This window comes from Somniosus microcephalus, unplaced genomic scaffold, assembly GCF_052327205.1.
Source record: "Somniosus microcephalus isolate GS21.2 unplaced genomic scaffold, FLI_Smic_1.0 unresolved_chr1, whole genome shotgun sequence".
Lineage (NCBI taxonomy): Eukaryota > Metazoa > Chordata > Chondrichthyes > Squaliformes > Somniosidae > Somniosus > Somniosus microcephalus.
The window spans coordinates 48,528,491-48,660,990 of record NW_028225179.1 but is presented as its reverse complement, the minus strand read 5'-3'; the positions used below and the strand labels follow the sequence as shown (position 1 = coordinate 48,660,990).

The 132,500-nt window shown below is 49.6% G+C and overlaps 1 protein-coding gene across 1 annotated transcript; it reads right to left on the bottom strand.

The window, feature by feature from the left end:
- Positions 1-20,228: 20,228 nt before the first annotated feature.
- Positions 20,229-118,768, bottom strand: LOC147094919 (integrin alpha-X-like). Its single transcript, XM_085973947.1, has 10 exons — positions 118,496-118,768; positions 96,596-96,687; positions 65,888-66,029; positions 52,994-53,095; positions 50,390-50,469; positions 42,840-42,923; positions 41,735-41,807; positions 38,510-38,620; positions 21,852-21,962; positions 20,229-20,580 (listed from the first exon to the last, which is right to left on the bottom strand). The coding sequence occupies exons 3-10, from the start codon at positions 66,026-66,028 to the stop codon at positions 20,377-20,379; spliced, it is 906 nt and encodes a 301-aa protein (XP_085830073.1). The 5' UTR covers position 66,029; positions 96,596-96,687; positions 118,496-118,768; the 3' UTR covers positions 20,229-20,376.
- Positions 118,769-132,500: the final 13,732 nt, after the last annotated feature.

Sequence of the window (132,500 nt, the reverse complement as noted above, 5' to 3'; positions counted from 1 at the left end):
TAGTGGAGTTTTCAATTTCTTCGAGTATTTTGTGGGTATAATTTTGTGTTTTGTTTCTAATGGTGTGTTTATATCTTTTGAGGGTCTCCTTGTATCTAATACGTAGGTCTGGATTGTTTGGTTGGCGATGCTTTTGGTTTGATATTTTTCTCAGGTCTTTTCTGGCATTTTTGCATTCGTGGTCAAACCATTTCTCATTTTTATTTTGTCTTTTGTAACGTTTCCTCTTCTGTTTCACAAGGTCGGCTTTTACAGCTGCCTCATGGAAGATCATATTTATATCCTCTATGGCCATGTTTACACCATCTCTGGTGATCTCATATAGATTTTCTTTAAATTTTGAAATTTTACTTGTGAGATCAGGTGAATTTAGTGCTGTGATGAATTTATCTCCACTGTCTGGGGCCCATCTGTATGTCTCTCTCTCTCTCTCTCTCTCTCTCTCTCTCTCTGTGCTGTTAATCTTCGGGCTGCTGATCTGTGATCTAACCAACATTTCAAACGCTGCTGAAGTCAGTGACGGTGATGTAAAGTGAGGTGAACGGGAGTACAGGCAGAGGGCGATCAGTGGGTGTGCTGCTGCTGAACTCTAGGGGACTGTTTGTGACGAGGCTCCTTCACTGCCACGCGCTCAGTCGGTGCTGCGGGAGAACATGGTTGAGATGTTCCACTGCCTGGCCAGGACACTGGCTTGTATCGCGGGTGAGTACTGTCCCAGTGATTGAGCTCGCTCTGTCTGCCCGGCCAAGGGAAGCGGGATCCAGCCCTGGCTCCTGGGGTCTGCCAGCTTTGCGAAGTGAATTGCCTTGCCATGAGGGATTGAAATAGAGAGAAATAAACTGGGGAGAGAGAGAAAGAAGCAGAGTTTGAGAGAGAGATAAAACATGAGAGAGAGAGACAGAGAGAGAGACAGAGAGAGCGACAGAGAGAGTGACAGAGAGAGAGAGAGAGAGAGACAGAGACAGAGCGACAGACAGAGCGACAGAGAGAGAGAGACAGAGAGAGAGAGAGAGAGAGAGAGAGAGTCAACAAATATGTTCAGACAACGAACCACAGTTCGTGTCAGAAGAATTCCAGAGATTCATGAAGAAGAATGGGGTGAAACATTATACCTCTGCCCCATATCATCCGGCTACAAACGGGTTGGCCGAGAGATTTGTACAAACGTTCAAAAAAGCAATAAAGGCCATGAGCGAAGATCAGATTCCACTGCAACACAAGGTGGACAATTTCCTACTGGCATATCGAAACGCCACTCATGCAGTGACAAACCAAAGTCCTGCCATGATGTTCTATAACAGGAGGTTGCGGTCCAGGTTGGACTTGTTAAAACCAAATGTGCGGAGGGAAGTCGAAAACAAACAGTTCCAGCATATAAATAACAAGACCACTCGGAGTTTCGAAATAGGACAACCAGTGTTAGCCCGGGACTATAAAAATGAGAAATGGCAATCTGGAACAATTCGGGCCAGACAAGGACCCCTGATGTACACGGTAGATATTGGTGAAAATGTAATACGACGTCATGCTGACCAACTGGTAGAATCGAGAGCAAGGGTCGAACCCATGGTTACGGCAGAGACAACCGTGGAAGAAGTTAGTGAACCTGAAGCATCTACCTCAGAAGTGAATGTACCTGATGATGATGTCCAATCCATAAGAGATCAACTAGATGAGTCACCCCAGCAACGAGAATCAGAGACCCCTGAAAGGCGTTATCCAACTCGGATCAGGAGGCCTCCTCAGAGACTGAATCTTTGAACTGTTTTGCATGAAGTTGTATATATATGTTATTATGTTATGTTAAATGGGGATATACACTGTTAAGCTAAAAAGGGAGGATTGTGGTGTATGTAACCTGTTCCACCTTAAGAGAACTACCTTAAGAGATGTACTACTTTCTCTTGGCTGCTGTATACTGTAATACCGGTGGTGACCACACCGGTATATAAACGTTGTGTAGGGATTTGCTGGGCAGTTTAGCCCTGACCTCCGAATAGTAAAGACCTGTTAAAGTTATTCTTGTTGTCTGTGTCCAGTGATTTATAATAAACATAACTGGGACACACAGACTCAACAGTGGCGACGAGTCCGATCTTACCCTGCGGCAGTTTTACATCCAAGGCAGCTTCGTCCTCAGAACGGGCGTCGAGAAGAGGCATCCACCCTCATCATCCTGCTGAGCACCACATCGCATGGGAGGCATCGAGAACCCGGGTTAAAAAGAAAAATTCTGACCACAAAGCCCTCCATCAGCGACAGGCAGTGATCATCCCTTCTACCACGGTGGTGGGTAAGCCGATCAGCGACACGAGCAGAAAGTCGGCCGCGTTGGCTGTGGAGTAGGGGAGGGAAAACGGAGGAAAAAGGGCGGAGAACTCGACCGCGGCCGGTGAAAAGGGCCGGGCTGCAATCGGGGCCGAGAGGCGCAGCGACTGGGGCAGCGTTAAGGCCACGAGAACCGCGGAGAACTCAACCGCAGCCGGTGTAAAGGACCAGCCTGCAAGCGGGGCTGAGAGGCGCAACAGCAGGTGAAGCGTGAATGCCCATGGGAACCGCGGGGGAGCAAAAAGCAGCGTCGGGGAATTGAGAACCGCTGGGGAGGCGAGAACGGCAGCAGCACGGCAATCACCATTGCAGCCAGCGGGGGAAGAAGGCAAACGCGGGAAGCCGCCATTGTAGTCGGCGGGGGAAGAAGACGAGCGCGGGAAAAACCGCCAAGCGCGGGAAGCCGCCATTTTAGTAGGCAGGGAAGAAGACAAGCGCGGGAAGCCGCCATTTTGGGAAAAAGAAAATTTAAAGAAACTTGCAAGGATGCCTAAACATGGTAACATCAATGCTTTTGATAGCGATGTCGAAGATTGGGCCACGTATGTAGAATGCATGGAAGTTTATTGTAAAGCAAATGAGGTACCAGATGATAAGAAAGCACTAACCTTATTAAACTCAATGGGTGCGAAGACGTACGGGCTATTGAAGCACCTTGTATCACCAGATAAACCGATGGATCAGACTTTCGCGAATATTGTTACTGTCCTGAAAAATCATTTAAACCCCACGCCGCTGCTGATAGCAGAACGATTTAAATTTTACAGAAGAACGCAGCTGAAAGAAGAAAGCAACGCTGAATTCTTAATTGAACTGCGTAAGCTATCAAAGTACTGTCAGTTTGGAACAGGACTAGCAGATGCGCTGAGAGATAAATTTGTGTGTGGATTGTTAAAAGAAGGAACACAAAAACGACTGCTAGAGGAGAATGCTCTTACGCTTGATAAAGCTGTCACTATTGCAGCATCACACGAAGCCGCAGCGAGAGGCACTGCGGAAATGCAGCTAAGGTCATCGGAACTCAGCACCAATCAAATGGCCTTGGGTGCAGTAAAGTGTTATCGTTGTGGAAAGACAACGCACGATCAGAACCAGTGCTGGTTCAAAAATCAGGAATGCAGAAAATGTGGCAGGCTTGGTCACATAGCTAAAGTATGCCGGTCAGGAAAGAAGACCAGCAACAAAAAGTCACCGCAGGAAAAGTGCAGAAAGGTACACAAGGTGACAGAGAACAGTTCGGATGAGCAGAAGTCAGATTCAGGCTCCAGCAGTAAGGAACTGGGTTGTCTAAGAGTACACAATGTGGGTAATGAAGCAGACCTCCAAACTATCTGGGTCACACTTCAGATAGCAGGAGCCCAAGTGAAGATGGAATTGGACACTGGATCGGCATTGACGGTCATGAATAAGCAAGATTACAAAAGGTTATTCCCACATATTCCCCTACGGGATACGGAGATTGTATTGAAAACATACACGGGGCAAAGAGTATACCCCATCGGAAAGATAAAGGTAAAGGTGGTCCACAAGGGCAAAGAAAGCCGAGGAATGGACTTATATGTGCTACCTGAGGGAGGTCCACCACTACTGGGACGGGAGTGGATTAGGAGAATAAATATGGACTGGCATTCCTTAAAAGCACTAACGGTAGATTCCGGTAAAAAAGATGTCAAACCTAAACGATTGTCCAGAATATTGGACGATGCTAAAGAGGTGTTCCAACAGGGACTGGGAACACTGAGAGGAATTACGGCAAACATCAAGGTTGACGAACATGCAAACCCGAAATTTTTCAAAGCCAGACCGGTACCTTATGCGATACGACCTGTTGTGGAAGCTGAGCTGGAAGGGCTAGAACATTCAGGAGTGCTGTCTAAGGTGGACTGGAGTGAGTGGGCCACGCCCATTGTTCCCGTCATGAAGCGTTCATCGAGCAACAAGCCGGGGAACCGGGGAAGGTTCGCATCTGTGGAGATTTCAAGATCACTGTTAATCCGGTGCTTCACACGGTGCAATATCCGCTTCCGCGGATTGAGGATATCTTCGCTTCGTTGTCTGGCGGGAAACACTTCACCAAGATAGACCTGGTGCAGGCGTACTTACAGATGGAAGTTGAGGAAGAGTCACGCCAGTATCTCACGATCAACACGCATAGAGGCTTGTATCGGTATAATAGACTGGTTTTTGGAGTGGCATCGGCTCCAGCAATTTGGCAGAGGGCCATGGAGCAGGTATTACAGGGAATTCCAGGCACACAATGTTACCTGGACGATATTCTGATTACAGGAGATGATGATGAGGAACACCTTGCAAATTTGGAACTGGTGCTCACCAGATTGAAAGAATATGGACTTCGAGTTAATCGCCAGAAATGTGAGTTCTTTCAGAAGCGGATCTCGTACTGTGGTCATGTCATTGACCAGGAGGGGCTTCATAAGTCTCCTGACAAGATCGAAGCTGTTGTGAAGGCTCCTGCTCCGGATAATGTATCCCAGTTGAGGTCGTTCCTAGGGTTGATTAACTATTACCATAAGTTTCTGCCAAATTTATCCACGGTGCTGCACCCGCTGAACGCACTTTTGCAGAAGGGAGTACCATGGAAGTGGAGCGAGGACTGTAAGAGGGCCTTTCGCAAAATCAAGGCATTGATCACCTCAGAGGAAGTGTTGGCTCACTTCAACCCAACGCTGCCTATTCGTTTGGCTTGTGATGCTTCTCCATATGGTATTGGGGCAGTACTCTCACACAAGTTGCCAAATGGCTTGGAGAGGCCAGTCGCGTTCGCATCCAGATCATTGACCTCCGCTGAGCGCAACTATGCTCAGATAGATAGGGAGGCTCTCAGCCTTGTGTGGGGAGTAAAGAAGTTTAATCATTACCTGCAGGGCCAAAAGTTTACGCTACTGACAGACCACCAGCCATTGGTATCCATTTTTAACCCTAAGAAGGGTGTTTCGGTGATGACAGCACAGAGACTCCAGAGATGGTCCCTTTTCCTAGGGGCACATCAATATCAGATCGAATTCAAAGGTACAAAGCAGCATGGTAATGCTGATGGGCTGTTGCGCCTGCCACTACCTACAGAGGAGGAGGCACCGACGGTTGACCCTGTTGAGTTATTTCACTCGACCATCATCGAATGTTTACCAGTCACCAATGCAAGTATTGAAAGAGAAACCAGGAACGACCCGACACTGTCCCGGGTCTACGAATTGACAGTGAAGGGATGGCCAGCACATGGTGATCCACTGTTACCGGCATTCTCAGCAAGATGAGAACAGCTGTCTGTCTGTCAAGGAACATTGATGTATGGAACAAGGGTGATTATTCCTCCTAAGTTAAGAGAGAGAGTTCTAAAGGAACTGCATGAAGGTCATCTGGGGGGAGTCAAGATGAAAAGCCTTGCTAGGGCTCATGTGTGGTGGCCGGGTATCGACCAACAGATAGAGGATCTGACGAAAAGCTGCTCAGGGTGCCAAAAAGTTCAAAATGCACCTCCGATTGCACCGCTGCATCCATGGGAATGGCCTTCAACCCCATGGCAACGTGTATATATTGACTTTGCTGGTCCATTCATGGACTCCATGTTTTTAATTGCAGTGGACGCACATTCTAAATGGCCAGAAGTGATTAAGATGACTACCACTACCTCGGAAAAGACGATCGCGGTGCTAAGAACGATATTTGCAAGAAATGGATTGCCAGAACAAATATGTTCAGACAATGGACCGCAGTTCGTGTCAGAAGAATTCCAGAAATTCATGAAGAAGAATGGGGTGAAACATTATACCTCTGCCCCATATCATCCGGCTACAAACGGGTTGGCCGAGAGATTTGTACAAACGTTCAAAAAAGCAATAAAGGCCATGAGCGAAGATCAGATTCCACTGCAACACAAGGTGGACAATTTCCTACTGGCATATCGAAACGCCACTCATGCAGTGACAAACCAAAGTCCTGCCATGATGTTCTATAACAGGAGGTTGCGGTCCAGGTTGGACTTGTTAAAACCAAATGTGCGGAGGGAAGTCGAAAACAAACAGTTCCAGCATATAAATAACAAGACCACTCGGAGTTTCGAAATAGGACAACCAGTGTTAGCCCGGGACTATAAAAATGAGAAATGGCAATCTGGAACAATTCGGGCCAGACAAGGATCCCTGATGTACACGGTAGATATTGGTGAAAATGTAATACGACGTCATGCTGACCAACTGGTAGAATCGAGAACAAGGGTCGAACCCATGGTTACGGCAGAGACAACCGTGGAAGAAGTTAGTGAACCTGAAGCATCTACCTCAGAAGTGAATGTACCTGATGATGATGTCCAATCCATAAGAGATCAACTAGATGAGTCACCCCAGCAACGAGAATCAGAGACCCCTGAAAGGCGTTATCCAACTCGGATCAGGAGGCCTCCTCAGAGACTGAATCTTTGAACTGTTTTGCATGAAGTTGTATATATATGTTATTATGTTATGTTAAATGGGGATATACACTGTTAAGCTAAAAAGGGAGGATTGTGGTGTATGTAACCTGTTCCACCTTAAGAGAACTACCTTAAGAGATGTACTACTTTCTCTTGGCTGCTGTATACTTGATATACCTATCAATTCGTCCAATAAAAAGCGACGAGTTAGGAACGTAACTAAAGGTTTTTATTGACTAAATAACAGAGCCCACCCTCGTGGGTGATCGGGTCCAACAAGGAGGAATACCAGCCAGTCGACTACCTTTATACCTGGGCAGGTAGGTGGAGCCATGGGCGGAGTCGGAGGTGGTCAGCCCAGGTATAACAGCGCGACAAGAGGCGACCTCGTATAGTGATACAACAGTGAGAACAGTGATAACAATACAACAGTGATATCTATAGTGTAACGATAGTGAACGATAAAAGTGGTTTACCACATTCACCCCTTGTTTAGATTTGAGTCCGACGGGGTGAAGTGTACCACCAGTTCTGGTATGTCAGTCTGTCCGGAGGCCTCGTAAGCCTCTCCGATCGTCGCAGCGGCGGTGCTGCATTATCCGGTGTTAATGCTGGTGTCTGCGTGGTCGGCGAAGGCTCGTGGGGTTCCGGCATGCCGTCTACCTGGGCTGGAATTGGGGGGGTGGTGGGGGGGGGTAAAGATGGTGTCTCCGGAGTGCCCGAGGGTGCGAGGTCTCGTAAGGAGACAGTGTCCTCCCGCCCGTCTGGGTAAGCCACGTAGGCGTACTGGGGGTTGGCGTGCAGGAGGTTCACCCTCTCGACCAGGGGGTCCGTTTTATGGGCCCTCACGTGCTTTCGCAGCAAGACGGGCCCCGGAGAGGTCAGCCAGGTTGGTAGAGTGGTTCCCGTAGTCGACTTCCTGGGGAAGACAAACATTCGTTCATGGGGGGTGGCGTTAACGGCAGTGCAAAGTAGTGACCGGATGGAGTGCAGCGCTGTCGGGAGAACTTCCTGCCAGCGGGAGGTTGGGAGGCCCTTAGACTTTAAGGCTAAGAGGACGGCCTTCCATACCGTCGCGTTCTCTCTTTCCACCTGGCCGTTCCCTCGGGGGTTGTAGCTGGTGGTCCTACTTGCTGCAATACCTCTCGCTAGTAGGAACTGACGGAGTTCCTCGCTCATGAAGGAGGAGCCCCGGTCACTATGTATATAGTTCGGGAACCCGAACAAGGCGAAGAGGTCGTTCAGGCACTTGATGACCGTGGTGCTGGTCATGTCTGGGCAGGGGAAGGCAAAAGGGAAACGGGAGTACTCATCAACGATGTTGAGGAAGTACACATTGCGGTCAGATGATGGTAGAGGCCCCTTAAAGTCGATGCTCAGGCGCTCGAAGGGGCGGGTGGCCTTGATCAGGCTTGCTCTGTCCGGCCTATAGAAGTGCGGTTTGCACTCGGCGCAGGTCTGGCAGTTCCTGGTCATGGTCCTGACCTCCTCGATGGAGTAGGTCAGGTTGCGGGCCTTAATGAAATGGTAAAGTCTGGTGACCCCGGGGTGGCAGAGGTCGTTGTGGAGGGTCTGAAGTCTATCAATATGCGCGCTGGCGCATGTAATTTGTGAAAGAGCATCAGGGGGTTCGTTCAGCTTACCTGGCCAGTACAAGATATCGTAATCGTAGGTGGATAGCTCGATTCTCCACCTCAAGATCTTGTCATTCTTGATTTTGCCCCTCAGCTTGTTATTAAACATGAAAGCAACCGAACGTTGGTCGGTGAGGAGGGTAAATCGTTTGCCTGCCAAGTAATGCCTCCAGCGCCGTACCGCCTCCACAATGGCCTGGGCTTCCTTCTCGACCGACGAGTGTCGGATCTCGGGGCCCTGTAGGGTCCTTGAGAAGAAGGCCACCGGCCTCCCCTCCTGGTTAAGGGTAGCGGCTAGGGCGAAGTCGGATGCATCGCTCTCCACTTGGAAGGGGATGGACTCATCCACTGCGTGCATTGTGGCCTTGGCTATGTCTCCCTTGATGAGGGAGAAGGCCGCGCACGCTTCCTCCGTGAGGGGGAAGGATGTGGACTTCATGAGGGGTCTGGCTTTGTCCGCATAATTGGGCACCCATTGGGCATAGTAGGCGAAGAGCCCCAGGGTTCTCTTAAGTGCCTTAGGGCAGTGGGGGAGGGGTAGCTCCATGAGGGGGCGCATTCGTTCGGGGTCGGGGCCGATGAGTCCGTTCTCTACTACACAGCCAAGGATGGCAAGGCGCGAGGTGTTAAACACACATTTCTGCTTATTGTAGGTGAGGTTCAGCCGTTGGGCCGTACGGAGGAATTTCTCCAGATTCACGTCGTGGTCCTGCCGGTCGCGGCCGCAGATGGTGACGTTATCTAGATAGGGGAATGTGGCCTGCAGTCCATTCTGGTCAACCATCCGGTCCATCTCCCTTTGGAAGACCGAGACCCCGTTGGTGACACCGAAGGGGACCCTAAGGAAGTGGTATAGGCTCCCATTCGCCTCGAAGGCGGTGTACTGGCGGTCCTCGGGGTGGATAGGGAGTTGGTGGTAGGCCGACTTAAGGTCGATGGTCAAGAATACGCGGTATTGTGCAATCTGATTGACCATGTCAGATATGCGGGGAAGGGGGTATGCGTCCAGCTGGGCGTATCTGTTTATGGTCTGGTTGTAGTCGATGACCAGGCGATTTTTATCGCCGGTCTTAACGACCACGACCTGGGCACGCCAGGGGCTGTTGCTCCCCTCGATAATGCCCTCTTTCAGGAGGCGCCGCACCTCAGAGCTAATGAAGGCTCTGTCCCCAGCGCTGTACCGCCTGCTCTTGGTAGCGACGGGTTTGCAGTCGGGGGTGAGGTTAGCGAACAGGGAAGGTGGCAGCACCTTGAGGGTGGATAGGCTGCAGGTGTTACGCGGTGGGCGGTTTAACATTCGCTGGTTGTCGACTGTGAGTGGGGGGAGGGGTCCACCGTATGCTAGGGTTACACTTTGGAGGTGGGATTGGAAGTCCAGCCCTAGTAGGACGGCAGCGCAGAGCTGGGGGAGGACGAGGAGTTTAAAATGTTTATACTCCGTACCCTTAATCGACAAGGTCACAACACAGTAGCCGCTAATGTCCGTGGCGTGGGACCTCGATGCCATCGAGATTCGGTTGCGCGTTGGCAGGACAGGGAGGGAGTAGTGGCTCACCGTGTCTGGGTGGATGAAGCTCTCCGTGCTTCCGCTGTCGAACAGGCAGGTCGTGGCGTGGCCGTTTACTTTGATGTCCATCATCGACTTGGACAGGTGGTGTGGGCGGGCTTGATCCAGAGTGACGGAGGCTAGCGTGTAGGTAAGCGAGTCGTTGTCGTCTGCGGGCGAGGCGGTCGTCGGGTCCGGGGGCCCGGTGGCAGTCGGGCGTGGTGGGTAAAATGGCGTCTCCCACGAGGTAGGACAAAATGGCGGAGAAGATGGCTGCCCCCATAACTCACATGAGGCACTATTGGGGTCGGTTGCCTTGATCAAAGATGGCCGCCCCCATGACTCACGTGTGGGGATGCTGGCCTCAGTTGCCTTGAAAGAAGATGGCCGCCCCCACAGTTCGCATGAGGCACTGCTGGCCTCTGAAGATCCGCTCCTGCAGACCTTAGAGAAGTGGCCTTTCTTCCTGCAGGTTGAGCAGGTAGAGTTCCTGGCTGGGCAGCGCGACCTCGGGTGCTTCTCCTGGCCGCAAAAGAAGCAGCCGGCGGCCCGATTGCAGGTGCCCGATGTCGGAGCCGGTACCGGGGGTGGCGGTCCCGGTCGGGTCCGGGACGCCGACGCTGAGGTAGGTCCCGGGGGCTGCGCTGCGAAGGGTATTGCGGTAGGGGTCGGGCCCGAGTCCCAGGGTCGCGAGCAGTACCTGGAAAACGCCTCCTGGTCCTGATGGGCCATCTCTAGGGAGAGAGCGAGGGCTTCAGCTTTGTCCAGGTCGAGGTCTTTAGCTTCAAGCAGTCTTTGCCGTGAGTAGTCGGACCGTAGGCCTTTCACAAAGGCATCGCGGATATTATCTTCCGTATTTTCAACAGCCGTCACCGCTTTAAAGTCACAGTTCCTGCCGAGTGCTCTTAGCGCCCGTAAAAATTCAGCTACAGACTCTCCTGGCTGTTGCGGGCGGGATCTTAGGAGGTGCCTGGTGTACATGTAATTTACCGGGCTCCGGTACTGCTGTTTCAGTAGGTTGATAGCGGCCTCGTATGTAGTCGTGTCCTGGATGAGTGCGTATACTCTCGGGCTCGCTTGGGCGTTCAGAACTCTTAGTTTGGATCTCTGCGGGGCGCCGGATTCTTCCAGGTAGGATTCGAAGCAGTCCAGCCAGTGTTTGAAGTTGAGGGCTGAGTTTGCTGCCTGTGGGTTTAGATCCAGGTACGGTGGTTTGAGGGCTTGCAGCCAAGCCGGCTGGTGTGGCTGGTGTAGCCCGGTGTCTGAAAGCTGCTGTGGCTGTGCTTCTGGGAGGGCTTCTGGCTGGCCAGTAGTAGACATCTTTAAAATTTAGTCAATAAAATTGATATACCTATCAATTCGTCCAATAAAAAGCGACGAGTTAGGAACGTAACTAAAGGTTTTTATTGACTAAATAACAGAGCCCACCCTCGTGGGTGATCGGGTCCAACAAGGAGGAATACCAGCCAGTCAACTACCTTTATACCTGGGCAGGTAGGTGGAGCCATGGGCGGAGTCGGAGGTGGTCAGCCCAGGTATAACAGCGTGACAAGAGGCGACCTCGTATAGTGATACAACAGTGAGAACAGTGATAACAATACAACAGTGATAACTATAGTGTAACGATAGTGAACGATAAAAGTGGTTTACCACAATACTGTAATACCGGTGGTGACCACACCGGTATATAAACGTTGTGTAGTGATTTGCTGGGCAGTTCAGCCCTGACCTCCGAATAGTAAAGACCTGTTAAAGTTATTCTTGTTGTCTGTGTCCAGTGATTTATAATAAGCATAACTGGGACACACAGACTCAACAGACCGAGAGAGAGAGCGAGAGACAGAGAGCGAGAGAGAGAGAGAGACAGAGAGAGAGACAGAGAGAGAGCGAGAGAGACAGAGAGAGAGACAGAGAGAGAGACAGAGAGAGAGAGAGACAGAGAGAGAGACAGAGAGAGAGAGAGAGACAGAGAGAGACACCGAGAGAGAGAGAGAGACAGAGAGAGAGAGACAGAGAGCGAGAGAGACAGCGAGAGAGACAGCGAGAGAGACAGCGAGAGAGACAGAGAGAGAGACCGAGAGAGAGACAGAGAGAGATAGAGAGAGAGAGAGAGAGAGAGAGACACAGACAGAGAGAGAGAGAGAGAGACAGAGATAGAGAGAGAGAGAGAGAGACAGAGATAGAGAGAGAGAGAGAGAGAGAGAGACACAGACAGAGAGAGAGAGAGAGAGACAGAGATAGAGAGAGAGACAGAGAGAGAGAGAGAGAGAGAGATACAGAGAGAGAGAAACAGAGAGAGAGAGAGACAGAGAGAGACAGAGAGAGAGAGAGGATCGGACAAGGAGTTTTTTGAGGATGTAATTGGTAGAGTAGATAAGGGAGAACCAGTGGATTTGGTGTATTTGGACTGTCTGAAGGCTTTCGATTAGGTCCTGCATAAGAGATTAGCGTGTAAAGTTAAACCAGAGGGGATTGGGGGCAAGTTACTGACTTGGATAGAGAACTGGTTGGCAGACAGGAAGCAAAGAGTTGGAATAAACGGGTCTTTTTCCGAGTGGCAGGCAGTGACTAGTGAGGTATCGCAGGGATCGGTCCTTGGACCCCAGCTATTCACAATATATATTAATGATCTAGACAAGGGAACTAGATGTAATATCTCCAAGTTTGCAGATGACACAAAGCTGGGTGGGCGTGTGTGCTGTGAGGAGGATGCAGAGAAACTCCAGTATGATTTGGACAAGTTGGGTGATTGGGCAGATGCATGGCAGATGCAGTATAATGTGGATAAATGTGAGGTTATCCACTTTGGTGGCAAAAACAGGAAGGCTGATTATTAATAACAAAAGAAAATGCTGGAAGTTCTCGGCAGGCCAGGCAGCATCCGTGGAGAGAGAAACAGAGTTAATGTTTCAGGTCTGGGACCCTTCATCAGAAGACCTGAAACGTTAACTCTGTTTCTCTCTCCATGGATGCTGCCTGGCCTGCTGAGTATTTCCAGCATTTTCTGTTGTTATTTCAGACTTCCAGCATCCGCAGTATTTTGCTATTATATTAAGGCAGATTATTATCTGAACGGCAATAGATTGGGAAAAGGGGAAGTGCAACGAGACCTGGGTGTCCTTGTGCACCAGTCACTGAAGGTAAGCATGCAGGCGCAGCAGGCAGTTAAGAAGGCAAATGCTATGTTGGCCTTCGTAGCGAGAGGATTCGAGTACAGGAGCAAGGATGTCTTGCTGCAGTTGTACAGGGCCTTGGTGAGACCACACCTTGAGTATTGTGTGCAGTTTTGGTCGCCTTATCTGAGGAAGGATGTTATTGCCATGGAGGGAGTGTAGGGAAGATTCACCAGGCTGATACCTGGGATGGCAGGAATGACGTATGAGGAGAGATTGGGTCGATTGGGCTTATATTCACCAGAGTTTAGAAGAATGAGAGGGGATCTCATTGAAACTTATAAAATTCTAACAGGACTAGACAGACTAGATGCAGGAAGGATGTTCCCGATGGCGGTGGAGTCCAGAACCAGGTGTCACAGTCTACGGATAAGGGGTAAGCCATTTAGGACCGAGATGAGGAGGAATTTCTTCACCCAGAGAGTGGTGAACCTGTGGAATTCTCTACCACAGAAGGCAGTTGAGGCCAATTCATTAAATATATTCAAGAAGGAGTTGGATATATTTCTTAAGGCTAAAGGGATCAAGGGATATGGGGAGAAAGCAGGGACCGGGTACTGAATTTGGATGATCAGCCATGATCTCATTGAATGGCAGAGCAGGCTTGAAGGGCCGAATGGCCTACTCCTGCTCCTATCTTCTATGTGAAGACCGATCCAAAATAATTGTTTAGAGTCTCAGCCATCTTTCTCTATTTCCCATTATTAGTTCCCCAGTCTTATCCTCTAAGGGACCAATGTTTACTTTAGCTACTCTCTTCCTTTTTATATACCTGAAGAAGCTCTTACTGTCTGTTTTTATATTATTTGCTAGTTTACTATTGTTACCGCTGAGTTGGAGCCTGAATGGACCAAGTGATATACAAGGTCGACGTATACCCAACCTCAGCTTGATAGAGTAATAAGACTCAGACGACTGTGGTATAATTGAAATGTGTGAGTACACTTTATTTGCAGAGCGCTCTGGGAGAAGTGCTATGCACCCCTGTGCAACCGCCAAGCTTCTCGTTTTACACTCCAAATGCGTTTACCTTTATACACAAATGAAAGGTTAAGCAGATTAATCACAGAAATGCCTCATGACATTGTAGCAGTAAAATATTTTAAACAATGTTCAGCAGAACTAGGACTTCTTCGGACTTTTCACCGTGAGATATGATAAGCAGAAATAAAACAATAGCAGACTGTCTGTCCTTGCAAGATAACCGAAGTACAAAACAGGATGCAGCTGGCACTACTCATCCCAGGGTAGCTCAAGGTCCAGTTTTAGCCTGTAACGAATGTCAAGTATCCCGACGAGCTTTGCAAAGTCCTTTAGTACCGAAATTCTCTCCAACACTATCATACTCTATCTTCTCCCTCTTCATAATTTTTTTTAGTCATCCTTTGCTGGTTTCTAAAATATTTCCCAATCCTCTGGCCTACCACTAATCTTCACAACATTGTATGCCTTTGTTTTCAATTTGATTCCATCCTTTACTTCCTTTGTTAGCCACGGATGGTGCATCCTTCTTGTAGAGCATTTCTCTCTCACTGGAATAAACCTTTGCTGAGAGTTATGAAATATCTCCTTAAATGTCTGCCACTGCTGATCTACTGATGCAGAGAAACTCCAGTATGATTTGGACAGGTTGGGTGATTGGGCAGAAACATGGCAGATGCAGTATAATGTGGATAAATGCGAGGTTATCCACTTCGGTGGCAAAAACAAGAAGGCAGGTTATTATCTGAACGGCAATAGATTGGGAGAAGGGGAAGTGCAACGAGACCTGGGTGTCCTTGTGCACCAGTCGCTGAAGGTAAGCATGCAGGTGCAGCAGGCGGTTAAGAAGGCAAATGGTATGTTGGCCTTTGTAGTGAGAGGGTTTGAGTACAGGAACAAGGATGTCTTGCTGCAGTTGTACAGGGCCTTGGTGAGACCACACCTTGAGTATTGTGTGCAGTTTTGGTCGCCTTACCTGAGGAAGGATGTTCTTGCCATGGAGGGAGTGCAGCGAAGATTCACCAGACTGATACCTGGGATGGCAGGAATGACGTATGAGGAGAGATTGGGTCGATTGGGCTTATCCTCGCTGGGGTTTAGAAGAATGAGAGGGGATTTCATTGAAACTTATAAAATTCTAACAGGACTAGACAGATTAGATGCAGGAAGGATGTTCCCGATGGCGGGGGAGTCCAGAACCAGGGGTCACAGTCTAAGGATGAGGGGTAAGCCATTTAGGACTGAGATGAGGAGGAATTTCTTCACCCAGAGAGTGGTGAACCTGTTGAATTCTCTACCAAAGAGGCCAATTCATTAAATATATTCAAGACAGAGTTAGATATATTTCTTAAGGCTAAAGGGATCAAGGGATATGGAGAGAAGGCAGGGACAGGGTACTGAATTTGGATCTGGTCACCTGTCATTTTAATTCATCGCTCCATTCCCACTCGGACCTCACCGTCCTTGGCCTCTTGTATTGTTCCACGGAAGCTCAACGTAAACTCGAGGAACAGCAAATCATCTTCCGATTAGGAACTTTGCAGCCTTCCGGACTCAATATCGAGTTCAATAATTTCAGATCATAACCTCGGCCTCTCTTACTTTTTTCCTTTAAATTTTTTCCACCCTTTGTTTTGGGTCCTCCTTTCCCTCCCCCCTCCTTTCCTTTTGTCTCTCTCTCTCACCTGGCAGCTGTCCTTATCCTGCCAGTACACTTCACACCTAATCTCAGCTGCCTTTTGTCTCCACGGGCCCATTACCATCTCATCTGACTTCTAATACCTTTTATTGTCTCCTTTTCTTCTTTTGTTCGATCGCAGCTTTGCCTTCGATCTTTTTATTTTCTTTCCAGTTTTGAAGAAGGGTTTCAACCCGAAACGTCAACTCAAATTTCTCTCCACGGATGTTGCCTGACCTGCTGAGTTTTTCCAGCATTCTCTGTTGTTATTTTGGATTTCCAGCATCTGCAGTATTTTGCTATCGTATTGAATTTGGATGATCAGCCATGATCTCATTGAATGGCGGAGCAGGCTCGAGGGGCCGAATGGCCTCCTCCTGCTCCTATCTTCTATGCTTCTATGTTTCTATGTTACTGTCTTACCCTTTATTTTCCCAGTCCACTTTAGCCAACTCTGTCCTCATACCCTTGTAAATGCCTTTATTTAAGTTTAGGACACCAGTTTCAGACCCAACTTTCTAACCCTCAAACTGAATTTGACATTTTACCATGCTATGATCACTCTTCCCTCGAGGATCCTTTACAATGAGATCATTAATTAATCCTGTCTCATTACACATTACCAGATCTAAAATAGCCTGCCCCCTGGTTGGTTCCTCAAGGTATTGCTCTAAGAAATCATCCAGGATACATTCTATGAACTCCTCCTCAAGGCTACCCTTGCCAATTTGACTTCTCCAATCTATATGATGATTAAAATCGCCCATGATTTTTGCAGTACCTTTCTTACAAGCCCCCATTATTTCTTGATTTATTCTCTGGCGGAGCAGGCTCCAGGGGCTGAGTGGCCTACTCCTGCTCCTAATTCGTATGTTCCTATAGGGAAAAAATTCGGTATCACCCCGTTTGGGAGCGCGATTATCGCCCCGTGCGCAAAGTTTAGCACCTGGCGCTAATTATCGACTCCGACTGCGAACTTGGCTTCTATCGCTCCTGGAGGTGATTGGAGCGCTAAGGAGGAGTGAAGCGCTACCTCAGAGTGTTGGTGAAGCTCATGTGATGTCAGTCAGCAATGGAACACAGACACATTGGCGCCGGCCAGTTTTTAAAGGGGATTGTCGATCTTGCTCTCCATCCACACCCTGCTCATTGCAGCCTTGAATCTCGGCCTGGAGAGACCTGTACATCAAATCTGCTGGAAAGAACAATGGAGAGGCCCAGGGAAAGAGCTCAGAGTGCAGCCTCCACAGTCTCTTCTAAATCGATACAAGGAAGGTCAAATCAAAATGAACCTCTCTCTCTCAGAATGCGCGGTGCAAAAATGTCACCAACAAAAAAAGGCAGGAAGCGGCCGCCTGTAAATAGCGTTCCCCCAGTCCCTTCCAGACTGCAAAATGCTCCCTTCAACCTGTCGTTGCTAGCGGCAGGCGGTAAGGCAGGGGGCGCCACTCAATATCCGGTCCAGGGCGTTGCACGCTCGACTGACGTCATGATCTGTTGGGCGCAGGAGATCGTGGTGGTAGTGTTTAGTGCCGCCACAAAATCTCTAGTCAATTTCGCAAGCGGCGCAAACATCGTCGCGCCCAGGCGCTAGTCGCTGTAAGATCTTATAGATCTCTGAGTTCTTGGACAAGACACCAATAGGCAGCAGCCAGTATGTTTGAGCAATAGATCAAGATTTATTAAGCATACAGCGTAATATACTTAATATTAGGCGACAATTTTAATGAGTATATATATTAATGATCTAGACGAGGGAACTAGATGTAATATCTCCAAGTTTGCAGATGACATAAAGCTGGGTGGGTGTGTGTGCTGTGAGGAGGATGCCGAGAAACTCCTGTATGATTTGGACAGGTTGGGTGATTGGGCAGAGGCATGGCAGATGCAGTAAAATGTGGATAAATGCGAGGTTATCCACTTTGGTGGCAAAAACAGGAAATCAGATTATTTAAATGGCAATAGATTGGGAGAAGGGGAAGTGCAACGAGACCTGGGTGTCCTTGTGCACCAGTCGCTGAAGGTAAGCATGCAGGGGCAGCAGGCGGTTAAGAAGGCAAATGGTCTGCTGGCCTTCATAGCGAGAGGATTCGAGTACAGGAACAAGGATGTCTTGCTGCAGTTGTACAGGGCCTTGGTTAGACCACAACTTAAGTATTGTGTGCAGTTTTGGTCACCTTATCTGAGGAAGGATGTTCTTGCCATGGAGGGAGTGCAGCGAAGATTCACCAGACTGATACCTGGGATGGCAGGAATGACGTATGAGGAGAGATTGGGTGTATTGAGCTTATACTCGCTGGAGTTTAGAAGAATGAGAGGGGATCTCATTGAAACTTATAAAATTCTGACAGGACTGGACAGACTAGATGCAGGAAGGATGTTCCCGATGGTGGGGGAGTCCAGAACCAGGGGTCACAGTCTAAGGATAAGGGGTAAGCCATTTAGGACAGAAATGAGGAGGAATTTCTTCACCCAGAGAGTGGTGAACCTGTGGAATTCTCTACCACAGAAGGCAGTAGAGGCCAATTCATTAAATATATTCAAGAAGGAGTTGGATATATTTCTTAAGGCTAAAGGGATCAAGGGATATGGGGAGAAGGCAGGGACAGGGTACTGAATTTGGATGATCAGCCATGATCTCATTGAATGGTGGAGCAGGCTCGAGGGGCCGAATGGCCTACTGCTCCTATCTTCTATGTTTCTATGTTTCTATGAGTAGCTCGTAGCCCTAGCTCTCTGGAACCTCTCGGACACAGATGATGTCGTCTTAAGTCTGTTCCTTTGTTCTCACAGTAAGTCTGTGTAAAGTTGTTCTTTGAGTATCGAGGTTTTAACCCTTTTCTTATCAAAAGTTGTTTTGGCCAGTGTCCGTATATGGCCTTTAACAAAATCACCTTTTTTAATTGGTTCTAATGGCCAAAATACCATTGTCACTCAGACTAAGGTCGCATCCTGCCTTTCCAGTATTTTTCCACCAACTTTGCCATGTTCAGTGTTATCTTGTTTATAGTTTTGTGAAGCAAATTCTAAGTTCTATACTGCATTATATTGGCCCAGAAATTCGGGTCTCCACAGGTGAGTACGCACGGGGTACTCACCCGTAAGCCCAATGGAAGTGCCGGTTTCGTGCATGCACTGCGCATGCGTGGGAAATTGACACTTCCGTTCCCCTGAAAGAAGGGGTTCACAGGTCGAACGTGTGCGCGGGAGAGGCAGCGCGTGCGCATGGAACTTATGGTTTTTTTGCCGGTTTTCCCGGGAGGGTAAGTCTCCAGAAGTTAGACATGTAAAAAGCAGTCGCAAGGCCTGCTTTTAACAAGGTAAGTGGTGAATTAATTAAAATTAAAACATTTTTTCCACAGGTTTATTATTTTTAATTACTTTAAAGAAAGGTAAGTTTATTTTTAGCCCCATTAGAAAATAAAATTATTTCTTTCAAAAATGTAAATTATTGCTTAAAATAGTTATTTCATGTAATTTATAGTTTATTTTAAAAATGTGATATATTTTTTAGTTTATTTGAAGTTTCAGTGATGTTTTGGGGCTTGTAGTATTTATAGGTTGACAGCTCTTCCTGTCAAACTTATGAATGAAGCATTCCCTGCTACCATTGGCTCTCCATGGCCCACGTGATCCCAGGGGACGCTTCGAACTAACTGTGCCCCTGGGATACGCAAGCACTGCGCACTGGCAGTTGGAGGAGGCCCAGGATCGGAATCCCATGTGGGCCCACAGCACAACGGCCGGTGCGCTAGGTAAGTGCAGGTCGGGGGCTTGCACCCGCGGGAAGCCCCCGACCCGAGTTTCTAATATGTTATTTAATGATTTAACCTTCACTCGCAGTCTATGGCTGTTTGTTATCAAAACTTAGTCAAAGCTGCTTTTGAACTGTGCAGCTACATGTTGAACAAGTTTTCTAGTTACCCAGGAGTAATTATGGGTAAAATTATTTGGTCAATGGCTGCACTTGAAGTTCTACATACAGGAAACACTTTTTTATCCGGCACCGACGGGACCGGCGTGGTGCCGGTTTACCAAAAAGTCCGGATTACAGAGAGGTATATTTAAAAGGTACGAGAGCTCCGTACACAGCAACAAATCCAGGCTTCCCTGTTGCTTAGCAACAGGTGCAGGGACCCCGGCCACAAGAGCCAGGCTTCTCTGTTGCTGAGCAACAGGTGCAGGAACCCCGCCACAAGATCCAAGCGTTCCTGTTGCTTAGCAACAGGTGCAGGAACCCCGGTTCCACAGCCGCAGATCCAGGAATGGCCACTAATATGAAGTAAAACTGACCTGAACCTACTACTGAAGTTTGCCGGTTAACAGAGATTTCTGGTGCCGGTAAATCGAGAGTTTCCTGTATATTATTCTCATCCACTAATAGGTTTCCCTCCCTCCCCACCATCTTCCTCCTCTTCCCTCACCACCCCACCCCCACTCCCCTACCTCAGATCCTGAACCAAGGACAGAGTAGGGAAGTGGAAAATTTAAAAAAAAAAGTAATTGGAAGTCGATTTAGGATGAGGAAAGAGCCCGCTGCCTGTTCAGAGTCTTTGCTGGCCTGCTCTGCCTCATTCCATGAGGGAGAAAGGAACCACCGCTGTCATCTACAAGGAGTGCTCGTCGGTTGGCGTGGCGACCTCGTCGGTTGGCGTGGCACGCTCGTCGGTTGCTGGGGTGGCCTCATCGGTTGCCACAGTGACTTTGTTGGTTGCCGTGGTGGCCTCGCCGGTTGGCATGGCGATGGGTTCGCTGGCCTCCCCGTCGTCGTCGGACATCTTGTCCTTGAACCCACGCTTGAAGAATCCGCACTGCGGGCGGGTCACGGAAAAAAAACGGGAGAAAAAAAATGGTCAGACCGCTGACAGGGGAAGAGTAATAGTGACCTGCTGACCGCACTCGGCTAATCCCAATCCAAGCAGCCCTCCCGGCACGCACACGCTGGCCATTTGCCTCACTCCCCGGCGAAAGGAGCAAGGAAAGGAAAGAAAGAAAGACAGTGCGGCGCTCCCTCAGTACTGCCCCTCTGACAGTGCGGCACTCCCTCAGTACTGCCCCTCCGACAGTGCGGCGCTCCCTCAGTACTGCCCCTCCGACAGTGTGGCGCTCCCTCAGTACTGCCCCTCCAACAGTGCGGCGCTCCCTCAGTAATGCCCCTCCAACGGTGCAGCGCACCCTCAGTACTGCCCCTCCGACAGTGCGGCGCTCCCTCAGTACTGCCCCGCCGACAGTGCGGCGCTCCCTCACTACTGCCCCTCCGACAGTGCGGCGCTCCCTCAGTACTGCCCCGCCGACAGTGCGGCGCTCCCTCACTACTGACCCTCCGACAATGCGGCGCTCCCTCAGTACTGCCCCTCCGACAGTGTGGCACTCCCTCAGTACTGACCCTCCGACAGTGCGGCGCTCCATCGATACTGCTCCTCCGACAGTGCAGCGCTCTCTCAGTACTGCCCCTCTGACAGTGCCGCACTCCCTCAGTACTGCCCCTCCGACAGTGCGGTGCTCCCTCAGTACTGCCCCTCCGACAGTGTAGCGCTCCCTCAGTACTGCCCCTCTGACAGTGCGGCACTCCCTCACTGCTGCCCCTCCAACAGTGCGGCGCTCCCTCAGTACTGCCCCTCCGACAGTGTAGCGCTCCCTCAGTACTGCCCCTCCGACAGTACGGCGCTCAACCAGTACTGCTCTTCCGACAGTGCGGCGCTCCCTCAGTACTGCCCCTCCGACAATGCAGCACACCCTCAGTACTGACCCTCCGACAGTGAAGCACACCCTCAGTACTGCCCTTCCGACAGTGCCGCGCTACCTCAGTACTGCCCCTCCGACAATGCAGCCCTCCCTCAGTACTGCCCCTCCGACAGTGCAGCGCTCCATCAGTACTGCCCCTCCAACAGTGCGGCACTCTCTCAGTACTGCCCCTCCGACAGTACGGCGCTCACCCAGTACTGACACCTGCGACAGTGCGGCGCTCCGTCAGTACTGACCCTCCGACAGTGCAGCACACCCTCAGTACTGCCCCTCCGACAGTGCGGCGCTCCCTCAGCACTGACCCCTGCGACGGTTCAGCGGATAAGCTCGCGCTCACCTTGTATAACGCGATGGCGACCAGAATCAGCAAAACCAGTCCTCCCAAAGTGCTCCAGATAATAACAGGCCACGTGTTGAATTGTTTGTGGAACTCAATCTCCGTCAGGGCCTGCAGGGAGGCAAGTGCGAGCGACAGTCAACGTTTGCAAGTGACCTCTTTGACCCTAATGGAATAGGTTCAAGTGGGCTGAACGGCCTCCTCCTGTTCCTGTGTAACAGGCTCGAGTGGCTGAATGGTCTCCTCCTGTTCCTAATGGAACAGGCTCAAGTGGGCTGGATGGACCTCCTCCTGTCCCTGTGTAACAGGCTCGAGTCGGCTGAATGGGCCGACTCCTGTTCCAGTGTCACAGACTTGAGGGGCTGAATGGGCCTCCACCTGTTCCTGTGTAACAGGCTCGAGGAGTTGAATGGCCTCCTCCTGTTCCCGTGTAACAGGCTCGAGGGGGCTGAATGGGCCTCCTCCTGATCCTGTGTAACAGGCTCGAAGGGGCTCAATGGCCTCCTCCTGTTCTTGTGCAACAGGCTCGAGGGGCTGCATGGCCTCCTCCTGTTCCTGTGTAACAGGCTCGAGAGGCTGAATGGCCTCCTCCTGTTCCTATGTAACAGGCGCGAGGGGGCTGACTGGCCTCCTACTGTTCCTAATGTAACAGTATCGAGGGGCTGACTGGCCTCCTCCTGTTCCTAATGTAACAGGCTCGAGAGGCTGAATGGGCCTCCTCCTGTTCCTGTGTAACAGACTCGAGGGGCTGATTGGCCTCCTCCTGTTCCTGTGTAAGAGGCTGAAGGGGGCTGAACGGCCTCCTATTCCTGTGTAATAGGCTCAAGGGGCTGAATGGCCTCCTCCTGTTCCTGTGCAACAGGCTCAAGGGGCTGAATGGCCTCCTCCTGTTCCTGTGCAACAGGCTCGAGGGTGCTGAATGGGCTCCTCCTGTTCCTGTGCAACAGGCTCGAGAGGCTGAATGGCCTCCTCCTGTTCCTGTGTAACAGGCGCGAGGGGGCTGACTGTCCTCCTACTGTTCCTAATGTAACAGTATCGAGGGGCTGACTGGCCTCCTCCTGTTGCTAATGTAACAGGCTCGAGAGGCTGAATGGGCCTCCTCCTGTTCCTGTGTAACAGACTCGAGGGGCTGATTGGCCTCCTCCTGTTCCTGTGTAAGAGGCTCAAGGGGGCTGAACGGCCTCCTATTCTTGTGTAACAGGCTCGGGGGGCTGAATGGCCTCCTCCTGTTCCTGTGCAACAGGCTCAGGGGGCTGAATGGGCCTCCTCCTGTTCCTGTGCAACAGGCTCAAGGGGCTGAATGGCCTCCTCCTATTCCTGTGCAACAGGCTCGAGGGGCTGAATGGACTCCCCCTGTTCCTGTGTAACAGGCTCGAGGGGGCTGAACGGCCCCCTCCTGTTCCTGTGTAACAGGCTCGAGGGGCCGAATGGCCTCCTCCTGTTCCTGTGTAACAGGCTCGAGGGGCTGAATGGACTCCTCCTGTTCCTGTGTAACAGGCTCGAGTGGCTGAATGGTCTCCTCCTGTTCCTAATGGAACAGGCTCAAGTCGGCTGGATGGGCCTCCTCCTGTTCCTGTGTCACAGACTCGAGGGGCTGAATGGTCCTCCACCTGTTCCTGTGTAACAGGCTCGAGGGGGCCGAACGACTCCTCCTGTTCCTGTGTAACAGGCTCAAGGGGCTGAATGGGCCTCCTCATGTTCCTGTGTAACAGGCTCGAGGGGGCTGAATGGGCCTCCTCCTCTTCCTGTGTAACAGGCTCGAGGAGCTGGACGGCCTCCTCCTGTTCCCGTGTAACAGGCTCGAGGGGGCTGAATGGGCCTCCTCCTGATCCTGTGTAACAGGCTCGAAGGGGCTCAATGGCCTCCTTCTGTTCTTGTGCAACAGGCTCGAGGGGCTGAATGGCCTCCTCCTGTTCCTGTGTAACAGGCTCGAGAGGCTGAATGGCCTCCTCCTGTTCCTGTGTAACAGGCGCGAGGGGGCTGACTGGCCTCCTACTGTTCCTAATGTAACAGTATCGAGGGGCTGAATGGCCTCCTCCTGTACCTGTGTAACAGGCCCGAGGGGGCTGACTGGCCTCCTCCTGTTCCTAATGTAACAGGCTCGAGAGCCTGAATGGGCCTCCTCCTGTTCCTGTGTAACAGGCTCGAGGGACTGATTGGCCTCCTCCTGTTCCTGTGTAACAGGCTCGAGGGGACTGAACGGCCTCCTATTCCTGTGTAACAGGCTCGAGGGGCTGAATGGCCTCCTCCTGTTCCTGTGCAACAGGCTCAAGGGGCTGAATGGCCTCCTTCTGTTCCTGGGCAACAGGCTCAAGGGTGCTGAATGCGCTCCTCCTGTTCCTGTGTAACAGGCTCGAGGGGCTGAATGGGCCTCCTCCTGTTCCTGTGTAACAGGCTCGAGGGGCTGAATGGTCTCCTCCTATTCCTGTGTAACAGGCTCGAGGGGCTGAATGGCCTCCTCCTGTTCCTAATGTAACAGGCTCAAGGGGCTGAATGGCCTCCTCCAGTTCCTGTGCAACAGGCTCGAGGGTGCTGAATGGGCTCCTCCTGTTCCTCTGTAACAGGCTCGAGGGGCTGAATGGGCCTCCTCCTGTTCCCGTGTAACAGGCTTGAGGGGCTGAATGGCCTCCTCCTGTTCCTGTGCAACAGGCTCGAGGGTGCTGAATGGGCTCCTCCTGTTCCTGTGTAACAGGATCGAGGGGCTGATTGGCATACTCCTGTTCCTGTGTAACAGGATTCAGTGGGCTGAACGGCCTCCTCCTGTTCCTGTGTAACAGGCTTGAGGGGCTGAATGGCCTCCTCTTGTTCCTGTGTAACAGGCTCGAGAGCTGAATGGCCTCCTCCTGTTCCTGTGTAACAGGCTGGAGGGGCTGAATGGCCTCCTCCTGTTCCTGTGTAACAGGCTTGAGGCGCTGAATGGCCTCCTCCTGTTCCTGTGTAATAGGCTCGAGTGGGCTGGATGGGCCTCCTCCTGTTCCTGTGTAACATGCTTGAGGTGCTGAATGGCCTCCTCCTGTTCCTGTGTAACAGGCTCGAGGGGCTGAATGGCCTCCTCCTGTTCCAGTGTAACAGGCTCGAGGGGCTGAATGGCATCTTCCTGTTCCTGTGTAACAGGCTCGAAGGGCTGAATGGGCTCCTCCTGTTCCGTGTAACAGCCTCGAGGGGCTGAATGGCCTCCTCCTGTTCCTGTGTAACAGGCTCGAGGGGCTGAATGGGCCTCCTCCTGTTCCTAATGCAACAGGCTCGAGGAGCTGAATGGGCCTCCTCCTGTTCTTGCGTTACAGGCTCGAGTGGGCTGAATGGGCCTCCTCGTGTTCCTGTGTAACAGGCTCACGTGGGCTGAATTGGCCTCCTCCTGTTCCTGTGTAGCAGGCTCAAGGGGCTGAATGGGCCTCCTCCTGTTACTGTGTAACAGGCTCGAGGGGCTGAATGGGCCTCCTCCTGTTCCTGTGTAACAGGCTCAAGGGGCTGTCTGGCCTCCTCCTGTTCCTAATGTAACAAGCTTGAGGGGCTGAATGGGCCTCCTCCTGTTCCTGTGTAACAATTTCGAGGGGCTGAATGGCCTCCTCCTGTTCCTGTGCAACAGGCTCGAGGGGCGAATGGCCTCCTCCTGTTCCTGTGTAACAGGCTCGAGGGGCTGAATGGGCCTCCTCCTGGTCCCGTGTAACAGGCTCGAGTGGGCTGAAGCACCTCCTCCTGTTCCTGTGTAATAGGCTCGAGGGGCTGAATGGGCGTCCTCCTATTCCTGTGTAACAGGCTCGAGGTGGCTGAATGGGCCTCCTCCGGTTCCTGTGTAACAGGCTCGAGGGGGCTGAACGGCCTCCTCCCTTTCCTACGCACAGACCACACACACAAATTCTCTAACCACCCCCCCCGCCCTTAAAGCCTGCAGCGAGCAGGGGGTCAATTGGAGCTTTCGAGAAGAGGTCCACCCACGTCTGTGGCCAAAGGATCCCTACGAGAATGAAGCCAAGGGCCAATCGCTCCCTCCCTCCACGGCCTCTGCCTCCCTCTCTCCAAGCCGCAGTGGTGGGGGGTGGGAACAGGGGAAACCGCAGAGCGCGAGGTAATTACCTGGGCCTGGTGGATCGCTGGGTGACAGATGTCCCGATATCGCCTCTGGTCCAAGGATACACAGGCTCGACTTGACATCTCCAGCTTGGCGTCATCCAACGACAGCTGTTGAAGAGAAAAAGGAGGATCGGTTGAGTTGGGTGGGGAGTCAATTGACTCCGTCCCTTCCTGATCCTTCTCACCATCCTTTCAAATGGTGAGCAGCTATTAAATGTTGGTGTTCAGAGAGATTTGGGTGTCCTCGTACATGGAAGGAGTGCAGCGAAGATTCTCCAGGCTGATACCTGGGATGGCAGGAATGACGTATGAGGAGAGATTGGGTCGATTGGGCTTGTGCTCGCTGGAGTTTAGAAGAATGAGAGGGAATCTCATTGAAACTTATAAAATTCTAACAGGACTAGACAGACTAGATGCAGGAAGGATGTTCCCGATGGTCGGGGAGTCCAGAACCAGGGGTCACAGTCTAAGGATAAGGGGTCGGCCATTTAGGACAGAGATGAGGAGGAATTTCTTCACCCAGAGAGTGGTGAACCTGTGGAATTCTCTACCACAGAAGGCAGTTGAGGCCAATTCATTAAATATATTCAAGAAGGAGTTGGATATATTTCTTAAGGCTAAAGGGATCAAGGGATATGGGGAGAAGGCAGGGACAGGGTACTGAATTTGGATGATCAGCCATGATCTCATTGAATGGCGGAGCAGGCTCGAGGGGCCGAATGGCCTACTCCTGCTCCTATCTTCTACGTTTCTATGATGAGTTCACCCCTTAATCTGCTAAACTCGAGGGAACACAAGCGCAGTCTGTGCAACCTGTCCTCATAATTGACCCCTTTTAGCCCCCCCCCGGGTATCATTGTGATGTAGCTGCATTGCACCCCCTTCCGAGGCCACTATCCCCTTTCTGAGGTGCGGGGCCCAGGACTGAACACAGTTACTCCAGAGGGGGTCTGAGCAGAGCTTTGTATAAACTGTCGGGGAACTTCCAACCCATTGTGTTCCAGGCCCTCCTTGAATATAAAGGTCAACGGAAAGGGTGTAAGGACAATGCTAGTAACTACAGAGATCTAGAGCTGTCTTTTGTCTCCACTAGTCCTGTCACCATCTCGTCTCGTTTTGAATACCTCTTCTCTTTTGTTCTCTCCCAGCCTGGCCTTTCAATCTATTTCATTTCCTGTGCTTTTTCAGTCTTGGCAAAGGGTTTTGACCCGAAACGTTGACTCTATTTTCTCTCCACGGATGTTACCCTGGCCTGCCGAGTTTTTCCAGCATTTTCTGTTGTTATTTCGGATTTCCAGCATCTGCAGTATTTTGCTATCGAACTAGTAACTACAGGCCAGTCAGTACTTTGTATCGGTGTTTACTAAGGAGGTGGATGCTGACAAAATATCGGTAGAAGCAATGGAAACATAGAAACATAGAAGATAGGAGCAGGAGTAGGCCATTCGGCCCCTTGAGCCTGCTCCACCATTCAATGAGATCATGGCTGATCATCCAAATTCAGTACCCTGTCCCTGCTTTCTCCCCGTACCCCTTGATCCCTTTAGCCTTAAGAAATATATCCAACTCCTTCTTGAATATATTTAATGAATTGGCCTCAACTGCCTTCTGTGGCAGAGAATTCCACAGGTTCACCACTCTCTGGGTGAAGAAATTCCTCCTCATCTCTGTCCTAAATGGCTTACCCCTTATCCTTAGACTGTGACCCCTGGTTCTGGACTCCCCGACCATCGGGAACATCCTTCCTGCATCCAGTCTGTCTAGTCCTGTTAGAATTTTATAAGTTTCAATGAGATCCACTCTCATTCTTCTAAACTCCAGCGAGTATAAGCCCAATCGACCCAATCTCTCCTCATACGTCATTCCTGCCATCCCAGGTATCAGCCTGGTGAATCTTCGCTGCACTCTCTCCATGGCAAGAACATCCTTCCTCAGATAAGGCGTCCAAAACTGCACACAATACTCAAGAGGTGGTCTCACCAAGGCCGTGTACAACTGCAGCAAGACATCCTTGTTCCTGTACTCAAACCCTCTCGCTACGAAGGCCAACATACCATTTGCCTTCTTAACCGCCTGCTGCACCTGCATGCTTACTTTCAGCGACTGATGCACAAGGACACCCAGGTCTCGTTGCACTTCCCCCTTCTCCCAATCTATTGCCATTCAGATAATAATCTGCCTTCCTGTTTTTGACACCAAAGTGGATAACCTCGCATTTATCCACGTTATATTGCATCTGCCATGCTTCTGCCCAATCACCCAACCTGTCCAAATAATCCTGGAGTTTCTCGGCATCCTCCTCACAGCACACATGCCCACCCAGCTTTGTGTCATCTGCAAAAGGGGTGAAAATTGATAGACAGGATGTACTAGAAAAGCTGGGTATGCTTAGAGTGGACAAGTCACCTGGTCCAGATGGCTTGCATCCCAGGCTGCTAAGGGATTTGGGAGAGGAGATAGCAGAAGGGCTTCCCATAATTTTCCAATCTTCCCTAGATGCGGGGGAGGTGCCTGAGGATTGGAAAGTGGCAAATGTGACACCATTGTTCAAGAAAGGGTGTGAGGACAATCCCAGTAACTACAGGCCGGTCAGTTTAACATCAGTGGTGGGTAAAGTTTTAGAAACAATAATCAGGGAAAAAATTAAGGGGCACTTGGAGAGGTTTAAGCTAATTAAGGAGAGCCAACATGGATTTGTAAAAAGCAGATCGTGTTTGACTAATCTAATTGAATTTTTTGATGAAGTAACAGGGAGGATCGATGAAGGGAATGCAATGGATATTGTCTACATGGCTTTTAGGAAGGCAGTTGACAAAGTACCACATAGAAGGCTGGTTAACAAAATTGAGGCTCATGGAATAGGTGGGTCAGTGGCAGCTTGGAGAAGGAATTGGCTTAAGGACAGAAAACAGCGAGTTGTGGTAAATGGCTGTTTTTCAGACTGGAGGATGGTAGACAGTGGTGTTCCCCAAGGGTCACTGCTGGGGCCACTGCTTTTTTTGATATATATAAATGACCTGGATATTGGAATACAGAGTAGAATTTCTAAATTTGCCGATGACACCAAACTTGGGGGTGTGGCAAACAGTGAGGATGATATCAATCGACTACAACAGGCCATAGAAAGGCTAGCAGAATGGGCAGACAAGTGGCAGATGGAATTTAATACAGAGAAGTGTGAGGTGATGTATTTTGGCAGAAGGAGCAGGGAGAGGCAGTATACACTTAATGGCACAGTTTTACAGAGTGTGCAGGGACAGAGGGACCTGGGAGTTAATGTGCATAGGTCCCTGAAGGTGGTGGGACATATTGAGAGAGTGGTTAACAAAACATATGGGCCTAGAAATTGAGTTGGCGCCGCGCCAGGGCTTTAGCGCCAGAAATTTAGCGCCGGCGCTAAGTCCCCCTGCGCGCGCCAAAAATTCAGTAGCGCCGCGCCCAGACGGCTGCCGGCGCTACTGGCGGGCGTGAGCGCCTCCCAATGGGCGCTGACTGCCGCATTGCGGCGCTAATCCGGCGCTGCGGGACCCGATGCGGTGCGGCAGGCTGGGGAAGTGTAGGCCTCCTCCTTCAGTTAAGGAGGAGCTGCCTGCACCCGCCCGCTGTCCGTTCAAATATTGAAAAAAATGAGCCCGGCACCTCGGACAAGTGCCGGGCTTGCAGGCCAGACGCATCTGTTCTGCGGGGGGGGAGTGGAGGAGTCCAGGGAGGGAGGTGCGGGCAGGCGGCCGGCGGGAAAGCGGCCGGCCGCCGCGCGACCTTAATGCGCCGGCGCTAACTCGGGGAAGACTCGGTTGAAAAAATCTTAGTTGCGGCTGCCACGGGTGAGGCGGCCGCAACTCAATTTCGGCGCTGGGGCCCGTCACCACGGCAACCGGGACGCTGCGCACACCGATGATGTCATCGGTGCCGGCGCAGCGCAACCGGTGTAACGCCGACGGAAGGGCCCCACTGAATTTTCAAACTGGCCATAACTGCGGCGCTAGGCCCTCCAGCGCCCCAAATGGGGCGCTAAGCCTACTGAATTCTCAGCCCCCGGGATCTTGGGCTTCATAAATAGAGGGTACAAAAGTAGAGAAGTTATGCTGAACCTTTATAAAGCGCTGGTTAGGCCACAACTGGAGTATTGCATCCAGTTCTGGTCACCACACTTTAGGAAGGATGTGAAGGCCCTCGAGAGGGTGCAGAGGAGATTTACCAGAATGGTTCCGGGGATGGGGGATCTTAGCTACAAGGACAGGTTGGAGAAGCTGGAATTGTTTTAATTAGAGCAAAGGAGGTTGAGGGGTGATTTGATAGAGGTGTACAAGATTATGACAGGTTTGGATAGGCTAGACGGGGAAAGGCTGTTCCCACTAGTTGATGGTACAAGGACTAGGGGACACAGATTTAAGGTTTTGGGCAAGAGATACAGGGGGGATGTGAGGAAAAACATTTTTATGCAGCGAGTGGTGAGGACCTGGAACTCGCTGCCGACGGAAGTGGTGGAAGCGGAAACACTCAGGCCTAGAAATTCAGTGCCCTTAGCACCGATTTTGCGGCGCTAGAGGGCCTAGCGCTGCAATTGGCGCCGGTTCCTAAATTGCCTGGCGCCCTTCCACGGCGGTAGACCGGTAGCGCTGCGCCGGCACCGATGACGTCATCGGTGTGCGCAGCGTCCCGGTTGCCGTGGTAACCCGGCCCCAAGCCGAAATTCAGTTGCGGCCGCCTCGCCAGTGGCAGCCGCAACTAAGACTCCGGCAAACGAGTGTTGCCGGAGTCTGCGCCGGCGCTTTAAGGAGGCGCGGCGGCCGGCCGCTTTCCCGCCGGCCGCCTGCCCGCAGCTCCCTCCCCGGACTTCTCCCCCCCCCCCCCCCCCCGGAACAGATGCAAGCCCGGCACTTGTCCGAGGTGCCGGGCTCATTTTTGAAGAGATTTGCGCGGGCCGCGGCCGGGTGCAGGCAGCTCCTCCTTAACGGAAGGAGGAGGCCTGCACTTCCCGAGCCTGCCGCACCGCAGCGGGCGCCGCAGCGCCGGAATAGCGTCGCAATGCGGCGCGTTGTGCCAGTTTTCAGGCGCTAAAACCCTTCAGTAGCGCCGGCAGCCGTTTGGGCGCGGCGCTACTGAATTTTTGGCACGCGCAAAGGGACTTAGCGCCGGCGCTAACTTTCGGCGCTAAAGCCCTGGCGCAGCGCAAACTCAATTTCTAGGCCTCAATGTTTTCAAGGGGAGACTGGATAGGCACTTGAGGGAAATAAACTTGCAGGGCTACGGGGATAGAGTGGGGAATGGGACTGACTGGACTACTCTACAGAGAGCCGGCACAGACTCGATGGGCCGAATGGCCTCCTTCTGTGCCTGTATGGCTCTATGACTCTATGCCATTCCATTTGTCCTCTCTGATTGTGAGGGAATAAGCCATATTTCAGAAAGATAAACCATAATATGAACAGAATTCTGATATTATTAATACATGATATACTAAGTTTAAAAGTCTGGAAAGCCTCAGAGACACAGGCTGTAAACGGAAAACAGGCTCCTGAGATGGGATGGTTTGTAAAAACCAAACAAGCTTTGAAATGGGAATTAGTTAAATATACTAAAACAATGGCCCTATTGAAATGGCAGTTTGGCGCTTCCAGAGGGCCTGGAGTTTGGGAATAATACAATGGAAGACCCAGTTTAAGGTGTTATAAGTTAACATGTTGAACAGAAACACAAACATTAAAAGAGGCATGTGCCTTTGAAAAGATGACATTCGGAGAGATCGCAAAGTCTCTGAAGAATGGACTCAGTCGGGAATATTTTGTGGACTTTATGGGATTTTTCTGAGGGAAGTACTGAAGTACAAAGGGATCTGGGGGTCCTGGTGCACGAAACTCAAAAGGTTAGTATGCAGGTGCAGCAAGTGATTAAGAAGGCCAATGGAATGTTGGCTTTCATTGCTAGGGGGATAGAATATAAAAATAGGGAGGTATTGCTTCAGTTGTACAAGGTATTGGTGAGACCGCACCTGGAATACTGCGTACAGTTTTGGTGTCCATACTTAATAAAGGACATACTTGCTCTCGAGTCAGTACAAAGAAGGTTCACTCGGTTAATCCCGGGGATGAGGGGATGGACATATGAGGAGAGGTTGAGTAGATTGGGACTCTACTCATTGGAGTTCAGAAGAATGAGAGGCGATCTTATTGAAACATATAAGATTGTGAAGGGGTTGGATCGGGTGGATGCGGTGAAGATGTTCCCGATGATGGGTGAAACTAGAACTAGGGGGCATAATCTTAAAATAAGGGGCTGCTCTTTCAAAACTGAGATGAGGAGGAACTACTTCACTCAGAGGGTGGTAGGTCCATGGAATATGCTGCCCCAAAAAGCTGTAGAAGCTACATCATCACATAAATTTAAAACAGAAATAGACAGTTTCCTAGAAGTAAAGGGAATTAAGGGTTACGGGGAGCGGGCAGGAAATTGGACATGAGTCTAGGTTCGGATCGGTCATGGCCCTGTGGGTAGCGGAGCGGGCCCAGGGGCCGTGTAGCCTGATCCTGCTCCTATTTCGTGTGTCTAATTCTGTTAGATTCAGGAGATGGTTCTGTGATAGTGGATTGGTGGTTAGGATCAGATCAGCCATGATCTTATTGAATGGCGGAGCAGGCTCGAGGGGCCGATTGGCCTACTCCTGCTCCTATTTCTTATGTTCTTATGTTCTTATGTTATAGAGTCATAGAGTCATAGAGTTTTACAGCACAGAAAGAGGCCCTTCGGCCCATCGTGTCTGCGCCGCCCATCCATCCCTGTCCAGTCTAATCCCATTTTCCAGCATTTGGTCCATAGCCTTGTATGCAATGGCATTTCAAGTGCTCATCCAAATGCTTCTTGAATGTTGTGAGGGTTCCTGCCTCCACCACCCTTTCAGGCATTGAGTTCCACATTCCAACCACCCTCTGGGTGAAAAAGTTCCTCCTCAAATCCCCTCTAAATCTCCTGCCCCTTACCCTGAATCTATGCCCCCTTGTTATTGACCCCCCCACTAAGGGGAAAAGTTCCTCTTTATCTACCCTATCTATGCCCCTCATTATTTTGTACACCTCAATCAGGTCCCCCTTCAGCCTTCTCTGCTCCAAGGAAAACAACTCCAGCCTGTCCAGCCTCTCTTCATAGCTGAGGCGCTCCATCCCAGGTAACATCCTGGTGAATCTTCTCTGCACCCTCTCCAAAGCAATCACATCCTTCCTATAGTGAGGCGACCAGAACTGCACACAGTACTCCAGCTGTGGCCTCACCAGCGTTTTGTACAGCTCCATCATAACCTCCCTGCTCTTATATTCTATGCCTCGGCTAATGAAGGCAAGTATCCCATATGCCTTTTTAACCACCTTATCTACCTGCTCCGCTGCCTTCAGGGATCTATGTATATGTACACCAAGGTCCCTCTGACCCTCTGTACTTCCTAGGGTCCTACCACTCATTGTGTATTCCCTTGCCTTATTTGTCCGTCCAAAATGCATCACCTCGCACTTTTCAGGGTTAAATTCCATTTGCCACTTTTCCGCCCATCTGACCAACCCGTTTATATCGTCCTGTAGCCGGAGGCTTTCCTCCTCGCAATTTACCACCCCACCAATTTTCGTGTCATCTGCGAACTTACTGATCATACCTTTCACATTCTCATCCAAATCATTTATGTAGATCACAAACAATAAGGGACCCAGCACCGATCCCTGAGGTACCCCACTGGACACAGGCTTCCAGTCACAAAAGCAACCTTCGACCATCACCCTCTGCCTCCTGCCACTCAGCCAGTTTAGGATCCAACGCGCCAAGGCCCCCTGGATCCCATGGGCTCTTACCTTCTTGACCAGTCTCCTATGCGGGACTTTGTCAAAAGCTTTACTGAAGTCCATGTAAACCACATCCACAGCATTTCCCTCATCCACCCCACTAGTCACCCCCTCGAAAAATTCGATCAGATTTGTTAGACATGATTTACCCTTGACAAAGCCATGCTGACTATCCCCGATTAATCCTTGCCTCTCCAAGTGGAGATTAATTTTGTCCCTCAGAATTTTTTCCAATAATTTCCCCACCACAGATGTTAGACTCACTGGCCTGTAATTCCCTGGTTTATCCCTGCTACCCTTCTTGAATAATGGTACTACGTTAGCTGTTCTCCAGTCCTCTGGTACATCCCCTGTGGCCAGAGAGGTTCTGAAAATTAGTGTCAGAGCCCCTGCAATCTCCTCCCTTGCCTCCCACAGCAGCCTGGGATACATCTCATCCGGGCCTGGGGATTTATCCACTTTTTGGCCCGCTAAAACCGCTAGCACCTCCTCCCTCTCGATGCTAATATGTTCGAGTATGTCACAGTCCCCTTGCCCGATTTCTATGTCTGCATCGTCTTTCTCCATAGTGAACACAGATGCAAAAAATTCATTTAAAACCCCGCCTACATCCTCTGGCTCTACACACAGATTGCCACTTTGGTCCCTAATGGGCCCTACCCTTTCCCTGGTTATCCTCTTGCCCTTAGTATACTTATAAAACATCTTAGGATTTTCCTTTATTTTGCTCGCCAGTGTTATTTCATGGCCCCTCCTCGCCCTCCTAATTTCTTTTTTAAGTATGCCCCTGCACTTTTTATACTCCTCTAGGGCTTCTTCTGTCTTTAGTCTTTTGTAACTGCCAAAAGCCCCCCTTTTATTTCTAATGCATTTTTGTATATCCCTTGTCATCCAAGGTTCCCTTTGCTTGTTGGTCCCACCCTTGACCTTTACAGGAACATGTTGGCGTTGTACTCTCTCTATTTCCCTTCTGAAAGTCTCCCACTGTTTTGATGTGGATTTTCCTATAAGCAGCTGCTCCCAGTCCACTTTGGCCAGATCCTGCCTTATCATATTAAAATCGGCCTTCCCCCAATTTAGAACCCTTATTTCCGGGCCGTCTTTGTCTTTTTCCATGACCACCTTAAATCTCACCGAATTATGGTCACTGTCGCCAAAATGCTCTCCTACTGACACTTCCACCACTTGCCCGGCTACATTCCCCAGAATTAGGTCCAGTACCGCCCCCTCTCTTGTAGGACTTTCTACATGTTGGCTCAAAAAGCTCTCCTGGATGCACTTTAAGAATTCTGCACCCTCTAAGCCTTTCACACTCTGACTGTCCCAATTTATATTGGGGAAGTTGAAATCCCCCACTATTATTACCCTATTATTTTCGCACTTCTCTGAGATTTGCCTACATATCTGTTCCTCTATCTCCCCCTGACTGTTTGGGGGCCTATAGTACACTCCCAGCAAAGTGCTTGCCCCCTTTTTGTTTTTAAGTTCTACCCATATGGCCTCATTAGAGGAACCTGCTAATATATCATCCCTCCTTACAGCAGTAATTGACTCCTTAATTAATATTGCAACACCCCCTCCCCTTTTACACCCCCCTCTGTCTCGCCTGAAGATTCTATACCCCGGAATATTGAGCTGCCAGTCCTGACCCTCCCTCAACCATGTCTCCGTGATAGCAACAATATCGTACTCCCATGTGTTCAACAACAACTTCAGTTCATCCACCTTATTTGCAAGACTCCTTGCATTAAAATAAATGCCTTCCAGCCCTGCCATATTCTCTTTTGCCTTCACATATTTGCTCTGCCTTCCCAGCTGACTTGTTTTTCCCTCTGTATTTGGCCGTAAATCACCCCCTACTATAGCTCCACTCTGTACCCCAAACCCCTGCCAAGTCAGTTTAAACCCTCCCCAGCAGTGCTAGCAAACCTCCCCGCAAGGATATTGGTTCCCCCCTGGTTCAGGTGTAAACCGTCCGACTTGTACAAGTCCCAACTTTCCCAGAAGCAGACCCAGTGATCCAGGAAACTAAAGCCCTCCCCCCTGCACCATCCCTTTAGCCACGCATTCATCTGTTCTATCTTCCTATTCCTATACTTACTAGCACGTGGCACCGGGAGTAATCCAGAGATTACAACCTTTGAGGTCCTGCTCCTTAATCCTTCACCTAGCTCCATAAATTCTTGCTGCAGGACCTCATCCCTCTTTTTACCTATGTCGTTGGTACCAATGTGGACCACGACCACTGGCTGTTCTCCCTCCCCCTCCAGAATGCCCTGCAGCCGCTCAGTGACATCCTTGACCCTGGCACCAGGGAGGCAACAAACCATCCTGGATTCACGTCTACGGCCACAGAAACGCCTATCTGTTCCCCTTACTATAGAATCCCCTACCACTATTGCTCTCCCACTCTTTTTCCCCCCTTCCTGGGCAGCAGGAGCACCCGCAGTGCCAGGAAGTTGGCCGCTGCTGCCTTCCCCTGGTGAGTCATCCCCCTCAACAGTATCCAAAGCGGTATACTTGTTTGAAAGGGGATAGTCCTGTGCAGATACGTGAAAGACTGGTTTTGTTAAAACTCCAGAGAACGCATGGCAGTTGGCTGTGACAAAAGAACTCATCCAGTGTGTATGGGTCTGGCCGACAGTCCTGGAAAAAGGAAGGGGGCCATTGAAATTGATTAGAAAAACCACTCTAATATGCAAAGCACTTCTCACCTCCATCTCAGAAGAGAAGCAGAACAATGAACCCACTAGCTCACCCAGCAAAGACCGAAAGATATGTCCCAGACTTAGGGCCATTAACCCAATACGCGTGGGTCCGACGATGACCCATCACTGATGAAGCACCGGAGTGCTTAGAATTTCTCCCAACACAAAGACCGAAAGATGTCCCAGACTTAGGGCCATTAACCCAATAAGCATGGGTCTGAGGATGACTCATCACAGATTTAGCACCGGTGTGCTCAGAAGCAAATGGATTTTTAAGATTGGTGGGAAAAGACAGGCAGCCTATCTATAAAGACAGACTCTTTTGCACCATTCTCTCTCTCTCTCTTGCCTCCCTGCTCCAACAAGACAAGAAGTACCAGCGAAAGCCGACGAGCAGAGCGATCAAAACCGGGGTAAGTGTAGTCTCTCAGAAGTGAAGTTTTTGGGTTAATCCGAGGGGGGGGAGCTTCGTTTGGTTTAGCCAGGCGAAGGGTTTTATGCGGCTGGGTAATTTGTTGGTAGGAGTGGAATTAGCATCCACCGTAGCAACAAGGGAATTACTGCTTGTTATAGTCCCCAGTTTTGTACTGTATGTATATTGATTGTAATCTGGATTTTTATTCTCCACAGGGATTGTGATTTCGAATAGTAGTGCATGTTTTAGCCAGTGTATGTTAGACCAAATAAATACAAGTTTGATTTTTCACCGAAGCGTTCCTGTCCGTGACTTATCTCATTTACACTCTGAATAATAATTCCCGGGTATAGAACTGTCGTAAGGCGGGGGCGATTCGGACCGTCCGTCTAGCAATTGGGCTAGGATCAAAAACCGATAACATCTCCTGGCGACCAGTGGCAGGATTTGGGTTAAAGGATCTGGGTTAAAGGAGTGTAAAAACCGCCTACACATCAAGTAAAAGAAACACCTGCTGGTCAAATAGTTTTTATGTTAAACTTGGAAGACAGGAAACACGATTAAATATGCAACCAATTGAGATAGCTGGAAAACAAGTAAACACCCAGTCAAAGTGTCTTTAATTTATACATAGTAAATATGATACCAACAAGAACACCTTGTAGATATGACTTCAATAGATGTACCAAGCATTTACATTGTTTTTGTATTGAACTTGGAACACCACGGAGTCATAACGTCTGCTAAAACCAGTAAAGCCAATATTAAGAATTGAATGCAAAATCTTCAATAAGAATGGCATCAAACAGAAACCATTGCTGTCATATTGTTTTTGTGATAGTTTTTGGAACACCTAAAGGTAGAGACATAATTATGCATGCAATAGCTGAATTGACAGTAAGATAGAAAGCATTCAACAGAGGTATCAATAAAGACAATTAGCTTACATCAGCAGAGAACTTCAAAGAATAAATCACTGCAAAAAGGGTATAAAAGAAAGACCTTTTCAAACAGAAAGTCAGAAGTCGCTGAATGGGCCAAGTGTTTCTCAACTTTAAAGGCATCATCTGTGAATTTTTAACGTTGAGTCTCGGGTAATCAAGATATTTGATTTTGGTGGATACTCTGGATTTAGAAATAAGTAAGAAATATAGAAATGTAACGAAGTAAAGATTTGAGAATAAGGATCTGTGAGAAATAAGAAATGTAAGATATTTGTATTTTGAATTGTTAATGTTGTGACTGATTCAACAGCTGTTAACTGAATGTCAGCTCTTAAATAAAACTATATATTTAGAATTGTCTCAAAGAGTATTTCTGTATAAACTCGCGAACCCAATTTCTGTACACTCTTTCGTAAGGATTTGCAGAATTCTGGGGGGTATTCCGGAACCTCATAATATCCGGAAGGTTACAGTCTAGTTAAACTTATTAAAAGTGCTATCTGGAGGACAGTAACATCTTTAGTCGTTCCGTTCCTTTAGGGAGAGATAGCCTGGACCTTTAGACCCATTTAAGCGTCTAATGGAATTCGGCTATCTCTAACTTAAGTTGAAGGTGAACGTCTGGGGAATAGGCCTGACCTGGGGTAGCCCGAGACAGGGCTAGGACTAGTAATTATCCCTTCATGATGACACTCACCGGATCAACCTGGATCAGGCTGCTGAGTTCCCACCTCACTAGGCCCAAGATCTCCATGGGAACGTCGAACGTCACATTGACGGGGAGGTCGTAACCTCCGAGGTTTTCCACCTGTGGTGAGGATGAACAAACCAGGTCAATGTTTCAGAGCAGAGCTGTGTTCCTGCCCACATTGACAATCAGCAACAACCCCTAGCAACAGGGGGAGGCCCCTCAGCCTGAAGCACTGAGTGTAGCAAGGGCACAGAATGTACTCTGGCTGGGGGACTTCAATATCCATCACCAAGAGTGGCTCGGTAGCACCACTACTGACCGAGCTGGCTGAGTCCTGAAGGACATAACTGCCAGTCTGGGCCTGCGACAGGTGGCGAGAGAACCAACACGAGGAAAAAACCTACTTGACCTCATCTTCACCAATCTACCTGTCGCAGATGCATCTGTCCATGACAGCATTGGTAACAGTGAACACTGCACAGTCATTGTGCAAACGAAGTCCCGTCTTCACACTGAGGACACCCTCCATCGTGTTGTGTGGCACTACCACCATGCTAAATGGGATAGATTCAGAACAGATCTAGCAGCTCAAAACTAGGCATCCATGAGGCGCTGTGGGCCATCAGCAGTTGCAGAATTGTATTCCACCACAATCTGTAACCTCATGGCCCGGCATATCCCTCAACCTGCCATTACCACCAAGCCAGGGGACCAACCCTGGTTCAACAACGAGTGTAGAAGAGCATGCCAGGAGCAGCACCAGGTGTACCTAAAAATGAGGTGCCAACCTGGGGAAGCTGCAACACAGGACAACATGCATGCTAAAAAGTGGAAGCAGCATGCTATAGACAGGGCTAAGCGATCCCACAATCAACGGATCAGATCAAAGCTCTGCAGTCCTGCCACATCCAGTCGTGAATGGAGGTGGACCATTAAACAACTAACGGGAGGAGGAGGCTCCATGAATATCCCCATCCTCAATGATGGTGGAGCCCAGCGCGTCAGTGCAAAAGACAAGGCTGAAGCGTTTGCAACCATCTTCAGCCAGAAGTGCCGAGTGGATGATCCATATCTGCCTCCTCCTGAGGTCCCCACCATCACAGAAGACAGTCTTCAGCCAATTCGATTCACTCCACGTGATATCAAGAAATGGCTGAGCGCACTGGATACAGCAAAGGCTATGGGCTCCGACAACATCCCGGCTATCGTGCTGAAGATTTGTGCTCCATTGACTTCAGTTTTACCAGGGCTCCTTGATGCCAGACTCGGTCAAATGCTGCCTTGATGTCACTCTCACCTCACCTCTGGAATTCAGCTCTTTTGTCCATGTTTGGACCAAGGCTGTAATGAGGTCTGGAGCCGAGTGGTCTTGGCGGGACCCAAACTGGGCATCAGTGAGCAGGTTATTGGCGAGTAAGTGCCGCTTGACAGCACTGTCGATGACACCGTCCATCACTTTGCTGACGATTGAGAGTAGACTGTGCTCGCTGACCTATATTGGCTCCCAGTCCGACAACGCTTCGATTTTAAAATTCTCATCCTGGTGTTCAAATCCCCTACAACCCTCCCTATCTCTGTAACCTCCTCCAGCCCCTACAACCCTCCCTATCTCTGTAACCTCCTGCAGCCCCTACAACCCACCCTATCTCTGTAACCTCCTCCAGCCCCATCAACCCTCCCTATCTCTGTAACCACCTCCAGCCCCTACAACCCTCCCTATCCCTGTACCCTCCTCCAGCCCCTACAACCCTCCCTATCTCTGTAACCTCCTCCAGCCCCTACAACCCTCCCTATCTCTGTAACCTCGTCCAGCCCCTACAACCCTCCGTATCTCTGTAACCTCCATCGGCCCCCTACAACCCTCCCTATCTCTGTAACCTCCTCCAGCCCCTACCACCCTCCCTATCTCTGTAACCTCCTCCAGCCCCTACAACCCTCCCTATCTCTGTAACCTCGTCCAGCCCCTACAACCCTCCGTATCTCTGTAACCTCCATCGGCCCCCTACAACCCTCCCTATCTCTGTAACCTCCTCCAGCCCCTACCACCCTCCCTATCTATGTAACCTCCTCCAGCCCCTACAACCCTCCCTATCTCTGTAACTTCCTCCAACCCCTACAACCCTCCCCATCTCTGTAACCTCCTCCAGCCCTTACACCCCTCCCTATCTCTGTAACCTCCTCCAGCTCCTACAACCCTCCCTATCTCTGTAACCTCCTCCAACCCAACAAACCTCCCTATCTCTGTAACCTCCTCCAGCCCCTACAACCCTCCGAGATCTCTACGCTCCTCCAATTCTGGCCTCTTGAGCATCCCCCCAATTTCCATCGCTCCACCATTGGTGACCGTGCCTTCAGCCGCCTGGGCCCTGAGCTCTGGAATTCACTCCCTGAACCTCTCCGCCTCTCTCTCCTCCTTTAAGGCGCTCCTTAAAAACCGACCTCTTTGACCCAGCTTTTGGTCGCCTGTCCTAATATCTCCTTATGTGGCTCGGTGGTTGAATTTTGTCCGATTCTACGCTCCTGTGAAGCGCCTTGGGACGTTTTACTACATTAATGGCACTATATAAATGCAAGTTGTTGTTGTGGTATGTGACATGAATCTTGTCATTCATGAAAGAAAGACTTATGAAATGATACTGAGCAGCCCGCGGGTGGCGCCGTCCAGGGCGAGCATAAATACTCAGGCATGGGCCCAGCTTGCGCAGGACATTCTTAACAGGAACTAGTGAAGGACAGTCTTTAACAGGAACTAGTGAAGGACAGTCTTTAACAGGAACTAGTGAAGGACATTCTTTAACAGGAACTAGTGAAGGACAGTCTTTAACAGGAACTAGTGAAGGACATTCTTTAACAGGAACTAGTGAAGGACATTCTTTAACAGGAACTAGTGAAGGACATTCTTTAACAGGAACTAGTGAAGGACATTCTTTAACAGGAACTAGTGAAGGACATTCTTTAACAGGAACTAGTGAAGGACAGTCTTTAACAGGAACTAGTGAAGGACAGTCTTTAACAGGAACTAATGAAGGACATTCTTTAACAGGAACTAGTGAAGGACATTCTTTAACAGGAACTAGTGAAGCACATTCTTTAACAGGAACTAGTGAATGACATTCTTGAACAGGAACTAGTGAAGGACACAACTAGACCACCATGTTGTAAAACAGTTGATTAAAGCTTTGTTTATAGCTTAGACCAAGTACCTAGTAGTTTTAATATGTCAGTACGTACTTTGTAAATGTGTGTCACGCTCCTCTTCTCATCCGCCTGACCCCCGAAGCTGATGTAACGGGTGTGGCTCACTCTGCGAGAGGGAGAAGAACGGTCACAATCATTATTGACAGTGGCCGCCTCCCATGGTTACTATTTCCCCCCCAAATCCCGTTCCCCGCCCTCCCTCCCCACCTTAACATAGGACAGCCATGGCTCAGTGGGTCAGAAGGTTGTGGGTTCAAGGCCTGCTCCAGGAACTTGAGTACGTAAAGCTAGGCTGACACTCCCAGTGCAGTACTGAGGGGGCGCTGCACTGTCGGAGGGTCAGTACTGAGGGAGCACCGCACTGTCGGAGGGGCAGTACTGAGGGAGCGCCGCATTGTCGGAGGGTCAGTACTGAGGGAGCACCGCACTGTCAGAGGGGCAGTACTGAGGGAGCGCAGCACTGTCGAAGGGGCAGTGCTGAGGGAGTGTCACACTGTCGGAGGGTCAGTACTGAGGGAACGCCGCACTGTTGGAGGGGCAGTACTGAGGGAGTGCCGCACTGACGGAGTCAGAGTACTGAGGGAGCGCTGCACTGTCAGAGGGGCACTATATCAAAGAAGAACATGGGGGATCTCTCCACAGTGTCCTGGGGCCAATGTTTATCCCTCAACCAACATCATAAAACAGATGATCTGCTCATTATCACATTGCTGTTTGTGGGAGCTTCCTGTGCGTAAATTGGCTGCTGCGTTTCCTACATTACAACAGTGACCACACTTCAAAAAAGTACCTCATTGGCTGTAAAGCGCTTTGGGACATCTGGTGGTCGTGAAAGGCGCTGGAGAAATGCTAGTTTGTCTTTCTTTCTGACTCTAGCCTAATTCCGGCCTAACTCAGGCCTCAATCAGGCCTAACAGAGGCCTGGCACCAGTTGAACCACCTCATCCCTCCTTCTGGAGAGTGTCTCCACATCCCCAGATGAGGAATCTGGTCCACCTCGTTCTCAAATCCCAAAGGCCATGTGGTAAGTACAGAGGACGGAGTCACACTCATTAAAGCCACCCCTACCTAAACCTTCGGGAGAATCTAATCTAACCACGGATCATGGTGGAACTGTAACCAGTGACAGAGGGCTCACCTGGAGATGATTACCTCAACAGCGTACTGAATGGGAATGGTCTCCGTGCGAACATTGCCCTCCAGAATCCTCAGTTCATTCTCACTGAAGAAAGAATTTCACCCAATGTTAGTCACGTGAAGTTTAATAATCACTCTCTTAGTCACTGTCCCCATCAAACACTCCCGGGGCAGGTACAGCACGGGTTAGATACAAAGTAAAGCTCCCTCTACACTGTCCCATCAAACACTCCCAGGGCAGGTACAGCACGGGTTAGATACAAAGTAAAGCTCCCTCTACACTGTCCCATCAAACACTCCCAGGGTAGGTACAGCACAGGTTAGATAGAGAGTAAAGCTCCCTCTACACTGTCCCATCAAACACTCACAGGGCAGGTACAGCACGGGGTTAGATACAGAGGAAAGCTCCCTCTACACTGTCCCATCAAACACTCCCAGGGCAGGTACAGCACGGGTTAGATAGAGAGTAAAGCTCCCTCTACACTGTCCCATCAAACACTCACAGGGCAGGTACAGCACGGGGTTAGATACAGAGTAAATCTCCCTCTACACTGTCCCATCAAACACTCCCAGGGCAGGTACAGCACGGGTTAGATACAGAGTAAAGCTCCCTCTACACAGTCCCCATCAAACACTCCCAGGGCAGGTACAGCACGGGTTAGATACAGAGTAAAGCTCCCTCTACACAGTCCCCATCAAACACTCCCAGGGCAGGTACAGCACGGGTTAGATAGAGAGTAAAGCTCCCTCTACACTGTCCCATCAAACACTCCCAGGGCAGGTACAGCACGGGTTAGATACAGAGTAAATCTCCCTCTACACTGTCCCATCAAACACTCCCAGGGCAGGTACAGCACGGGTTAGATACAGAGTAAAGCTCCCTCTACACTGTCCCCATCAAACACTCACAGGGCAGGTACAGCACAGGTTAGATACAGAGTAAATCTCCCTCTACACAGTCCCATCAAACACTCCCAGGGCAGGTACAGCACGGGTTAGATACAGAGTAAAGCTCCCTGTACACTGTCCCATCAAACACTCCCAGGGCAGGTACAGCACGGGTTAGATACAGAGTAAAGCTCCCTCTACACTGTCCCATCAAACACTCCCAGGGCAGGTACAGCATGGGTTAGATACAGAGTAAAGCTCCCTGTACACTGTCCCATCAAACACTCCCAGGGCAGGTACAGCACGGGTTAGATAGAGAGTAAAGCTCCCTCTACACCGTCCCATCAAACACTCCCAGGGCAGGTACAGCATGGGTTAGATACAGAGTAAAGCTCCCTCTACACTGTCCCATCAAACACTCCCAGGGCAGGTACAGCACGGGTTAGATACAGAGTAAAGCTCCCTCTACACTGTCCCATCAAACACTCCCAGGGCAGGTACAGCACGGGTTAGATACAGAGTAAAGCTCCCTCTACACTGTCCCCATCAAACACTCCCAGGGCAGGTACAGCACGGGTTAGATACAGAGTAAAGCTCCCTCTACACTGTCCCATCAAACACTCCCAGGGCAGGTACAGCACGGGTTAGATACAGAGTAAAGCTCCCTCTACACTGTCCCATCAAACACTCCCAGGGCAGGTACAGCACGGGTTAGATAGAGATTAAAGCTCCCTCTACACCGTCCCATCAAACACTCCCAGGGCAGGTACAGCATGGGTTAGATACAGAGTAAAGCTCCCTCTACACTGTCCCATCAAACACTCCCAGGGCAGGTACAGCATGGGTTAGTTACAGAGTAAAGCTCCCTCTACACTGTCCCATCAAACACTCCCAGGGCAGGTACAGCACGGGTTAGATACAGAGTAAAGCTCCCTCTACACTGTCCCCATCAAACACTCGCAGGGCAGGTACAGCACGGGTTAGATACAGAGTAAAGCTCCCTCTACACTGTCCCCATCAAACACTCCCAGGGCAGGTACAGCACGGGTTAGATACAGAGTAAAGCTCCCTCTACACTGTCCCCATCAAACACTCCCAGGGCAGGTACAGCTCGGGTTAGATACGGAGTAAAGCTCCCTCTACACTGTCCCATCAAACACTCCCAGGGCAGGTACAGCACGGGTTAGATACACAGTAAAGCTCCCTCTACACTGTCCCCATCAAACACTCCCAGGGCAGGTACAGCACGGGTTAGATACGGAGTAAAGCTCCCTCTACACTGTCCCATCGAACACTCCCAGGGCAGGTACAGCACGGGTTAGATACAGAGTAAAGCTCCCTCTACACTGTCCCATCAAACACTCCCAGGGCAGGTACAGCACGGGTTAGATACAGAGTAAAGCTCCCTCTACACTGTCCCATCAAACACTCCCAGGGCAGGTCCAGCATGGGTTAGATACAAAGTAAAGCTCCCTCTACACTGTCCCATCAAACACTCCCAGGGCAGGTACAGCACGGGTTAGATACAGAGTAAAGCTCCCTCTACACTGTCCCATCAAACACTCCCAGGGCAGGTACAGCATGGGTTAGAGACACAGTAAAGCTCCCTCTACACTGTCCCATCAAACACTCCCAGGGCAGGTACAGCACGGGTTAGATACAGAGTAAAGCTCTCTCTACACTGTCTCATCAAACACTCCCAGGGCAGGTACAGCACGGGTTAGATACAGAGTAAAGCTCCCTCTACACTGTCCCATCTAACACTCCCAGGGCAGGTACAGCATGGGTTAGATACAGAGTAAAGCTCCCTCTACACTGTCCCATCAAACACTCCCAGGGCAGGTACAGCACGGGTTAGATACAGAGTAAAGCTCCCTCTACACTGTCCCATCAAACACTCCCAGGGCAGGTACAGCACGGGTTAGATACAGAGTAAAGCTCCCTCTACACTGTCCCCATCAAACACTCCCAGGGCAGGTACAGCACGGGTTAGATACAGAGTAAAGCTCTCTCTACACTGTCCCATCAAACACTCCCAGGGCAGGTACAGCACGGGTTAGTTACAGAGTAATGCTCCCTCTACACTGTCCCATCAAACACTCCCAGGGCAGGTACAGCATGGGTTAGATACAGAGTAAAGCTCCCTCTACACTGTCCCATCAATCACTCCCAGGGCAGGTACAGCACGGGTTAGATACAGAGTAAAGCTCCCTCTACACTGTCCCATCAAACACTCCCAGGGCAGGTACAGCACGGGTTAGATACAGAGTAAAGCTCCCTCCACACTGTCCCATCAAACACTCCCAGGGCAGGTACAGCATGGGTTAGATACAGAGTAAAGCTCCCTCTACACTGTCCCATCAAACACTCCCAGGGCAGGTACAGCACGGGTTAGATACAGAGCAAAGCTCCCTCTACACTGTCCCATCAAACACTCCCAGGGCAGGTACAGCACGGGTTAGATACAGAGTAAAGCTCCCTCTACACTGTCCCATCAAACACTCCCGGGGCAGGTACAGCACGTGTTTGATACAGAGTAAAGCTCCCTCTACACTGTCCCATCAATCACTCCCAGGGCAGGTACAGCACGGGTTAGATACAGAGCAATGCTCCCTCTACACTGTCCCCATCAAACACTCACAGGGCAGGTACAGCACGGGTTAGATACAGAGTAAAGCTCCCTCTACACTGTCCCATCAAACACTCCCAAGGCAGGTACAGCACGGGTTTGATACAGAGTAAAGCTCCCTCTACACTGTCCCATCAATCACTCCCAGGGCAGGTACAGCACGGGTTAGATACAGAGTAAAGCTCCCTCTACACTGTCCCATCAATCACTCCCAGGGCAGGTACAGCACGGGTTAGATACAGAGTAAAGCTCCCTCTACACTGTCCCATCAAACACTCCCAGGGCAGGTACAGCACGGGTTAGATACAGAGTAAAGCTCCCTCTACACTGTCCCATCAAACACTCCCGGGGCAGGTACAGCACGTGTTTGATACAGAGTAAAGCTCCCTCTACACTGTCCCATCAATCACTCCCAGGGCAGGTACAGCACGGGTTAGATACAGAGTAAAGCTCCCTCTACACTGTCCCATCAAACACTCCCAGGGCAGGTACAGCACGGGTTAGATACAGAGTAAAGCTCCCTCTACACTGTCCCATCAATCACTCCCAGGGCAGGTACAGCACGGGTTAGATACAGAGTAAAGCTCCCTCTACACTGTCCCATCAAACACTCCCAGGGCAGGTACAGCACGGGTTAGATACAGAGTAAAGCTCCCTCTACACTGTCCCATCAATCACTCCCAGGGCAAGTACAGCACGGGTTAGATACAGAGTAAAGCTCCCTCTACACTGTCCCATCAAACATTCCCAGGGCAGGTACAACACGGGTTAGATACAGAGTAATGCTCCCTCTACACTGTCCCATCAAACACTTGCAGGGCAGGTACAGCAAGGGTTAGATACAGAGTAAAGCTCCCTCTACACTGTCCCATCAAACACTCCCAGGGCAGGTACAGCACGCGGTTAGATACAAAGTAAAGCTCCCTCTACACTGTCCCACCAAACATTCCCAGGGCAGGTACCGCACGGGTTAGATACAGAGTAGAGCTCCCTCTACACTGTCCCATCAAACATTCCCAGGGCAGGTACAGCACGGGTTAGGTACAGAGTAAAGCTCCCTCTACACTGTCCCATCAAACACTCCCAGGGCAGGTACAGCACGGGTTAGATACAGAGTAATGCTCCATCTACACTGTCCCCTCAAACACTCCCAGGGCAGGCACAGCATGGGTTAGATACAGAGTAAATCTCCCTCCACACTGTCCCATCAAACATTCCTAGGGCAGGTACAGCAAAGGTTAGATACAGAGTAAAGCTCCCTCTACCCTGTCCCATCAAACATTCCCAGGGCAGGTACAGCACGAGTTAGATACAGAGTAAAGCTCCCTCTACCCTGTCCCATCAAACATTCCCAGGGCAGGTACAGCACGGGTTAGATACAGAGTAAAGCGCCCTCTACACTGTCCCATCAAACATTCCCAGGGCAGGTACAACACGGGTTAGATACAGAGTAGAGCTCCCTCTACACTGTCCCATCAAACACTCCCAGGGCAGGTACAGCACGGGGTTAGATACAGAGTAAAGCTCCCTCTACACTGTCCCATCAAACACTCCCAGGGCAGGTACAGCACGGGTTAGATACAGAGTAAAGCTCCCTCTACACTGTCCCATCAAACACTCCCAGGGCAGGTACAGCACGGGTTAGATACAGAGTAAAGCTCCCTCTACACTGTCCCATCAAACACTCCCGGGGCAGGTACAGCACGTGTTTGATACAGAGTAAAGCTCCCTCTACACTGTCCCATCAATCACTCCCAGGGCAGGTACAGCACGGGTTAGATACAGAGTAAAGCTCCCTCTACACTGTCCCATCAAACACTCCCAGGGCAGGTACAGCACGGGTTAGATACAGAGTAAAGCTCCCTCTACACTGTCCCATCAATCACTCCCAGGGCAGGTACAGCACGGGTTAGATACAGAGTAAAGCTCCCTCTACACTGTCCCATCAAACACTCCCAGGGCAGGTACAGCACGGGTTAGATACAGAGTAAAGCTCCCTCTACACTGTCCCATCAATCACTCCCAGGGCAAGTACAGCACGGGTTAGATACAGAGTAAAGCTCCCTCTACACTGTCCCATCAAACATTCCCAGGGCAGGTACAACACGGGTTAGATACAGAGTAATGCTCCCTCTACACTGTCCCATCAAACACTTGCAGGGCAGGTACAGCAAGGGTTAGATACAGAGTAAAGCTCCCTCTACACTGTCCCATCAAACACTCCCAGGGCAGGTACAGCACGCGGTTAGATACAAAGTAAAGCTCCCTCTACACTGTCCCACCAAACATTCCCAGGGCAGGTACCGCACGGGTTAGATACAGAGTAGAGCTCCCTCTACACTGTCCCATCAAACATTCCCAGGGCAGGTACAGCACGGGTTAGGTACAGAGTAAAGCTCCCTCTACACTGTCCCATCAAACACTCCCAGGGCAGGTACAGCACGGGTTAGATACAGAGTAATGCTCCATCTACACTGTCCCCTCAAACACTCCCAGGGCAGGCACAGCATGGGTTAGATACAGAGTAAATCTCCCTCCACACTGTCCCATCAAACATTCCTAGGGCAGGTACAGCAAAGGTTAGATACAGAGTAAAGCTCCCTCTACCCTGTCCCATCAAACATTCCCAGGGCAGGTACAGCACGAGTTAGATACAGAGTAAAGCTCCCTCTACCCTGTCCCATCAAACATTCCCAGGGCAGGTACAGCACGGGTTAGATACAGAGTAAAGCGCCCTCTACACTGTCCCATCAAACATTCCCAGGGCAGGTACAACACGGGTTAGATACAGAGTAGAGCTCCCTCTACACTGTCCCATCAAACACTCCCAGGGCAGGTACAGCACGGGGTTAGATACAGAGTAAAGCTCCCTCTACACTGTCCCATCAAACACTCCCAGGGCAGGTACAGCACGGGGTTAGATACAGAGTAAAGCTCCCTCTACACTGTCCCATCAAACACTCCCAGGGCAGGTACAGCACGGGTTAGATACAGTGTAAAGCTCCCTCTACACTGTCCCATCAAACACTCCCAGGGCAGGTACAGCACAGGTTAGATGCAGAGTAAAGCTCCCTCTACACTGTCCCATCAAACACTCCCAGGGCAGGTACAGCACGGGATAGATACAGAGTAAAGCTCCCTCTACACTGTCCCATCAAACACTCCCAGGGCAGGTACAGCACGGGGTTAGATACAGAGTAAAACTCCCTCTACACTGTCCCATCAAACACTCCCAGGGCAGGTACAGCACGTGTTAGATACAGAGTAAAGCTCCCTCTATACTGTCCCATCAAACACTCCCAGGGCAGGTACAGCATGGGTTAGTTACAGAGTAAAGCTCCCTCTAAACTGTCCCATCAAACACTCCCAGGGCAGGTACAGCACAGGTTAGATGCAGAGTAAAGCTCCCTCTACACTGTCCCATCAAACACTCCCAGGGCAGGTACAGCACAGGTTAGATACAGAGTAAAGCTCCCTCTACACTGTCCCATCAAACACTCCCAGGGCAGGTACAGCACAGGTTAGATACAGATTAAAGCTCCCTCTACACTGTCCCATCAAACACTCCCAGGGCAGGTACAGCACGGGTTAGATACAGAGTAAAGCTCCCTCTACACTGTCCCGTAAAACACTCCCAGGGCAGGTACAGCACGGGTTAGATACAGAGTAAAGCTCCCTCTACACTGTCCCATCAAACACTCCCAGGGCAGGTACAGCACGGGTTAGATACAGAGTAAAGCTCCCTCTACACTGTCCCATCAAACACTCCCAGGGCAGGTACAGCACGCGTTTAGATGCTGAATGTTTGGCGCCCGAACCAGGACTCCTTATTCTCGCTGAGTCTCGTCTGCTGGTCTAGTCGGGAGGTGAGGAGGTCCGTGTTCAGCCTGTACCATCATAAAAAACCGTTAACGCTCCCCCACTGCTTCTGCCCACTCCGCTGCCCCACTCCCATACCCACATCCCTTCTCTTCCCTGGTGACCGGACAGAGATTAGGAACTCGCTCATATTCCTTGCAGAGCACGCGGCCTACCTGTTCGCCTCGACTTTAATCGGCACGGTCTCCTCCCAAGTCGAGTCATCGGAGATATCAAACGTTGCACCAAACATTGCCTTTAAAACATCAAAATAATTCACAAAGACTGTTGGATGAATCATAGGAATTTTAAAAAATTCATCCACAGGAGGTGAGCGTCGCTGGCAAGGCCAGCATTTATTGCCCATCCCTAATTGCCCTTGAGAAGGTGGTGGTGAGCCGCCTTCTTGAACCGCTGCAGTCCGTGTGGTGAAGCTGCTCCCACAGTGCTGTTAGGGAGGGAGTTCCAGGATTTTGACCCAGCGACGATGAAGGATCGGCCGATATATTTCCAGGTCAGGATGGTGTGTGACTTGGAGGGGAACTTGGAGGTGGTGGTGTTCCCATACGCCTGCTGCCCTTGTCCTTCTAGGTGGAAGAGGTCGCGGGTTTGGGAGGTGCTGCCGAAGAAGCCTTGGTGAGTTGCTGCATTGCATCTTTTTGATGGCGCACACTGCAGCCACGGTACACCGGTGGTGGAGGGAGTGAATGTTTAAAGTAACTGAAGACCCTCATCCCTGGTACCATTCTGGTCAATCTTTCGCTCAACCTTCTCTGCTCCAATGAGAACAGCCCCAGCTTCTCCAGTCTATCCACATCACTGAAGCCCCTCATCCCTGGTACCATTCTGGTCACTCTCTCCCTGAACCTTCTCTGCTCTAAGGAGAACAACCCCAGCTTCTCCAGTCTCTCCACATCACTGAAGTCTCTCATCCCCTGGTACCATTCTGGTCAATCTCTCCCTTAACCTTCTCTGCTCTAAGGAGAACAATCCCAGCTTCTCCAGTCTCTCCACATCACTGAAGTCTCTCATCCCTGGTACCGTTCTGGTCAATCCCTCCCTTAACCTTCTCTGCTCTAAGGAGAACAATCCCAGCTTCTCCAGTCTCTCCACATCACTGAAGCCCCTCATCCCTGGTACCATTCTGGTCAATCTCTTCTGCACCCTCTCCAAGGCCGATACCATTCCAAGTCGGGATGGCGTGCGGAGATGGAGCTTGAGAAGGTGGTGGTGAGCCGCCTTCTTGAACCGCTGCAGTCCGCGTGGTGAAGGTACTCCCACAGTGCTGTTAGGGAGGGAGTTCCTGGGTTTTCACCCAGCGACGATGAAGGAATGGCTGATATATTTCCAAGTCAGGTTGATGTGTGACTGGGAGGGGAACTTGGAGGTGGCGGTGTTCCCATGCGCCTGCTGCCCTTGTCCTTCTAGGTGGTAGAGGTCACGGGTTTGGAAGGTGCTGCCGAAGAAGCCTTGGCGAGTTGCTGCAGTGCATCTTGTAGATGGTACACACTGCAGCCACGGTACGCCGGTGGTGGATGGGGTGAATGTTTAAGGTAAATAGGAGCAGGAGTAGGCCATTCGGCCCCTCGAGCCTGCTCCACCATTCAATAAGATCATGGCTGATCTTCGACCTCAACTCCACTTTCCCGCCCGATCTCCATATCCCTCGATTCCCCTAGAGTCCAAAAATTTATCGATCTCTGTCTTGAATATACTCAACGACTGAGCCTCCACAGCCCTCTGGGGTAGAGAATTCCAAAGATTCACAACCCTCTGAGTGAAGAAATTCCTCCTCATCTCAGTCCTAAATGGCCGGCCCTTATCCTGAGACTGTGACACCTTGTTCTAGACTCTCCAGCCAGGGGGAAACACCCACTCGGCATCGACCCTGTGAATCCCTCAAAGAATTTTATACTTTGCAATGAGATCGCCTCTCATTCTTCTAAACTCCGGAGAATATCGGCCCATTCTATTCAATCTCTCCCCATCGGTCAATCTCTTCATCCCAGGAACCTTGACTGGGATTGTACCGATCAGCCTCGACCTGATCGAATGGCTGGGGAAAAGGCTCGAGGGGCAGAATGGGCCTCCTCCTGTTCCTATGTCGGGCCAGAGGGGTTCGGCAGATGATTTGAGTACAGGAACAAGGATGTCTTGCTGCAGTTGTACAGGGCCTTGGTGAGACCACATCTTGAGTATTGTGTGCTGTTTTGGTCACCTTATCTGAGGAAGGATGTTCTTGCCATGGAAGGAGTTCAGCGAAGATTCACCAGACTGATACCTGGGATGGCAGGAATGACGTATGAGGAGAGATTGGGTCGATTGGGCTTGTACTCGCTGGAGTTTAGAAGAATGAGAGGGGATCTCATTGAAACTTATAACATTCTGACAGGACTAGACAGACTAGATGTAGGAAGGATGTTCCCAATGGTCGGGGAGTCCAGAACCTGGGGTCACAGTCTAAGGATAAGGGGTAAGCCATTTAGGACAGAGATGAGGAGGAATTTCTTCACCCAGAGAGTGGTGAACCTGTGGAATTCTCTACCACAGAAAGGCAGTAGAGGCCAATTCATTAAATATATTCAAGAAGGAGTTGGATATATTTTTTAAGGCTAAAGGGATCAAGGGATATGGGGAGAAGGCAGGGACAGGGTACTGAGTTTGGATGATCAGCCATGATCGCATTGAATGGCGGAGCAGGCTCGAGGGGCCGAATGGCCTACTCCTGCTCCTATCTTCTATGTTTCTATGTTTCTATGATTACAAAGGTTGAAGCCTACCATTCCGCCACTCCTGAACATGGGATGACTGACATTACAGGAGAAGATCCCAGATTGGTTCCCAGTTGAGTTGAGGTTGGCGGCACAATCTACCTGTATAGTCTGGAGAGAGATAAGGTTACAAGATTAACATCAGCACCGGTCCGTTTCATAGAGCCATAGTGTCATAGGGGGAGAAATTCGGTATCGCCCCGTTTGGGGCGCGATTACCGGCCTGGCACTAATTATCACCTCCGACGGCAAACTTGGCTTCTATCGCCCCTGGAGGTGATGGGAGCGCCAAATCAGGCACTACACACCTGTCTTAAGGCACAATGGCCGAGGAGCGAGGCGCTACCTCAGAGCGCTGGCGAAGCTCATGTGATGTCAGTCAACAATGGAACACAGATGTGGTAAACCACGTTCACTATCGTATCACTGTTAGTAGTTAGCACTGTTCACCACTGTTCGTTATAACTGTATCACTGACCACTATTGTATCACGGTACGAGGTCGCCTCTTGCCACACTGCTATACCTGGGATGACCACTGCCGACTCCGCCTTGGCTCCACCCACCAGGCCAGGTATAAAGGTGAGCGACTGGCTGGTATTCCTCCTGCTTGGATCGGATCACCCACGAGAGTGGGCTGTTATTTAGTCAATAAAAACCTTTAGTCACCTTCGTAACTCTTCGCCTTTTATTGGAGGAATTGATAGGTATATCAATTTTATTGACTAAATTTAATGATGTCCGACAACGAGTCACAACCGGCGGAGGAGCCACCAGCGCAGCTCCCAGGAGCACAGCCACACCAGCCAGCTTGGCTGCGAGCCCTCAGACCGCCGTACCTGGACCTGAACCCACGAGCAGCAAACTCAGCCGCAGACTTTAAACACTGGCTGGTCTGCTTCGAATCATACCTGAGAGAATCCAGCGTCCCTCAGGCATCCAAACTAAGTGTCCTGCAGGCACAACTGAGCCCGAGAGTATACACTCTCATCGAGGACATGACTACCTACGAGACCGCCATCAACCTGCTGAAACAGAAGTACCGGACCCCGGTAAACTACATGTACGCTAGGCACCTTCTAAGATCACGGCCGCAACAGCCAGGAGAATCAGTAGCCGAATTCTCACAGGCGCTATATGCACTCGCCAGGAACTGTGACTTTAAATCGGTGTCGGCAGCCGAAAATACTGAAGATAATATCCGCGACGCATTCCTGAAAGGCCTACGGTCCGAGTACTCACGGCAAAGACTGCTGGAAGCTAAAGACCTCAGCATGGAAAAAGCTGAAGCCCTCGCTATCTCCCTGGAAGTGGCCCACCAAGATCAGGAAGCATTCACCAGGTACTGCTCGCGACCCTGGGACTCGGGCCCGACCCCTACCACAGCACCCTTCCCAGCGCCGCCCCCGGGACCTACCTCTGCGTCGGCGTCCCGGACCCGACCGGCCCCGCCACCCCCGGCACCGGCCCCGACATCGGGCATCCGCGATCGGGCCGCCGGCTGTTTTTTTTGTGGCCAGGAGAAGCACCCGAGGTCGCGCTGCCCAGCCAAGAACTCCATATGTAAAACCTGCCTGAAGAAAGGCCACTTCTCCAAGGCCTGCAGGAGCGGATCCTCAGAGGCCAGCAGTGCCGCATGCGAACTATGGGGGCGGCCATCTTCGTTTAGGGCAACTGAGGCCAGCATCCCCACACATGAGTCATGGGGCGGCCATCTTTGTTTAGGGCAACTGAGGCCAGCATCCCCACACATGAGTCATGGGGGCGGCCATCTTTGATTAAGGCAACCGACCCCAATAGTGCCTCATGGGGCCCTACCTCGTGGGAGACGCCATTTTACTCACCACGCCCGACCGCCTCGCCCGCAGATGACAACGACTCGCTCAGCTACACACTAGCTTCCGTCACCCTGGACCAAGCCCGCCCGCACCATCTGTCCAAGTCAATGATGGACATCAAAGTGAACGGCCACGCCACGACCTGCCTGTTCGACAGCGGAAGCACGGAGAGCTTCATCCACCCAGACACGGTGAGCCACTACTCCCTCTCTGTCCTACCAACGCGCAGCCGAATCTCGATGGCATCGAGGTCCCACGCCACGGACATCAGCGGCTACTGTGTCGTGACCCTGTCGGTTAAGGGCACGGAGTATAAAAACTTTAAACTCCTCGTCCTCCCCCATCTCTGCGCTGCCGTCCTACTAGGGCTGGACTTCCAATCCCACCTCCAAAGCGTAACCCTAGCATACGGTGGACCCCTCCCCCCACTCACAGTCAACAACCAGCAAACGTTAAACCGCCCACCGCGTAACACCTGCAGCCTCTCCACCCTCAAGGTCCCGCCACCCTCTCTGTTTGCTAACCTTACCCCTGACTGCAAACCCGTCGCTACCAAAAGCAGGCGGTATAGCGCCGGGGACAGAGCCTTCATTAGCTCTGAGGTGCGGCGCCTCCTGAAAGAGGGCATTATCGAGGGGAGCAGCAGCCCCTGGCGTGCCCAGGTCGTAGTCGTAAAGACCGGCGATAAAAACCGCCTGGTCATCGACTACAGCCAGACCATAAACAGATATACCCAGCTGGACGCATACCCCCTCCCCCGCATATCTGACATGGTCAATCAGATTGCACAGTATAAAGTATTCTCGACCATCGACCTGAAGTCGGCCTACCACCAACTCCCTATCCACCCTGAGGACCGCCAGTATACCGCCTTCGAGGCGAATGGGCGCCTATACCACTTCCTTAGGGTCCCCTTCGGTGTCACTAATGGGGTCTCGGTCTTCCAAAGGGAGATGGACCAGATGGTTGACCAGAACGAACTGCAGGCTACATTCCCCTACCTAGATAACGTCACTATCTGCGGCCGCGACCAGCAGGAACATGACGCGAATCTGGAGAAATTCCTCCGTACGGCCCAACGGCTGAACCTCACCTACAATAAGGAGAAATGCATGTTTAACACCACGCGCCTTGCCATCCTCGGCTGCGTAGTGGAGAACGGAATCATCGGCCCCGACCCAGAAAGAATGCGCCCCCTCATGGAGCTACCCCTCCCCCACTGCCCTAAAGCACTTAGGAGAACCCTGGGGCTTTTCGCCTACTATGCCCAATGGGTACCCAATTACGCGGACAAAGCCAGACCCCTCCTGAAAGCCACTTCCTTCCCCCTCACGGAGGAGGCGTGCGCGGCCTTCTCCCTCATTAAGGGAGACATAGCCAAGGCCACGATGCACGCAGTGGACGAGTCCATCCCCTTTCAGGTGGAGAGCGACGCATCCGACTTCGCCTTAGCCGCCACCCTAAACCAGGAGGGGAGGCCAGTGGCCTTCTTCTCAAGGACCCTACAGGGCCCCGAGATCCGACATTCGTCGGTCGAGAAAGAGGCCCAGGCGATCGTGGAGGCAGTACGGCGCTGGAGGCACTACCTGGCAGGCAAACGATTTACCCTCCTCACCGACCAGCGTTCGGTGGCTTTCATGTTTAATAACAAGCTGAAGGGCAAAATCAAGAATGACAAGATTTTGAGATGGAGAATCGAGCTCTCCACCTACGATTATGAGATCTTGTACCGGCCAGGCAAGCTGAACGAATCCCCTGATGCCCTTTCACGAATGACATGCGCCAGCGCGCATATCGATAGGCTTCAGACCCTCCACGACCAGCTCTGCCACCCCGGAGTCACCAGACTCTACCATTTCATTAAGGCCCGCAACCTGACCTACTCCATCGAGGAGGTCAGGACCATGACCAGGAACTGCCAGACCTGTGCGGAGTGCAAACCGCACTTCTATAGGCCGGACCAAGCAAGCCTGATCAAGGCCACCCGCCCCTTCGAGCGCCTGAGCATCGACTTTAAGGGGCCCCTCCCGTCCTCTGACCGTAATGTGTACTTCCTCAACATCGTTGATGAGTACTCCCGTTTCCCCTTTGCCTTCCCCTGCCCCGACATGACCAGTAGCACGGTCATTAAGTGCCTGAATGCCCTCTTCGCCTTGTTCGGGTTCCCGAACTATATACACAGCGACCGGGGCTCCTCCTTCATGAGCGAGGAACTCCGGCAATTCCTCCTAGAGAGAGGTATTGCAGCAAGCAGGACCACCAGCTACAACCCCAGAGGTAACGGTCAGGTGGAAAGAGAGAACGCGACGGTATGGAAGGCCGTCCTCTTAGCCTTAAAGTCTAAGGGCCTCCCAACCTCCCGCTGGCAAGAAGTCCTCCCGACAGCGCTGCACTCCATCCGGTCATTACTTTGCACGGCCACTAACACCACCCCCCATGAACGAATGTTCGTTTTCCCCAGGAAGTCGACTACGGGAACCACTCTACCAACCTGGCTGACCGCCCCGGGGCCGGTCTGGCTGCGGAAACACGTGAGGACCCATAAAACGGACCCCCTGGTCGAGAGGGTGAACCTCCTGCACGCCAACCCCCAGTACGCCTACGTGGCGTACCCAGACGGGCGGGAGGACACTGTCTCCCTACGAGACCTCGCACCCTCAGCCGATCCGGAAACACCGCCACCACCCCCCCCAACCTCAGTCCAGGTAGACGGCATGCCGGAACCCCACGAGCCCTCGCCGACCACGCAAACACCAGCATCAACACCGGATAAGGCACCAGCACCGGATAAGGCAACACCACCGCTGCGGCGATCGGAGAGGCTTACGAAGCCTCCGGACAGACTGACCTACCAGAATTGGTAGTACACTTCACCCCGCCGGACTTAATTCTAAACAAGGGGTGAATGTGGTAAACCACGTTCACTATCGTATCACTGTTAGTAGTTAGCACTGTTCACCACTGTTCGTTATAACTGTATCACTGACCACTATTGTATCACGGTACGAGGTCGCCTCTTGCCACACTGCTATACCTGGGATGACCACTGCCGACTCCGCCTTGGCTCCACCCACCAGGCCAGGTATAAAGGTGAGCGACTGGCTGGTATTCCTCCTGCTTGGATCGGATCACCCACGAGAGTGGGCTGTTATTTAGTCAATAAAAACCTTTAGTCACCTTCGTAACTCTTCGCCTTTTATTGGAGGAATTGATAGGTATATCAACAGACACACTGGCGCCGTTCAGTTCTTCAAGGGGAGGGTCGATCTTGCTCTCCATCCACACCCTGCTCATTGCAGCCTTGAATCTCGGCCTGGAGAGACCTGTACATCAAATCTGCTGGAAAGAACGATGGAGTGGCCCAGGGAAAGAGCTCAGAGTGCAGCCCCCACAGTCTCTTCTAAATCGATACCAGGAAGGTCAAATCGAAATGAACCTGCAAAGTGCTGCTCAGTACCCAAAACTCCTTCACACAGCGTTGAATCTCTCCAGAATTCTCTCTGTCTCTCTCTCTCTCAGAATGCGTGGGGCAAAAATGTCACCGACAATAAAAGGCGGAAGCGGCCGCCTTTAAATTGCGCTCCCCCAGTCCCTACCCAACTGCAAAACGCTCCCCTCAACCTGTTGTTGCTAGCGGCAGGCGGTAAGGCAGGGGGCGCCACTCAATATCCGGTCCGGGGCGTTGCGCACTCGACTGATGTCACGATCTGCCGGCGCAGGAGATCTTGGCGGTAGTGTTTAGCGCCGCTGCAAAATGTCTGGTTAATTTCGCGAGCGGTGCAAATATCGCCGCGCCCGGGCGCTAGTCGCTTTAAGCCCCCATTAGCGCCCTCTTAAGGCGCTAATTGAAGGCGCAAACCAAATGAATTTTTCCCCCATAGAGTTATACAGCACAGAAAGAGGCCCTTCGGCCCATCGTGTCCGCGCCGGCCATCAAGCCCTGTCTATTCTAATCCCATTTTCCAGCATTTGGTCGGTAGCCTTGTATGCTATGGCGTTTCAAGTGCTCATCTAAATGCTTCTTGAATGTTGTGAGGGTTCCTGCCTCTACCAACCTTTCAGGCAGTGAGTTCCAGATTCCAACCACCCTCTGGGTGAAAGAGTTTTTCCTCAAATCCCCTCTAAACCTCCTGCCCCTTACCTTGAAACTATGCCCCCTGGTTATTGACCCCTTTACTAAGGGGAAAAGTTCCTTTCTATCTACCCTATCTATGCCCCTCATAATTTTGTACACCTCAATCAGGTCCCCCCTCAGCCTTCTCTGCTCTAAGGAAAACAACCCCAGCCTGTCCAGTCTCTCTTCATAGCTGAAGCGCTCCAGCCCAGGTAACATCCTGGTGAATCTTCTCTGCACCCTCTCCAATGCAATCACATCCTTCCTATAGTGTGGCGACCAGAACTGCACACAGTATTCCAGCTGTGGCCTAACTAGCGTTTTGTACAGCTCCTGTCTCTCAGATGAGATGTTAAACCTCTCAGGTAAGATCCGATGACCACTATTGGAAGAAGTGTTAAGGGCAGATCTCCCCCGGTGTCCTGGGGCCAATATTTATCCCTCAACCAACATCGCCACAAAAACAGATTGTCTAGTCGTTTATCTCATTGCTGTTTGTGGGAGCTTGCTGTGCGCAAATTGGCTGCCGCGTTTCCTACATTACAACAGTGGCTACAATTCAAAAAGTACTTAATTGGCTGTGAAGGGCTTTGGGATCTCCCGAGATGGTGAAAGAGGCTTTGGGACATCCTGAGGTGGTGAAAGGGGCTTTGGGACATCCTGAGATGGTGAAAGGGTCTTTGGAACATCCTGAGATGGTGAAAGGGGCTTTGGGTCGTCCTGAGATGGTGAATGGGGCTTTGGGACATCCTGAGGTGGTGAAAGGGGCTTTGGGACATCCTGAGATGGTGAAAGGGGCTTTGGGGCATCCTGAGATGGTGAAAGGGTCTTTGGAACATCCTGAGATGGTGAAAGGGGCTTTGGGTCGTCCTGAGATGGTGAATGGGGCTTTGGGACATCCTGAGGTGGTGAAAGGGGCTTTGGAACATCCTGAGATGGTGAAAGGGGCTTTGGGTCGTCCTGAGATGGTGAATGGGGCTTTGGGACATCCTGAGGTGGTGAAAGGGGCTTTCGGACATCCTGAGGTGGTGAAAGGGGCTTTCGGACATCCTGAGGTGGTGAAAGGGGCTTTGGGACATCCTGAGGTGGTGAAAGGGACTTTGGGACATCCTGAGGTGGTGAAAGGGGCTTTGAGATGGTGAAAGGGGCTTTGAGACATCCGGAGATGGTGAAAGGGGCTTTGGGTGGTCCTGAGATGGGGAAAGGGGCTTTGGGACATCCTGAGGTGGTGAAAGGGGCTTTGGGATCTCCTGAGGTGGTGAAAGGGGCTTTGGGACATCCTGAGATGGTGAAAGGGGCTTTGGGACGTCCTGAGATGGTGAAAGGGGCTTTGGGACATCCTGAGGTGGTGAAAGGGGCTTTGGGACATCCTGAGGTGGTGAAAGGGGCTTTGGGACGTCCTGAGATGGTGAAAGGGGCTTTGGGATCTCCTGAGATGGTGAAAGGGGCTTTGGGACGTCCTGAGGTGGTGAAAGGGGCTTTGGGACATCCTGAGATGGTGAAGGGGGCTTTGGGACATCCTGAGATGGTGAAAGGGGCTTTGGGACATCCTGAGTTGGTGAAAGGGCCTTTGGGACGTCCTGAGATGGTGAAAGGGGCTTTGGGATCTCCTGAGGTGGTGAAAGGGGCTTTGGGACATCCTGAGATGGTGAAAGGGGCTTTGGGACATCCTGAGATGGTGAAGGGGGCTTTGGGACATCCTGAGGTGGTGAAAGGGGCTTTGGGTCATCCTGAGGGGGTGGAAGGCACTATAAATAATGATAAGGCGCTATAGTTAATAAAGAATAGGGATCCTGGGTTTCATAAATAGAGGTATGGATTACAAATGCAAGGAAGTTATGATGAACCTTTATAAAACACTGGTTGGTCCCCAGCTGTAGTATTGTGTCCAATTCTGGGCACCGCACTTTAGGAAGGATTTTGAGAGTGTGCAGAAGAGATTTACTAAAATGATTCCAGGGGATGAGCGACTTCAGTTATGTGGAGAGACTGGAGAAGCTGGGGTTGTTCTCCTTAGAGCAGAAAAGGTTAAGGGGAGATTGACCAGAATGGTACCAGGGATGAGGGGCTTCAGTGACGTGGAGAGACTGGAGAAGCTGGGATTGTTCACGTTAGAGCAGATAAGGTTAAGGGGAGATTGACCAGAATGGTACCAGGGATGAGGGACTTCAGTGATGTGGAGAGACTGGAGAAGCTGGGGTTGTTCACGTTAGAGCAGATAAGGTTAAGGGGAGATTGACCAGAATGGTACCAGGGATGAGGGACTTCAGTGATGTGGAGAGACTGGAGAAGCTGGGGTTGTTCTCCTTAGAGCAGATAAGGTTAAGGGGAGATTGACCAGAATGGTACCAGGGATGAGGGACTTCAGTGATGTGGAGAGACTGGAGAAGCTGGGGTTGTTCTCCTTAGAGCAGAGAAGTTTAAGGGGAGATTGACGAGAATGGTACCATGGGTTTAGGGACGTCAGCGATGTGGAGAGATTGGAGAAGCTGGGATTGTTCTCCTTAGAGCAGAGAAGGTTAAGGGGAGATTGACCAGAATGGTACCAGAGGATGAGAGACTTCAGTTACGTGGAGAGACTGGAGAAGCTGGGGTTGTTCTCCTTAGAGCAGAGAAGGTTATGGGGAGATTGACCAGAATGGTACCTGGGGATGAGGGTCTTCAGTTATGTGGAGAGACTGGAGAAGCTGGGGTTGTTCTCCTTAGAGCAGAGAAGGTTAAGGGGAGAATTGATAGAGGTGTTCAATATCATGAGGGGTCTGGACAGTAGATGCAGAGAAACTGTTCCCATTGGCGGAAGGGCCGAGAAGCAGAGGGCAGAGATTTAAAGCGATTGGTAGAAGAACCAAAGGCGACAGGAGGGAAAAATTGTTTACGCAGCGAGTGGTTAGGATTTGGAATGCACTGCCTGACAGGGCGGTGGATACAGATTCAATAGGAGCCTTCAAAAGGGAACTTGATAAATACCCGAAGGAGAAACAATTGCAGGGATATGGGGAAAGAGCGGGGTGGGGGGGGCGGCTGTGGGACTAACTGTATCGCTCTTCGAAAGAGCCGGCACAGACTCGATGGGCCAAATGGCCTCCTTCTGTGCTGTACTGTTCAATGTTATAAATGAAAGATCATTTCCTTTGCCTTCCAAATCTCTATTCTAGAACTTTATAAATCACTGGTTAGGCCTCAGCTGGAGTGTTGTGGACAATTCTGGGCACCACACCTCTGGAAAGATGTAAAGGACTTAGAAAGGGTACAGAGAAGGTTTACCGGGACATCACCAGGGAATGAGGGGAGCTTCAGAGATGAGGAGAGGTTGGAAACGTTGGGACTGTTATCCCCGGAAACAGAGAAGGTGGAGAGGTGACCGAATCGAGGTCTTCAAGACGACGAGAGGTTTGGACAGAGTAGATTGTGAAAGGTTATTCCCTCTGGCCAGTGGGTCAACGAGACCTAGGTGTCCTTGTGCACCAGTTGCTGAAGGTAAGCATGCAGGTGCAGCAGGCAGTTAAGAAGGCAAATGGTATGTTGGCCTTCGTAGCGAGAGGGTTTGAGTACAGGAACGAGGATGTCTTGCTGCAGTTGTACAGGGCCTTGGTGAGACCACACCTTGAGTATTGTGTGCAGTTTTGGTCGCCTTATCTGAGGAAGGATGTTCTTGCCATGGAGGGAGTGCAGCAAAGATTCACCAGACTGATATCTGGGATGGCAGGAATGACGTATGAGGAGAGATTGGGTTGATTGGGCTTATACTCGCTGGAGTTTAGAAGAATGAGAGGGGATCTCACTGAAACTTATAACATTCTGACAGGACTGGACAGACTAGATGCAGGAAGGATGTTCCCAATGGACGGGGAGTCCAGAACCAGGGGTCACACTCTAAGGATAAGGGGTAGGCCATTTAGGACAGAGATGAGGAGGAATTTCTTCACCCAGAGAATGGTGAACCTGTGGAATTCTCTACCACAGAAGGCAGTAGAGGCCAATTCATTAAATATATTCAAGAAGGAGTTGGATATATTTCTTAAGGCTAAAGGGATCAAGGGATATGGGGAGAAGGCAGGGACAGGGCACTGAATTTGGATGATCAGCCATGATCTCATTAAATGGCGGAGCAGGCTCGAGGGGCCGAATGGCCTACTCCTGCTCCTATCTTCTATGTTTCTATGTTTATAACCAGAGGTCATCGATTCAAAATTCATTGGCAAAAGGTCGAGAGGGGAGAGGAGGGGAAACGTTTTCACTCGGAGAGTTGTGGGGGTCGGGAACGCTCGATCTCAAAAGGTGCTGGTGGCCGATTCCATCAATGGCTGTAAAAGGGAGTTGGACGGGTTCTCGAGGATGAGAGACCGACGGGGTTACGGAGAAAAAGTGGGGATGTGGGATTAAAGACGACTGCTCTGTCAAAGAGCTGGCAGAGGCACGACGGTCCGAATGGCCTCCTCCTGTGTTGCTCGCCACTTACTGAAAATTCTCGTTCTCTATCGCCCACCCAAGTACCATAACATTTTTATTACTGAGATATCTTCACTGCTCTCCTCCCTCGGCCTCTGCACCGCGTGACTTCTCATCCTCGGTGATTTCAACCTCCATCTCAACTCATCGTGCTCTCTCTCTCTCTCCTCTGAGTTCAACAGCCTCCTGTCCTCCTTTAATCCCTCCCTCCATGTGAGCTCGTCCCAACCCATATTCACGGCCACTCCCTCGACCTTGCCATCTCTCGTGGCCTCGCTACTCCCATCGTGTCATTCCGCAGATAAGGCCATCTCTGACCACTTCCTCGTACCGCTCTCCACCCACATCCCCCTCCCCCCCGCCCGCAAACCGTACTTCCTTCTGTGTCCGTCCCTGGAAAAAACTCTCTCCCAACTCTCGTACAATTGTCCTTATGAAATCCCAACTGTCCAGCCTCTGGCCCTCCATTCACCATGACATTTCTGCAGCTACCGATCTGCTCAACCACACCCTCACCACCGCTTTTGATGCCTTAGTCCCTGTTAAAACAATTACACTCTCTCACCCTGGCCATTCCCCCTGGTACGGCCCTCATCTTCGCTCCCTTAAGTCCAAGGGACGCAGACTTGAACGGATATGGCGGACAACTGGTTGAGCCGTTCACCGCCAGATCTGGCTGGACCACATAAAGCACTATCGGGCCCTACTCTCGTCCTCCAAAACAGCTCACTATTCCAGAATCACTCTGGAATGATAAAATAAACCCCGGCTTCTATTCTCTACTGCTAACATAGAAAGATGGAAGATAGGAGCAGGAGTAGGCCATTCGGCCCCTTGAGCCTGCTCCGCCATTCAATGAGATCATGGCTGATCATCCAAATTCAGTACCCGGTCCCTGCTTTCTCCCCATATCCCTTGACCCCTTTAGCCTTAAGAAATATATCCAACTCCTTCTTGAATATATTTAATGAATTGGCCTCAACCGCCTTCTGTGGTAGAGAATTCCACAGGTTCACCACTCTCTGGGTGAAGAAATTCCTCCTCATTTCAGTCCTAAATGACTTACCCCTTATTAAGGCAGATTATTATCTGAATGGCAATAGATTGGGAGAAGGGGAAGTGCAACGAGGCCTGGGTGACCTTGTGCACCAGTCGCTGAAGGTAAGCATGCAGGTGCAGCAGGCAGTTAAGAAGGCAAATGGTATGTTGGCCTTCGTAGCGAGAGGGTTTGAGTACAGGAACAAGGATGTCTTGCTGCAGTTGTACAGGGCCTTGGTGAGACCACATCTTGAGTATTGTGTGCAGTTTTGGTCGCCTTATCTGAGGAAGGATGTTCTTGCCATGGAGAGAGTGCAGCGAAGATTCACCAGGCTGATACCTGGGATGGCAGGAATGACGTATGAGGAGAGATTGGGTCAATTGGGTTTATTCTCACTGGAGTTTAGAAGAATCAGAGGGGATCTCATTGAAACTTATAACATTCTAACAGGACTGGACAGACTGGATGCAGGAAGGATGTTCCCGATGGCGGGGGAGTCCAGAACCAAGGGTCAAAGTCTAAGGATAAGGGGTAAGCCATTTAGGACAGAGATGAGGAGGAATTTCTTCACCCAGAGAGTGGTGAACCTGTGGAATTCTCTACCACAGAAGGCAGTTGCGGACAATTCATTAAAGATTCTGCCCCCACCCCCTTGTTCTGGACTCCCCCTCACCAGAGGAAATAGTTTCTCTCGATCTACCCTCTCCAATCCTTTAATCATCTTAAACACCAGGATCAGATCAACCCCTTAATCTTCTAAACTCGAGGAAAGACAAGCCCAGTCCGTGCAACCTGTCCTCGTAATTGAACCCTTTAGCCCCCCCCCCGGGTATCAGTCTGGTGAATCTGTGCTGCTCCCCCTCCAAGGCCGATAGACAATAGAAACACAGAAACATGGAAGATAGGAGCACGATTAGGCCATTCGGCCCCTCGAGCCTGCTCCGCCAGTTATTGATATCACGGCTGATCATCCAATTTCAGTACCCTGTCCCTGCTTTCTCCCCATATCCCTTGATCCCTTTAGCCTTAAGAAATATATCCAACTCCTTCTTGAATATATTTAATGAATTGGCCTCCACTGCCTTCTGTGGTAGAGAATTCCACAGGTTCACCACTCTCCGGGTGAAGAAATTCCTCCTCATCTCTGTCCTAAATGGCCGACCCCTTATCTTTAGACTGTGACCCCTGGTTCTGGACTCCCCCGCCATCGGGAACATCCTTCCTGCATCTAGTCTGTCTAGTCCTGTTAGAATTTTATAAGTTTCAATGAGATCCCCTCTCATTCTTCTAAACTCCAGGGAGTATAAGCCCAATCGACCCAATCTCTCTTCATACGACATTCCTGCCATCCCAGGTATCAGCCTGGTGAATCTTTGCTGCACTCCCTCCATGGCAAGAACAAGATGTTTATTAAATGGATGCAGTGCGAAGTGTGAAATGCCCTGGCACAATGACCACCTTTACCTGATTGTTGCTGAGCTTCCTGAACGTGAAGCCAGCCGGGTGGTACAAAGTCACCACCGTCTTGTACGACTGTTCACCAAGGTTTTCCAGGAAGATGTTGACCTCGGCAATGCCGGAATTTCCCACCACGAGGCTCTTCATCCTGCATCGGAGAAAAAAGTCAGTACAGAACAGAAGATGGTGAAGAGGGGGAGAGAGGAGGGGGGGGGCGGTTAAAAAAACCCCGGGCACTGGCCATCATAAGAATTAGGAGCAGGAGTCGGCCATTCGGCCCTTCGAGCCAGCTCCGCCGTTCAAATAGATCATTGTTGATTTTCTAGATTAATTCCTGGGACGAGAGGGTTGTCCTGTGAGGAGAGATTGAGTAGATTGGGCCGATACTCTCTGGAGTTTAGAAGAATGGGAGGTGATCTCATACAAGATTCTGAGGGGGATTGACAGGGTAGATGCTGAGAGGCTGTTTCCCCTGGCTGGAGAGTTTAGAGCCAGGGGTCACAGACTCAGGATAAGGGGTCGGCCATTTAGGACCGAGATGAGATGGAATTTCTTCACTCAAGAGGGGGGGAATCTTTGGAATTCTCAACCCCAGAGGGTTGTGGAGGCTCAGTCGTTGAGTATATTCAAGACAGAGATCAATAGATTTTTTGACTCTAGGGGAATCAAGGGATATGGAGATCGGGCGAGAAAGTGGAGTTGAGGTCGACCATTAGCCATGATCTCATTGAATGGCGGAGCAGGCTCGAGGGGCCGTATGGCCGACTCCTGCTCCTACTTAGTGTGTTACATAGAAACATAGAAGATAGGAGCAGGAGTAGGCCATTCGGCCCCTCGAGCCTGCTCCGCCATTCAATGAGATCATGGCTGATCGTCCAAATTCAGTACCCTGTCCCTGCCTTCTCCCCATACCCCTTGATCCCTTTAGCCTTGAGAAATATATCCAACTCCTTCTTGAATATATTTAATGAATTGGCCGCTACTGCCTTCTGTGGTAGAGAATTCCACAGGTTCACCACTCTCTGGGTGAAGAAATTCCTCCTCATTTCTGTCCTAAATGTCCTACCCCTTATCCTTAGACTGTGACCACTGGTTCTGGACTCCCCCGCCATCGGGAACATCCTTCCTGCATCTAGTCTGCCCAGTCCTGTCAGAATGTTATAAGTTTCAATGAGATCCCCTCTCATTCTTCTAAACTCCAGCGAGTACAAGCCCAATTGACCCAATCTCTCCTCATACGTCATTCCTGTCATCCCAGGTATCAGTCTGGTGAATCTTCGCTAAACTCCTTCCATGGCAAGAACATCCTTCGTCAGATAAGGCGACCAAAACTGCACACAATACTCAAGGTGTGGTCTCACCAAGGCCCTGTACAACTGCAGCAAGACATCCTTGTTCCTGTACTCAAACCTTCTCGCTACGAAGGCCAACATACCATTTGCCTTTTTAACTGCCTGCTGCACCTACATGCTTACCTTCAGCGACTGGTGCACAAGGACACCCAGGTCTCGTTGCACTTCCCCTTCTCCCAATCTATTGACTTTCAGATAATAATCTGCCTTCCTGTTTTTGCTACCAAAGTGGATAACCTAACATTTATCCACGTTATATTGCATCTGCCATGCTTCTGCCCAATCACCCAACCTGTCCAAATCATCCTGGAGTTTCTCAGCATCCTCCTCACAACACACAGGCCCACCCAGCTTTGTGTTGTCTGCAAATTTGGAGATATTACATCTAGTTCCCTCGTCTAGATCATTAATATATATTGTGAATAGCTGGGGTCCAAGGACCGATCCCTGCGGTACCCCACTAGTCACTGCCTGCCACTCGGAAAAAGACCCGTTTATTCCAACTCTTTGCTTTCTGTCTGCCAACCAGTTCTCTATCCAAGTCAATACCTTGCCCCCAATCCCATGTGCCTTAACTTTACACGCTAACCTTATGCGGGACCTTATCGAAAGCCTTCTGAAAGTCCAAACACACCACAAACACTGGTTCTCCCTTATCTATTTTACCAGTTACATCCTCAAAAAATTCCAATAGATTAGTCAAGCACCATTTACCCATTGTAAATCCATGTTGACTTTGTCAGATCCTGTCACTGTTTTTCAAGTGCTCTGCTATTACATCTTTTATGATGGACTCTAGCATTTTCCCAACCCGCTTTCTCTCTACCACCTTTTTTGAACAGTGGGGTAACATTAGCTACCCTCCAATCCATCGGTACTGTTCCCGATTCCATCGAATGTTGGAAGATGATCAGCAATGCATCTACTATTTCTAGGGCCACTTCCTTAAGTACCCTAGGATGTAGATTATCAGGCCCTGGGGATTTATCGGCCTTCAATCCCATCAATTTCCTTCACACCATTTCCCTACAAATACTGATTTCTTTCAGTTCCTCCCTTTCATCAGACCCTATCTTCCCTGACATCTCTGGGAGGGTTTTAATGTCCTCCTTTGTGAAGACAGAACCAAAATATGTATTTAATTGGTCAGCCAGTTCTTTGTTCCCCATTATAAATTCCCCTGATTCTGACTGCAAGGGACCTACGCTTGACTTCACCAATCTTTTTCTCTTCACATATCTATAAAAGCTTTTACAGTCAGTTTTTATGTTCTCTGCAAGTTTACTCTCATATTCTATTTTCCCCTCCTTAATTAATCCCTTTGCCCTCCTTTGTTGAATCCTAAACTGCTCCCAATCCTCAGGTTTACTGCTTTTTCTGGCCAATTTATGTGTCCTCTCCTTGGATCTTATGCTATCCCTAATTTCCCTTGTTAGCCACGGTTGAGTCACCTTTTTTGTTTTATTTTTATGCCAAACTGGGATGAACAAATTCTGTTGTTCATCCATGCGGTCTTTGAATGTTTGCCATTGCCTATCCACCGTCAACCCTTTGAGTGACATTCCCCAATCAATCCTACCCAACTCGCGCCTCAGACCATCGTAGTTTCCTTTATTTAAATTCAGGACCCTAGTCTCTGACTCAACTACTTCATTCTCCATCTTAATGAAGAATTCTATCATATTGTGATCACACCGACCCAAGAGGCCTCGTACAACAAGATTGTTAATTAATCCTTTCTTGTTACATAATACAGTCTAAGATGGTTCCTCGACATATTGGTCCAGGAAACCATCCTGTATACACTCCAGGAATGTCTCTTCCGCAATATTGTTACTAATTTGGTTAGCCCAATTTATATGTAGATTAAAGTCGCCCATGATGCCTGCTGTGCCCTTATTGCACGCTTCTTTAATTTCCCTTTTAATGCCATCCCCAACCTTCACCTTACTGTTTGGAGGTCTATATACCACTCCCACTAACGTTTTCTGCCCCTTGGTATTTCTCAGTTCTACCCATACAGATTCCACATCACCAGAGCTAATAGCCTTCCTTACAATTGTGTTAATCCCTTCTTTAACCAGCAATGCTACCCCAGCTCCCTTTCCTTTTTGCCTATCTTTCCTGAATATTGAATACCCCTGGATGTTGAGTTCCCAGCCTTGGCCACCCTGGAGCCATGTTTCCGTAATCCCAATCAAGTCATAATCGTTTACCTCTATTTGTGCAGCTAATTCATCCACCTTATTATGAATGCTCCTCGCATTAAGACACAAAGCCTTCAGGCTTGTTTTTTTAACGCTCTTATACCTATTAGAATTATTATTTACTGTGGCCATGTTTGATTTAAACCGTTGATTTCTCTGACTGCCACTTTTGTTTTTCTCCTTCCTTACTTTTTCTTTTATCCTTGTTTCCCTTTCCTCTGTCTCCCTGCTCAGGTTCCCAACACCCTGCCATTTTAGTTTAAACCCTCCCCCAGAGCACTAGCAAGCACTCCTCCTAGGACATCGGTTCTGGCCCTGCGCAGGTGCAAACCGTCTGGTTTGAACTGGTCCCACCTCCCCCAGAACTGGTTCCCATGTCCCAGGAATTTGAATCCCTCCCCCTCACACCATTCCTCTAGTCACGTATACATCTGAAATATCCTTCTATTTCTACTCTGATTAGCACGTGGCACTGGTAGCAATCCTGAGATTACTACCTTTGAGGTGCTATTTTTAAATTTACCTCCTAACTCCCTATATTCCGCTTTTAGGACCTCATCCCGGTTTTTACCTATATCGTTGGTACCTATATGCACCACGACAACTGACTGTTCACACTCCCCTTCCAAGATGTTCTGCAGCCGCTCTGAGACATCCTTGACCCGTGCACCAGGGAGGCAACACACCATCCTGGAGTCTCGTTTGCGGCCGCCGAAACATCTATCTATTCCCCTTACAATAGAATCCCCTATTACTATAGCTCTCCCAGTCTTTTTCCTCCCGTCCTGTGCATCAGAACCACCCCTGGTGCCAGGAAGTTGGCTATGATCTTCGACCTTAACTCCACTTTCCTGCCCGATCCCCATATACCTTGATTCACCTAGAGTCCAAAAATCTGTCGATCGCTGCCTTGAATATACATAGAAACATAGAAACATAGAAGATAGGAGCAGGAGTAGGCCATTCGGCCCCTTGAGCCTGCTCCACCATTCAATGAGATCATGGCTGATCATCCAAATTCAGTACCCGGTCCCTGCCTTCTCCCCATATCCCTTGATCCCTTTAGCCTTAAGAAATATATCCAACTCCGTCTTGAATATATTTAATGAATTGGCCTCTACTGCCTTCTGTGGTAGAGAATTCCACAGGTTCACCACTCTCCGGGTGAAGAGATTCCTCCTCATCTCTGTCCTAAATGGCCTACCCCTTATCCTTAGACTGTGACCCCTGGTTCTGGACTCCCCCGCCATCGGGAACATCCTTCCTGTATCTAGTCTGTCTAGTCCTGTTAGAATTTTATAAGTTTCAATGAAATCCCCTCTCATTCTTCTAAACTCCAGCGAGTATAAGCCCAATCGACCCAATCTCTCCTCGTACGTCATTCCTGCCATCCCAGGTATCAGTCTGGTGAATCTTCGCTGCACTCCCTCCATGGCAAGAACATCCTTCCTCAGATAAGGTGACTAAAACTGCACACACTACTCAAGGTGTGGTCTCACCAAGGCCCTGTACAACTGCAGCAAGACATCCTTGTTCCTGTACTCGAAACCTCTCGCTATGAAGGCCAAAATACCATTTGCCTGCTTAAATGCCCAAAGATTCAGCATTCACAGCCCTCTGGAACAGAGTATTCCAAAGATTCACCACCCTCAGAGTGAAGAAATTGCTCTTCATCTCAGTCCTAAATGGCCGACCCCTTATCCTGAGACTGTGACCCCCTAGTTCTAGACTCTCCAGCCAGGGGGAAACAACCTCTCAGCATCTACCCTGTCAAGCCCCCTTGAGAATTTTATACATTTCAATGAGTTCACCTCTCGTTCATGGTCACAAGTGCGGAGACATGAGATCAGCCCACCAGAGCCCGCCCCTCTGCACCTCCATAGGTGTCAGCCCCCTACTGAATTAACTCCGAATTATTTCCCCCGCTAGTGAATATCCCGTGGCATTGCTGTATCAAGAGGAGCTGGTGGTGATGTTTCATTATGTTGGAGGGTTACAGGACTGGACGGTATGGGGGGATGGGAGGAATCGGTATTTGGGTAGTGGAGTGGTTATGGTATGAGACTAGGCATTCCTCTCCCGCACTCCCCTTCTGCCCTAATTCCCACTCCCCCTCCCATAATTCCAGCCTTAACACTGGACATTGTCCCAGGGCAGTGAGATCGCCGATCTGTATGGGCAATCCGACAAACCGCAAGAGCATATGAAGAAAGAAAGATTTGCATTTCTGTGTATAAATGCGAGGTTATCCACTTTGGTGGCAAAAACAGGAAGGCAGTTTATTCTCTGAACGGCAATAGATTGGGAGAAGGGGAAGTGCAACGAGACCTGGGTGTCCTTGTGCACCAGTCGCTGAAGGTAAGCATGCAGGTGCAGCAGGCGGTTAAGAAGGCAAATGGTATGTTGGCCTTTGTAGCGAAAGGATTCGAGTACAGGAACAAGGATGTCTTGCTACAGTTGTACAGGGCCTTGGTGAGACCACATCTTGAGTATTGTGTGCAGTTTTAGTCGCCTTATCTGAGGAAGGATGTTCTTGCCATGGAAGGAGTGCAATGAAGATTCAACAGACTGATACCTGGGATGGCAGGAATGACGTACGAGGAGAGATTGGGTCGATTGGGCTTCTATTCGCTGGAGTTTAGAAGAATGAGAGGGGATCTCATTGAAACTTACAACATTCTGACAGGACTAGACAGACTAGATGCAGGAAGGATGTTCCCAATGGCGGGGGAGTCCAGAACCAGGGGTCACAATCTAAGGATAAGGGGTAAGCCATTTAGGACAGAGATGAGGAGGAATTTCTTCACCCAGAGAGTGGTGAACCTGTGGAATTCTCTACCACACAGGGCAGTTGAGGCCAATTCATTAAATATATTCAAGAAGGAGTTAGATATATTTCTTAAGACTAAAGGGATCAAGGGATACGGGGAGAAGGCAGGGACAAGGTACTGAATTTGGATGATCAGCCATGAACTCATTAAATGGTGGAGCAGGCTCGAGGGGCCGAATGGCCTACTCCTGCTCCTATCTTCTATGTTTATATAGCACCTTTCACGACCACCGGATGTCTCAAAGCGCTTTACAGCCAATGAAGTACCTTTTGAAGTGTGGTCACTGTTGTAATGTGGGAAACGCGGCAGCCAATTTGCGCACAGCAAGCTCCCACAAACAGCAATGTGATAAAGACCAGATAATCTGTTTTTGTTATGTTGGTTGAGGGATAAATATTGGCCCCAGGACACCGGGTATAACTCCTCTGCTCTTCTTCGAAATAGTGGCCGCGGGATCATTTATGTCCACCTGAGAGAGCAGATGGGGCTTCAGTTTAACATCTCATCCCGAAAGACAGCACCTCCGACAGTGCAGCACTCCCTCACCACAGCACTGGGAGTGTCAGCCTAGCTTTATGGGCTCAAGTCCCTGGGGTGGGACATAAGAGCATAAGAAATAGGAGCAGGAGTCGGCCATTCGGCCCATCGATCTGACCTTGGCCTCAACTCCACTTTCCCGCCCGCTCCCCATAACCCCTGACTCCCCTGTTGCTCAAATATCCGTCTATCTCCGCCTTGAATATACTCAACGACTGAGGCTCCACAACTCTCCGGGCTAGAGAATTCCAAAGATTCACCACCCTCTGAGAGAAGAAATTCCTCATCATCTCTGTCCTAAATGGCTTACCCCTTATCCTTAGATTGTGACCCCTGGTTCCCTTTATTCAGAAACTATGCCCCCTGTTGTATCCGTGTGTTAATGGAGGCACGGAATGCAGGAGTTGGTTTAACAGGTGTTTACTGAACAAAGTCTGGAGGTGAACTAACTACACAAGACACTATACAGGCTTATATAGCCCGAGTGGTCACTACTGGTATTACAGTACACAGGGGCTCTTAAAGGTACATACACTACAATTCCTCCCCTTTTAGATAATTAGTACATAACATTTTAAGTAATTATTAATTAACATGTTTACCAGAACAATAATCTACACATTTGCTGCAGTTAGTCAATTATAAGTCAGTCTCTCTGGAGGCTTCCTGACTCGGTCCGGATAATGCCTCGGTGGTGTAGTAGTTTCTGGTGGTGTAGTAGGTTCTTTTGGCAAGGTCGATTCGGCTGGAATGCCAGTGTCGGGTTCATCTGGTTCCAGTATCACCGGATCGGAGGTAGATACTATGGGTATCTCTGCTTCATCATTAGGCGTATGGAGTTGTGGTGTAGGTTGTCCCTTTTCGGATGACTCTATGATCTGGTCAGCATGGCGCCTTATTATGCTTTCTCCAATGTCCATGGTATACATCAGCGGTCCTAGTCATGTGCAAATAGTTCCAGGCTGCCATTTCTCGGTACGGTAGTCCCGGGCCAAAACTTGTTGACCTGTCTGGAAGGTTCTAGTTGGCCTTTCATTCATGCCTTGAAATTGCCGGTTCTCTACGTCCCTTCTGATGATTGGCTTGATCAAATCCAGCCGGCATCTTAGTCTTCTATTGAAAAACATCATGGCAGGAGTTTGGTTTGCAACCACATGTGTTGCATTCCTGTACGCAAACAAGAAGTTATCTACCTTATGTTGTAGATTTATGTCTTCATTACCCATGGCCTTTATGGCCTTCTTGAAGGTCTGGACAAACCTTTCAGCTAATCCATTGGTGGCGGGATGGTATGGGGCGGACGTGTAGTGCTTAACCCCATTGTTTTTTAAGAACTTCCTGAATTCTTCGGACACAAATTGCGGTCCATTATCAGAACAGATCTGTTCAGGCAGCCCATTCCTGGCAAATATGGTCCTTAATACTGTGGTGGTTTTTTCCGTGGTGGTGGGGGACATCTTTATTACCTCCGGCCACTTGGAGTGTGCATCAACCGCGATTAAGAACATTGAGTCCATAAATGGACCAGCAAAGTCGATATGTATCCTTTGCCATGGAGATGAGGGCCACTCCTATTACGTCCGTGAATGATTGAGACACGGACAGCAGGAGTGGAACAAAATAAGTCTTCACTGGTGAAGTCAATAGTGAAACTGAAACAACAGAGGCTCACTAGGGCCTTTTATACAGGGGTGGTCACTGCCGGTACTGCAGTCTGAGACCAGCTATTCTCTTAAAGGTACATACACAACAATTCCTCCCCTTTTAGATAAACAGTACATAACATTCATTTAACAACTAAATGATAACTAATTACAATCACAATTACTGTTGCTAGATACATTGGTTAAGTTTAAGCAATTATAAGTTCAGTCTTTGAGGAGGCTTCCTGATTCTGTCTGGATAACAACTCTTTGGGGTATCAGGTTCTTCTGGCAATGTTGAGTCGGGATCAATGTCGTTGTTTGCTTCATCTGCTTCCAATATTACCGGTTCTGCGGTAGCTGCAATTGGAACGTCGATTTCATTACCAGGTGTATCGGATCGTGGTGTGGAGTTGACGTTTTCCAGTGACTCTAGAATCTGGTCAGCATGGTGTTGAGTCTGTGCTTTCAAATGTAGTTATGCTGAATAACTGGACACAGACTACAGTAATACTTAAACAGGTCTTTAGTAACTGAGGGTCAGGGCTGAACTGGAATACACTTTGCTCCACAGGGTTTATATACCGGTGTGGTCACCACCGGTACTACAATGTACAGGAGCCATCAAAAAGTAGTCCATCACCTTAAGGTATCCTCTTAAGGTGGTACAGGTTACATACACTACAATTCCTCCCCTTTTAGCTTAACAGTGTACACCCCAATTTAAACATTACATGGATAACATATATACAACTTTCACACAAAACTGTTCAAAGATTCAGTCTCTGAGGAGGCCTCCTGATCCGGGCCGGATAACGCCTTTCAGGGGTCTCTGGTTCTCGTTGCTGGGGTGACTCATCCATTTGATCTCCTATGGATTGAACATCATCATGTACGTTCGAGTCTGAGGTAGATGCTACAGGCTCAATAACTTCTTCAACTGGTGTCTCTGCCGTAGACATGGGGTCGACCCTTGTTCTCGATTCCACAAGTTGGTCAGCATGACGTCGTATTACGTTCTCTCCAATGTCTACCGTGTACATCAAGGGTCCTTGTCGGGCACGAATTGTTCCGGATTGCCATTTATCATTCCTATAGTCCCTGGCCAACACTGGTTGTCCTATTTCGAAACTCCGAGTGGCCTTGTTATTTACGTGCTGGAATTACTTGTTTTCGACTTCCCTACGCACATTGGGTTTTAACAAATCCAACCGGGACCGCAACCTCATGTTATAGAACATTATGGCAGGGCTTTGATTTGTCACTGCATGCGTGGCGTTTCGATATGCCATCAGGAAATTGTCCACCTTGTGTTGTAGTGGAATATAGTCTTTGCTCATGGTCTTTATCGCCTTTTTGAACGTTTGTACAAATCTCTCGGCCAACCCATTTGTAGCTGGATGATATGGGGCAGATGTATAGTGTTTCACCCCATTCTTTTTCATGAATTTCTGGAATTCTTCTGACACGAACTGTGGTCCGTTGTCTGAACATATTTGTTCCGGCAACCCATTCCTTGCAAATATGGTTCTTAGAACTGCGATCGTCTTTTCAGAGGTAGTGGTCGACATCTTAATCACTTCTGGCCATTTAGAATGTGCGTCTACCGCTATCAAAAACATGGAATCCATGAATGGACCTGCAAAGTCGATATGCACATGTTGCCATGGGGTTGAAGGCCATTCCCACGGATGCAGCGGTGCAATTGGAGGTGCGTTTTGAACTTTTTGGCACCCTGAGCAGCTTTTAGTCAGATCCTCTATTTGTTTGTCGATACCTGGCCACCACACATAAGCCCTAGCAAGGCTTTTCATCTTGACTCCCCCCAGATGACCTTCATGCAGTTCCTTCAGAACTCTCTCCCTTAAGTTAGGAGGAATAATCACCCTTGTTCCATACATCAATGTTCCTTGACAGACGGACAGCTGTTCTCGTCTGGCTGAGAATGCTGGTAACAGTGGGTCGCCATGTGCTGGCCATCCCTTCACTGTCAAATCGTAGACCCAAGACAGTGCCGGGTCATTTCGGGTCTCTCTCTCAATACTCGCATTGGTGACTGGTAAGCATTCGATGATGGTCGAGTGAAATATCTCGACAGGGTCAACTGCCGGTGCCTCTTCCGCTGTAGGTAGTGGCAGGCGCGACAGCCCATCAGCATTACCATGTTGCTTTGTACCTTTGAATTCGATATCATATTGATGTGCCCCTAGGAAAAGGGACCATCTCTGAAGCCTCTGCGCCGTCATAACCGGAACACCCTTCTTAGGGTTAAAAATGGAAACCAACAGCTGGTGATCTGTCAGCAGCGTAAACTTTTGGCCTTGCAGGTAATGGTTAAATTTCTTAACTCCCCACACGAGGCTGAGAGCCTCCCTATCTATCTGAGCATAGTTGCGCTCTGCGGAGGTCAATGATCTGGATGCGAACGCGACTGGCCTTTCCAAGCCATTTGGCAACTTATGTGAGAGCACTGCCCCGATACCATATGGAGAAGCGTCACAAGCTAAGCGAATAGGCAGCGTTGGGTTAAAGTGAGCCAACACTTCCTTTGAGGTGATCAGTGCCTTGCTTTTTTGAAAAGCCCACTTACAATCATCGCTCCACTTCCATGGTGCTCCCATTTGCAAAAGAGTGTTCAGCGGGTGTAACACCGTGGATAAATTTGGAAGAAACTTGTGGTAATAGTTAACCAACCCAAGGAACGACCTCAACTGGGATACATTTTCCGGAGCGGGAGCTTTCACAACAGCTTCGATCTTGTCAGGTGACTTATGGAGCCCCTCCTGGTCAATGACGTGGCCGCAGTACGAGATTCGCTTTTGAAAGAACTCACATTTCTGCCGATTAACTCTGAGTCCATATTTTTTCAATCTGGTGAGCACCTGCTCCAAATTCGCGAGGTGCTCCTTATCATCATCTCCTGTAATCAGAATGTCGTCCAGGTAGCATTGTGTGCCTGGAATTCCCTGCAATACCTGCTCCATGGCCCTTTGCCAAATCGCTGGAGCCGATGCCACTCCAAAAACCAGTCTATTATACCGATATAAGCCCTTATGTGTGTTGATCGTGAGATACTGGCGTGACGCTTCATCAACTACCATCTGTAGGTACGCCTGCGCCAGGTCTATCTTGGTGAAGTGTTTCCCGCCAGACAGCGAAGCGAAGATATCTTCAATCCGCGGAAGCGGATATTGCACCGTGTGAAGAACCGGATTAATAGTGATCTTGAAATCGCCACAGATGCGAACCTTCCCAGGTTCCCCCGGCTTGTTGCTCAACGAACGCTTCATGACGGGAACAATGGGTGTGGCCCATTCGCTCCAGTCCACCTTTGACAGTACTCCTGAACGTTCTAGCCCTTCCAGCTCTGCTTCCACAGCAGGTCGTATCGCATAAGGTACCGGTCTGGCTTTGAAAAATTTTGGGTTTGCATGTTCTTCAACCTTGATGTTTGCCGTAATTCCTTTCAGTGTTCCCAGTCCCTGTTGGAACACCTCCTTAGCATCGTCCAATATTTTGGACAGTCGTTTAGGTTTGACGTCGTCCTCTTTACAGGAATCTACAGTTAGTGCTTGTATGGAATGCCAGTCCACATTTATTCTCCGGATCCATTCCCATCCCAGTAGTGGCGGACCTCCATCAGGTAACACATACAAGTCCATTTCCTGACTTTCTTTAACATTGTAGACCACATTTACCTTTATCTTTCCGATGGGGTATACTCTTTGCCCCGTGTATGTTTTCAATACAATCTCCATATCCCTCAGGGGAATGTGTGAGAATAACCTTTTGTAATCTTGCTTATTCATGACCGTCAATGCCGATCCAGTGTCCAATTCCATCTTCACTTGGACTCCTGCTATCCGAAGCATGACCCAGATAGTTTGGTGGTCTGCTGTGTTACCCACATTATGTATTTTTAAACAACCCAGTTCCTTACTGCTGGAGTCTGAATCCGTCTTCTGTTCATCCGAACTGTTCTCTGTCACCTTGTGTACTTTTTTGTACTTCTCCTGCGGCGACTTTTTGCTGCTGGTCTTCTTTCCTGACCGGCATACTCTCGCTATGTGACCAAGTTTGCCACATTGCCTGCATTCTTTATCTTTGAACCAGCACTGGTTCTGGTCATGCGTTGTCCTTCCGCAACGATAGCACTTTACTGCGCCCAATGCCATTTCATTGGTGCTGAATTCCAATGGCCTTTGCTGCATTTCTGCAGTGCCTCGTGCTGCTGCCTCGTGCGATGCTGCAATGCTGAAAGCTTTGTCCAGCGTAAGATCCTTTTCCTCTAGCAGTCGCTTCTGGGTTCCTTCCCTTAAGAGCCCACACACAAACTTATCTCTCAGTGCGTCTGCTAGTCCTGTACCGAACTGACAGTACTTTGATAACTTGCGCAGTTCGATTAAGAATTCAGCGTTGCTTTCCTCTTTAACTTGAATTCTTTTGTAGAATTTAAATCGTTCCGCTATCAGCAGCGGCGTGGGGTTTAAATGCTCTTGCAGAATAGTAACAATATCCGCGAAACTCTTTCCTACCAGTTTATCTGGTGTTACAAGGTTCCTTAATAACCCGTACGTCTTCGCACCCATCGAGTTTAATAGGGTTAGTGCTTTCTTATCCACCGGTACCTCATTCGCTGTACAGTAAACTTCAACGCGTTCCACATAAGTGGCCCAATCTTCCACATCGCTAGCAAAAGCAGTGATGTTACCCGTTTTTGGCATCCTTGTTGAGTTTCCTTTCCTTCAGATTATGATTATTATTTTATTTTATTTTTCAAAATGGCGGCTTCCCGCGCTTGGCGGCTTTTCCCGCGCTTGTCTTCTTCCCCCGCCGAATAAAAATGGCGATTACTGCGCTGTTGCCATTCTCGCCTCCCAGCGGTCCTTTATTTTCCCCGATGCTGCTGGTCTTGTTCCCCGCCGCTCCCGCGGTCCTTGTGGACATAAACGCTTTTCTGGCTGCTGCGCGTCTCTGCCCCGATTGCAGTCCGGCCCCTGACACCGGCTGCGGTCATGTTCTCCGCCCTTTTTGTCGTTTCCCTCCCCTTCTCTTACTGACAACTCGGCCGACCTCCCCCCCGTGCCGCTCGATCGGGCTTACCCGCCGCTGTCATCGAAGGGATGTTCACTGATGTTTGACTTCGTGGCCAGAAACCAACCCGGGTTCCCGATTGCCTCCCGTGCTATGCAGTGCCCAGCAGGATGTTGAGGGTGGATGTCCTTGATCGATGCCTGTTTCAGAGGCGAAGCTTCCTTTGATGCAACTGCCGCTAGGTAAGATCAGACTCGTCGCCACTGTTGAGTCTATGTTTCCAAATGTAGTTATGCTGAATAACTGGACACAGACTACAGAAATACTTAAACAGGTCTTTAGTAACTGAGGGTCAGGGCTGAACTGGAATACACTTTGCTCCACAGGGTTTATATACCGGTGTGGTCACCACCGGTACTACAATGTACAGGAGCCATCAAAAAGTAGTCCATCACCTTAAGGTATCCTCTTAAGGTGGTACAGGTTACATACACTACACATTGCGTCTTACAATGCTCTCTCCAACATCCACGGTATACATGAGAGGTCCTTGTCATGTACAAATCGTTCCTGGCTGCCATTTCTCAGTGCGGTAGTCCCGGGCCAAAACTGGTTGACCTATCTTAAAACTCCTGGTCGGCCTTTCATTCATATTCTGAAACTGCCTGTTCTCCACATCTCTTCTGACGTTTGGCTTAACCAAATCCAAGCGGCATCGTAGTCTTCGATTGAAGAACATCATGGCTGGAGTTTGGTTGGTAACCGCATGTGTCGCATGCGGTAGGCAAACAAGAAGTTGTCCACCTTGTGTTGTAGGGGTATATCTTCATTACACATAGCCTTCTTGAATGTTTGGACAAACCTCTCGGCCAATCCATTAGTGGCTGGATGATATGGGGCAGATGTGTAATGCTTAACACCATTGTTCTTTAAGAACCTCCGGAACACTTCAGACACAAACTGTGGTCCATTGTCAGAGCAAATCTGTTCAGGCAGCCCATTCCTGGCGAATATGGTTCGTAAAACTGTGATAGTTTTTTCCGTGGTGGTTGAGGACATTTTTATTACTTCTGGCCACTTTGAATGTGCATCCACCGCAATTAAAAACATCGAGTCCATGAAGGGACCAGCAAAATCAATGTGCACCCTTTGCCATGGAGATGAGGGCCACTCCCATGGATGCAGAGGAGCTTGTGGTGGGGCGTTTTGGACCTTCTGGCATCCTGCACAGCTCTTGGTCATCTCTTCGATTTCTCTATCGATTCCCGGCCACCACACAAACGCTCTGGCTAAGTTCTTCATTTTTACCCCACCCAGATGATCCTCATGAAGCTCATTGAGCACTCTATCCGTCAACTTAGGTGGAATTACTACTCTGGATCCACACATCAAGGTTCCTCTGCACACTGACAGCTGTTCTCTTCTCGGCGAGAATGCTGGCAGCAGTGGTTCGCCATGTGCTGGCCATCCCTTCACCGTTAAATCATAGACCCGTGATAGTGTCGGGTCATTCCGTGTTTCCTTTTCTATGTTTGCATTCGTCACAGGGAGACATTCGACTATGGTCGAGTGGAATAACTCCATTGGATCCACTGCAAGGTCTTCTTCTTCCACCGTCGGCAACGGTAGATGTGACAATCCATCAGCATTTCCATGCTGTTTAGTTCCTTTGTACTCGATGTCATATTGGTGTGCCCCTAGGAAAAGGGACCATCTCTGCAGCCGTTGTGCTGTCATTATTGGTACGCCCTTCTGAGGGTTGAAAATGGAGACAAGAGGTTGATGATCAGTTAGTAGAGTAAATTTTTGACCGTGCAGGTAGTGATTGAACTTCTTCACCCCCCACACTAGGCTGAGGGCCTCTCTGTCAATCTGGGTGTAGTCGCGCTCGGCAGAAGTTAACGAGCGTGACGCAAAAGCTATTGGCCTCTCTAAACCATCAAGGAATTTATGTGACAGTGCCGCCCCAATGCCGTAGGGAGACGCATCACACGCCAGTCTGATTGGCAGTGCTGGGCTGTAGTGAGCCAATACTTCCCTTGAAGTGATTAAGTCCTCACTCTTCTGAAAAGCACGCTTACAATCATCGCTCCATTTCCATGCTACCCCCGTTCATAGCAGGGCGTTCAGTGGGTGCAGAATTGTCAACAAATTCGGCAAAAACTTATGATAGTAATTCACCAATCCAAGGAATGACCTCAGTTGCGACACATTTTCAGGCGCTGGGGCCTTAACAACCGCTTCAATTTTGTCAGGGGACTTATGTAACCCCTCTTCATCAATCACGTGGCCACAATACGATATCTGTTTCTTTAAAAATTCGCACTTGGGGCGGTTGGCTTGCAGCCCATGTTCCCGTAGTCTAGTGAGCACCTGTTCTAGGTTGTTAAGGTGTTCACTGTCATCTTCACCTGTCACGAGGATGTTGTCCAAGTAACACTGAGTCCCCGGAATCCCTTGCAGGACTTGTTCCATCGCTCTTTGCCATATCGCCGGAGCCGATGCTACTCCGAATACCAATCGAGTGTGAGTGTTTATCGTGAGATACTTCCTAGAGGACTCTTCAACCTCCATCTACAAATATGCTTGTGCTAGGTCAATTTTTGTAAAACGCTTCCCTCCAGACAGTGAGGCGAAGATGTCTTCTATCCTTGGAAGAGGATATTGTACTGTGTGAAGGACAGGGTTCACCGTCACCTTGAAATCCCCACAGATGCGAATCTTCCTTGGCTCTCCGGACTTTTTGCTTAGCGTTTTCTTCATGACAGGAACGATGGGTGTCGCCCACTCGCTCCAGTCGACCTTAGACAACACGCCCGCCTTCTCCAGATTCTCCAGCTCTGCCTCGATGGCTGGGCGAATTGCATATGGTACCGGTCTTGCTTTGAAAAACTTGGGAACTGCATTCTCTTCTATTTTTATCGAGGCGGTTACACCTTTAAGCGTGCCCAGTTCTTGTTGAAATACCTCTTTGGCGTTAGCTAAGATTGTTGACAATCGTCCAGGAGTGACGTTTTCATCTTTTTTACCATCCACCGTCATTGCATGAATGGAATGCCAATCCAAGTTTATCTTCCTGATCCATTCCCATCCCAATAACGGTGGTCCACCATTTGGCAGTATGTAGAGATACAATTTCCGTATTTTCTTGCCATTGTATTCGACAGGCACCCTTATTTTTCCTCTGGTGTATACTTTTTGCCCCGTATACGTCGTCAAGACGATGGATGTCTCTCTCAAGGGTATGTGTGAAAATAGCCGCTCGTAGTCTCGTCGATTCATGACGGTTAGCGCTGATCCTGTATCCAATTCCATTTTAACTTGGGACCCTGCTATCGTGAGGGTGACCCAAATAGTTCGGTGATCCTCTTTTGCGATTACATTGTGAAGTTTGAGACAGCTTAGTCTCCTGTTCTCGGATTCACTATCGCTCATCTGGTCTTCGGAACTATTGTCCGTCATCTTTTGTACTTTCTTGTACGGTTCCTTAGTAGCCTTTTTGTTGTCGCTGGTCTTCTTCCCAGACCTGCAAACTCGTGCAATGTGTCCAATCTTCCCGCATTGTCTGCATATTTTGTCTTTGGACCAGCAGTCCTTCTGGTCATGGTTAGTTCTGCCGCAGCGATAACATTTTGCAAATCCCCGTGTCATTTCGTGGGTGCCGTATTCCTGTGGTTTTTGTTGAATTTCTGCAGCTCCCCTGGCTGCTGCTTCATATGATACTGCCATGCTGAAAGCCTTATCTAGCGTCAGCTCTTTTTCTGAGAGTAACTTCTTCTGTGTTCCTTCACTCAGGAGTCCACAGACAAATTTGTCCCGTAGGGTATCTGCCAGTCCTGCTCCGAACTGGCAGTGCTTTGATAGCTTGCGTAGTTCCGTAAGATACTCAGCATTGCTCTCACCTTTGTGCTGAGTTCTCCTGTGGAATTTAAATCATTCTGCTATCAACAGCAGTGCAGGGTTTAAGTGTTCCTGTAGGACAGCAACAATTTCGTTAAAACTCTTCGCCTTCGGTTTGGCTGGAGTAATCAGGTCCCGCAATAGGCCGTACGTTCTAGCGCCCATTAAGTTTAGCAATATCGATGCCTTTTTCCCCTCCGCTATTTCGTTTGCCTCGAAATATACCTCGACTCTTTACACATACGTGGTCCAGTCCTCAAAAGCAGTGATACAGCCAGTCTTTGGCATCTTGCAAATCTAAAATGGCGCCTCCCGCGCTTTGCCTTCTTCCCCGATTTAACAAAATGGCGCCTCCCGTGCTTTGCCTTCTTCCCCGCTGTTGTTAGCGCTGCTTTCCACGGTTTCTTGCGCGTTAAATATTGATTTTTATTCTTTTATTATTTTCCCGTCGTGGAGCGGACCCTCTGGGACACTTCCCTCCCTCTTCTTAGGTCCGAACGCTGCCCGGCTCCGAAGCACCGGCCGCGCCCTGTGTGCTCCACCCTCTCTCTCTCTCTTTGCCTCCCGACTCGCTGCCCGGCCCCGTTGAAAAGCCACCCGATCGAGCTTCAGCCCGCCGCAGCCCAGGAAGGATCAGAGCACTACCTGCCACCAGCCCGACTAGCTGGGAAACCACAGACCGAGGAACCAAGCCTGGCTCTGGACAGTCTCTCCTGCAAGTTTTCAAACCGATGATTGACGGTCGACGCCCGTTTCTCGAGTTTCTTTGGACTCAATTTTTTTTTTTTTCTTTCTTCTGGATCCGACCTTCAACAACGTCGTCTGAGGTGCTGCCGAGTTGCAGGTAAGTTCGTTTCTTACTCGTCGCCAGTGTTAAGTCCGTGAATGATTGAGACACGGACCAGCAGGAGTGAAAACAAACAAGTCTTTACTGGTGGAAATCAATAGTGAAAACTAACAAACAGAGGCTCCCTAGCGCCTTATATACAGGGGTGGTCACTGCCGGTACTGCAGTCTGAGACCAGTTATTCTCTTAAAGGTACATACACAACAGATCCCTCATTGCCCGTCAGTCCCTGATACCCTCTAAAAGGATCCCGCATTCCCCATCAGTCTCTGATACCGTCTACAAAGATCCCTCATTCCCCATCAGTCCCAGATACCCTCTATAAGGCTCCTTCATTGCCCATCAGTCCTTGATACCCTCTATAAGGATCCCTCATTGCCCATCAGTCCCTGATACCCTCTATAAGGCTCCTTCATTGCCCATCAGTCCTTGATACCCTCTATAAGGATCCCTCATTGCCCATCAGTCCCTGATACCCTCTATAAGGCTCCTTCATTCCCCATCAGTCCCCGATACCCTCTATAAGGATCCCTCATTCCCCATCAGTCTCTGATACCCTCTACAAAGATCCCTCATTCCCCATCAGTCCCAGATACCCTCTATAAGGCTCCTTCATTGCCCATCAGTCCTTGATACCCTCTATAAGGATCCCTCATTACCCATCAGTCCCTGATACCCTCTATAAGGCTCCTTCATTGCCCATCAGTCCTTGATACCCTCTATAAGGATCCCTCATTGCCCATCAGTCCCTGATACCCTCTATAAGGATCCCTCATTCCCCATCAGTCCCTGATGCCCTCTATAAGGATCACTCATTGCCCATCAGTCCCTGATACCCTCTATAAGGATCCCTCATTCCCCATCAGTCCCTGATGCCCTCTATAAGGATCACTCATTGCCCATCAGTCCCTGATACCCTCTATAAGGATCCCTCATTGCCCATCAGTCCCTGATACATAAGAACATAAGAACATAAGAAGTAGGAGCAGGAGTAGGCCATACGGCCCCTCGGGCCTGCTCCGCCATTCAATAGGATCATGGCTGATCCGAACCTGGACTCACATCCACTCCCCTGCCCTCTCCCCATAACCCCTAATTCCCTTATCAGCTAGGAAACTGTCTATCTCCATTTTAAATTTAATTAATGTTGCAGCTTCCGCAGCTCTCTGGGGTAGCAAATTCCATAGATTTACTACCCTCTGAGTGAAGAAGTTTCTCCTCATCTCAGTTTTGAAAGGGCAGCCCCTTATTCTTAGATTATGCCCCCTAGTTCCAGTCTCACCCATCAGTGGAAACATCCTCACCGCATCCACCCGATCAAGCCCCCTCACAATCTTATATGTTTCGATAAGATCACCTCTCATTCTTCTGAGCTCCAATGAGTAGAGTCCCAACCTACTCAACCTTTCCTCATACGTCAACCCCCTCATCTCCGGAATCAACCAAGTGAACCTTCTCTGAACCGCCTCGAGAGCAGGTATATCTTTTCATAAATATGGAAACCAAAACTGTACGCAGTATTCCAGGTGTGGCCTCACCAATACCCTGTATAACTGCAGCAAGACTTCCCTGTTTTTATACTCCATCCCCATTGCAATAAAAGCCAAGATTCCATTGGCCTTCCTGATCACCTGCTGCACCTGCATACTAACCTTCTGTGTTTCATGCACCAGGACCCCCAGATCCCTTTGTACTGTAGCACTTTGCAGTTTCTCTCCATTTAGATAATAACTTGCGCTTTGATTTTTTCTGCCAAAGTGCATAACCTCACACTTTCCAACATTATATTGCATCTGCCAAATCTCTGCCCACTCACATAGCCTGTCTATGTCCTTTTGCAGGTTTTTTATGTCCTCCTCACTCATTGCTTTCCCTCCCACCTTTGTATCATCGGCAAACTTGGATATGTTGCACTCGGTCCCTTCCTCCAAATCGTTAATATAGATTGTAAAGAGTTGGGGTCCCAGCACTGACTCCTGCGGAACACCACTAGTTACTGATTGCCAGCCCGAGAATGAACCATTTATCCCAACTCTTTGTTTTCTGTTAGATAGCCAATCTTCCACCCATGCCAGTATATTACCCCCAATCCCATGATTTCTTATCTTGATCAGTAATCTTTTGTGTGGAACCTTGTCAAATGCCTTTTGGAAGTCCAAATACACTACATCCACTGGTTCCCCTTTATCCACCCTGTATGTTACATCCTCAAAGAATTCGAGCAAATTTCTCAAACATAACTTCCCCTTCATAAAACCATGCTGACTCTGTCCTATTAAATTATGTTTATCCAAATGCTCTGTTACTGTTTCCTTACTAATGAACTCCAACATTTTGCCAACCACAGATGTTAGGCTAACTGGTCTATAGTTTCCAGCTTTTTGTCTACTTCCCTTCTTAAATAAGGGTGTTACATTAGCAGTTTTCCAATCTGCCGGGACCTTTGCTGAGTCCAGGGAGTTCTGGAAAATAATCACCAATGCATCCACAATCCCTACCGCCACTTCTCTCAAGGCCCTAGGATGTAGGCCATCAGGTCCGGTGGATTTATCCACCTTAAGTCCCATTATTTTACTGAGTACCATCTCCTTAGTGATTTTAATCGTGTTTAGCTCCTCCCCCACCATTGCCCCCTGTTTGTCCAGTGTTGGGATATTTTTAGTGTCCTCTACTGTAAAGACTGATACAAAATATTTGTTCAGCATATTTGCCATCTCCATGTTCCCCACCACCAGTTTCCCGGTCCCATCCTCTAAGGGACCAACGTTCACTTTAGCCACCCTTTTTCTTTTTATATATCTGTAGAAACTCTTGCTATCTGTTTTTATATTTTTTGCTAGTTTACTTTCATAATCTATCTTCCCTTTCTTAATTAATCTTTTAGTTATTGTTTGCTGGCTTTTAAATGCTTCTCAATCTTCTATCCTCCCACTAGATTTGGCTACTTTATATGCCCTTGTTTTTAGTCGGATACTATCCTTTATTACTTTACTAAGCCACGGATGGCTGTCTTTTCTTTTACTCCCCTTTTTCCTCAGTGGAATATATTTATCTTGAAAGATGTGAAATATCTCCTTGAATGTAGACCACTGCTCTTGTACCGTCTTACACTTTAATCTGTTTTCCCAGTCCACTTTAGTCAATTCTACTCTCATACCTTCATAGTCTCCTTTATTTAAGCTTAGTACGCTGGTTTGAAATCCAACTCTCTAATCCTCAAACTGAAATTGGAATTCAACCATATTATGGTCACTCATTCCAAGGGGATCCTTTACTAGGACATTTTTTATTAATCCTGTACAATAGAGAGCATCCTGACAAACTGTATCACAGTATGGTATGGCAAATAAAGGTTCTAAATTGGGGGAAGGCCGATTTTAATATGATAAGGCAGGATCTGGCCAAAATGGACTGGGATCAGCTACTTGTAGGAAAATCTGCATCGGAGCAATGGGAGGCTTTCAGAAGGGAGATTGGGATCATACAATGGCAACATGTTCCCGTAAAGGTCAAGGGTGGTTCCAAAAACCACAGGGAACCTTGGACGTCAGGGGATATACGAGAATGGATTAGAAAAAAAAGGAGGGCTTTTGGCAGATACAAAAGACTAAAGACGGAGGAAGCCCTAGAGGAGTACAAAAAGTGCAGGGGGATAATTAAAAAAGAAATTAGGAGATCAAGGAGGGGCCATGAAATAACACTGGCGAGCAAAATAAAGGAAAATCCTAAGATGTTTTATAAGTATATTAAGGGTAAGAGGATAACTAGGGAAAACATAGGGCCCATTAGGGACAAAAATGGCAATCTGTGTGTGGAGCCGGAAGATGTAGGAGGGGTTCTAAATGAATTTTTTGCATCTGTTTTCACTATGGAGAGGGACGATGTAGACATAGAAATAGGGCGGGGGGACTGTGATATGCTCGAACACATTAACATCGAGAGGGAGGAGGTATTGGCGGTTTTAGCAGGCCTAAAAATGGATAAATCCCCAGGCCCGGACGAAATGTATCCCAGGCTGCTGTGTGAGGCAAAGGAAGAGATTGCGGGGGCTCTAACACACATATTCAGAACCTCTCTGGCCACAGGGGATGTGCCAGAGGACTGGAGAACAGCTAATGTAGTTCCATTATTCAAGAAGGGGAGTAGGGAAAAACCGGGGAACTACAGGCCAGTGAGCCTAACATCAGTGGTGGGAAAATTATTGGAAAAAATTCTGAGGGACAAAATCAGTCTCCACTTGGAGAGGCAAGGATTAATCAGGAATAGTCAACATGGCTTTGTCAAGGGAAGGTCATGTCTGACTAATTTGATTGAATTTTTTGAGGGGGTGACTCGGTGTGTGGATGAGGGCAACGCAGTGGATGTGGTATACATGGATTTCAGTAAGGCCTTCGATAAAGTCCCACACAGGAGACTGGTCAAGAAGGTAAGAGCCCATGGAATCCAGGGTGCCTTGGCACGTTGGATCAAAAACTGGCTTAGTGGCAGAAGGCAGAGGGTGATGGTCGAAGGTTGTTTTTGTGACTGGAAGCCTGTGGCCACTGGGGTACCACAGGGATCGGTGCTGGGTCCCTTGCTGTTTGTGGTCTATATTAATGACTTGGATATGAATGTAAAAGGTATGATCAGTAAGTTCGCGGATGATACAAAAATTGGTAGGGTGGTAAATAGCGAGGAGGGTAGTCTCAGTCTGCAGGACGATATCGATGGGTTGGTCAGATGGGCGGAACAGTGGCAAATGGAATTTAACCCGGAAAAGTGCGAGGTGATGCACTTTGGGGGGACTAACAAGGCAAGGGAATACACAATGAATGGTAAGACCCTAGGCAAGACGGAGGGTCAGAGGGATCTGGGTGTGCAAGTACACAGATCCCTGAAGGCGGCGGAACAGGTGGATAAGGTGGTAAAAAAGGCATATGGGATACTTGCCTTCATTAGCCGAGGCATAGAATATAAGAGCAAGGAGGTTATGATGGAGCTGTATAAAACACTGGTTAGGCCACAGCTGGAATACTGTGTGCAGTTCTGGTCGCCACACTACAGGAAGGATGTGATAGCTTTGGAGAGGGTGCAGAGGAGATTCACCAGGATGCTACCAGGGTTGGAACGCTTCAGCTATGAAGAGAGACTGGGCAGATTGGGTTTGTTTTCCTTGGAGCAGAGGAGGCTGAGGGGGGACATGATTGAGGTGTACAAAATTATGAGGGGCATAGATAGGATGGATACTAAGGAGCTTTTTCCCTTAGTAGAAGGGTCAATAACTAGGGGGCATAGATTCAAGGTAAAGGGCGGAAGGTTTAGAGGGGATTTGAGAAAGAACTTTTTCACCCAGAGGGTGGTTGGAGTCTGGAACTCACTGCCCGAAAGGGTTGTGGAGGCTGGAACCCTCACAACATTCAAGAAGCATTTGGATGAGCACTTGAAATGCCATAGCATACAAGGCTACGGACCAAATGCTGGAATATGGGATTAGATTAGACAGGGCGTGATGGCCGGCGCGGACACGATGGGCCGAAGGGCCTCTATCCGTGCTGTATAACTCTATGACTCTATGACTGTAGCTACTATGACTGGAAAGCCCTGCAGCGGGTAGTCAAAACTGCCCAACGCATTACCGGCACCCGGCTACCGACCATAGAGCACATATACCAGAAACGCTGTTTACGAAGGTCACGGTCCATCATCAAAGACCCTACCCACCCCAGCCACAGTCTGTTCGCCCTCCTGCCATCTGGGGGACGCTACAGATGCATTCGCACCCGTACGACCAGATTTAGGAACAGCTTCTTTCCCAGGGCTGTCATCCTACTGAACTCCACAAATAAACTCTAAAGCCTGCACATCTGCCGATGCACTTTATTATGGCTATGTTTATGTTAATGTATTACAAGCCAAATGTATGTTGAATGTTTAAATGTCTTAATCTAAATGTACACTCTTGGGAGCCGCAAGCCTACATTTCGTTGTACTGCACTTGTGCACTAACAATGACAATAAAAGTTGATTTGATTTGATTTTGATTTGATTACAAAGGACCAGATCTAAGATTGCCTGCCCCCTGTTTGGTTCAGTTACATACTGCTCAAGGAACCCATCCCTAATACACTCTATGAACTCTTCCTCAAGGCTGCCATGCCCAATTTGATTAGTCCAGTCAATATGAAAGTTAAAATCCCCCATGATTATAACTGTTCCCTTATTACAAGCCCCAATTATTTCCTGATTTATACTCCAACCAACAGAGTTGCAACTGTTAGGAGGCCTATAGACTACGCCCACTAGTGACTTTTTCCCCTTATTATTCCTTATCTCCACCCAAAGGCCTAGAAATTGGGTTTTGGTCTTGCCAGGGCTGTAGCGCCAGAAAGTTTGCGCCAGCGGTAATGCGGCAGCGCGCGACGAAAATTCGGGTGCGCCGGGCCCAGACGGCGGCGGGCGCTAAAACCCTCCTTTAGCGCCTCAAAACGGGCGTGAACTTGGGTTTCCTGGCGCTAATCCCCCGCTGCAGCACCCGATGCGGTGCAGCAGGCGGGGGAACTGCAGGCCTCCTCCTCCTGTTAAGGAGGAGCTGCCTGCAGCCGACAACTGTCCGGCGGATTGACCCGACATCTGAGCCCGGCACCTCGGGGAAGTGCCGGGCTCGCATCAGACACTGATCAGGGCCGCGGGGGGGGGAATGCAGGAGTCCGGGAAGGGAGGTGCGGGCAGGCGGCCGCCGGGAATGTGGCCGGCCGTCGCTCCACCTTTATGCGCCGGCGCACACTGGGGGAAGACTCTGTTGCCAGAGTCTTAGTTGCGCCTGCCACGGGCGAGGCGGGCGCAACTGAATTTCGGCTTGGGGCCGGGTTACCACGGCAACCGGGACGCTGCGCACACCGATGACGTCATCGGTGCCGGCGTAGCGCTACCGGTGCAACGCCGATTTAGGGCCCCAGGGAATTTCTCAACTGGCCATAACTCCAGCGCTAGGCCCTCTAGCGCCTCAAATGCGGCGCTAAGCCTACCGAATTTCTAGGCCAAACTATTTCACTATCCTGATCCTTTGACCCAATATCATTTCTGACTATTGCAGTGGTTCCATCCTTGATTAACATAGTAACCCCACCTCCCTTTCCTTCCTGTCTGTCCTTCCTAATTGACAAATACCCTTGTATGTTTAGTTCCCAGTCATGATTATCTTGCAGCCATGTTTCCGTAATGGCCACCAGATCATACCCATGTGTAGTTATTTGTACCGTCGACTCGTCAATTTTGTTAGGAATGCTGCGTGCATTCAGATAAAGAACTTTCAAATATGTTTTCTGACAATTTATTCCTGCTTTTACCCCTTTTACTACTTTACCTTTATCATTGTACATTCTGTCCCTTCCTAACACGCTCTGGTTTTTAATTCCCCAACTGCTACGTTGCTCTATTGCCTTCTCCACTGTCATTTTATTTTTCGCTCTCTTAAAACCTCCCCCCCACTAATTAGTTTAAAGCCCTCTCTACAGCCCCAGTTATTCGATTCGCCAGGATTCTAGTCCCAGCACTGGCCAAGTGAAGCCCGTCCCAACGGAACAGCTCTCTCCTGTCCCAGTACTGATGCCAGTGTCCCAGGAAGCAAAACCCATTTCTCCCACACCAGTCTTTGAGCCACGCATTTAACTCTCTAATTTTATTTACCCGAGCCAAATTTGCACGTGGCTCAGGTAGTAATCCAGAGATTATTACCCTTTTGGTTCTGTTTTTTAATTTGGCCCCTAGCTGCTCAAACTCCCTCAGCAGAACCTCCTTCCTTGTCCTAACTATGTCGTTGGTACCAACATGGACCACGACAACTGGATCCTCCCCCTCCCACTCCAAGTTTCTCTCCAGCCCAGAGGAGATGCCCTTAACCCTGGCACTGGGCAGGCAACACAGCCTTCGGGACTCTCGCTCTCGGCTGCAAAGAACTCTATCTATCCCCCTAACGATACTATCACCTACCACTACAACATTTCTTTTATCTCCCCCCACTTGAATGGCCCCCCGCTCCACGGTGCTGTGGCCGAGTTGCTCATCCTCCCCGCAGTCCCCGTTCCCATCCTGACAGGGAGTAAGAGCCTCAAACCTGTTGGACAAGAGCGAGGGTTGCGGCTCCTCCAAAACTACCTCCTGGATCCCCGTACCTGCCTCACTTCTAGTCACACCATCCTGACCCTGATACCCTCTATAAGGATCCCTCATTCCCGTCAGTCACTGATACCCTCTATAAGGATCCCTCATTGCCCATCAGTCCCTGATACCCTCTATAAGGATCCCTCATTGCCTGTCAGTCCCTGATACCCTCTATAAGGATCCCTCATTGCCTGTCAGTCCCTGATACACTCGATAAGGATCCCTCATTTCCCATCAGTCCCTGATACCCTCTATAAGGATCCCTCATTACCCATCAGTCCCTGATACCCTCTATAAGGATCCCTCATTACCCATCAGTCCCTGATACCCTCTATAAGGATCCCTCATTGCCCATCAGTCCCCGATACCCTCTATAAGGATCCCTCATTGCCCATCAGTCCCCGATAACCTCTATAAGGATCCCTCATTCCCCATCAGTCCCTGATACCCTCTATAAGGATCCCTCATTGCACATCAGTCCCTGATACCCTCTATAAGGATCCCTCATTGCCCATCAGTCCCTGATACCCTCTATAAGGATCCCTCATTCCCCATCAGTCCCTGATACCCTCGATAAGGATCCCTCATTCCCCATCAGTCCCTGATAACCTCTATAAGGATCCCTCATTCCCCATCAGTCCCTGATACCCTCTATAAGGATCCCTCATTCCACATCAGTCCCTGATACCCTGTATAAGGATCCCTCATTGCCCATCAGTCCCTGATACCCTCCATAAGGATCCCTCATTGCCCATCAGTCCCTGATACCCTCTATAAGGATCCCTCATTCCCCAGCAGTCCCTGATACCCTCTATAAGGATCCCTCATTGCCCATCAGTCCCTGATACCCTCTATAAGGATCCCTCATTGCCTATCAGTCCCTGATACCCTCTATAAGGATCCCTCATTGTCCATCAGTCCCTGATACCCTCTATAAGGATCCCTCATTGCCCATCAGACCCCGATACCCTCTATAAGGATCCCTCATTGCCCATCAGTCCCTGATACCCTCTATAAGGATCCCTCATTGCCCATCAGTCCCTGATACCCTCTATAAGGATCCCTCATTCCCCATCAGTCCCTGATACCCTCTATAAAGACCCCTCATTGCCCAACAGTCCCGTTTACCCTCTATAAGGATCCCTCATTCCCCATCAGTCCCTGATACCCTCTATAAAGACCCCTCATTGCCCATCAGTCCCCGATACCCTCTATAAGGATCCCTCATTCCCCATCAGTCCCTGATACCCTGTATAAGGATCCCTCGTTCCCCATCAGTCCTCGATACCCTCTATAAGGATCCCTCATTCCCCATCAGTCCCTGATACCCTCGATAAGGATCCCTCATTCCCCATCAGTCCCTGATACCCTCTATAAGGATCCCTCATTCCCCATCAGTCCCTGATACCCTCTATAAGGATCCCTCATTGCCCATCAGTCCCTGATACCCTCTATAAGGATCCCTCATTCCCCATCAGTCCCTGATACCCTCTATAAAGACCCCTCATTGCCCAACAGTCCCGTTTACCCTCTATAAGGATCCCTCATTCCCCATCAGTCCCTGATACCCTCTATAAAGACCCCTCATTGCCCATCAGTCCCCGATACCCTCTATAACGATCCCTCATTCCCCATCAGTCCCTGATACCCTGTATAAGGATCCCTCGTTCCCCATCAGTCCTCGATACCCTCTATAAGGATCCCTCATTCCCCATCAGTCCCTGATACCCTCGATAAGGATCCCTCATTCCCCATCAGTCCCTGATACCCTCTATAAGGATCCCTCATTCCCCATCAGTCCCTGATACCCTCTATAAGGATCCCTCATTGCCCATCAGTCCCTGATACCCTCTATAAGGATCCCTCATTGCCCATCAGTCCCTGATACCCTCTATAAGGATCCCTCATTGCCCATCAGTCCCTGATACCCTCTATAAGGATCCCTCATTGCCCATCAGTCCCTGATACCCTGTATAAGGATCCCTCATTCCCCAATCAGTCCCTGATACCCTCTATACGGATCCCTCATTCCCCATCAGTCCCTGATACCCTCTATAAGGATCCCTCATTCCCCATCAGTCCCTGATACCCTCTATAAGGATCCCTCATTGCCCATCAGTCCCTGATGCCCTCTATAAGGTCCCTCATTGCCCATCAGTCCCTGATACCCTCTATAATGATCCCTCATTCCCCTATCAGTCCCTGATAACCTCTATAAGGATCCCTCATTCCCCATCAGTCCCTGATACCCTCTATAAGGATCCCTCATTGCCCATCAGTCCCTGTTACCCTCTATAAGGATCCCTCATTGCCCATCAGTCCCTGATACCCTGTATAAGGATCCCTCATTCCCCAATCAGTTCCTGATACCCTCTATAAGGATCCCTCATTCCCCATCAGTCCCTGATACCCTCTATAAAGATCCCTCATTCCCCATCAGTCCCTGATACCCTCTATAAGGATCCCTCATTGCCCATCAGTCCCTGATACCCTCTATAAGGATCCCCCATTGCCCATCAGTCCCTGATACCCTCTATAAGGATCCCTCATTGCCCATCAGTCCCTGATACCCTCTATAAGAATCCCTCATTCCCCATCAGTCCTTGATACCCTCTATAAGGATCCCTCATTTCCCATCAGTCCCTGATACCCTCTATAAGGATCCCTCGTTACCCATCAGTCCCTGATAACCTCTATAAGGATCCCTCATTTCCCATCAGTCCCTGATACCCTCTATAAGGATCCCTCATTCCCCATCAGTCCCTGATACCCTCTATAAGGATCCCTCATTGCCCATCAGTCCCTGATACCCTCTATAAGGATCCCTCATTCCCCAATCAGTCCCTGATACCCTCTATAAGGATCCCTCATTCCCCATCAGTCCCTGATACCCTCTATAAAGATCCCTCATTCCCCATCAGTCCCTGATACCCTCTATAAGGATCGCTCATTGCCCATCAGTCCCTGATACCCTCTATAAGGATCCCTCATTCCCCATCAGTCCCCGATACCCTCTATAAGGATCCCTCATTGCCCATCACTCCCTGATACCCTCTATAAGGATCCCCCATTGCCCATCAGTCCCTGATACCCTCTATAAGGATCCCTCATTGCCCATCAGTCCCTGATACCCTCTATAAGGATCCCTCATTTCCCATCAGTCCCTGATACCCTCTATAAGAATCCCTCATTCCCCATCAGTCCCTGATACCCTCTATAAGGATCCCTCATTTCCCATCAGTCCCTGATACCCTCTATAAGGATCCCTCGTTACCCATCAGTCCCTGATAACCTCTATAAGGATCCCTCATTGCCCATCAGTCCCTGATACCCTCTATAAGGATCCCTCATTCCCCATCAGTCCCTGATACCCTCTATAAGGATCCCTCATTCCCTGTCAGTCCCTGATACCCTCTATAAGGATCCCTCATTTCCCATCAGTCCCTGATACCCTCTATAAGGATCCCTCATTCCCCATCAGTCCCTGATACCCTCTATAAGGATCCCTCATTGCCCATCAGTCCCTGATACCCTCTATAAGGATCCCTCATTGCTCATCAGTCCCCGATACCCTCTATAAGGATCCCTCATTCCCCATCAGTCCCCGATACCCTCTATAAGGATCCCTCATTCCCCATCAGTCCCTGATACCCTCTATAAGGATCCCTCATTCCCCATCAGTCCCTGATACCCTCTATAAGGATCCCTCATTCCCCATCAGTCCCTGATACCCTCTATAATGATCCCTCATTGCCCATCAGTCCCTGATACCCTCTATAAGGATCCCTCATTGCCCGTCAGTCCCTGATACCCTCTATAACGATCCCTCATTGCTCATCAGTACCCGATACCCTCTATAAGGATCCCTCATTCCCCATCAGTCCCTGATACCCTCTATAAGGATCCCTCATTGCTCATCAGTCCCCGATACCCTCTATAAGGATCCCTCATTCCCCATCAGTCCCCGATACCCTCTATAAGGATCCCTCATTGCCCATCAGACCCTGATACCCTCTATAAGGATCCCTCATTGCCCATCAGACCCTGATACCCTCTATAAGGATCTCTGATTGCCCATCATTCCCTGATACCCTCTATATGGATCCCTCATTCCCCATCAGTCCCTGATACCCTCTATAAGGATCTCTCATTGCCCATCAGTCCCCAATACCCCTCCTTCTGTGGAACGAATGCAATGAAACGATCTTGTGTTCTGGAACCCACCGGTTAGATCGATAAGCTCACAGAAGCTGTCATCAGTACTGCATCAAAAGAGGGTCCCATTTCCTGTCGGTTCTGGTGCACTAACGATAATCCTGTAATCAGAACGGGAAACACAAGATGTTCAGTGGGTCTCACTCTCTCTCTCGCCTGTGTCACAAAGCCGTGCGTTCAAGGTCTACAAGAAATTAGTATGAATAGAAGCTTGCAAGGGATCTCAAAATCAACACAAAGATCTTCTATAATTACATTTGGAAAAAGAGAATGGTCAGGAGCAATGATGGCCGCTTAAAACTGTAAGCGGCTGTATGGTCAATGACAATGGGGAAATGGCGAACATGTTGAACAATTAATTTGCGTCAGTATTTATCAATCATCAAAAAAGTGATGGAAGGTGTCATCGACAGTGCTATCAAGCGGCCCTTACTCACCAATAACCTGCTCACTGATGCCCAGTTTGGGTTCCGCCAAGACCACTCGGCTCCCGACCTCACTACAGCCTTGGTCCAAACTTGGACAAAAGAGCTGAATTCCAGAGGTGAGGTGAGAGTGACTGCCCTTGACATCAAGGCAGCATTTGACCGAATGTGGCATCAAGGAGCCCTAGTAAAACTGAAGTCAATGGGAATCAGGGGGAAAACTCTCCACTGGCTGGAGTCATACCTAGCACAAAGGAAGATGGTTGTGGTGGTTGAAGGTCAATCATCACAGCCCCAGGACATCGCTGCAGGAGTTCCTCAGGGCAGTGTCCTAGACCCAACCATCTTCAGCTGCTTCATCAATGACCTTCCCTCCAACATAAGGTCAGAAATGGGGATGTTCGCTGATGACTGCAGTGTTCATCACCATTCACAACTCCACAGATAATGAAGCAGTCCGTGCCCACATGCAACAAGGACAACATTCAGGCTTGGGCTGATAAGTGGCAGGTAACATTCGCGCCACACAAGTGCCAGGCAATGACTATCTCCAACAAGCGAGTGTCTAACCACCTCCCCTTATCATTCAACGGCATTACCTTCACCGAATCTCCCACCATCAACATCCTGGGGGTCACCATTGACCAGAAACTTAACTGGACCAGCCACATAAATACTGTGGCAACAAGAGCAGGTCAGAGGCTGGGTATTCTGCGGTGAGTGTCTCACCTCCTGACTCCCCAAAGACTTTCCACCATCTACAAGGCACAAGTCAGGAGTGTGATGGAATACTCTCCACTTGCCTGGATGAGTGCAGCGCCAACAACACTCAAGAAACTCAACACCATCCTGGACAAAGCAGCCCACTGGATTGGCACCCCATTCACCACCTTAAACATTCACTCCCTCCACCACCGGCGCACCGTGGCTGCAGTGTGTACCATCTACAAGATGCACTGCAGCAACTCGCCAAGGCTTCTTCGGCAGCACCTCCCGAAACTGCGACCTCTTCCACCTTGAAGGACAAGGGCAGCAGGCGCATGGGAACACCACCACCCTCCAAGTTCTCCCTCCAAGTCACACACCATCCTGACTTAGAAATATATCGGCCTGTAGGAATGTCTAGTTCCTATTCAAAAGACTGAGGTCCACTCAGGCGATCAAATAAACGAGGTTTAATGAAAACTAACAGAGTTTAACGGATAACTACAGGAGAACATCGAATATAGGTCTAGTCAGTTCGGAGGCTCCATGAGGACTGCTTGGGCGGTCCCGTGGCTGACGTCATGACGTCATCACGTTTTTCCCGCCGGTCGGGGATCACGTGATGAACGGTGTGACGTCATCGCATTTACCCACGCTATTAAAGTGATCGCGCTCTGTACATGTAAACAGTGAAAACAAAGATACAGACTCAGACTGTAGCCAACATATTATTAAAGGGAATTATATACAATTGATTGGAGTCCCTTAGTGGCTCTGCCACATGCGCCCCCCAAGAATTGTCTTTAATATCAAAAGTAAAACGGCGAGGAGGCCTGACAAGCCTGTCAGATCGATTTCTGTAGCCTTGAAGTGGAAGCTGATGGATGGCGGGCGAGCTGGCGGGTGGTTGCATTTGATCTGGCACGGCGACTGTGGGCGGTCGGCCACGTTTCGGCGGTTGTGCGATCTCGACTGGGCGGTCAAGGTCCAAGTGAGCCGGCTTCAACCGATCAACCGAAATGTGGTCCGGTTTACCTCCGACATCGATCAAAAAAGATTTGTCTCCCGGCTCTATCACACGGAAAGGACCAGTGTAAGGGGGTTTGAGCGGGTCCCGATGAGCGTCGTGGCGGATAAACACATAGTCGGCGTTCTTCAACTCAGCTGGGACATGGGAGCTCTGCAAGCCGTGATGCGACGTAGGCACTGGAGCGAAACGTCTGGCTGCCTCCTGGTGGCTGATGAGCTGCTGGGATGCGGACCATGGCTCTGTTGGAGTCGGAAGGAAATCCCCTGGTACGCGTAGCGGCTGGCCATATACAAGCTCCGCCGAGGACGATTGAAGATCTTCTTTAGGTGCCGTACAAAGACCCAAAAGGACCCATGGAAGCCTGTCCACCCAGCCCGTGCCTTGAAGGCTGGCTCGCAGTGCAGCTTTGAGCGACCTGTGGAATCGTTCGCACAGGCCGTTTGCCTGTGGATGGTAGGCAGTGGTGCGATGTAGCTTGACGCCGAGCCCCTGAGCCACAGCGTTCCTGAGCTCCGAAGATAACTGCAGCCCACGATCGGACGAGGTGTCCGCCGGTACCCCGAAGCGGGCGACCCTGCCCTGGCGACGTCTGCGGAAGTGGTGGATGACAGAGGAACCGCCTCCGGCCATCGAGTGGTGCGGTCCGCCATTGTAAGAAGATGAGTAAACCCGTGCGAAGGCGGAAGAGGCCCCACCAGGTCCACATGCACATGATCAAACCTACGTTCCGGAACGGCGAAAGTGGCCAATGGAGCCTTGACGTGACGCTGCACATTGTCCTTTTGGCAGACCATGCAGGTGTTGGCCCAGTCGCGAACGTCCATGTGCATGCCCCGCCACACGAATTTGGACGACATCAACTGTTGCGAGGCCTTCATGCCAGGGTGCGACAACCCGTGTATGGCATCAAAAACTTTTCGGCGCCAGGCGACCGGGAAGATAGGGCGAGGATCTCCTACGGAGACGTCGCAGAGTAGCGTAGTGCCCGCGGCATGGAATTTGACGTCGGCCGCTTGGAGGCTAGAGGGGTTGGTTCTGTAAGATTGGACCTCCGGATCCGAGGCCATGAGGGCATAGTCGATGCCGAGATGGACTGCATGAACGGTCGCGCGGGAGAGGCAATCCGCCACCAGGTTCTCCTTACCGGACACATGCTGAATGTCAGTGGTGAATTCTGAGATAAACGTCAACTGACGTTGTTGCCGAGCTGACCACGGTTCGGCGGTCTTGGCCATAGTGAACGTTAGCGGCTTATGGTTCACAAAAGCCATGAACGGACGTCCCTCTAGCAAGAACCGGAAATGGCGGATGGCCAGAAAAAGGGCCAGCAACTCCCGGTTGAAGGTGCTGTACTTTCGTTCATTTCGCCGTAGTTGACGGCTGAAAAACGCCAGCGGTTGCCACGTCCCGTGCACCCACTGTTCCTGCACTGCGCCGATGGCGTAGTCTGATGCGTCGGTGGTAAGGGCGATGGTGGCACCTGGCAGCGGGTGTGCCAGCATGTTGCATTGGCTAAAGCACCTTTTGTGTCGACGAACGCTTGGTCCATGTCGACCGTCCAGCTAATCGGATCCTTGCCGGACTTGCCCTTGAGGGCCTCGTACAGGGGCTGCATGAGCAGAGCTGCATTAGGGACGAACCGGTGATAAAAATTTACCATCCCGAGGAACTCCTGCAGGGCCTTGACGGTCTGCGGGCGCGGGAACGAAGTAACTGCCTCCACCTTCGTTTGCAGGGGAATGGCACCGTCCGATGTGATGCGATGGCCTAAAAAATCAATCTGCTGCAGGCCGAACTGGCACTTGGCCGGGTTGATGATCAAGCCGTGTTGACTAAGGCATCTAAAGAGGGTGCGCAAATGGCAGATGTGCTCCTCCTTATTAGGGCTGGCGATGAGGATGTCGTCGAGGTAGACGAATACAAACTTCAGGTCCCGAAGCACGGAGTCCATCAAGCGCTGGAAAGCCTGTGCAGCATTCTTCAATCCAAACGGCATCTGCAGAAATTCAAACAGGCCGAATGGGGTGATGACTGCAGATTTCGGGACGTCTTGCGGGTGTACGGGGACCTGGTGGTAGCCACGGACAAGGTCGACTTTTGAAAAAATGGTATTTCCCGCCAAATGTGCAGAGAAATCGTGAATATGAGGGAGCGGGTACTGATCAGGAGTAGTGGCGTCGTTCAGGCGTCGGTAGTCGCCGCAAGGCCGCCATTCGCCGCCAGGCTGCCATCCGCCGCCAGGTGTCAGAACAATGTGGAGAGGCGAAGACCAGGGACTATTCGACCGGTGAATAAACCCTAGCCGCTCCATCGTGTCGAACTCTGCTTTCGCAGCCGCGAGCTTGCCAGGTTCGAGGCGCCGGGCCCGTGCGTAGACCGGGGAGCCAGTAGTGGTGATGTGATGTTCGACACCATGTTTCGTGGCTGTGGAAGAGAAAGCGGGTCTGGTCAGGTCTGGGAAATCTCCGAGGAGGCGAGTGAAGTCATCCAGAGGTGGGGACGCGCAGGAGACAGTGCGCGCCACGGTGTTGCCGCGGTGGCACGGGATGGAGTGAAAAGTAGCCGCATTGATCAACCGGCGGTGCCGTACATCCACCAGGAGGCCGTTGGCGCACAAAAAATCCGCCTCGAGGATGGCTTGAGAGACTTTGGTCATGATGAAATCCCAGTAAAACCACTGGCCGCCGAAGCACACCTGGACCCGCCGGCTTCCGAAGGTCCGAATTGCCCCGCCATTATCCGCCTGGAGGGAGGGGCCGTGCCCCCTGGCTTGTAGATCAAGATATGACGCGGGTAGGATGCGACACTGCACCCCGGTGTCGCAGAGGAAACGTTGACCAGATAGGGAGTCGTTGATGAAGAGGAGTTTTCCCGAATTACCGATTGCCATCGCAACCGCGGGGCGCTCGTTATAACCGGTCCTCTTTCAACAGGGTGGCTGCTGGGTTTTTTTGAACGAAAAGTTGCAGGGCGGGCGGCAGCATCTTGCTTTCGTGCCAAAACGGGCGTGGTAGAAGCACAACCCCGCAGGTTGAGGGGCTGGAGCGGCGTCTGTGGGGGATGGGCGCCTCGTGGCAGCGCAGTACTGCTGTGTCACTGCGAAGATCTTGTCCGCTTCAGCAGCCAGCTCTGCGCAGTCGGTGACTTCCGACCTGCCAGGGCAGCCTGAACTTGCTCCGGTAGCTGGCTGAGGAATAGCTCCCTGAAGAGGAAGCATTCTGGTTCGGAGCCCAGGAGCGTGAGCATTTGGCTCATGAGCTCGGACGGCTTGGAGTCCCCGAGGCCGGGCATATTGAGCAGCTGGCGGGCGCGCTCCGACTTTGTGAGCCCGAAGACCTGTAACAACCGTGCCTTTATCTTATCATACTTGCGATCTTCTGGTGGATTACCAAGCAGGCTGACGATCCGCGAGGCTGTGGCGCTGTCGCGGGCGGAGACCACGTGATAGTAACGGGTCTGATCCGCAACGATGTTCCTGATTACGAACTGGGCTTCAGCCTGGATAAACCACGCGGCTGGCTGGTGCTCCCAGAACTGTGGTAGCTTCAAAGCAACGGCGTTCGATTCCATGTTCAGTAACTTCTGCGAAAACTGTTCGCAAAAGTCGGGGTCACCAATGTAGGAATGTCTAGTTCCTATCCAAAAGACTGAGGTCCACGCAGGCGATCAAATAAACGAGGTTTAATAAAAACTAACAGAGTTTAACGGATAACTACAGGAGAACATCGAATATAGGTCTAGTCAATTCGGAGGCTCCAAGAGGACTGCTTGGGCGGTCCTGTGGCTGACATCATGATGTCATCGTGTTTTTCCCGCCGGTCGGGATCACGTGATGAACAGCGTGACGTCATCGCATTTACCCGCGCTATTAAAGTGATCGCGCTCTGTACATGTAAACAGTGAAAACAAAGATACAGACTCAGGCTGTAGCCAACATATTATTAAAGGGAATTATATACAATTGATTGGAGTCCCTTAGTGGCTCCGCCACAGGCCGATCATTCATCGTCGCTGGGTCAAAATCCTGGAGCTCCCTCCCTAACAGCACTGTGGGAGCACCTTCACCACACGGACTGCAGCGGTTCAAGGCAGCTCACCACCACCTTCTCAAGGGTAATTAGGGATGGGCAATAAATGCCGGCCTTGCCAGCGGTGACCAAATTCCACAAAAACAAATTTAAAACAAGAAGAGGATCGCATGCAGGAAATGCCAAGGAAACTACTGAGGAATCAGGGACAGGGACTCAATAAAATTAACGTAGGTAAAATAACAGTAATGGAGAAAATAATGTGACTAAAGAGTGACAAATCCCCAGGGCCAGATGGTTTCCACCCCAGGGTTTTAAAGGAAGTAGGTGAGCACATTGCAGATGCCCTAACTATAAACTTCCAAAGTTCTCTCAATTCAGGAACCGTTCCTTTAGATTGGAAAATTACGCATGTCACTCCGCTACTTAAAATGGTGAGAGAGGGAAACCAAGGAATTGGAGACCAGTTAGCCTAAGATCTGTTGTGGGGAAATTAGGAGAGTCTATAATTCAGGATAGGGTGACTGAATACCTCAAACATTTTCAGTTGATCAGAGAGAACCGGCATGGAATTGTGAAAAGTTGGTCATACCTGACAAACCTGGTTGAATTTATTTAAGAGATGCTGATCTGTAGGGAGTACTGTGTCAGGCCTGAGGGAGTGCAGCACTGTCAGAGGGGCAGTACTGAAGGAGCGCCGTACTGTCAGAGGGTCAGTACTGCGGGAGTGCCGCACTGTCAGAGGGGCAGTACTGAAGGAGCGCCGCACTGTCAGAGGGTCAGTACTGCGGGAGTGCCGCACTGTCAGAGGGGCAGTACTGAGGGAGTGCAGCACTGTCGGAGGGGCAGTACTGAGGGTGCGCCGCACTGTCGGAGGGGCAGTACTGAGGGAGCGCTGCACTGTCGGAGGGGCATTACAGAGGGAGTGCCGCACTGTCAGAGGGGCAGTACTGAGGGAGCGCAGCACTGTCGGAGGAGCAGTACTGAGGGTGCGCCGCACTGTCGGAGGGGCAGTATTGAGGGTGCACTGCACGGTCAGAGGGGCAATACTGAGGGAGCGCCGCACTGTCGGAGGGGCATTACAGAGGGAGTGCCGCACTGTCAGAGGGGCAGTACTGAGGGAGCGCAGCACTGTCAGAGGGGCAGTACTGAGGGAGTGCCGCACTGTCGGGGGGGCAGTACTAAGGGAGCGCCGCACTGTCGGAGGGGCGGTACTGTGGGAGCTCTGCACTGTCGGAGGGGCAGTACTCAGGGAGTGCTGCACTCTCAGAGGGTCAGTACTGAGGGAGCGCCGCACTGTCAGAGGGTCAGTATTGAGGGAGTGCCGCACTGTCGGAGGGGCAGTACTGAGGGAGTGCTGCACTGTCAGAGGGGCGGTACTGAGGGAGATCTGCACTGTCGGAGGGGACATACTGAGGGAGTGCAGCACTGTCAGAGGGGCGGTACTGTGGGAGCTCTGCACTGTCGGAGGGGCAAAACTGAGGGAGTGCTGCACTGTCGGAGGGGCAGAACTGAAGGAGCGCCGTGCTGTCAGAGGGTCAGTACTGAGGGAGCGCTGCACTGTCAGAAGGGCGGTACTGAGGGAGTGCTGCACTGTCGGAGGGGCAGTACTGAGGGAGTGCTGCACTGTCAGAGGGGCGGTACTGAGGGAGATCTGCACTGTCGGAGGGGACATACTGAGGGAGTGCAGCACTGTCAGAGGGGCGGTACTGTGGGAGCTCTGCACTGTCGGAGGGGCAAAACTGAGGGAGTGCTGCACTGTCGGAGGGGCAGAACTGAAGGAGCGCCGTGCTGTCAGAGGGTCAGTACTGAGGGAGCGCTGCACTGTCAGAAGGGCGGTACTGAGGGAGTGCTGCACTGTCGGAGGGGCAGTACTGAGGGAGCGCCGCACTTTCGGAGGGGCAGTACTGAGGGAGCGCCGCACTGTCGGAGGGGCAGTACTGAGGGAGCACCGCACTGTCGGAGGGGAAATACTGAGGGAGCGCTGCACTGTCGGAGCGGCAGTACTGAAGGAGCGCCGCACTGTCAGACGGTCAGTACTGAGGGAGCGCCGCACTGTCAGATGGGCGGTACTGAGGGAGTGCTGCACTGTCGGAGGGGCAGTACTGAGGGAGCGCCGCACTGTCAGAGGGGCAGTACTGAGGGAGTGCCGCACTGTCGGAGGGGCAGTACAGAGGGAGTGCCACACTGTTGGAGGGGCAGTACAAAGTGAGAGCCGCACTGTCGGAGGGGTCAGTACTGAGGGAGCGCCACATTGTCGGAGGGGCTGTACTGAGGGAGCGCCGCAATGTCGGTGGGGCAGTACAGAGGGAGCGCCACACTGTCCGAGGGGCAGTACTGAGGGAGTGCCGCACTGTCGGAGGGGCAGTACTGAGGGAGCGCCGCACTGTCGGAGGGGCAGTATTGAGGGTGCGCTGCACGGTCAGAGGGGCAGTACTGAGGGAGTGCCGCACTGTCGGAGGGGCAGTACAGAGGGAGTGCCACACTGTTGGAGGGGCAGTACTGAGGGAGCGCAGCACTGTCAGAGGGGCAGTACTGAGGGAGTGCCGCACTGTCGGGGTGGCAGTACTAAGGGAGCGCCGCACTGTCAGAGGGGCAGTACTGTGGGAGCACTGCACTGTCAAAGGGCCAGTACTGAGGGAGCGCTGCACTGTCGGAGGGGCAGTACTGAGGGAGCTCCGCACTGTCGGATGGGCAGTACTGAGGGAGTGCCGCACTGTCAGAGGGGCAGTACTGAGGGAGCACTGCACTGTCGGAGGGGCAGTACTGAGGGACTACCGCACTGTCGAGGGGCAGGACTGAGGGAGCGCAGCACTGTCGGAGGGTCAGTATTGAGGGAGTGCCGCACTGGCGGAGGGGCAGTACTGAGGGAGTGCTGCACTGTCAGAGGGGAGGTACTGAGGGAGATCTGCACTGTCGGAGGGGACATACTGAGGGAGTGCAGCACTGTCAGAGGGGCGGTACTGTGGGAGCTCTGCACTGTCGGAGGGGCAATACTGAGGGAGTGCTGCACTGTCGGAGGGGCAGTACTGAAGGAGCGCCGTACTGTCAGAGGGTCAGTACTGAGGGAGCGCTGCACTGTCAGAAGGGCGGTACTGAGTGAGTGCTGCAATGTCGGAGGGGCAGTACTGAGGGAGCGCCGCACTGTCGGAGGGGCAGTACTGAGGGAGTGCTGCACTGTCGGAGGGCCAGTACTGAGGGAGCACCGCACTGTCAGAGGGGCAGCACTGAGGGTGCGCCACATTGTCGGAGGGGCAGTGCTGAGGGAGTGATGCACTGTCGGAGGGGCAGTACTGAGGGAGCGCCGCACTGTCGGAGGGGCAGTACTGAGGGAGCGCCGCACTGTCAGAGGGGCAGTACTAAGTGAGAGCCGCACTGTCGGAGGGGGCAGTACTGAGGGAGTGCCGCACTGTCAGAGGGGCAGTACTGAGGGAGCGCCACAATGTCGGAGGGGCTGTACGGAGGGAGCGCCGCAATGTCGGAGGGGCAGTACTGAGGGAACGCCACACTGTCGGAGGGGCAGTACTGAGGGTGCGCTGCACGGTCAGAGGGGCAGTACTGAGGGAGCGCCGCACTGTCGGAGGGGCAGTACAAAGGGAGTGCCACACTGTCGGAGGGGCAGTACTGAGGGAGCGCAGCACTGTCGGGGGGGCAGTACTAAGGGAGCGCCGCACTGTCGGAGGGGCAGTACTGTGGGAGCATTGCACTGTCGGAGGGCCAGTACTGAGGGAGCGCTGCACTGTCGGAGGGGCAGTACTGAAGGAGCGCCGCACTGTCGATGGGGCAGTACTGAGGGAGTGCCGCACTGTCGGAGGGGCAGTACTGAGGGAGCGCTGCTCTGTCGGAGGGGCAGTACTGAGGGAGCACCGCACTGTCGAGGGGCAGTACTGAGGGAGCGCAGCACTGTCGGAGGGGCAGTACTGAGGGAGCACCGCACTCTCAGAGGGGCGGTACTGAGGGGGCACCGCACTGTTGAGGGGCAGTACTGAGGGAGCACTGCACTGTCAGAGGGGCGGTACTGAGGGGGCGCAGCACTATCGGAGGGTCAGTACCGAGGGAGCGCTGCACTGTCGGAGGGACAGTACTGAGGGAGTGCCGCACTGTCGGAGGGGCAGTACAGAGGGAGCGCTGCACTGTCAGAGGGGCAGTACTGAGGGAGTGCTGCACTGTCGGAGGGTCAGTACTGAGGGAGAGCCGCACTGTCAGAGCAGCAGTACTGAGGGTTAAATAGAGAGTAAAGCTCCCCCTACACTGCCCCATCAAACACTCCCAGGGCAGGTACAGCACGGATTAGATACAGAGTAAAGCTCCCCCTACACTGCCCCATCAAACACTCCCAGGGCAGGTCCAGCACGGGTTAGATACAGAGCAAAGCTCCCTCTACACTGCCCCATCAAACACTCCCAGGGCAGGTCCAGCACGGGTTAGATACAGAGCAAAGCTCCCTCTACACTGTCCCATCAAACACTCCCAGGGCAGGTCCAGCACGGGTTAGATACAGAGCAAAGCTCCCTCTACACTGTCCCATCAAACACTCCCAGGGCAGATACAGCACGGTTCAGATACAGAGTAAAGCTCCCTCTAAACTGCCCCATCAAACACTCACAGGGCAGGTACAGCACGGTACAGGTACAGAGAAAATCTCCCTCTAAACTGCCCCATCAAACACTCCCAGGGCAGGTACAGCACGGTACAGGTACAGAGAAAATCTCCCTCTACATTGTCCCATCAAACACTCCCAGGGCAGGTACAGCACGGTTTAGATACAGAGTAAAACTCCCTCTACACTGTCCTATCAAACACTCCCAGGGCAGATTCAGCACCGGTTAGATACAGAGTAAAGCTCCCTCTACACTGTCCCATCAAACACTCCCAGGGCAGGTAAAGCATGGGTTAGATAGAGAGTAAAGCTATCTATACACTGTCCCATCAAACACTCCCAGGGCAGGTACAGCACGGGGTTAGATACAGAGTAAATCTCCCTCTACACTGTCCCATCAAACACTCCCAGGGCAGATACAGCACGGGTTAGATACAAAGTAAAGCTCCCTCTACACTGTCCCATCGAACACTCCCAGGGTAGGTACAGCACGGGTTAGATACAGAGCAAAGCTCCCTCTACACTATCCCATCAAAAACTCCGAGGGCACTTACAGCACGGGTTAGATACAGAGTAAAGCTCCCTCTACACTCCCATCAAACACTCCCAGGGCTGGTACAGCACGGGTTAGATAGAATAAAGCTCGCTATACACTGACCCATCAAACACACCCAGGGCAGGTACAGCACGTGTTAGATACAGAATAAAGCTCCCTCTACACTGTCCCGTCAGACACTCCCTGGGCAGGTACAACACGGGTTAGATACAGAGTAAAGCTTCCTCTGCACTGCCCCATCAAACACTCCCAGGGCAGGTACAGCATGGGGTTAGACACAGAGCAAAGCTCCCTCTACACTGCCCCATCAAACACTCCCAGGGCAGATACAGCACGGTTCAGATACAGAGTAAAGCTCCCTCTAAACTGCCCCATCAAACACTCACAGGGCAGGTACAGCACGGTACAGGTACAGAGAAAATCTCCCTCTACATTGTCCCATCAAACACTCCCAGGGCAGGTACAGCACGGTTTAGATACAGAGTAAAACTCCCTCTACACTGTCCTATCAAACACTCCCAGGGCAGGTACAGCACCAGTTAGATACAGAGTAAAGCTCCCTCTACACTGTCCCATCAAACACTCCCAGGGCAGGTAAAGCATGGGTTAGATACAGAGTAAAGCTCCCTCTACACTGTCCCATCAAACACTCCCAGGGCAGATACAGCACGGGTTAGATACAAAGTAAAGCTCCCTCTACACTGTCCCATCAAACACTCCCAGGGTAGGTACAGCACGGGTTAGATACAGAGTAAAGCTCCCTCTACACTGTCCCATCAAATACTCCCAGGACAGGTACAGCATGGGTTAGATACAGAGTAAAGCTCCCTCTACACTGTCCCATCAAACACTCCCAGGGCAGATACAGCACGGGTTAGATACAAAGTAAAGCTCCCTCTACACTGTCCCATCAAACACTCCCAGGGCAGATACAGCACGGGTTAGATACAAAGTAAAGCTCCCTCTACACTGTCCCATCAAACACTCCCAGGGTAGGTACAGCACGGGTTAGATACAAAGTAAAGCTCCCTCTACACTGTCCCATCAAACACACGCAGGGCAGGTACAGCACGGGGTTAGATACAGAGTAAAGCTCCCTCTACACTCCCAACAAACAATCCCAGTGCAGGTACAGCAGGGGTTAGATAGAGTAAAGCTCGCTATGCACTGTCCCATCAAGCACTCCCAGGGCAGGTACAGCACGGGTTAGATACAGAGTAAAGCTCCCTCTACACTGCCCCATCAAACACTCCCAGGGCAGGTACAGCACGGGTTAGATACAGAGTAAAGCTCCCTCTACACTGTCCCATCAAACACTCCCAGGGCAGGTACAGCATGGGGTTAGACACAGAGTAAAGCTCCCTCTACACTGTCCCATCAAACACTCCCAGGGCAGATACAGCACGGTTCAGATACAGAGTAAAGCTCCCTCCAAACTGCCCCATCAAACACTCACAGGGCAGGTACAGCACGGTACAGGTACAGAGAAAATCTCCCTCTAAACTGCCCCATCAAACACTCCCAGGGCAGGTACAGCACGGTACAGGTACAGAGAAAATCTCCCTCTACATTGTCCCATCAAACACTCCCAGGGCAGGTACAGCACGGTTTAGATACAGAGTAAAACTCCCTCTACACTGTCCTATCAAACACTCCCAGGGCAGGTACAGCACCGGTTAGATACAGAGTAAAGCTCCCTCTACACTGTCCTATCAAACACTCCCAGGGCAGGTACAGCACCGGTTAGATACAGAGTAAAGCTCCCTCTACACTGTCCCATCAAACACTCCCAGGGCAGGTAAAGCATGGGTTAGATAGAGAGTAAAGCTATCTATACACTGTCCCATCAAACACTCCCAGGGCAGGTACAGCACGGGGTTAGATACAGAGTAAATCTCCCTCTACACTGTCCCATCAAACACTCCCAGGGCAGATACAGCACGGGTTAGATACAGAGTAAAGCTCCCTCTACACTCCCATCAAACACTCCCAGGGCTGGTACAGCACGGGTTAGATGGAATAAAGCTCGCTATACACTGACCCATCAAACACACCCAGGGCAGGTACAGCACGTGTTAGATACAGAATAAAGCTCCCTCTACACTGTCCCGTCAGACACTCCCTGGGCAGGTACAACACGGGTTAGATACAGAGTAAAGCTTCCTCTGCACTGCCCCATCAAACACTCCCAGGGCAGGTACAGCATGGGGTTAGACACAGAGCAAAGCTCCCTCTACACTGCCCCATCAAACACTCCCAGGGCAGATACAGCACGGTTCAGATACAGAGTAAAGCTCCCTCTAAACTGCCCCATCAAACACTCACAGGGCAGGTACAGCACGGTACAGGTACAGAGAAAATCTCCCTCTACATTGTCCCATCAAACACTCCCAGGGCAGGTACAGCACGGTTTAGATACAGAGTAAAACTCCCTCTACACTGTCCTATCAAACACTGCCAGGGCAGGTACAGCACCGGTTAGATACAGAGTAAAGCTCCCTCTACACTGTCCCATCAAACACTCCCAGGGCAGGTAAAGCATGGGTTAGATACAGAGTAAAGCTCCCTCTACACTGTCCCATCAAACACTCCCAGGGCAGATACAGCACGGGTTAGATACAAAGTAAAGCTCCCTCTACACTGTCCCATCAAACACTCCCAGGGTAGGTACAGCACGGGTTAGATACAGAGTAAAGCTCCCTCTACACTGTCCCATCAAACACTCCCAGGACAGGTACAGCACGGGTTAGATACAGAGTAAAGCTCCCTCTACACTGTCCCATCAAACACTCCCAGGGCAGATACAGCACGGGTTAGATACAAAGTAAAGCTCCCTCTACACTGTCCCATCAAACACTCCCAGGGCAGAAACAGCACGGGTTAGATACAAAGTAAAGCTCCCTCTACACTGTCCCATCAAACACTCCCAGGGTAGGTACAGCACGGGTTAGATACAGAGTAAATCTCCCTCTACACTGTCCCATCAAACACACGCAGGGCAGGTACAGCACGGGGTTAGATACAGAGTAAAGCTCCCTCTACACTCCCAACAAACAATTCCAGTGCAGGTACAGCAGGGGTTAGATAGAGTAAAGCTCGCTATGCACTGTCCCATCAAGCACTCCCAGGGCAGATACAGCGTGGGGTAGATACAGAGTTAAGCTCCCTCTCCGCTGTCCCATCAAACACAACCAGGGCAGGTACAGCACGGGTAAGATACCGAGTAAAACTCCCTCTACACTGTCCCGTCAAACACCCCCTGGGCAAGTACAACACGGGTTAGATACAGAGTAAAGCTCCCTCTACAGTGCCCCATCAAACACTCCCACGGCAGGTACAACACGGGGTTAGATACAGAGTAAAGCTCCCTGTACACTGTCCCATCAAACACTCGCAGAGAAGGTACAACACGGGGTTAGATACAGAGTAAAGCTCTCTCAACATAGTCCCATCAAACACTCCCAGGGCAGGTACAGCATGGGGTAAAATACAGAGTAAAGCTACCTCTACACTGTCCCATCAAACACTCAAAGGGCAGTAACAGCATTCGTTAGATACACAGTAAAGCTCCCTCTACACTGTCCCATCAAACACTACCAGGGTAGGTACAGCATGGGTTAGATACAGAGTAAAGCTCCCTCTACACTGTCCGTCAGACACTCCCGGGGCAGGTACAGCATGGGTTAGATACAGAGTAAAGCGCCCTCTACACTGTCCGTCAAACACTCCCAGGGCAGGTACAGCATGGGTTAGATACAGAGTAAAGCTCTCTCTACACTGTCCCATCAAACACTCCCAGGGCTGGTACATCACGGGTTAGATACAGAGTAAAGCTCCCTCTACACTGTCCCATCAAACACTCCCAGGGCAGGCACAACACGGGTTAGATACAGAGTAAATCTCCCTCTACACTGTCCCATCAAACAATCCCTGAGCTGGTACAGCATGGGTTAGTTACAAAGCAAAGCTCCCTCTAAACTGACCCAACAGACACTCCCAGGGCAGGCACAACACGGGTTAGATGCAGAGTAAAGCTCCCTCTACACTGTCCCATCAAACACTCCCAGAGCTGGTACAGCATGGGTTAGATACAGAGTAAAGCTCCCTCTATACTGTCCCATCAAACACTCCCAGGGCAGGTACAGCATGGGTTAGATACAGAGTAAATCTCCATCGACATTGTCCCGTCAAACACTCCCAGGGCATGTACTGCACGGGTCAGATACAGAGTAAAGCTCCCTCTTTACTGCCCCATCAAACACTCACAGGGCAGGTATAGCACGGTATAGGTACAGAGAAAAGCTCCCTCTACACTATCCCATCAAACACTCCCAGGGCAGGTACAGCACGGGTTAGATAGAGTAAAGCTCCCTTTACACTATCCCATCAAATACTCCCAGGGCAGGTACAGCACCAGTTAGATACAGAGAAAAGCTCCCTCTACACTGTCCCATCAAACACTCCCAGGGCAGGTACAGCACGGGGTTAGATACAAAGTAAATCTCCCTGTACACTGTCCCATCAAACACTCACAGTGCAGGTAAAGCACCGGTTAGATGCAGAGTAAAGCTCCTTCTACACTGTCCCAGCAAACACTCCCAGAGCAGGTACAGCACGGGTTAGATACAGAGTAAAGCTCCTTCTACACTGTCCCATCAAAAACTGCCAGGGCAGGTACAGCACATGTTAGATACAAAGTTCAGCTCCCTCTCCGCTGTCCCATCAAACACACCCAGGACAGGTACAGCACGGGTTAGATACAGAGCAAAACTCCCTCTACACTGTCCCGTGAAACACTCCCTGGGCAAGTACAACATGGGTTAGATACAGATTAAAGCTCCCTCAACATTGTCCCATCAAACACCCCCAAAGCAGGTTCAGCACGGGGTTAGGCACAGAGTAAGGCTCCCTCTACACTGTCCCATCAAACACTCCTAGGGCAGATACAGCACGGGTTAGATACAGAGTTACCCTCCCTCTACACGGTCCCATCAAACACTCGCAGGGCAGGTACAACACGTGGTTAGATACAGAGTAAAGCTCCCTCTACGCTGTCCCATCAAACACTCAAAGGGCAGTAACAGCATCCGTTAGATACAGAGTAAAGCTCCCTCTACACCGTCCCATCAAACTCTCCCAGGGCAGGTACAGCACGGGTTAGATAACGAGTAAAGCTCGCTCTACACTGTCCCATCAAACACTCCCAGGGCAGGTACAGCACGGGTTAGATACAGAGAAAAGCTCCTTCTACACTGTCCCATCAAACACTCCCAGGGCAGGTACAGCACGGGTTAGATACAAAGTAAAGCTCCCTCTACATTGTCCCATCAAACACTCCCAGGGTAGGTACAGCACGGGTTAGATACAGTGTAAAGCTCCTTCTACACGGTCCCATCAAAAACTCCCAGGGCAGGTACAGCACGGGTTAGCTACAGAGTAAATCTCCCTCTACACTGCACCAGCAAGCACTCCCAGGGCAGGTACAGCACGGCATGGATACAGAGTAATGCTCTCTCTATACTGCCCCATCAAACACACACAGGGCTGGTACAGCACGTGTTAGATACAGAGCAAATCTCCCTCCACACTGTCCCATCAAACACTCCCAGGGCAGGTACAGCATGGGTTAGATACAGAGAGAAGCTCCCTCTACATTGTCCCATCAAGCACTCGCAGGGCAGGTACAGCACGGGTTAGATACAGAGTAAAGCTCCCTCTACACTGTCCCATCAAACACTCCCAGGGCAGGTGCAGCACGGGTTAGATACAGAGTAAAGCTCCCTCTACACTGTCCCATCAAACACTCCCAGGGCAGGTACAGCACGGGTTAGATAGAGTAAAGCTCCCTCTACACTGTCCCATCAAACACTCCCAGGGCAGGTACAGCACGGGTTAGATAGAGTAAAGCTCCCTCTACACTGTCCCATCAAACACTCCCAGGGCAGGCATAGCACGGGACAGATACAGAGTAATGATCCGTCTACATTGTCCCATCAAACACTCACAGGGCAGGTACAGCACGGTAAAGATATAGAGAAAAGCTCCCTCTACACTGTCCCATCAAACACTCCCAGGGCAGGTACAGCATGGGTTCGATACATAGTAAAGCTCCCTCTACACTATCTCATCAAACACTCCCAGGGCTGGTACAGCATGGGTTAGATACAGAGTAAAGCTCCCTCTACACTGTCCCATCAAACACTCCCAGGGCAGGTACAGCACTGGGTTAGATACAGAATAAATCTCAATCCACACTGTCCCATCAAACACTCCTAGGGCAGGAACAGCACGGGTTAGATACAAAGTAAATCTCCCTCTACACTATCCCATCAAACACTCCCAGGGCAGGTACAGCACGGCATGGATACAGAGTAATGCTCTCTCTATACTGTCCCATCAAACACACACAGGGCTGGTACAGCACGTGTTAGATACAGAGCAAATCTCCCTCCACACTGTCCCATCAAACACTCCCAGGGCAGGTACAGCATGGGTTAGATACAGAGTAAAGCTCCCTCTACACTGTCCCATCAAGCACTCGCAGGGCAGGTACAGCATGGGGTTTGATACAGAGTAAAACTCCCTCTGCACTCCCATCAAACACTCCCAGGGCAGGTAAAGCATGGGTTAGATAGAGTAAAGCTCCCTCTACACTGTCCCATCAAACACTCCCAGGGCCGGTACTGCACGGGTTAGATACAGAGTAAAGCTCACTCTACACTGTCCCATCAAACACTCAATTCACAATTCACAATTCAAATCGCTTTATTGGCATGATAAGTTACATCTTATGTTGCCAAAGCATCAAAATACATTTATGGTTTAGCACATAAACGCAGTTCTATTCATACAGTGTATAAACAGGTATATCCCTGAGTGTATAAATATACATTCGCATTGTTTATATATATTCTTTTCTTAGTTTACTGGTTGTCCCTCTGTTCATGGCAAGCTGTAACATAGTGTGCCGCCAGTGTTATACAGCTTCTCTCCTCTCCCAGTAGGAATGGGAGTTTTTGGTTGTCATTCAGATTTCTGAAATCAGGGCATATTTGTGAGAATTTTTGGTAGAAATTCTCCCTGATGCCCTGATATTTTCCGCAGGCTGTGAGGAAGTGCATCTCTGTCTCCACTACTCCCTGACTGCAGTGAGAGCATATCCTGTCTTCTCTTGGCAGCCTGGTCTGCCTGTGTCTGCCTTTTTCGATCGCTAGGCTATGTTCGCTAAGTCTGTACCTTGTCAAGGTTCTTCTCAGTTTGCTATCCTTTACCATGGTCAGGTAATCAGCTATGTTGTATTGTCTGTTTAGGGCCAAGTAGCAATTGAGTTTGCTTTGGGTTTTTGTTGTTTCTGCCCAATATGTCAGATATTTTTCCTTTTGCTTAGCGACGATTGTGTTGGGTCGAATTCTTTGTGTTACCCTGTCACTGTCCTGGGGCTGGTTATTGTTAGTAGTTACTTCACTGAGTCCCAGGACTAGTTGACTGAGGGTATTCTTCTTTATGGTCAGCTCTTGGCATTTCAGGGCGTCGTAGTGATAGCATTGGGGATTGCTCATTTGTAGGTGATTCCAAAATTTGGTGGCTCTTTTTTGGATAGTGATTATTAATGGATATTGGCCTAGTTCCGCCCTGCATGCATTGTTTACTGTTTTCCTTTGAGTCCGGAGGATACTTTTACAGAATTCTGCATGTAGGATCTCAATTGGGTGTTTGTCCCATTTTGCAAATTCTTGTTGAGTTAGCGGTCCCCATACCTCGCTGCCATAGAGTCCAATTGGTTCAATTACTGATTTGAAAATTTTGAGCCAAATGCTAATTGGGATTTCTATTTGGATTGATTTTTTGATGGCATAGAAAGCCCTTCTTGCTTTCTCTTTCAGTTCATTCACAGCCAGTTTGAAGTTTCCCGTAGAACTGATTTTTAAGCCCAAGGGCAGGTATAGCATGGGTCAGATACAGAGTAATGATCCGTCTACATTGTCCCATCAAACACTCACAGGGCAGGTACAGCATGGTACAGATACAGAGAAAAGCTCCCTCTACACTGTCCCATCAAACACTCCCAGGGCAGGTACAGCATGGGTTTGATACATAGTAAAGCTCCCTCTACACTGTCTCATCAAACACTCCCCGGGCTGGTACAGCATGGGTTAGATACAGAGCAAAGCTACCACTACACTGCCCCATCAAACACTCCCAGGGCAGGTATAGCACGGGTTAGATACAGAGTAAAGCCCCCTCTACACTGTCCCATCAAACACTCCCAGGGCAGGTACAGCACTGGGTTAGATACAGAATAAATCTCAATCCACACTGTCCCATCAAACACTCCCAGGGCAGGAACAGCACGGGTTAGATACAAAGTAAATCTCCCTCTACACTGTCCCATCAAACACTCCCAGGGTAGGTGCAGCATGGGTGAGATACAGCGTAAAGCTCCTTCTACACTGTCCCATAAAAAACTCCAAGGGCAGTTACAGCACGGGTTAGATACAGAGTAAAGCTCCCTCTACACTGTCCCATCAAACACTCCCAGGGCAGGTACAGCACGGCATAGATACAGAGTAATGCTCCCTCTACACTGTCCCATCAAACACTCACAGGGCTGGTACAGCACGTGTTAGATACAGAGCAAATCTCCCTCTACACTGTCCCATCAAACACTCCCAGGGCAGGTACAGCATGTGTTCGATACAGAGAGAAGCTCCCTCTACACTGTCCCACCAAACACTCCCAGGGCTGGTACAGCATGGGTTAGATACAGAGTGAAGCTCCCTCTACACTGTCCCACCAAACACTCCCAGGGCAGGTACAGCATGGGTTAGATACAGAGTAAATCTCCCTCTACACTCCCATCAAACACTCCCAGTGCAGGTAAAGCACGGGTTAGATAGAGTAAAGCTCACTCTACACTGTCCCATCAAACACTCCCAGGGCAGGTACAGCGTGGGTTAGATACATAGTTAAGCTGCCTCTACACTGTCCCATCAAACACTCCCAGGGCAGGTACAGCACGGGTTAGATACAGAGTAAAGCTCCCTCTACACTGTCCCATCAAACACTCCCTGGGCAGGTACAGCACGGGTTAGATACAGAGTAAAGCTCCCTCTACACTGTCCCATCAAACACTCCCTGGGCAGGTACAGCACGGGTTGGATACAGAGTAAATCTCCCTCTACACTGCCCCATCAAACACTCCCAGGGCAGGTACAGCACGGGGTTAGACACAGAGTAAATCTCCCTCTACTCTGTTCCAACAAACACTCCTAGGGCAGGTACAGCATGGGGTTAGACACAGAGTAAAGCTCCCTCTGCACTGTCCCATCAAACACTCCCAGGGCAGATACAGCACGGGTTAGATACAGAGTTAAGGTCCCTCTACACTGTCCCATCAAACACTCCCAGGGCCGGTACAACACGGGGTTAGATACAGAGTAAAGCTCCCTGTAGGGGTTCGCAAAATTCCCCTATTTTCCCTGAAGATCGGGAAATATTGGTCCACATCGTGGATGAAGAATTATGTGTTTTGAATTGCCTCTGGGTTGGATCAATGTTTTTAAAGCATACTCAGAGCCATGAAATGCTGCTCTGAGATGGACAGCACGTGGACAACACCGGAATCAAGGAGTTCTATATTTCTATAATCCACAGGGACAGCAGCGATTCAAGATGGCAGCTCAACCACCATCTTCTCATGGGCAAAGAAACATAGAATCATAGAAGATTGGAGCAGGAGTAGGCCATTCGGCCCCTCGAGCCTGCTCCGCCATTTAATGAGATCATGGCTGATCATCCAAATTCATTACCTTGTCCCTGCCTTCTCCCCATATCCCTTGATCCCTTTAGCTTTAAGAAATATATCCAACTGCTTCTTGAATATATTTAATGAATTGGCCTCAACTGCCCTGTGTGGTAGAGAATTCCACAGGTTCACCACTCTCTGGGTGAAGAAATTCCTCCTCATCTCTGTCCTAAATGGCTTACCCCTTACCCTTAGCCTGTGACCCCTGGTTCTGGACTCCCCGACCATTGGGAACATCCTTCCAGCATCTAGTCTGTCTAGTCCTGTTAGAATTTTATAAGTTTCAATGAGATCCCCTCTCATTCTTCTAAACTCCAGCGAGTATAAGCCCCATTGACCCACTCTCTCCTCATACGTCATTCCTGCCATCCCAGGTATCAGTCTGGTGAATCTTCGTTGCACTCCCTCCATGGCAAGAACATCCTTCCACAGATAAGGCGACCAAAACTGCGCACAATACTCAAGGTGTGGCCTCAGCAATGCCCAGTACAACTGCAGCAAGACATCCTTGTACTCAAATCCTCTCGCTATGAAGGCCAACATACCATAATAATGAGATTTATTGTATTGTATATTTTCCTGTCTCAAATAAAAATCCAAGTTCTTTCACTAACTCAGTTGTTTGCTGCAATTTCATTACATCCCCCAAATAATTCCAGGCCTCGAACCAAGGGAGTGGGAGTGATTGGAACTGCTCATAAGTCAGAGACGAAGCTGACCCAGACACACCGCCCCTTACAGACAAGCCGTGGTGGCTTACCAGCTTTCCTGCTGATTGCCGAACTGTAGCACCCGTTGACCAAATCTGCTTTCCTCCTTGCCTGCGAATATCTCCGGCCGGTCGATGCCGATGTTGAAGCAATGCGAAGGGATCAAAGCTGGGAGGGGCAGGGGGGAGCAAAGAGAAAGGCGTGGTTTTCAAAAACAGACCGCAAATGTTTAAGCTTTCGTGCCATACAACCCGAGGACAGGTGTCCCCCGTATTTTTTTGCTCTAAGCTTCTTCTCCTTGGAAGTACGGGTCGAAGGGGGAGTTATCCTGGGTGTCCTGGGGGCCAATATTTATCCCTCAACCAACATCACTACAAAAAAAAATGGTCTTTTATCCACGAGGCTGCTCATGGGATCCTGCTGTGCATGACACGGCTGCCAAGTTTTGCTACATTACAACAGCAACCACACTTCAGAATGTACTCCATTGGCTGTGATGCACTGTCGGACGTCCTGAGAGACATAGAAACATAGAAGATAGGAGCAGGAGTAGGCCATTCGGCCCCTCGAGCCTGCACTGCCATTCAATGCGATCATGACTGTGATGCGTTATCAATCACTCAAAAGACTGAGGTTAAGCGAGTAACTAACAGGCTTTTATTAACAAGAGAATGAAGGTGTGCCTCGAGTGGTCGACCAGTCCAGAATACAGAGGGACTGTGGAGCAGTCACCTTTATACCTGGACTCGTGGGAGGAGTCAGCCGAGGCATGTACAGACATGTACACAGTGGAATACAAACAGTGGTTTACCACAGACTGATCATCCAAATTCAGTACCCTGTCCCTGCTTTCTCCCCATACCCCTTGACCCCTTTAGCCTTACGAAATATATCCAACTCCTTCTTGAATATATTTAATGAATTGGCCTCCACTGCCTTCTGTGGTAGAGAATTCCACGGGTTCACCACTCTCTGGGTGAAGAAATTCCTCCTCATCTCAGTCCTAAATGGCTTACCCCTTATCCTTAGAATGTGACCCCTGGTTCTGGACTCCCCCACCATCGGGAACAGCCTTCCTGCATCTAGTCTGTCTAGTCCTATTAGAATTTTATGTTTAAATGAGATCCCCTCTCATTCTTCCAAACTCTGGCGAGTATAAGCTTAATCGACCCAATCTCTCTGCATACGTCATCCCTGCCATCCCAGGTACCAGTCTGGTGAATCTTCGCTGCACTCCCTCCATGGCATGAACATCCTTCCTCAGATAAGGCGAACAAAACTGCACACAATACTCAAGGTGTGGTCTCACCAAGGCCCTGTACAACTGCAGCAAGACATCCTTGCTCCTGTACTCGAATCCTCTCGCTATGAAGGCCAACATACCACTTGCCTTCTTAACCACCTGCTGCACCTGCATGCTTACCTTGAGCAACTGGTGCACAAGAACGCCCAGGTCTCGTTGCACTTCCCCTTCTCCCAGTCTATTGCCATTCAGATAATAATCTGCCTTCCTGTTTATGCCACCAAAGTGGATAACCTCACATTTATCCACATTACAGTGCATCTGCCATGCTTCTGCCCAATCACCCAACCTGTCCAAATCGTGCTGGAGTTTCTCGGCATCCTCCTCACAGCACACACGCCCACCCAGCTTTGTGTCATCTGCAAACTTGGAGATATTATATCTAGTTCCCTCGTCTATATCATTTATATATATTGTGAATAGCTGGGGTCCTAGCACCGATCCCTGCGGTACCCCACTAATCACTGCCCGCCACTTGGAAAAAGACCCGTTTATTCCAACTCTTTGCTTCCTGTCTGCCAACCAGTTCTCTATCCAAGTCAGTACCTTACCCCCAATCCCATGTGCCTTAAGTTTACACGCTATTCCCTTATGCGGGACCTTATCGAAAGCCTTCTGAAAGTCGAATTACACCACATCCACTGGTTCTCCCTTATCTATTCTACTAGTTACATCCTGAAGAAATTCCAGTAGTTTAGTCAAGCACGATTTACCTTTTGTAAATCCATGTTGACTTTGTCCGATCCTGTCACTGTTTTCCAAGTGCTCTGCTATTACATCTTTTATAATGGACTCTAGCATTTTCCCCACTTCCGATGTCAGGCTTACGGGTCTGTAATTCCCCGTTTTCTTTCTACCACCTTTTTTGAATAGTGAGGTTACATTAGTTACCCTCCAATCCATGGGAACTGATCCAGAGTGTACATTACAACAGTGACCACACTTCAGAATGTACTTCATTGGCTGTGATGCAGTGTGGAACGTCCTGAGGTTGTGAAAGGTGCTATAGAAATGCAAGGGGGAAACATTCGGTTGGTTGGGGGGGGGTGCTAACGGGGGCGCTAGGAACTTAGCGCCAGGGCGCGGCGATTATAGCAGCGCTCGCAAAACTGACCGGAGACGTCAGTCGAGCGCACGACGCCCGGGAGCGCCCCGGAACGGATATTGAAACATAGAAACATAGAAGATAGGAGCAGGAGTAGGCCATTCAGCCCTTCGAGCCTGCTCCGCCATTCAATGAGATCATGGCTGATCATCCAAATTCAGTACCCTGTCCCTGCTTTCTCCCCATATCCCTTGATCCCTTTAGCCTCAAGAAATATATCCAACTCCTTCTTCAATATATTTAATGAACTGGCCTCCACCGCCCTTTGTGGCAGAGAATTCCACAGGTTCACCACTCTCTGGGTGAAGAAATTCCTCCTCATTTCAGTCCTAAATGGCTTACCCCTTATCCTTAGACTATGACCCCTGGTTCTGGACTCCCCGGCCATCAGAAACATCCTTCCTGCATCTAGTCTGTCCAGACCTGACAGAATTTTATAGGATTCGATGAGATCCCCTCTCAATCTTCTAAACTCCAGTGAGTATAAGCCCAATCGACCCAATCTCTCCTCATACGTCATTCTTGCCATCCCAGGTATCAGCCTGGTGAATCTTCGCTGCACTCCCTCCATGGCAAGAATGTCCTTCCTCAGGTAAGGTGACCAAAACTGCACACAATACTCAAGGTGCGGTCTCACCAAGGCCCTTTACAACTGTAGCAAGACATCCTTGTTCCTGTACTCAAACCCTCTTGCTACGAAGGGGCGCTCCGCCCCCTTTCTTAGCGCCTGCCGTTAGGAACGACAGGTAGAGGGGAACGTTTTCAAGTCGGGAAGGGGCTGGGGGAGCACTATGTAAAGGCGGGCGCTTCCTGCCTTTTCTGGTCGGCAAAATATTTTTGGTACACGCACAGTTGAGAGGGAGACAGACGACTGGAGAGATTTAAGAGATTTGTGCTGTGAGGAGGATGCCGAGAAACTCCAGGATGATTTGGACAGGTTGGGTGATTGGGCAGAAGCATAGCAGATGCAGTATAATGTGGATAAATGCGAGGTTATCTACTTTGGTGTCAAAAACAGGAAGGCAAATTATTATCTGAATGGCAATAGATTGGGAGAAGGGGAAGTGCAACGAGACCTGGGTGTCCTTGTGCACCAGTCGCTGAAGGTAAGCATGCAGGTGCAGCAGGCGGTTAAGAAGGCAAATGGTATGTTGGCCTTCGTAGCGAGAGGGTTCGAGTACAGGAACATGGATGTCTTGCTGCAGTTGTACAGGGCCTTGGTGAGACCACACCTTGAGTATTGTGTGCAGTTTTAGTCGCTTTATCTGAGGAAGGATGTTCTTGCCATGAAAGGAGTTCAGTGAAGATTCACCAGGCTGATACCTGGGATGGCAGGAATGACGTATGAGGAGAGATTGGGTCGATTGGGCTTATACTCGCTGGAGTTTAGAAGAATGAGAGGGGATCTCATTGAAACTTATAAAATTCTAACAGTACTAGACAGACTAGATACAGGAAGAATGTTCCGGATGGAGGGGGAGTCCAGAACCAGGGGTCACAGTCTAAGGATAAGGGGTAAGCCATTTCGGACTGAGATGAGGAGGAATTTCTTCACCCAGAGAGTGGTGAACCTGTGGAATTCTGTACCACAGAAGGCAGTTGAGGCCAATTCATTAAATATATTCAAGAAGGAGTTAGATATATTTGTTAAGGCTAAAGGGATCAAGGGATATGGGGAGAAAGCAGGGACAGGGTACTGAATTTGGATGATCAGCCATGATCTCATTGAATGGCGGAGCAGGCTCAAGGGGCCGAACAGTCTACTCCTGCACCTATCTTCTATGTTTCTATCCTGCCAATGGATTTGCAGGATCTTGCGGAGGCAATGTTGTTGGTACCTCTCCAGTGCTTTGAGGTGCCTGCTGTACATGGTCCATGTCTCTGGGGCGTAGAGGAGGTGGGTATCACTGCTGCTCTGTAGACCATGAGCTTGGTGCCGGGTTTGAGGTCCTGGTCTTCAAACACTCTCTTCCTCAGGCGGCCGAAGGCTGCACTGGCACACTGTAGGCGGTGTTGGACTTCATCGTCAACATCTGCCCTTGTTGACAGTAGGCTCCCGAGGTATGGACGGCCAACGGCGGAGCGATGGAAAGTTGCGGGGATGCTCAAGAGGCCAGAATTGGAGGAACGCAGAGATCTCAGAGGGTTGTCGGGCTGGAGGAGGTTGCAGAGATAAGGACAAGAAAGGGAGGGGATGGGGGCGAGGAGGCCATGGAGGGTTTTGAAAGTGAGGATTAGAATTTTAAAATCGAGGCGTTGCCGGACCGTGAGCCAGTGTAGGTCAGCGAGCACAGGGGGTGGGGGGGCGGCGGTGGGTGATGGGTGAACGGGACTTGGTGCAAGTTAGGAAATCGCACACAAATAAGCATTGGAGCACAGATAAAGTTGGCACCAGTGAATCAATGAATTAATTGAGAATCAGGTACAAGTGAACCAATGAATTAATTGAAAATCAGGGACAAGTGAATCAATGAATTAATTGAGAATCAGGAACAAGTGAATCAATGAATTAATTGAGAATCAGGGACAAGTGAATCAATGAATTAATTGAGAATCAGGAACAAGTGAACCAATGAATTAATTGAAAATCAGGGACAAGTGAATCAATGAATTAATTGAGAATCAGGGACAAGTGAATTAATGATTTAATTGAGAATCAGGGACAAGTGAATCAATGAATTAATTGAGAATCGGGGACAAGTGAATCAATGAATTAATTGAGAATCAGGGACAAGTGAATCAATGAATTAATTGAGAATCAGGGACAAGTGAATTAATGATTTAATTGAGAATCAGGGACAAGTGAATCAGTGAATTAATTGAGAATCGGGGACAAGTGAATTAATGAATTAATTGAGAATCGGGGACAAGTGAATCAATGAATTAATTGAGAATCGGGGACAAGTGAATTAATGAATTAATTGAGAATCGGGGACAAGTGAATCAATGAATTAATTGAGAATCGGGGACAAGTGAATCAGTGAATTAATTGAGAATCGGGGACAAGTGAATCAATGAATTAATTGAGAATCGGGGACAAGTGAATTAATGATTTAATTGAGAATCAGGGACAAGTGAATTAATGAATTAATTGAGAATCAGGGACAAGTGAATTAATGAATTAATTGAGAATCAGGGACAAGTGAATTAATGATTTAATTGAGAATCAGGGACAAGTGAATTAATGAATTAATTGAGAATCGGGGACAAGTGAATTAATGAATTAATTGAGAATCAGGGACAAGTGAATTAATGATTTAATTGAGAATCGGGGACAAGTGAATTAATGATTTAATTGAGAATCGGGGACAAGTGAATTAATGAATTAATTGAGAATCAGGGACAAGTGAATTAATGATTTAATTGAGAATCGGGGACAAGTGAATTAATGATTTAATTGAGAATCAGGGGCAAGTGAATCAATAAATTAATTGAGAATCGGGGACAAGTGAATTAATGATTTAATTGAGAATCGGGGACAAGTGAATTAATGAATTAATTGAGAATCAGGGACAAGTGAATTAATGAATTAATTGAGAATCAGGGACAAGTGAATTAATGAATTAATTGAGAATCAGGGACAAGTGAATTAATGAATTAATTGAGAATCAGGGACAAGTGAATTAATGAATTAATTGAGAATCAGGGACAAGTGAATTAATGAATTAATTGAGAATCAGGGACAAGTGAATTAATGATTAATTGAGAATCGGGGACAAGTGAATTAATGATTTAATTGAGAATCAGGGACAAGTGAATTAATGATTTCATTGAGAATCGGGGACAAGTGAATTAATGAATTAATTGAGAATCAGGGACAAGTGAATTAATGATTTAATTGAGAATCGGGGACAAGTGAATTAATGAATTAATTGAGAATCAGGGACAAGTGAATTAATGACTTAATTGAGAATCGGGGACAAGTGAATTAATGAATTAATTGAGAATCAGGGACAAGTGAATTCATGATTTAATTGAGAATCAGGGGCAAGTGAATCAATGAATTAATTGAGAATCGGGGACAAGTGAATTAATGATTTAATTGAGAATCGGGGACAAGTGAATTAATGAATTAATTGAGAATCAGGGACAAGTGAATTAATGAATTAATTGAGAATCAGGGACAAGTGAATTAATGAATTAATTGAGAATCAGGGACAAGTGAATTAATGAATTAATTGAGAATCAGGGACAAGTGAATTAATGTTTTAATTGAGAATCGGGGACAAGTGAATTAATGATTTAATTGAGAATCAGGGACAAGTGAATTAATGATTTCATTGAGAATCGGGGACAAGTGAATTAATGAATTAATTGAGAATCAGGGACAAGTGAATTAATGATTTAATTGAGAATCGGGGACAAGTGAATTAATGAATTAATTGAGAATCAGGGACAAGTGAATTAATGACTTAATTGAGAATCGGGGACAAGTGAATTAATGAATTAATTGAGAATCAGGGACAAGTGAATTAATGATTTAATTGAGAATCAGGGACAAGTGAATTAATGATTTAATTGAGAATCGGGTACAAGTGAATTAATGAATTAATTGAGAATCGGGGACAAGTGAATTAATGATTTAATTGAGAATCAGGGACAAGTGAATTAATGAATTAATTGAGAATCAGGGACAAGTGAATTAATGATTTAATTGAGAATCAGGGACAAGTGAATTAATGATTTAATTGAGAATCAGGGACAAGTGAATTAATGAATTAATTGAGAATCAGGGACAAGTGAATTAATGAATTAATTGAGAATCAGGGACAAGTGAATTAATGATTTAATTGAGAATCGGGGACAAGTGAATTAATGAATTAATTGAGAATCGGGGACAAGTGAATTAATGAATTAATTGAGAATCGGGGACAAGTGAATTAATGATTTAATTGAGAATCAGGGACAAGTGAATTCATGAATTAATTGAGAATCGGGGACAAGTGAATTAATGATTTAATTGAGAATCAGGGACAAGTGAATTAATGAATTAATTGAGAATCAGGGACAAGTGAATTAATGATTTAATTGAGAATCGGGGACAAGTGAATTAATGATTTAATTGAGAATCAGGGACAAGTGAATCACTGAATTAATTGAGAATCGGGGACAAGTGAATCAATGAATTAATTGAGAATCGGGGACAAGTGAATCACTGAATTAACTGAGAATCAGGGACAAGTGAATCAATGAATTAATTGAGAATCGGGGACAAGTGAATCACTGAATTAATTGAGAATCGGGGACAAGTGAATCAATGAATTAATTGAGAATCAGGGACAAGTGAATCAATGAATTAATTGAGAATCGGGGACAAGTGAATCAGTGAATCCCTTGATGCCCTTACTAGTCAGAAATCTATCGCCTTCTGCTTTGAATATACCCAATGACTGAGCCTCCACAGCCCTCTGGGGTAGAGAATTCCAAAGATTCACCACCCTCTGTGTGAAGTAATTTCTTCTCATCTCAGTCCTGAATAGCCTGCCCTTTATCCTGAGGCTGTGGCCCCTGGTTCTAGACTCCCCAGCCAAGGGAAACATTCTCCCAGCATCCACCCTATCAAGCCCTGTAATAATTTTGTATGCTTCAATGAGATCCCCTCTCAGTCTGCTGAATTCAAGAGAATACAGGCCTAGTTTACTCAATCTTTTCTCCTACGAAAGTCCCGCCATCCCAGGAATCAATCTCGTGAACCTTCGTTGCACCCCCTCTATGGCAAGTTTATCCTTCCTTAGGTAAGGAGACCAAAATTGTACACAGTACTCCAGGTGTGGTCTCAGCAAAGCCCTATTTAATTGGAATAAGACTTCTTTACTCCTGTACTCAAAACCTGTTGTAATCACCTATCAAATCACCCCTCAACCCCCTTTGCTCTAATGGAAACAAATCCAGCTTCTCCAACCTGTCCTTTTAGCTAAGATCCCCCATCCCCGGAACCATTCTGGTAAATCTCCTCTGCACCTTCTCAAGGGCTTTCACATCCTTCCTAAAGTGTGGTGACCAGAACTGGACACAATACTCCAGTTGTGGCCTAACCAGCACTTTATAAAGATTCAGTATAACTTCTCTACTTTTGTACTCAATACATCTATTTTGAAACCCAAGATCCCATATGCTTTGCTAACCACTCTGTCTAACAGGAAGACAGATTATTATCTGAATGGCAATAGATTGGGAAAAGGGGAAGTGCAACGAGACCCGGGTGTCCATGTGCACCAGTCGCTGAAGGTAAGCATGCAGGTGCAGCAGGTGGTTAAGAAGGCAAATGGTATGTTGGCCTTCATAGCGAGAGGATTCGAGTACAGGAGCAAGGATGTCTTACTACAGTTGTACAGGGCCTTGGTGAGACCACACCTGGAGTACTGTGTGCAGTTTTTGTCGCCTTATCTGAGGAAGGATGTTCTTGACATGGAGGGAGTGTAGCGAAGATCCCCCATCCCCGGAACCATTCTGGTAAATCTCCTCTGCACCCTCTCAAGGGCCTTCACATCCTTCCTAAAGTGTGGTGACCAGAACTGGACGCAATACTCCAGTTGTGGCCTAACCAGCGATTAATAAAGATTCAGTATAACTTCCATACTTTTGTACTCAATGGGCCGGATATTCCAATATACCCACCCATAGGGACATTGGAAATGCCGGTTTCAGGCATGCACTGCACATGCACTGGTAACCACCATTTCTGACCTGTCAAGGATGCTCCTGGAGAAGGGCCTCTGCGGGGGGAGAGTTCCGCTTTCTGGAGACCCTCCGCCCGCAGAAAACCCTTACAATTCTCATGCCTGGGAAAAGCGGCGTAAGGTCTGCCTTTACCAGGATAAGAGTTGAAAAAAAGTTTTTAAAACATTTTTTTCCCACTGATTTATCATTTGAAAAACACTTTAAAAAAAAGGTAAGTTTATTTTTAGCCCCCATAAAAAACGTTAATTATTCTTTTCAAAAATTTAAATTTTTGTTTAAAATAGTTAATTTATTGGCCCAGAAATTCAGGTCGGGGGCTTCCCGCGGGTGCAAGCCCCCTGACCTGCACTTACCTAGCGCGCTGGCCGTTGAGCTGTGGACCCGCGTGGGATTGCGATCCTGGGCCTGCTCCAACTGCCGGTGCACAGTGCTTGCGTATCCCAGGGGCGCAGTTAGTTCGCAGCGTCCCCTGGGATCACGTGGGCCATGGAGAGCCAATGGTAGCAGGGAAATGCTTCATTCATAAGTTTGACAGGAAGAGCTGTCAAACCTATAAATACTATAAGCCCCAAAACATCACTGAAACTTCAAATACATTTTTTTTTAAAAACATCACATTTTTAAAATATCTATAAATCACATAAAATAACTATTTTAAACAATAATTTAAATTTTTGAAAAAATGAATTACATTTTCTAACGGGGCTAAAAATAAACTTACCTTTCTTTAAAGTATTTAAAAATAATAAACCTGTGGAAAAAATGTGTTAATTTTAATTAATTCACCACTTACCTTGTTAAAAGCAGGCCCTGCGCCTGCTTTTTAAAAGTGTAACTGCTGGAGACTTACCCTCCCGGGGAATAAAACGGAAGTTCCAGGCGTACGCGCTGCCTCTCCGGTGCACGCATTCGACCTGTGAACCCCTTCGTTTAAGGGAACGGAAGTTCCGGTTTCCCGCGCATGCGCAGTGCATGCGCAAAACCGGCACTTTCGTTGAGCCTACGGGTGAGTACCCAGTGCGTACTCACCCGTGGAGACCCGAATTTCTGGGCCATTGTAATTTAAAGTCATTTTAAAAATGTGATTTTTAAAAAATATATATTTAAAGTTTTACTATGTTTTTGGGGGTGATCTCCATGCATATATTTGACAGGTCTTCCCGTCAAGTGTATGAAGGGAGATTCCCTTCCGTGATTGGCTCGCCATGGCCCACGTGATCCCAGGGACGTTGTGAGATATGTGGGCCCTGCACACTTGGAGCTTGGAGAGGCCCAGGAGCGGACGTGTGTGATCGGAAAATACGGGCTATTTATGAAGCCTAAGATCCCAGGTGCCTTGCGAACCACTCTCTCAATATGCCCCGCCACCTTCAGGGACCTACGCACATTAACTCCCAGGTCCCTCTCTCCTTGCACACTCTTTAAAACTCTGCCATTAAGTGTATATTGCCTCTCCCTGTTCCTTCTGCCAAAATGCATCGCAACATAGAAGATAGGAGCAGGAGTAGGCCATTCGGCCCCTCGAGCCTGCTCCGCCATTTAATGCGATCATGGCTGATCATCGAAACTCAGTACCCTGTCCCTGCCTTCTCCCCATATCCCTTGATCCCTTTAGCCTTAAGAAATATTTCTAACTCCTTCTTGAATATATTTAATGAACTGGCCTCCACCGCCTTCTGTGGTAGAGAATTCCACAGGTTCACCACTCTCTGGGTGAAGAAATTCCTCCTCATCTCAGTCCTAAATGGCTTATCCCTTATCCTTAGACTGTGAGCCCTGGTTCTGGACTCCCCGGCCATCGGGAACATCCTTCCTGCATCTAGTCTGTCTAGTCCTGTTAGAATGTTATAAGTTTCAATGAGATCCCCTCTCATTCTGCTAAACTCTGGTGAATATAAGCCCAATCGACCCAATCTCTCTTCATACGTCATTCCTGCCATCCCAGGTATCAGCCTGGTGAATCTTCCCTGCACTCCCTCCATGGCAAGAACATCCTTCCTCAGATAAGGTGACCAAAACTGCACAGAATACTCAAGATGTGGTCTCACCAAGGCCCTGTACAACTGCAGCAAGACATCCTTGTTCCTGTACTCGAATCCTCTCGCTACAAAGGCCAACATACCATTTGCCTTCTTAACCGCCTGCTGCACCTGCATGCTTACCTTCAGCGACTGGTGCACAAGAACACCCAGGTCTCGTTGCACTTCCCCTTTTCCCAATCTATTGCCGTTCAGATAATAAGCTGCCTTAATATAATAGCAAAATACTGCGGATGCTGGAAGTCTGAAATAACAACAGAAAATGCTGGAAATACTCAGCAGGCCAGGCAGCATCCGTGGAGAGAGAAACAGAGTTAACGTTTCAGGTCTTCTGATGAAGGGTCCCAGGCCTGAAACATTAACTCTGTTTCTCTCTCCACGGATGCTGCCTGGCCTGCTGAGTATTTCCAGCATTTTCTGTTGTTATTAATAATCTGCCTTCCTGTTTTTGCACAACCAAAGTGGATAACCTCACATTTATCCACGTTATACTGCATCTGCCATGCTTCTGCCCAATCACCTAACTTGTCCAAATCGTACTGGAGTTTCTCGGCATCCTCCTCACAGCACACACACCCACCCAGCTTTGTGTCATCTGCAAACTTGGAGATATTACATCTAGTTCCCTCGTCTAGATCATTAATATATATTGTGAATAACTGGGGTCCTAGCACCGATCCCTGCGGTACCCCACTAGTCACTGCCTGCCACTCGGACAAAGACCCGTTTATTCCAACTCTTTGCTTCCTGTCTGCCAACCAGTTCTCTATCCAAGACAGTACCTTACCCCCAATCCCCTGTGGTTTAACTTTACACGCTAATCTCTTATGCGGGACCTAATCGAAAGCCTTCTGAAAGTCCAAATACAGCACAGCCACTGGTTCTCCCTTATCTACTCTAGCAGTTACATCCTCAAAAAATACCAGTAGATTAGTCAAGCATGATTTATCTTTTGTAAATCCATGTTGACTTTGTCCGATCCTGTCACTGTTTGCACGGTCACTCTCGCACTCCCTCTCTCTCTGTCTCTCTGTCTCTCTCTCTCTCTCTGTCTGTCTGTCTCTCTGTCTCTCTCTCTGTCTCTCTCTCTCTGTCTCTGTCTCTCTGTCTCTCTCTCTCTCTCTGTCTCTCTCACTCTCTCTGTCTCTCTCTCTGTCTCTGTCTCTCTGTCTCTCTCTCTGTCTCTGTCTCTCTCTCTCTCTCTCTCTGTGTCTCTCTCTCTCTCTGTCTCTCTCTCTCTCTCTCCCTCTCTCCCTCTCCCCCTCTCTCCCTCTCTCTGTCTCTGTCTCTCGCTTTCTGTCACTCTCTGTCCCTCCCTCTGTCTCTCCCTCTCTCCCTCTCTCTGTCTTTGTCTCTGCCTCTCTCTCTGTCTGTCTCTCTCTATCTCTCTCTCTCTGTCTCTCTCTCGCTCTGTTTCTCTCTCTGTCTCTGTCTCTGGCTCTCTCTCTCTCTCTTTCTCTCTCCCTCTCTCTCCCTTTCTCTCTCTTTCTCTCTCCCTGTCTCTCTTTCTCTCTCCCTGTCTCTCTGTCTCTCTCTCCCTGTCTCTCTCTCCCTGTCTCTCTCTCTCTCTCTCCCTCTCTCTCTCTCTCCCGCTCTGTCTCTCTCCCGCTCTCTCTCTCTCTGTCTCTCGCTCTGTCTCTCTCTGTCTCTCTCTGTCTCAGAACTTAAGAAGTAGGAGCAGGAGTAGGCCATACGGCCCCTCGGGCCTGCTCCACCATTCAATAGGATCATGGCTGATGCGAACCTAGACTCACGTCCACTTCCCTGCCCGCTCCCCATAACCCTTAATTCCCTTATCAGCTAGGAAACTGTCTATTTCCTTTTAAAATTTATTTAATGTCGCAGCTTCCACAGCTCTCTGAGGCAGCAAATTCCATAGATTAACTACCCTCTGAGTGAAGAAGTTTCTCCTCATCTCAGTTTTGAAACGACAGCCCATTATTCTAAGATAATGCCCCCTAGTTCTAGTCTCACCAATCTGAGCGATCATAATATGATCGAATTCTTCATTAAGATGGAGAATGAAGTAGTTGACTCAGAGACTAGGGTCCTCAATTTAAATAAAGGAAACTACGATGGTCTGAGGAGCGAGTTGGGTAGGATTGATTGGGGAATGGCACTCAAAGGGTTGACGGTGGATAGGCAATGGCAAACATTCAAAGACCGAATGGATGAGCTACAGAATTTGTTCATCCCAGTTTGGCATAAAAATAAAACAAAAAAGGTGACTCAACCGTGGCTAACAAGGGAAATTAGGGATAGCATAAGATCCAAGGAGAGGACATATAAATTGGCCAGAAAAAGCAATAATCCTGAGGATTGGGAGCAGTTTAGGAGTCAACAAAGGAGGACAAAGGGATTAATTAAGAAAGGGAAAATAGAATATGAGAGTAAGCTTGCAGGGAACATAAAAACTGACTGTAAAAGCTTTTATAGATATGTGAAGAGAAAAAGATTGGTGAAGTCAAGCGTAGGTCCCTTACAGTCAGAATCAGGGGAATTTATAATGGGAAACAAAGAAATGGCAGACCAACTAAATTCATACTTTGGTTCTGTCTTCACAAAGGAGGACACAAATAACCTCCCAGGGATGTCGGGGAACATAGGGCCTGATGAAAGGGAGGAACTGAAAGAAATCAGTATTTGTAGGGAAATGGTGTTAGGAAAATTGATGGGACTGAAGGCCGATAAATCCCCAGGGCCTGATGGTCTACATCCCAGGGTACTTAAGGAAGTGGCCCTAGAAATAGTAGATGCATTGCTGGTCATCTTCCAGAACTCGATAGACTCTGGAACGTACCCATGGATTGGAGGGTAGCTAATGTTACCCCACTATTCAAAAAAGGTGGTAGAGAAAAAGCGGGGAATTATAGACCGGTAAGCCTGACACCGGTAGTGGGGAAAATGTTAGAATCTATTATAAAAGA

What these genes read in the sequence shown, in the direction of transcription:
- LOC147094919 (XM_085973947.1), bottom strand. Translation starts at nt 66,028, where the DNA reads ATGAAGAGCCTCGTGGTGGGAAATTCCGGCATTGCCGAGGTCAACATC. An exon ending in TGTTCAGGAGTGGCGGAATG is followed by an intron (nt 50,470 to 52,993) that starts GTAGGCTTCAAC and finishes GATGTTTTAAAG; the next exon opens with GCAATGTTTGGTGCAACGTT. An exon ending in GTTGAGGTAATCATCTCCAG is followed by an intron (nt 41,808 to 42,839) that starts GTGAGCCCTCTG and finishes TCCCTCTCGCAG; the next exon opens with AGTGAGCCACACCCGTTACA.